Genomic DNA, 107,768 nt, shown 5'->3' with positions numbered 1-107,768 from the left:
TTTACAAGTTTTAAATAGTTGGCTACTGTGAAGGTATGCTGCCTCAGGATCACATCTGAAACCAAAATATAAGTCACTATACTGCAATTCAATCACTAAGTTTCCTCAGTTCCATCTCTTTAAAGATGTCAAAACCACTACCCTTGTCTTAAGCATCTTTTGTACCATTCTGTAAATTTGCAGAACATTCTTTTTTCCTGAATGCATATAAACTTGTCTAAGTTAAATGAGAAACTCTAAAGATTCCAGATTCATATTTAATTGTGGATTGGGATTGCAGTTAGGTTTATTTCACGAGATGCTTTTGATTAACAGTTCAGATTAGAAGGAATTTGGGAATTAGAAGGAATTAGAAGGAATCAGCAGATCAGAAGGAATTTTTTCAGTTTGAGAAGGCAATATTTCTGACTATGTAGGTGAGGAAACTATAGCAAAAAACCATAATGCAATATAGCAGCCTTCCAGTACCTGAAGGGGCCTATCGGGGTGCTGGGGAAGGACTCTTCATTAGGGACTGTAATGACAGGACAAGGGGTAATGGGTTAAAACTTAGACAGGGGAAGTTTAGATTGGATATAAGGAGGAAATTCTTTCCTGTTAGGTTGGTGCAGCACTGGAATAGGTTGCCCAGGGAGGTTGTGAATGCTCCATCCCTGGCAGTGTTCAAGACCAGGTTGGACAAAGCCTTGGGTGAGGTGGTTTAGTGTGAGGTGTCCCTGCCCATGGCACTGGGGGTTGGAACTTGATGATCTTAAGTTCCTTTCCAACCCTAACTATTCTATGATTCTATGATTCTAATTCCAGCATCTCCTGCTGAGAATCATCTGTGAACTATACTAACAGATTTTTTCATTTTAATTGCTCAGTTATTCCTAAAATTATGGATTTCAAACTGATTTTCAAGATGCTACTAATACTTCTCTACTAGAATGATTTTTATTATGGCTGGTACTCAAACTGATGTTGAATCACCTGTGGATACATATCTATTCTACAGAAATGCTTTGGGCAAGCTTCAAGAATATTCTGGGAAATATACTGGGGAAAAGTTGAAGTGACATGAATATTCTCCTTAACTACCTTCTATTTTTTCCTTTTTCTTTTTTCGCAGAATTTTTTTTTATAAGCAAAGCAAAAATATATTTCAAGTGCCCATCCAAGCAAACAGTACCATAGAATCACAGAACACCTGGTTGGAGTGGACCTCAAAACATCATCTGGTCCAATCTTTCTATGCAAAGCATGACCGAGACAGTATGTCCCAGCACCCTGTTCAGCTGAATCTTCAGAGTGTCCAGAGTTGAGGAGTCCACCACTTCCTTGGGGAGATTATTCCAGTGGCTGATTGTTCTGAATGTGGAAAATTTTCTTCTTGTGTCTAACTGGAAACTCCCCAGGAGTAACTTGTACCCATTACCCTCATCTTTTCCATGTGACTTCTTACAAAAACGGAGTCTCCATCCTCTTTGTAGTCACACTTGAAGTAGTGGATCATGGTGGTAAGGTCTACCCAAGCTTTCTTTTCCCAGTGCTGAACCAACCCAGCTCTCTCAGCCTTTCCTCACACCACAAGCTGCCCAGTCCTTTGGTCATCTTTGTGGCCTTTCTCTCAACACTCTTCAGCCTGTCCACATCTGTTTTGTGTATTTGGGACTAAAACTGAATACAGTAATCCAGGTGTGGCCTCACAAGTGGTGAGTAGAGTGGGATGATGACTTCTTTATCTCTGCTGGTGATGCTGTTGTCGGTGTAATCCATTATCCTGTTGGCTTTCTTTGCTGCAGCTGCATCCCATTAGTTACTCCTATTGATCTTCTTGTCCACCAGGACCTTGAGGTCCCTTTCCACAGAGCTGCTCCCTAGCTGAGTAGATCCCAGCCTGTGCTTCATTCTTGGACTGTTTACCCAGGTGTAACACCTTATACTTGTCCTTGCTGAACTCCAGAAGATTCTTGTTAGTCCACTTTCCCAGCCTGTCTAGGTCTTCCTGCAGGCTGTGCCTTCTAAAGTGTCCACTTGCCCACTTAGTTTGGTAATGCCGACAAACTTCATCAGGGTACACTTGATCCCATCTTCCACATCACTTATGATGTTGAATATCAAATAGTGTTGAGCCCAGTACAGTTACTCCGATCATGACAGGTTCCCAGCTGGTGGTCACCACCACCTCGAGAGTGCAGCTGGTCAGCACATTCCCTACTCAAGATTAGTGGCAGTACCATGGAGTCCTTCATTACGGACATTGAAACCTACCTTCAATATATTATCTGCTGCATATTTTGTGGTATTTGCTTCATGCTAGGCTTCACAGAAATACAGTACTTCCCTGCCATCTAGCTTACTAGCAGACTGATAGTAAAAGATGAAAACAAAGCTATACAGAACACAGCAAAATACTGGTGGAAGCTGCCCTTTGGCAGACCTACACATTATATAAAAATCACTGCAGAAATTTAACCACTGAGGCTGGGTTGTCTGCAGCTTCTAAACACGACTGGAAACTTACAAAAGGTAGGCAGAATCAAATAGGAAAATGAGACAGGTATGTAACTTCCGTATGTGCTCTGAAGTGCAACAAACACCAACAGAAGGGTGGGGATGTCCTCCAGTAAACTTTGCTGCAGTGACATTTTAGTAAATGAACAATAGTGACAAGTGTTAGCAGAGTTTGTGTCCTCCAGCAATACAAAATCAATAATTTACAGCTACTGGATATTAGCTATTGAAGTAGTTGGGAGATTGCATTTTTATGTGTTAAATTACGTGTAAGTACGTCACACGTATGGGTTTTGGGCACTTCTGTGATGGAAAAGTTTTTTCAGAACTTTGTATTCTTGTAGGAGGCCTTAAAACCATGTATATAAATGGATGCAAAAATGGGCAAGCAAGTTATATAAGGAAATTGGTCTTTATTAGACTAATAAAGTTAGAAAAATACAAGTCACTTTGGTTTTACTTATTTTGAAATTATTTTTATAGAACTATGACAGTTTCATGCTAGGAAATGATTTTCCCCTTGCAGTTTCTCTTTTAAGTGGCTGGACATTTCTGAGATCTTGGTTTCAAATTATATTAATGTTTCAAAAGCTCTCAGACAGAAAAAGACATGTGGGAGGTTTTGCTGATATTTCAGTCTTCCAGATTCCTCTTTATAAAACCGTTAGTATTAACAAGTCAGAGCATGTCTCCCATTTGTGTTCTGACTTTTTCAACTGTAATTTCATAGTAGTATTCTGCAGATTTCCATGCAATGTAAGCTTTATGATTGATTTCTTCAGTAATTTTTTTATGTAAGGTCTTCCTTTCTGCAGCAGGAGGAAAACTGGGACAGAACCAATCTCCATATGTAGTACTAGCACTTCATATTAATATTGAGATTAGTGGAAAAGATAGAGGCAACTTCCCTTTTTTTGAGGAAGTTTAATTCTGAGAGTCGTAGCTGTTGTTCCTAGCGTACTATAATGATTTGTTGTTCCTTTTAAAATACAATTCCATGAAGACATACTTGTCTGCGTTTTGATGGTAAAGTGAGCACAAGAATCCAGAAAGAGAAAGTGAGATGCCTGTTCAGACATCTATTTCACAGGGGCTAGCCAAACTGAGCAGTTACACAGCTTTCTTCCAGATGAGCAGGTCTGGATGCTGCGGGAGGATGCATTTTATGCCTGAAAGTTTCCAGATGCAGTTGTGGTCCTTCGTAATTTTTCCTTTTTTTTTCAGCCGCAGCTGAACACTGCTTCATACTGAAGGCTACTAGGCAATTATGCTGCATGATATGTTAAAACAAAAATGCAGATAAATTCTCAAGAAAATGCTAGACATTTTAATTTGGTTTTTGTACTGATAAAAATTGCAGCATCTGGATGTGAACTTCAGAGTCCCTAGGAAGATGAAAAAATGGAAGAACCATTCATGGAAGCACACGGTCCTTAGCTACCGTGTAACACAGTGAAAATGAAGCGCGAAATCATGAAGCAGGATATAATACCTAGTATTTTTCTCTGCACTGGTACATTACAAACAGGCATGAATGGTAATTCCAGAAAAATGCAACAGCACAAAGTCTTATTTTTTTTATGCAACAGCTGAAGTTTTAAATATACATTGCCATAAAATGAAGCCCATCACCTGTAAATGAATCCTGCTACTCCCAGTGCCCCAGGGAACCTCTGTTCATTTTTATATGCCACTTAAGAATGGGAAGTACTCATTTGTTTTAAAAATACGCTTCCTGCACTCTTTGGTAGTGAAAGGAACTGCCCACAGGGCTCTTCTGCCACTTCCAACTTTTGGTCACATAATTAATTTGTTTACAACTACTATGGCAACGATGACTGCTATGGCAACTCTTGATAAACTGCCAGGAGAAAAGGGAAGGGAAGGGAGGTTAGAAGAAAACACATTTTGCAATAAACTGCAGGAAGATAAAGCATTTTTTTCTTCAGCTTATGTGTTGCAGGAACAGATTCTGTTCCCTTTCTCACTCAGTGACTTAAGGCATAGGCCTGATTACGGAGCAAAAAGCTAGCAGGAGGAATCAGACTCTCTGAATTTATTTCATAAGCTTAAGTTTCCCACATATGCGGAGTTCTTTTCAACTCTCACTATATTGCTGACTGAAGAAACTTAATAGACCTTATTTTAAAATTAGTCAGCATTACTTTTTTTACAAGTTACATGGATCATGCAAATACACACCAGAAAATTCTTGCTGTATTTAGTTTCATAAACCTCCTGTACAAGCACTCCAGTGAGCCAGGCATGCATTTTGCAGAGGGAAGACAGAGATAGATAAAGGAAGAGTGAAGTATCGGACGCTTGGCTGAGTGCATACAGACTTGGATTGCAGTTGACAGCAAAAGCACAGTAGCACTTTATGCATGTTTCAAGCCATGGCAAACATGAATTACATGCACCACCTAATAGTTCAGAAATGCCGTATGAGAGACATCATGATATCTTAAAGCTTGAGATAAAAGACATGGAACCCAAATCTGTTACAGCAGTACTTCATCACTACTGTGCTCAGACCCAGCAGGCTTTAAAAGATATGGTGGGTTTTTTTTTGTTCATAAAATAAACAGTTACCTGCATGACCATATTTGTGTAAGCTCTAAGTTTCAATTTAAAATTTAAGCTTCAAATTAAACTGCAGCTCAAAGGGTAGAAAAGACAATTCTTTTTTAAAATATCAGTAGTTCTTAGCAGGCTGTGTCTGTTGCTTGGACACCAAAAATGAAGGTCCTCTGTGGGGCAAGCTTATCATCTAGAATGACTCCTGTGGCTGTTGTGCTGTGTGGAACTCAGCTGGAGGTATGGGGGGCACAAAGTCATGCAATCTCCACTAAGTCTTCTGTCTGTCCTTGTCTATCTGCCATGTTTGAGGAATAAGCACCGTTCTCAGCTTTTAGTACTAGGGAGCATCCCTATGGTTAACTTACGTGCATCCATGCCCAGACTCTCCTATCCTGACACCTTCTTTTGTAAAAGGAGATCATTTAGGCAAAAAAAAAAATCTCTCTCCTACATCTTCTCTTTTAGAGTTATTTCTAAGTGATCTTCTGAGCTTGCACATTGTGCCTCATTCATAGATAACCCATTTGGATTCTTTAGATGCTTTATGTTAAATCACTTTCTTAGATGAAAGCTTACTGCTCTCATACCTCTTAGATGCATTAGTAGAATAACCACCACCACTAAACACATACACTCTCACTCTGGCATTCTCAGAGAAAAGCTTGTGTCTTTTCAGCATAATGCCAGGTACTTTCCACTTTTTAGAAGCTCTCATAGAAAAAAAAAAAAGACATGCTGTTAGATAATATTTGACATTTACCTCAGGAAGACTACACATCAGAGGGCAAAACAATAACTTGAAGTTGGGAAAGTACCTGGGACAGCATAGACTCCAAGACAATGTAAGAGGCAGACAGAAAAGACAGTCGTTATTCTCCACCTTCTGCCTTTGAACAGCTGTTATATCTATATAGTTTCATATCAGTAACTATCAGTAGCAAATACAATGGCAAATCTTTCATCTTCATATCAAAAAGAGATCTTTCCAAGGGGTACTGGTATGAGAGGGAAAATCCAGCTCTCTATCTAGAGGTTTTCAGAATGCTTAATTTACATGCAATACAGGGGCAAGTTAATTATATAAAATTCACTTCTTTTTTTTTTTTTTTTCAAAACATTGTGAATATAAGGTAATTTTTATATTAGTATCTTTGTAAAAAGGAATCTAAACTCAGGATTTATCTATAAGACTCCATATGCCTTTATAATATGCTGTTAGCAAACAAACCAACCAAAACCTAGTTAAGAAAGTAATACATTGAGTAAGGAAATTCAGAGTATGTTGTAGGTTTTATATATGATATATGATTACTGCATTGTCTCAAATGATGCCACATACCTTTTTTTTAAAAAAAACATCTTTAAGTGGTATCAGATGTGATCTGGCATAATAGAAATTACCTGACCATCTTTATAGACAAAAGTAATAACACAGAAATATTCCATTCCTTTTCTCCACTGCTGTCCCCCAATAAAATGAGTAACTAGAGCTTTGGAATACTTTCTGTAATCTTCCCTGACCTGTCCTCTAATCTCATTCATTAGGTGAGATAAAAAAAAATGTGTTTGGCACCAAGATGCTTAATGCTTCACTGCCTTAAAGTAAAAATCCAAGGCACTTATGCATTTGCTTGGGGAACCACATTCAAATCAAGGAGGTGATTTAGCTGAAAACTTGCAATTTTGTTGTGGATGCCACAAAGTTAATTGACAACCAGATCAGTCCCTAAAACTGGCCAACTGTTTAGCTTGGCTAGAATTCATTCTGGCAAATAAGACTTCGGGCAGCAGCTTGAGCAAAGGCTTAATGAAATCAAGAAACTGCAGCTTAAGGATATGGTATAATGGTACAGTTACGTGCTTTTAAAAGCTGAATACTGCTAACGAGTAGGATAGCCCTCTCTTCTGTCCCTGTTGTATTTCTACTCCTTCTCTTACAATGGTGCTTTTTTGACACTTCAGTGGTCTGGGTCCGGAAGCTAAACTGTCTTACATTAATGTTATGGGGAGGGGGAAAGCTGCATTCTCATTAGATCTCACCAGTAACTCCACATTCACTTAGATATCAGGCAAAACAGTGAAAAGTGCGATGGGGCTCAGAAAGGTGAGGTGAAGGCAGGAAACGCAGAGAGCAAAGTGAGCACAGTCTGGACTAACTGCTAGAGCAGTTGGAACTGTTCAATGTAGATGTTGGATCTGCTGTTAACAGCAAAAAGCAAAGTCATGCATTTGAGTACTGGCACACAGACCATTGTTTTCTCCTAGCAACATAAAAGAATGTAAATAGGGTCTGGTAGTTTTACCTTTAACATAGCAGTCATGTGATTTGAGCATTTTCCTTGTCATTGGAAGATGCTGGTCGTATTAAGTCTGCCCAGTGATTGCAGGCTTTTTTAATTTTTATTTTGGACTCACATCATACGTAAAAGGCAAATGTGAAACAAGAGCACATGGAATGTTTATTTTTGAGTACTTTGGTCTTCATAGAATCAGTAAAGATACCTAAGTAAAGCATCTTACTATTCATCAGAAGGTAAATGAGGTATCTACAGCATCATGTGGGAACTAGAAAAGAGATTTTTTAATGTATATGCAGTTAATTCTGTAAAGATCAAACTCCCTTTATAAAAAAAATTGCACTGTGCTATGACCTTACCGTCCTGTTCTTTGGGCTTTTTCTTTAGTTTCAATATATAAATCCATGGATAGCGAGTGCAAAATAACATCCCTTTTTTTTTTCCACTTTGCTTTGGTTTTGCAATTTAATGTGCAACATTGGTTACCCTTAAAAATGTTTCTCCAGGTTTTAAGGCATTCAGCCCGTTGCCTACTTACTGTTAGGAGTCTTCATAGAAATCCAAGTGCTAATAAATGCAAAATAGCCCATTTTTCATGTTGCCAGAGGAAAACTTCAGACACAAGAAAAAGAAGGAAAGGAAATATTTGTTCAAGATTTTTTGAGAGCATGGTTTCTAGTAATTGAGTTCTAGTAATGGCATTTCCTGTATTTTCACACACATCCCTCAATGAAACAATTTATGTATGAATAAAATTACAGTGGCTAGTCATTGCTAATCATGGCAGATACCAAAGTCACAGCTTCTATGATTTCTCATTTTACCTCTTCAGAAGAAGAAGCAGAATAGGATTAGGTTTCAAACATTATTAAAAGTAAGCCTTGTTTTCTTTCTTTTTTTTAATCCCTCATGATCGCAAGTGTGGTTGCAGGTAAAGAATTGCCGCCTTAACAACGTGCTACAAACCTTCATGCACAAATAGCTGAAAAGGACCCAGCCACCTAACATGCAGAAAGAAGTTACCAATCAACCAAAGAAGTTCATAGCATTTAATAGTTATGACCTGACAGATGTGTTTAACATGAGGAACAGAGCAAAGAACTAGGATGTTCATAGTGTTTTTAAAAACTGACATACAAGACTTTGAGAACCACAGGGACATGACATCTGAATAAAAAGGAAATTGACAGTGAAAGGAAATACGCACAAATAACAAAACACTATAATGAAGAACCCTGAAGCAAGGGGTGAAGTCTTTGTGAATATTAAACACTGAATGAATGTTTTCCCAAATCTTGAAAATGGTGAGGAAACAGAAACCCAAAACTGTATATATATATTGGACATATTAGACAGTTTCCTTAGTCTTTCACAAGACAGCTGCAAAATAGCAATGTCCTCTAATGGTAATTCACTGTTAGAATATAATAGTGGCTGTACTGGGTCGGACTGAAGATCCCTCTAGCACAATATTTTGTTTCCAGTAGTGGCCAAAAAGAGAATCCTTAGGGAAGCATGTAAGAACAGAAAAAACATTGAAGAACAGAGCCTGCACACAGTGAGTTCCCACATACTCACCCTCACCCTTGGTCCAGGTATGTCTTAGAGGGTTATACTAAAGCCAGAACACACTAAAGCTGCATCACAAACAGGGTTTGTTTTTAAGGGGATTTTCAGGGTGTTCAAAACTGCATGGCAAGTATCAATGGTGAAATGTAGAACTCTTGAGGAGATGTCATACAGGGAATCTCAGACCAAGAAATTACCAATGCATTTCCCCCAAAAGGAACACTCAGCCTATGTTCTAGGAAGAGCCAGATGGAAATCGTAATTCCCCTTGAGTTTTTCAAGTCCTAGGCTTAGTCACAGACCTGCCTTAGAGGGAGGGAATCTTACACGGGTGCTTGGCCAAAGTTGTTCTTTACAGCTTGAAACTGAGCAGTTAACCTGTTGAATATGAATCTTACTTAACAACAACCAACTGCACAATTTCCTGTAACTCAGGAAAAGATAGGGAATTACAGATTTCATACATGGCACATAACTTCTTAGTCTGCAGACAGCCTGCAGTAGTCCATAGCAAAACCTGCAGGAGGAAGGTAGCCACCACACCCCCTTATTCCAGGATCTGCAAAAATCTTCTGTAAATTGTCAGCAGAAGAGACATAAGTAGGCTGAATCCAATTTGCTGCATGGTGGCAGACCCATTAGCGGCTGATGTTATCTAACTCCACTCACTTCATCAAAACATAAAATCAGTAGCTGAGGACAGTTTTGATACCTGTTACTCACTTCAGCTGGCTATGGTCTTTATCTGTAGTATGTTGCTCCCCCAGGTAACATCCTGTCTTTGTCACCCTGTTGAGGGAAATGCCCTCAACACAACAATTCTATGCAAAGCCAACAGTGTGCCAATAGAATGACAGATCTGTATGATTTAAAGCCTTGCTGCCTAGAGCCTTCTCCAATCAGATTTTATGTATCTTTACTGAGAGAAAGCTCTCTTGTCCCCTGTTCCAAAGTCTATCACCTTTATGGTAATGAAAAATACTCATACAAAGTCAGAATTTCCCTTGATCCGACTTGTGTCTGGTGTCCACTTGTCCTTCCGCTGTGCACCTCTGAGAAAAGACCAGCTTCACAGCTTCCTGCTGGACTCGCTCCAGCATGTGTCTTTCGTGGCATGGGAAGAGAGGAAGAGGGACTAATGAAATGGCAAAATGCAAAAAGACAGGGGAAAGGGCAAGAGATTATTGTAGAGGTGAAGAAATAGTCCTTAGTCTTTATAACCATCAGGAAAGGCTGGCAATACCAGCAAAGGCCCCGTCTCAGAGCCTACTGCAAAAACAGACCCTGCTGACCTCCTCTTTCAAACCCTTTCATAATTCTAAACACTATAAAATCTATCCTAGTGTTTCAAATAAACTGAGTGACTGCTTGCAGTGCGTGAATCCTTGATCAGTCTTTTGGCTCTGCATAATCAACTTTCCACAGTATGCTGAGACTCTGGCATTGCTTCTCAGTGGCCAGTGCCAACAGCAACCTGAGTTTCAACCATTTTATATTTGGAAAGATTAAGAATTTACATCTAAATCCATCCAGGCCAAAAAGGGATGGTTTATTCTTCAATGTTATTTTTTATCAAAACCAGTAACTCTAGCAGTTTTCCTGAAAACAGTTATTTTCTGTTAATTTCCCTTTTCAGCTTTGAAACTTTGTGTTCAAACTACCCCTCCTTTTTTTTTACTCATTTGCCCCAACAGGATCAAACAGGGCATTTTTGTGTAAAGAAGCCCTTTCTCCATGACCACAGCTTTCACCGTGGACAGCAAGAACGTTGCAAATCAGGCTTTATTTATTTATTGTATTTGTTATATAACACCCATCCCCATGTATCTGGCTGCCCTACAAAAGTTAAAGACAAGAATAAATAAAACAAGGCTATACCCAGTGGCCAGAGAGAAGCAGCTGTTCTGCCAAGAGAAGAGCCAAGAAAAAACAACTCGAAGAGAGAAGAGCCAAGAAAAAACAACTCAAAGAAAAAGAGTTGTTGAGAAAATCAAGATAAAATGATCAAAGATGCACTGTCTAGAAAGGTCAGCAGAGTTTATTATCCAAGCTTTTGCATGCACTTTCTGCTTGACAAGCATTTTATGGTCAGCCCTGCAGGCTAATGCAGGTGGAGATGCTGTGCAAGCCTATCAGTGGAACCACAAAAAATGCTGTGCAGCTGTTCAAAATTCATGGCAGTGTGAAAAAAACAGGAGGAATCATTACAGTCAACTGTAACTTCTTAATAAATAGTTGGGGAAAGTTTATGTTCATTTTTTAGAGCCACTGCAATAAACAGTCATGTTAAAGTTCCCATGCTTGCATAGCAAAAATCAAACAAAAGGAAATTAAGTTATCTTTGCTACTAAGTCGATATTACAATTAATGTAGAAATAAATTAATTTTGAACCCCAACAGTAGAGCCACATGGTGTTAAATTCTTAGACAGTTCTGATGCCAGCCAGATCCTCCCAGCTTTTTAGTCAGTGTGACTGTATGAAGATGTAGAACCCTGCCTGGAAGATGCACAGTTTACATCTGAGCTGAGCTACGGCATTCATACTACTGGGCAGGCAATGAGGCTGTTTCTGCTGTTTTGCTTTTCCCTCATGTTCCCTGCTGATCTGGCATGTTCCACTGGAGATCCATACTCGTACAGCAACAGAATATGAGTATTTCAGGGCAAAGATTATGCATCCTTTCTGTCTGCAGCTCTGCCAGCTCAAATAGCTACAACTCCTTTCATTGCTGGTTACTCACTGTAGAGCCCCTTGCAGTGTCTACCATACTTTGTGTCCTGCCAGCAAAGCTTCTCTGCAAGCACCCCCTAAAACATTTCAGTCAAACTGAGTCAAATGCACAGGATTCAGTGGGAATCTTGCCTATTTGTCTAGTTACTAAATAAATCCTAATAGTTCAAAGCAGCATGGGTGCAGGCTAATTTATAGTAAATAAAATACACAAAGTCTTGACACCATAAATAATACCTGTTCATTCTCTTCCTTTTCCTTTTTATCACCAAAATCCTAAGCACTATTAAAATTTATCATAAATTTGTGGTTTGGAAAACCTTCTTCTGAAAATTCCAATAAATAATTGGAAGTTACTTTATCTTCCACCAGATCCCTCCCTAAGGCCTCAAGCTCATGGCAAATTTCCAGCTATAAAGATTTTGTGGCTGTTTCCCATTCCTGTATTTTTTTTAATGCTACTTCCTTCCGAATCTCCAGACTCTGGAAGAAAAGCCAAAGAAACAAAGTGCATTCCATTCAGCTCTTGAGAGCAGGGCCAATTCCCCAGCAAATTGATTTGTGATGTGCAACCTACCTTTATTCTGTGTTTCAGACAGAAAGCCCTTCAGGGCATAGTCTGCCTCTTCTGTACTTAAAGGACACAAAAGGCCCAGCCCTTTTGGGAACCTAGATGCTATCTGGATTCTGAGAGATGCTTTGATCTCCCTCCATTATCAGGCCATCCCAACAAAACATCAGGTTTAGACTGCTGAGGCTTTTCCACAGTTGTTATCAGACATTAAATACATATACAAATGAATATATATTTCTTCTTTTGAAAAGACTCCTTGTCCTTATTCTTCCTGTATGTTGGCCTAAGAACAGTGAATCCACCCCTTCCAGTCTCTGAATCTCTGCTCATAATTAAGCAGGACCCTGTAGCTGGGTTAGCCTGACAGTCAGAAACCAAACCTCGCAATACACACATCCAAATACGGATTTTTGAAGATGCAACAGTTGCAGATGGACAATTGCTTATGCAGTCATAGTGGTAAATACATGGAACACAGATCCCTGTGAGCATTTTGACACCACTGTCCATGTGAAGTTACAAAATCACCATGCAAATACAAAGGGTGTTTCTAAACTGCTCATCACACTAGGCCCAAACCAAACACATGCAAAGACTGAATTATCTCTTGTCCATGAAGAAAATACTACTTTTTATTGCAAGATTGAGTTTTTTGGCAGGGTACCAGTGAGCTCCCAATGTGGCTGCCTGTATGACACAGAACTGTATATGACTAGAAGGGCAAGCATAAGATTCCCACTGTGCTAAGATATCACCCTTTGTGAACACAAATATGGAATGAAAAATAAGAAGCGGCAAGCCTATTATCATGCCAGCGGTACATGCCGTATTTATTATTCTAGTGCATATGCTCTGAATAAAAAGATCTTTGCAGGAGTTCCACTGCCATTCTCCTTCAAAATTAGGCATTTCTAAATCCACAACAGCTGATGAGAATACTTTCAAATTGAAAAAGATCCTATGCTGAGAAATCTAGTTTAAGAATGTCTATTCTTTTCCTACCATCTTTTCAGTTTGTATTTTCTCTTTGTGGTGTATCTCAAGTCACTGTCAGTTATTGAAGTTATCCAGAGGGTACTCTTGCAATGCAGTGTTTAAGGACAGCATTTCTCCAAGTCTCTTCAGTCACAAACTCCCTGCCATTGAGCAGGTTATGAAGAAGATGCATAATATAAAAATAGAATTTCACATTAACTATCTGTGCCAAAAGAAATTTTAATAATTTGAATTGATCCTCTTCACAGTTACAACTGAATTAGAACTTTAATTTGAAACAGATCTGAGAGAAATAGTTTTCTGAAGTTGTTTTGTTTGATTTTTAGATTTTGATAGAAGATATCAAAATCATGGCAAATAATGTGATAAGCATTTCAATCCAGTTTCACTCTTTTCAGTTAACTTAATTTGCATCTAAGTTCTCTATGAAATGTCCTCACAGTAGTCCTGGGAAGGAATTCTTAGCACTTATTGTAAGCTATGTGAAATGTCTTTTTTTTCTCTGAATCTGCCCAGAGACTGTACATTTTTCTGAACACGAAACAGCAAATTTCTATACTTTGTTGCAGTCACAATTCTCACATTCTTACGTACTTGGAGACTCTACTCTTTACTCTTCATTCACAAAGAATCCGCAGGCGCCGCCGGAATGAGAGCTGTGCCAGGGGTAAGGCAGCTTCAAAATCAAAGTGCAGATTTATCAAGAAAACAATAAAGAATAGGAAAACAAAACCACTTTAACTATACAAACTCATTGTACATTCATAGAGAGAAGATTTCACTCATTACCACATTTGTGAACAAAAGGGAGAACCATGCATAAAGAGGAAAGACAGAATTCGTTAATGAAATTGCAAAAATGTAGCTGAGATTTGTCCCTCAAGTTTCAATGTATGTAATATGATCAGTGCTGGATTAACATGCTGGAAGTAAGAGGTGTGGAAGCTTTTCTGCTCAGAAGAATGTCTGATTTTAAAGTAGTGCTGTAGCTGTTTGGAAAAGTGTCCCCTAAAAGCTTCTGTGAGTACCTATGGGAAAAATACTGCCATATTAAACTTTTTTAATAACATACTTCATTTAATCTTGGTAGACTCTACAATAAAAAGATGCAGGAGTACCTACAGGGAGAAGGAGTTAATGATTTCTTGTCTTCAAGACAAGAATGTTCAAGACAAGAATTGTTCAAATATATTACACAAAATGCTCTACAAATGGCCCTGAAATACTATAAAAAACATTTCCAAATTACATGATCAAGTCAGTAGAACAGACAATAGTGCAATAAAGCTAGAGAAATGGTATATAAAAGTCGTTCTAATGCCTTACTCTTTGAGCATCGCTTTTAAGACTTTACTGTCCCAAATCCATCAGTCCAGAACTTTTCATATTTCCTGATGAGTTGCACAGCTTGCACGGAACTCCTCTGATTCAAAAGTCAGTGTGTGTACAGACTTTCACATGTATGAGTACAGAAAAAAAGCCAGGGGATTATTTTACGTATATTGTTTAAAAAAAAAAAAAGGAGAAAGCATTATTGATAGGGGGGAGGCTGGTTTTGCTTGTCTGTTTAGGAAAGGCCAGGCTAGTTTTGATCATGTGGATCACAGGAAGAGAAGGATATTATTAACATAGGAAAGTAGGCAGGGTGTAACCTACTCAGGTCTAGCTGTTTCCATTAATTCTGAGTAAAACTGTCCTATTTTCTCTGTCCTGTGGTAGAGCTAAGAGTCCTGTTCAGAGAGTGAGACTTCAAATATCTTAAGAAGAGTGGTTTATCGAATACCACATATAACTTACTTAAATGTCCAGGCTTAGGTTTAGAATCACAATGTTTGCACTGGCTCTACGGCAGGATCCAGATTTCACTGAGTATTTCTGTCACTCAAGAGCTGTTTGATCTGTTGGTAACAATAAAAGGGGGCAAGTAAAGGTGTAGAGCCCTCAGCATTTAGCCAGTTTCTGGAGCAAAAGCAGATTGTTGACAAGAAAGGTGATAGCTAGGGTACTACTTTATTTTCAAAAATGTGCAGAAGATCATGCTTCGCTATTAAGCATATGAGCTAATAGTGGGTCATTCCCATGTTCAGAAAACTATACATTTCTAGTGACAACTGTTTTCTAAAGAAGCTCTGACTCTCAGCTGCCTTATAGGACTGTGCTCAACATTTCTGTTTGTTTTCTCTCTTGCTCTCTGCCTCTGGCAAGCACAGAGAGCCTGTCAGACCTGCAGCCTCATGTCTGTTAACTCGCCAGCCTTTTCCACGTAGCTTCTCATTGGCTCTTCCAACTCAGCTGTTACTTTGGGCTGCAGTTTCTGTTGGTTCATGAAAGAGAATCTGACTATTCCTTCTTTACTATCTTTTAAAAAAATAAAATCTATTATATTAAAATTTTATATTATTATCATAACAAACACTGGCATCTTGTTTATGAAAAAAAATAATCTCTTGTCTGTAAGACATTGGTTTTTTGGCCCAAATTATAAAAACGTGTACTACCTAAGGATATTAAATAACACATGAATAGACTTATACATGTAATCAGTTGTCTGCAGCTTTCTGAAAGAAAAATGGAATTTTCATTATGTACACCACCAAAGCTCATTTTGAAATAAAGTTCGTCCAAAAGGCATTTCAAAAATTACACAAATGACATCTGAGAACTGTTAACACTAAGTCTTTGACATGAAAGCATTTAGAATTGTAGTCAAGGACTGATACGCAAATAAACAATGAATAAACAATGGAAAAGCAGCATTCTGAGTGTCAGTAACACAACATAATGCTTAAACATGCTTCTTTGCTTCCCTGGAAATACTTTAATATGTTTAACCCGATGCAGTTAATTTCATAAGATGGGTGAGACCAGCAAAGACCACAGCTCTTCCGAAGGGTCATCTTCTCTCAGCTCTGCCTTCCTTTCTACTGCCAGCTGCACTCTCCTGTCTATTATTATTACCTGGCTATGATGCTTGCTGTGATTCGGTTCAAGTTACAAATCAATAAAGAGTTTTGAAACAGGAAAATTCCTAAATGATTTGTAGATGACTTTGTAGCCCAGGTTATAGTCTAGTAATCTCACGTATGATGGTCAAAGATTCATTCAAGAACTATATACAACTATACAACTACATATACAACTGCAAATTTGCAGGCTCATAAAAGGCAAATGCAGATGTCAGAAAAGTCTTCTTCTGTGGAGTTTTCCTAGCAAGTAATATGATCAACTGGCCACCTACAAAATGTTCATGAAGGTAATGGTCTTTTCTAAAAAACCCTTCATAATATCCAAAGCCATTGGTGAATACCTTAATATGTTGTCTCAGATGAAGGAATATCTTCTGAACAAGGTAAAAATCAGCTACTAAACAGAAATTTCATAGGATCCTCCACAGTGACACCTTTTCAAAACATCTAGCTTTCAACACAGTCAAAGATACTGACTTATACCAGTGCCAAACAAAATCATAAGCTTTTATCTGCAAAGGGTCTAAACAATATTGAAAGGTGTTGATTCATCTATACTAGGAAGAATATACAGTTTCTGCTATTTTTTGTGATCCTTAAAAATTACCCAAAACCTTCTAACTCTCATAGTTAACTTAGCATCTGATGAAGTCACTAGAATATTTTTTTTTCATTTTACATTTGGAAATGAAAAGTTCATACTGGATAAGGGTTGAATAATATAAATTCAAATACTTCAGTAAACTTCAATAGTTACCCCCCTCTCCCCTGGTTGAATATGTCTTGTGTCTTCTTGTTCAGAAACTTGTCAAAACAATGGCATATATAGATAACTTCCTTTGAATTTGTGAGTAAGTTCTGTCTGCATAATCACTATGAATGATTGTTCAGACAGAATTACACTTGTGTGGTTGATTCATACAACATTTTCCATGTAGAGAACAAAAGTTGCATCATATACAGGATATAATTGGCAATATCCCACAGTAAGTTGAGATTTCACCTTACTATTTTAATCAGTTTATGCAGTAATTTTATAATAGTTTTTTTTTTTTAGTAGTGACTCTAAAGTCACTATTTTATTATAGTAGTTACTCTAAAAGTCACTGTTTTATTAAGCTGCTATAACCTGATACGGTTTTTATGGTTCAAATCTGAAAAATCAAACCACCAAGAATCACACAGTTCATTATGATTTTAATAGTTTCACAGTTCTATTTCACAAAATACCAACCAAATCAGAACCCATTTTCTCACATTGGGCTCCTTTTGTGGCAATAATATTTGCTTATATTATGAGACCTAAAACCTACTGAATGTTACACTGTCTTCAGGAATGCTCTGCTATGTCGAAATGTTTCTGTCAGTTTTATAGTTAACTTTACTATGGATAGCTGTAAAGGGTACATGTGGTTTTGCTAAGAGTAAAAGATTCCAATGTGCCATAAAGGATATTTTTTTTTAAATTTTATAATACCGTAGTGAAACAGTATTGCTCACAATGTCTGTAGCTAATAAAAATACGAAAAATCATGAAAAACTAAAAATTTATGGTCATGTTGCTATATTGTGATGTACCATAATATGCAATAACACAGAGTGTTGCAAATAGTATTTTCAAAATGGCTTCTATTTTACATATACATTATACCTATTCAAACTCTTCCTTGCAAACAAGTATTCCAAGGAAACCAAACAACTATAATAATCTCTAAACCCAGTTTTCTGTATAGAGCTGTTCTGCTGAATAAGAGATGAATTGTGCAGTTTTCAAAAACAAAAAGGGAAAAAAAAAAAGGAGACAGATTGGAATAGAAGTAATTGTGGTGCTTGAAGATTGCTATGCATGCTGGATGCTGAAAGCACAAAGTGATATATGAGAACTCTGAAAATCCTGTTACATTGTACTGTGTTAAAAGTACCAGAATGAAAAGAATAATTTTGAGATGTCGAGACTGGAAGAGGCTATTATCAGATACTGATGCCCTATTGGGAGAACTGAGTATTTCCTTTATCCAGGGCTCTTATCTGAAACACTCAGAAAATGAACAGAACTGTAAGGTGTTTTAATATTGCCTAGAAGTCCAGAGCTGAAACTTCTGGAAAGCAGTTTAGTAATAATTATCCCCGCCCCCCCAAAAAAAACAACCCAACACATGAGGAAGCTAAAAGATCTCATGTACACGTCTTCAAACAGATTTCTTATTGTAATCTACATACTCACAATGACAAAAGAAAATAATTCAAAACTTAGAATATACTGATAAGTTATGAAGAGAGATTTCAAAATTGGTAATTTTCACTTCCCAATGTGATTTCATCAGGAAACAGTCCAGGCAATAGTCTGACACAAGAAAAAAAAAAAAAAAAGGGGGAAAGAAATTTATATTTACCTTTCAAAATTACATGGAAATTTGGGCTTTTATGAAGATTATTTTGTGAAGTTTACTGGAATAAACTTGAGGAAACCAACATGGGAGTTGGGAAAAAGGCCTGTGATTCCCCTGTGTCAACCACAGCAGCCAACATTATAGTCTGGTAGGAAAAGGTTCCCTCTGCAGGGAAAAAAGCCCAACTCAAAAAGCTACTAAAGGTAAGTGAAAACCTTACAAGGGAAAGAGCCATCAGCAGAGACCTTTCTCTTGAAGGATGAAAAGCGTTGGAATGTTCATTATGAATGCTATGTCTAAAAATGGCCTTACACAAGGGGAATATAGTATACCTAATGGGGAAAAAGAAATAACTAGAAAAGAACCAAGAACCCAGTGAAAGCAAAATCCTGATTAATTACTGCCAATGGGAAAGCTGATGCCTGATCACCGTCCCAGCATACTCGAAAAAATGCCTTTCCAGGATTATCTAATGATTCCTGTTTAATAAATTCCCTGCTAATACGTTCACCTGATAACACAATATGCTTCATGACCCATATGCTATGCTGTCATTTTTGAGGCTTTGAGGGGCTTATACTAAACATCTACATTTTTAATGTAATCTAAGGAAAGTTCTGTAGTAGGCAAAAAGCTGCACTTTCTGGACCACTGCTCCCACATCTTACAGAACAGTGAGTTATATGTGAAAGATGGGACACATTGCTACAGAAAGTTCCTGGAGTTTCTGGTAGTGCAAATGAAATATATTAAGGGTTATGCGTAATAACTATTTAAAGTATAGTTTTGTAGTATGTTTCAAATGTGTAAAAAACAGCCTCTATTCAAAATATTTACAGAATATTAAATATACATAACCTACATAAGCATGCACTTCAGTGGAACTAGTGGGAAGTGAAATGAGTAGCATTTTGTGCTTCTTTGCACTACATTTACAGAACCCTTAGGTATCAGAGGAAAGAAAGGAATGAAGCTGTTCACACATCACTAATAAAATGGGGGAAATTAAATTTTTTTTACTATCTGAGGCAAAATGTTTTTAATTTTAATGATATTCACATAGGTCAATCAAAATAAAATATTATTTCTGCAGTTCAAACAAGATTTCAAATGTTGTAACTAAATTTTGTGTGCAAACAGGAATTCCAAGTTTCATTTGTTACTGAACCGTTGTAGACTTTAATAGCTTGTGATTATACAAGGTTCACATAATTTGTTTTAGGCTGTTTGAATACAACATGACAGAAGTGGCAGAATGCAATCATTCCATTCATCTCATTCTCCTACTCTGAATTACTGTATCATTGGAATTCTGTCTAATAACTTACCAGGAACCTGATCAAATAACGAAATACCTTCATATTCCTGGGCTTAGAGAAAGTAAGAATAGCATATACTTTTCAAAAAGTATTCAGATCTCAGAGAAAATACTGCTTTGAGGATGACACATTCTTATAGATGATGTGTTTATAATGTTTAGGCTAAAACAGAATTCCTGGGTAATTCTACAAAGAATTCAGTAGTGATTTTCCAGAATTAATGAATCATCAAGAATTTAATATCGAAGCACAACTGACTGGGTTCCTATTCAGCACTTCTGAATCGCTGCTCATTGACCAAAACAATCACTGGACAACAGGGTTTTTGCCTCAGCAAAATGTGAGTCTGAAGACCTGGATTCCCATTGTCTTCTCTGGGAGTTCTGCCTGCATATGGAGTGAGTGGGGACTTGCGGTGAATGGGAGCCATTCACAGTGTAGCTAAGTAAAGCACCCAATACATCACCATTTTGAAGTTAATACTAGGTGGTAGACATGACTGGAAGAAATACAGACAGTTTTGGAGACGTGAAAGGCTTGTATAAAGCAGCACTTCAAATGTATTGTCTCTTATTTCCCCCTGTTTTGGCCTGAACTTTTTTTTTTTTTTTTTGAAGGGTATCTGGCTCTTTGCTCCAACATTCCCTGTGATTTAACAGATTAATTAAAATAATTTTCTTTTGCATGGAGTTGTAGGTGGAAGAGACATACCTGTTTGGAGGGGATGAGCTGACATCCTTGCAGCTAAAAATGGCAGTCTCTTCTACTGTCCATATCATCTATCATTGTTTAGTTGGAGGAGAGAGATTTTTAACTACCAGTTCACAGCATACTGCTGTGTAAGTGCATACCCACTGATCTATAGAGACACTGACAGCTGTATATTTGTAGTACAAACTCCCTCGTGAACGTGTCAGTATGAGTGAGACCTTCGGTCACATTTTCCAACCCAACTGAGGGTTGGTATAAGCAGGCAAAAAAGGAGTTACAAAGAAGTAAAGAAAAAAGAACGAAACAGCAGGACAAGAAAGCCTACAGGGGAAAAAAGAACATAAAAGAAGATAGAGAAAAGGAGTATTACAGACTACACACAGGAGGAGCATAAAGTAAGGGGTGGTTTGGAATAGGTGTCTTAAGAAACAAATAGGCCAAGGTCTAAACTTCCCTCAAAACTCAATTCACTGATTCAAGTGAAAACAAAACCTCTCCTTAATTGTTTTTCTCTCCGAGGCAGGTAGTGGTGGGGTAAAAGGGAGAAGGAGAGCAGTGAACCAGCAGAAACCTGGGGAGTTGTAGCTCTACCAAGGAAAATAGGACAATGGGGGTAGAGGTTCAGAGGGAGTAGAAGGGATGGAGTAAGTGACTGCATGAAAAACAAGTCTAGTGAATCAGTAAATGAAGGATATCATACCATGGCTGAAATACTTGATTTACGTCTTTCTTTTAAAAATTTCTGGCCTGAATGAAAAGACTTCTGTTTATGTTCTTTCTACAGATGCATTTATAATATGCATCATTGTATAGCAAAAAAAACTTAAAGAAAAAAACCAATCTTGAGTGTATTAACCCTTTGTGTTGTTATAGAAAAGACAGTTTTCAAATGTGGACTCAGCACATCCCTTTTTTCTTAATTTTGATTAATTTTTAATTGCAATTTTCTGCATTTGTTTTGTGTAACAGTAATATTCATATCCTCGCAGAAACTGAGTGAAGAGCCTAGTCCCCCTGAACAGAACAACTTGAAGTTACGTATCACACCAGTGATACCATCTTTGAAACATACTTGTTCACCCTGCTACCTAATGCTTAATTTTTCTATAGATCTGATGACAGGCATTTGAACGATGAGTAGTAAGTATTAAGGAACTGTTCCTACTTGAAGTAAATCACAGATTACCAGTGAGTTCTGAGGGCCCCAGATCCCAGCAGAGAATGGAATTTCAGAAAGAAAAACAACAAAATAAGTGCTGACCACCACACATCCTGAGTGTCTGGGTGCCAGGGATACTATGAAACAGATATTTTGAGATTCTCTGTGTTATATTAAAATGGGATCATCCAGAAGACCCTAATGACTTTAAATCACCTCAGCGTATGTGGACTAGAAATGCAGAAGCAAAGGAGACTTTCTTCCATTCTGTTTTCCAAACCTGATGCTGCTTTTTCCCTTGCTGAAAATTTGCATGTTTTCTCAGAGCCTGTTTCTTTCTCACAATAAACAATGCAAAGCCCTCCTGCCAAAAAAATGTCCAAATGCTAAACAGTTGCTATTATAGTCATTATTATAACAGCAACTTTGAGCTCTGTGCTTTTAAATTATAATTATTTTTACAAAAGATTTTTGTGTCTTGATTGCAGTAATTATGATACCATAATAGTAAATGCGTATTTAAAAAGTCACGTTAGCTTACTGCTCCAAATAGATGAGTTTCCTTAAATGAACTTGATAGAGAATAGTGTTTTTCTTTGTATTTATTTTACTTGCTATGCTAAAAGCACACTAGGAGGTATTAAACAGCTGATAAATCATTGTTTTATTAGAAAAATGACTATGGACAAAGATGTCAAATGAAACGCAGTGTTTTATATGAAATGTGTTTCACACAGCTAATACCAGATTCTAATTCAGAAATGTATATTTCACTTTAGTCTCGTTTCTCACCAATTTGCCCTTGCTTTGTTAAAGAATCACAGAATAACACCAGTTTGGAAGAGACCTTAAGGGTCACCTGGTCTAACCTTTCCAGGCAAAAGCATGGTCAAGATGTCCTGACACCCTGTCCAGCTGAATCTTTGAAGAGTCCAAGGCTAGGGAATCCACCACTGCCCTGGGGAGATTATTCCAGGGGCTGATTGTTCTCATTGTGAAAAAATTTTCCTCTTGTGTCTAATTGGAATCTCCCCAGGAATAACTTGTACCCATTACCCTTATCTTTTCCATGTAAATCCTTGCAAAAAGGGAATCTCCATCTTCTTTGTAATCACACTTGAAGTACTGGAACATGGTGGTCAGGTCTCCCTGAGCTTTCTTTTCCCAGTGCTGAACAAGCCCAGTGTAATGGAGGGGAACCTAGCTGAGAATTGGTTCCCTCTCATGACTGAGAGACATAACAAAGTATGTTGTTTGCCACATTTTAGTCGTAGAATCATAGAATCACAGAATAGTTATGGTTGGAAAGGACCTTAAGATCATCTAGTTCCAACTACCTCCCATGGGCAGGGACACCTCACACTAAACCATGTCACAAAAGGCTATGTCCTGCCTGGCTTGAACACCACCAGGGATGGAGCATTCACAACTTTCTTGAGCAACCCATTCCAGTGCCTCACCAACCTCACAGTAAAGAACTTCTTCCTTATATCCAATCTAAACTTCCCCTGTTTAAGTTTTAACCCTCTACCTCTTGTCCTACCACTACAGTCCCTAATGAAGAGTCCCTCCCCAGCACCCCTATAGGCCCCCTTCAGATACTTGGAAGGCTGCTATGAGGTCTCCATGCAGCCTTCTCCAGGCTGAACAGCCCCAACTTTCTCAGCCTGTCTTCATACAGGAGGTGCTCCAGTCCCCTGATCATCCTTGTGGACCTCCTCTGGACTTGTTCCAAGGGTTCCATGTCTTTTTAATATTGAGGACACCAGAACTGCACACAATACTCCAGGTGAGGTCTCATGAGAGCAGAGGGGCAGGATCACCTCCTTCAACCTGCTGGTCATGCTCCTTTTGATGCAGCCCAGGATACGATTGGCTTTCTGGGCTGTGAGCACATACTGAAACTGGCTCACATTCAGTTTCTCATCAACCAAAACGCCCAAGTCCTTCTCCGCAGGGCTGCTCTGAATCTCTTCTCTGCCCAGCCTGTAGCTGTGTTTGGGATTGCCCTGACCCAGGTGTAGGACCTTGCACTTGGCAGGGTTAAACTTCATAAAGCTGATATTCAGTAGAGTATACATGTTTATGTTCATCGTGACTGTCAGAAAGAGACAGGAAAACATAGGTGTGCAGTAGTTCTATGACCTTCATACATGGCTGCACTGGGGCACCTGTCCAACTCTCTCAGAGTGGGCAATGGTGAGATCATGAGAAACTGCACAGTCCCACGAGTAAACAATTAGAGATCTGGCATAAAGCTGTTTGTTTTAATAAGTGTGTAAGTGCGGGACCCTCTTGTGGCCATGAGAGATGCCTCACCTATGGGTGGACGCACCACGTAGGAATTTTCCCAATTACCTGAGACTCCTGGTGTCAGCTGCACTGGGGCTTCCCAGCTGGAAGTGTGGGCCTGGATGATGATTCAATGGTAATTGGTGAAGTATTTCTTCTTAATCTCTGTTCTTTCTATCCAGTAATAATTTAATGCACTGCTAACTTTCTTCAATACTTTACTTATATACCTATATCTCTGATTTGCCTTGTTGTACTTACCAACTATATATAGAGAGATATTTGCCTAGTTCACATTAGTGTGCTTGCTTTAGTGTGCTTATTGGCTTTAGTGTGCTTGTTTATTAAACTCTGCATATTATACAGCTAGTGTGTGTGCACTTTGTGGTGTACCCTGTCTGTCAGCAGAACACCCAGCTGTCTCAGCCTTTCCTTACACCACAGGCTGCCCAGTCCTTTGGTCATCTTTGTGGTCCTTCTTTGGACCCGGGCAGTCTGTCCACATCTGTTCTGGGACCAGAACTGAACACAGTATTCGCGTGTGGCCTCACAATTGCTGAGTATAGCAGAATGATAACTTTTTTATCTCTGCTGGTGATGCACTTGTTGAGGTACCCAGCATCCTGTTGGCTTTCTTTGCTACAGTATACCCTTCATGGTGCTTGAGTGAGATCATATCAAGACAATAGTGCAGTGAAAAAGGAATCTCAGACCTATTGTACAGTCTAGTACATGTACTAATGATAAGCCTATACCCTGTGTAAAGATCATCTAATATAAATGGCACAAGGTCTAAGAAATGGACTTTTTCAACAACCAATCTGGTAGGGAATAAAGACAGAAAAAAGTTCAGCCAGAGGGATACCCACCAACGGTGCTATTATTCCAATATGGGACCTGTGTGGGATCATTGATCTGTTGCTACCGTGACCAGCAGGGATTTGAGGTCACCATTTAGAGTACCCATGGCTGTTTGTACTCCCAGCCAGATTTCCCCAGGGGACTATCAGTAGCTCATGATTCATAAACTACTGAAGTTTACCGCTGTTCAGAAAGAGTTTGTTTTTTTTTTTTAATAAAAAATAAAAAATCAGGAAGAGAAAACAAAAGAAGGACATGAGAGAAAGATGGTAGGAAATTTCTGGCTCCAACACCATGCTGTTTTGTAACTCGCCACAGTGCTGTATTAAATTTTACAATGAACCTGTCTATCCCTCGACGCCCATTTAAGTGGTTGTCGCTAGCTGTGAGAAAGGCACTGAAGCCATACTATACAGTGTTTTGATCTGAAACACTATCAGCTGTTGATGTAGTTTTCTTACAATGACACAATCCCATCCTATCTCCCATCCTTCCGAGACAACCTTGCCTATTCTTTGGTGAGAACTGCTCCATTGTACATGCAGACATTCATATTCTTGATAAGACAGTAGGGAAAAGTCCATGAGTCTCATCCTCTGCTAGTATAACTTCATTTCCCTTCCCCCTTCTCCCAAGAGTGAGTGGATGATCTGTCTCCCTGTGTTGAAAGGAAACAAGGTTCTCTATTCAGCTGCAGTCAAACATACAGTATGTGTTAAGGCCCAGACAGCCCATGGTGCTGGGTGGAGATACTAAAGGTTCATGTTTCTCTGCTGAGAGTTTTCACAGAGCAGAAATGTAATGCTGCTTTTTTGTTGTACAACTTCCGACTGACAAGTGGCAGAGCATAAAATCACAATTATTCTCATGGTGCAAGGCCTTAAAATGTAGGGGAAAAAAATGAATGTTGCTTGAATTAGCAATGTTAATACTGTAACGGGACACTAAATAGAAATGCTGAAATGGGTCACTGAAAATCTGAGTCCTGCTGATTACACTGGCCATTGCAACTAAGCATTTTGCCTAATCTCAGGCAAAACACTTTGCTTTTGAGATGTTCTTTTGATGGAATAGTAGCCTTTTTAAATAATAATTCAACCTTTATCTTCAACAGAAATTTTACAACATAATTCCTATTGATAACTGAGCTTGTGCAGTGATTTGCATTGTATCAAAGATAAACTCAAGTTCAGCATAACTTGTAAAGGAAGTTTCCTACTAAAAGTGACCAACAGCAACATGATTTGATTCACATCATAGAGGGTTGTTAGGTGGTGTGAACTGCATCCCTTTGCGAGAAAAAAGACGAGATTATACATTCCAAGAACAAATGGGTGTTTGGGTCACCAAACAAGGTTAGAATTAATTCAGAGCAACACTTCTGCAGTGCCTACATTGCAAATGTTACATCCTCAATACCAACCATGGATCTATAGATGCTTTCCTGTCCTGTAGCTCTTCATATTTGCTAACAGAATATAGCCTGTGTCTTCTGTGATGTGTGTAGAGAATATCAAGTATATAGATTACACTATCTATATACACACTATCTGTTCCCACTGTCTTCAATACAGTAATTACTTTATTGAAGTAAATTCCCAATTACTTCAATAAATAATATGGTAACTATAATTGAATCAGATTTTAATTAAAAAAAAAGTGTAGTTTTTACTTTTGGCTGACCAAAATTGAGGTATTTGTCAAATACCACTCTGATAAAACAGATTTGGAAAGAAACAAGTACTAAACCTCAATTTTTCAAACTCATTTTCGCATGCTCAAAAAAGCAAGAGCAAACCAAGTACCTCAGGAGAAAAAAACATACCATGGTCGTGTGGAAATATTGAGGAGCCTAAGGCTGTGTCTTAGCTCTGCCAACTATTTGCAAACTTGTTAGAGACTCAGTTTCTTCATTGGTACAACAGGGTATGATGGTAATTAACAGCTGTAAAATGGATTTGAGTTTGCAAGGAGCTTGCAAAATATTCTTATTTTGTCCAGCTTAATTGAAGACTGGGGACGCACTGACATACCATTTACCACACAGTATTTCACTAGAATTTTATTCAAATTTTGACATTTTGATTTCAATAATACTTCGCTGAGCTTCTACCTAAGCCTCCAGAACTTCAAAGATTCAGCCAGTATTAATTTATAGTTCTGATTTATTAATGTGAAGACTTTGAATGTTAGAAAGTTTGAGTTTTGTTACTATCTGGGAAATGAAATGGTTGTGCATTTTGTTGCTTCATTTCCACTTACTGCATTTGCTACAGCTGACTTCCCTGGGTTTTTGTTTGTTATCTCTGGTCAGCTGAAAATAACAATACTTCATGTTTGAACAGCAGTTTCCAATCTAATACTTTTACTTATTTTACAGAGACACTCTGATAATTTGTTGACACACAGAGTACATTCACTGGCTGATTTTTTTAGCCACAACTGAACAAGGCTGGAGTTCACCACCACATATGAATTCAGCTGGCTGAATCCACACTCCCTGGTGAAGATGAGGTTCAAGTTAAAGCCAATCCTTACCCTCCACTTGCATTCCCTGTTTTGCAAGACAGCTGGTACATTGTCAGAGAAGGGCTAAAACTGAAACCCAAAGCACAGAGTGTAAAGCTGAGCTAGCAGGGCAACACAGACAGGCTCATCAAGGCCTTAGTTTGTTCCTTGTCAATTTTTATGAAAAAAAAAAAAAATCCCAACCAAAAAAAAACCCTCAAACCCAGAAACAAAACCAACAACCCAACCCCAAACCAAGCCAAAATACAAAACCAAAAGCAAACAAACATGAAGCATCTAGAAATTCTTTTGCCAATGCAAAATTGGTGGTAACACCAGTGATGTCTGCTCTGTGTTATTCTACAAAATATACCAATGCTTTTGTGTATTGCTAGTGTTGGCTGATTCAAAGTCTGCAGTGTTTCTAGTAACTTCCATGGCTTAAGTTGCTCTTCCTACAAACTAATAATACTACTGAAAATTAAAGACAGAAGCACTTAATCAGCAACATTATTTTTTTTTTCCCAGTCCTAGTATTAAGTACTGTTTACTAATTCTGTTTATTGTATACGGAAAAGAAAATGCCAATTCATTGCAATTTCATCTGTTGCAGTGTGGCATTGTACTGTGAATTGTGACTCATTTATTACTATCCAGGATATCTAAAATACAAGTTTATCATAATATAAAGGATAGTACTCTTCATATAGTTGCCTTATTTCATCATCGAAGTTAAAATCAATAAAAGAAGTAGATTTCAGGAAGTTAAGGAGAGGGGAAAAAAAGACAAAGAAAATTTTTAGCAAAAACATGTTGCCAAAAAGCTCTTAATATTTGTTTTTCTAAGTACTTTGAAGTATATGTTGCTCGCTAAGAGCTAATAAAAGTATCACTGATGAAGTTTAGCTAAGCTGTATGGCTGCTTATTGTCTATTTTCATTTTGTCTCACTAAATAGCTAATTCCCTCACAGGATTATTCTAATTTCTTGTAAACTCCATTACTAATGATGGCCTTAAATGAAGGCATACTTCTGGATCACCTCATTTGGGACCTGACTTCTGTCCCATTAAGGCAACTGGAACATTATTATTCATATGAACAGGGGGCAGAATAAACCCCTTATCTGTGAGGTTTCACAGAAAGCATGCCTTACTCCAAAAAGAAAGATCAAACAAGCAGATCACTAAAGCCCAAAGGTCAGTTAGGAGGTCAGGTCCCATCTCCAGGCAAAACTGTGAAAATATTTTAAAACTCCACCACAAAAAATGAGAATGAGATTGACCCTTACGCTGCCAGATGTAAGAAAATGCATGTCTTTGCAAAACAAACTATCAACATGTTTGCTTTCCTTTTTAAGTCAGTAAGTTAGTTTAAATGAATAATCTCTTTCTTAAGTTAGATACCTAAGATAAAGGTTTCACAGTATACAGGTCAATCTCAAACCTACATTAATCATGAATAAGTTTGCGTTATTATTTCTCTCTACATTGCACATTTTTATCTGAAGCACATTTGAATTAGAAAACACTGTAGCGAAACTATTACTGTAACTGTGTGGAAATAACACTACTCTTAATTTTATTTCATGGCTAGCTATATTTTATGTGTCTGGCACATAAGATTATTCCTGTACATTTAAAATGACTTTCCAGAGGGAAAATCCCCAAAATTAAAAGCCAATATAATCTATAAACAAACTCCTTAAATTGAAAGTTTAGCATAAGATCAAATAAATTTCCATTTACAGTATTTGTTCATGTTTTAAATAAATACAATCTCATGAAAGATGCACTGAAATATAATTGTGGTTATATTAACCTGACTTTACCAACATTTAAAACGAAAGTGTTTTTTTCTAAGAAGTGAAATAAGGCCTTTTGGAATTCCCTTGCCTCTCCTCTGCAAATATCTTTTCAATAGTACAAACTTTTAAATGCTAAGAAAACTGAAGGCCACTTATTTCTTGAAAGTGAATGTTTTATGCTTTCCCCTTTATCATTCATTCCTTGCTATTGAAGCAGGCAGAATGGGGCTTAGTACTAGTGAGTTTAAATTGCTAAACAAGAGGCAAGTCTCATCATGTGGTTTGAATATCTACAAGAAACATGCAAAGAATAATAGCTGATTTTCTCTATTCTTGATAATGCTCCAGTTGCTTCTGAAAGATTATGCCTGGTTCCCCACCCTGAGAAGAGTAGATCATGAATAACTGTCCTTAAGAATTAGAAAATGTGTGAGAGTCTCCTGGTAGAACAAACTAGCATGCTCAGGTATTTTACCATTTATTAAAAAAACAACACAGGAATGGTGTTATATAATTATGTTCAGGTTTTCAGATTTCCAGTCTGGAATGCCTAATGAAGAAGTGTTCCTGTTCCAGCCTCCGCTGCTCTGTGTGTGTGCGTGTGTGATCCTTCAATTCTTCCTGCATTCTGAGTTTGCATTTCTAACGAAGCTGAACTGACAAAGCGTGAAAGTGGTCTAAAAGGAAAAACAAAGAAAGTGACCCTGCATTCACTGTGCCAAGACCAATCAATATTCCAGAAGCTCCGCTTTGCCCTCTCTTCTGATGTGTTTTTATTTTTTCAGAGTTGCGCTCACAGTCTCCTCCCCTTTCCTTAAGTTACAGTGATAGTAAGTTGCTGTATTCCAGAGCACATGCAGATTGTCAGTTTGCTCTGCCTCCCGCTCGCTCAGCTCTGCAGCTCTGCTGGAAAACCCCCACTTTACCTGCCACCACCGTGTTCTTAGGGTACTGAAGATCTGAAAAGGTGAGCCGATTGTTTCATTTCGTGGGGTTTTGAGTAGGAAGTCTTATTCTTTTTTTCTCTGCCTTTGTATGCTACTTAAATGTACTGATCCTTTTGGCTGTACCCATGCTCTTTATCTTGGTGTAAATTGTAAAGGACAGATTAGCTGCATTAATCTTGGAAAGAAAAGTCACCATGAATGAATCTTAAAAAAAAAAAAATAAAAATTAATTGTTCTGAAAAAAATGCTGCTTGCACACAGTAGTCATGTCCAACCTGGAATATTTACTAATTTAAATATCTAGCTCAGTCTCAGGATGTTTCCACTTTTCAAAAAAGCAAAACATACATAGCATTCTGTTAAAAATTAGACAGGATATTGCACCGAAGTGCCAATCTCAGAGCATATGGTAGAAGCGGTGATCAAATCCCATCCAAATAAATTTGTTACAACTTGCTATTTGCTCTAAAACATGCTGTTTGAAAACTGTGTACTTTTAGTCTAATTTATTAAAAGTATTAGGCCACGAGATTTAATAGAAGTAAGATGTTGTTTGGGCTACATATAAACAGAGATTTCAATGGAAGCACCTAACTTTATCCATTTATTAATTTCTAATTTCTTCACAAAAATATGCCAGTGTATTGACAAAGACTTCTGAAAATGAGAAAATACCTTTGTGCAGGACCCATTTTTTAATAAATTCATACCAAGCAGCCACTAAAAAAAAAGAAACCCCAAAAAAACCCTAATTAAAGATACTGTTCTAATCAAGGATTTTTAATATTAAAACATTTTAAGGTTGATTCAGTGTGTGATTTCTTACAATCAGATTATATCCCCATAATTGCTGTCAGGCCAAGTAAACATTATTTTGCAATGTGAATTTCTGTTGCAGTCTGAACTGACAAGCTAAGTGGAATATAACTTCTGATGTTTTACAGATGTGCTCTGAATAGTTCATACACTTCAAAGATAAACATTATCAACATAAAACTCTCAAAGGCATATTTTCTCAATAGTGGTTCAGGGGTAAATAAACTGTTCGTGCTGCGTTTTGCCATGTGAAAAAGAGGAATTCAGCCAATTCATTCAACCATTTAAAAACATCTGAAATGCAGAACATTTTAAATGTACCAGTTCAAGCAAAATATTTCTCTCCAATGAGTAATGTGAAGGTGAGCTGGAATTTTTTTCAGCTAATACAGGCCTGCTAAACAGATGAAAAGCAAGCCTAACATATAGTTTCAAACATTATACCAACTTACACTCCTATGAATTTTACTAAATTCACGTTTTTAAAAAGTTAATCCTGGATTTTACATCATGACAGCAATGCTGATTCATTTCTGAAAACACAAGACAACTTTGATCAATTCGTATGATCCTTCTTTCAGACTTCTTCAGCAGTCATTGAGGTTATCTATCAAAAACTGCAGTCAACAACTTAGATACTATAAATAGTACAAGTTTTACTGAAACATGAAGAATACTTGCTTCCATATGGCTAATCATTTCTCTGAAAATCTTACTGCAATATATGGTATTTCTTGTCTTCCAGATTTCTCCAGTACCTCCCACGGAAAAGAGTCTTCCACTTTTCTGAAGGGATATTGGCAAAAGTTAATTATAGGAGAAAAGTTTCAGCAAGATAGATGACTAAAGGTAACGGAGAAGACCCAAAAAGTGGAAGTAGGATGGAACGCATTCAACAAGGTGTCCGGAAACGTACCCTTTTGGCAAAAAAAAAAGTGCAGAGCATAACAAAGGATGATGTTAAAAGTTATTTATTGAGGAATGCCTTTGTGCTCTTCACCGTTGTTGCTGTGATTCTTGGTGAGTAATTTGTTCAGTAGGAATAATCTGTTCTCCAGTGCATCTGACAATGACGATTTGCCTGGGCAATTTGCATTACAAATGAGATCTCAAATTCTTCTGCACTGATAAGAATGTTCTGGCTTTGAGAGTTTTGGCATTGACAGCTGCATGTTGAAGTTTAAGGAAGAACCATTTTAACTATTCTAGTATGCCTAAGGAGAATTTGAGTGGAAAAAAATCAGTTGGTTTATGCTTCTTCTCTTAAAGAATTATATACAGTAAATTAATTGAACGTTTTCAGTGAAATCTTTTTCTACCAAAGCAAGCTGCTGCAAAATGCTCACTATGTAACTTATTTACCTAATCTACCAAAAAAATAACACCGTGCAAATGACAAACAGAAGTCCTCAATGAATTAAATTAAGTGGCATTTCTAAGCAAAGATATATATTGGAGCCTCAGTGGTTTTGGTTTTCCCCATATAAATGCAAAACAAGCTTATGGTCTCTCAGTCACTCACAATCTTACACATGCATCTTTCAGATGCAATTGGGGCAACAATGGCAATGTTACTTTTTCAAAAGACTGCAAGATAGCGCCTGAATACATGCCTTTTTAGAGTATACTGAGAGGAATCCAGAACATCAAATAGCATTTAGATTTGGAATGCACCAAAATGTAAATTTAAAATATTGCCACACATTTAGAAAGAGAATCTTCTGAGAAAAATATACAATTTTTGAAACAAATTTTTTCTATATAGTTACAGTATCACTTTCGATAATTTTCCCTTAACTACAGATTTTCTAAATTATACCAGATGTTTCCTGAAATACCATTCTTTTAGTGTGAGCAAGAACATTATGGCTTTACTGTACCACTTTAAGTTTTATTTTCTAATTAGTTGAAAATAAAAGCGAGTCTGCTTATGAAAACCCAAATATCAGCACTTAAAAGTAAAGGTTTATATCCTGCTCCTGTGTAGGCCCTAATGTCCTTGTTAGTGCTGTTCCATATAAATCTGCTTGCTATTTTTCTATAAATTTTTCAGGAATTAAAATTTTATAGCATTACCATTATTGTTGCTAAATGCCACTTCTGCAGGATTATTTTAAATTTATTTCAGGTTTGATGGTCCTTTTCTGGGAGACAATAATATCAATTTACATATTAGTAGACTAAAGTACTTCGTTGCTGTAACAGAATTTCAGTCAGTTGATATTTATCAACAGTATTTGATCACAAGTGAAGAATTTAAGCATTTTATCTACAGCGATCAGGAAGAACAGAACTAAATAAGCAGGTTTTGAAACACTGCCCAACCTCAAGTGAATGCAGTTTTATTATTGACAGTTACCTGTCAATACTGCACAAGACTATTGTGCTCTTGCAATTTCTTCAGTGTCATCTAAGTCCAATGTGACTCCCATAAATCTGGCAAAGTGGGAGCAGAAATGTAGGCTGGACAAGTGTTTTTACTGTTTTGCATGTTCCAGTTAGCTTTAGGTAACTAGTAACAAATGTCTGCCCACAGTTCCACTAGCACCTACAGCAGTGGCAAAGTATCAGTAAGGCTGGAACCTAAGTTCTAGAACTAATGAAAATATGCAGACTCATCTGAGCCATCTGCTCCAATTCTGCTAACAAACCTATAGATGTATCTGGTGTAATATGTAGAAAAAAGTCCTCTCATTACTATCATGGAATCCTTCAGATTTTTTTCACATTTGTTATTTGTGGTGTAATTTTACCGTACATATATATTAGAACAGGAAATTCACACTTGGTAGCTTATAAAAAGATTTTTCTGGAGAATCGTTTGCTGTCATAGAAATATTCACAAGTAGAGAACAGTTGGCTAAAGAGTTTGGAGGTGGTTAAGCTCCATCTGTCTAGTTTGGCAAGGACTATTCGTTACCACCTCTCCATTGTATGGTGATCTGTGAAAAATCAGATGGATCCCTTTCCTAGCAGACAGCAACCAACATTGTGAAATTAACCCACCAGTTAGCACCACTGGCTGTCTCATCAGAGATGCTTGCATGTGAGTGTAGTGTAGGTGGAAACCGAGCTATGCCCAGGCCAGGGTTGAATCATTTACAAGAAACAATGCTTAATGCTCTCTGTAATCTAAACAAACAGATTACATCAGTTATTAGGACTGTCAGTCCAGCAATTTTCATAAAGACTAAACTCAGGAAAAACAGAAAAGCAGTTTTTCTTCAGAAACATTTATTTCAGGCCTCTTTGTCAAGGTACTGACATGAAAAAGCCTATTTAATAGAGCATTTCCGACTGCTTTGCTGGGCAGGATTGATGCTGGTAGAGGTTAAGTGGTTAAGATCATCTTTCTTAGACCCAGTTACAGGACTGTAGTTTATAATGGACACTTGAGTTTGCGTCTGTGGAGACTTGCACTTTGTTACAAAGTGGATAGCTGCAACATGCATTTGTTTGTGGTGCATACTGATATTTTGCAGACAAGAGTAGAGGTTTTCTGGCATTCACATGATAAGGAGAAATACAGCCATTCACCCCAACTTCTGCCGTTACTCTGATTCTGAAATGAATTCTAACCTGAATAGCTTCTACAATACAAAGCCAGCTAATCTTTGAAAGCCTAATGAAATTGCAAGGAGCTATAATTCATGTTCAGAATTACTTGGAACTATTCTCCCTTTCCCCAAAACCTCATGAAAGGTCCTTCTGACTTCACATTCTGCATAGATAGGATCTGTATAGCACATTGTCATTATCATTGTTGTTGCTATTTTTAGTGAAATTTATCAAACTGCTTTCAAGCTCTTTGGAAAGCTTCAGGAAAAGCATGGTCAGTAGGTAAGTTATGAAGCAATTTTCAGATTCTTCTGGTACACCTAGAAATATTAATTTTCTGCAGTGAATCTGAGCAAGAGCCCATAGCTGAGAACAGTTTTGTGAGGTGAATTTGGGAAGCAGACCACTGGTAAATTCAGAGTGTCAGGATTACCACGAGCAATTTAAGGTAGGCTAGGGGTCACGGTGGCTCATGGAAAATCTGCAGGAAGTCTTACGAGCTTTGAAGTGCTAGCCAAATTACTGGCAAAATCTCAGGCTGTGCCCTCTCTCCCACGCTACTTAGGTCCATCATCCTGTCCCAAAAATGCCTTCCTTTCAGATACCCTTCCTTCAGTGGACTGTCTTGATTCTCTACTTACCTCCCATTTGTAAGAAATGCCACAAGGAGTCCAGACTTTACTCTGGCAGGAGTCCTAAATGCCAAAGAATCTCCTGTGGATTCTGAACTTGCACTGAAGGAAAGATCAAGACACACAGAGCTGCTGAGCAGAGATCCTGAGAAGCTGTTCACAGAGGAATACTGTTTTAATTGAGGGAATAGGTAAAAGAGGGGAAGGTTGTGGAGCAAGTGGTATAAAACACAGTTTCTGCATAGTTATGAAATCACTATAGCTCCAAAGATTTAGCTGAAATCCTTTGTACGCTGACAAAGTCATATGCTGCAGTTGTCCACTGGGACATTCAAGGGGAGCAGAGATAGAACCAGTTCTGTTTTCTGGCACCTAAGGGAGCATAGGAGTGGCTCTGTCATTGAACCCAGTCTTCTGTAGTTGCAGGGAATCTCACAATAGAGGTGAAATGTAGGCAGGCCCAAACATCTGTTCTACAACAGCATACACCATATCAATTCCAAAGATTCCAAAACTTTCCAACATCTTAAAAAAAAACAGGGCAAACTAGTCAAAAAGTACAGGAAGAGGGCAGGAGAGATGAAAGCATAGCCAATGTTCCTGTTTCCCTGAAAAAAGCATAAGAACTAAATAAAGACTGAAGATGATCCTTCATAGAATCATAGAATAGTTAGGGTTGGAAAGGACCTTAAGATCATCAAGTTCCAAGCCCCCTGCCATGGGCAGGGACACCTCGCTCTAAACCATATTACCCAAGGCCTCGTCCAACCTGGCCTTGAACACTGCCAGGGATCGAGCATTCACAACCTCCCTGGGCAACCTATTCCAGTGCCTCACCACCCTAACGGGAAAGAATTTCCTCCTTATATCCAATCTAAACTTCATAATACAGAAGAAAAAAAAAAAAAACACAACACAAAACCTCTGAAACATCTGAACAGTGAAAAGCTGGGCAGGGTAGCAGATTCTCTTATATCAACACACTCCTTTAATTAGAGTCCTAAGAAGTACAAGTCTGTAATATGCAGGTAGAATTCTGGGTAACACAAAAAACAAGTCTCTTGTGTGCAGAAGTGACCTTTGCTATGGCAGATACTGAAGAATGAGGCTGAGGTACCCAGAGAAGAGTATCTGACCCCATTACACACTGACAATGAACACGATGACAATGCCTAAGGCAGCTTTGGTAAAATTTGCATGAGAACAAACAAAAGATCATCACTATAGGGGAAACAGCTGTGGGAGGTGAGACCTATGTTAAAACGTAAAGAAAGAAATGTGATGCCAGACAAAAGATGAAGACATATACAAGAAAATCAAGATAGTTTGGGGACAGCAAAGGATAGATTAATTCTGTTTATGCTGATCTCAGAGGCTGTCTCTGTGCCAGTGCTCCCCTAAATAACCTGCACAGACAATTGCTTTCTCACTGAGTGACAAAACTTTCGTAAGTAATATTCTGAAAAAAATTGCTAGCCAAAACCTTAATTCCTTTTTTAAGAAATCTTTATGATTTGGGGAAAAACAAGAAAACAAACAAAACATAAACAGGCACTGTAAGATCCAGAGTAACATTTAAAAATACAAAAGATGGACTTTTTCAAAAAGGAGAAGTGTATAAATATAGGGAACTTCAATTCTGCTACTAACAGGACAGACTGTGACATGTGAACAGTACACTAGTTTAACAGTTACCATCAAAATAAAGCTACATTTGTGTATTATGATAATCTGAATTTCTTACTGTACAGCCTAGTGTAACTACCATACATGACACAGGGTAACAATAATAAATGTGGCTACTTTGTGAATTACAGTTATACATTCCTGAGACAGCAGCTGTGCATATATGCACATTAAAGGTATAAAATGTGCTTAATATAGACTTGCTACCTTCTCATTTACTCTAAACTGTCATTTTAAGATTCTATGAATTCAGGGGACTTGCAAAGTGGTGCTCAAAAGTAGTATGTCTGAGTGGTCACGAAACAATCCAGAGAAACATGTATTTGTTGCACTCTTCATACAGCTTGTGAAAAAGAAGGTGAGGTCCTCAAAATTTATTTTTGTAATGCCAGTTCTCACAAAGCAGATATCAGGCCTGTCCTGGGTGGAATGCAAGATGGTAACCGCATGAGACATTTAGGATGTGTATGTGGTTTCTCAGAGATTTTACAAGAGAATTCCCTGAATGCCAGTAAAATACAGCAATCACACTATCAAAAGATGTGTTACAACAGAAACAGTGGTCATCTCAAAGACCATAAAATTTTTTGTGTGTTTATCATCAAAAGGGACTAAAAAGACATTTCTGCATTTAATGAAGTAGTGTTAGGGTTGCCAGTCCTTTCCACTTTTCAGTAGATAGTCACTGTAGTTACTATGGTGATTGCAAGGCAGTACAAAGTCATAACCAAAGTGCCAATGATTTGTATGCTGAGTAAATGTTTTAAGACTTTTAGATCCTTACCAGCACCGTAGCTATTGTAAACCTAGAATGAGTTGTCGTCTGTACTGGAATGCTTTTGAGTTGGCCACAGTGCAGGTGTGGTGAAAATAGTACTATCTGTTGTTCATGAATTCTTAAAAATTTCATCCATGTGGCTTAAATTTCTCACACAGTTTCTTGAAAACATAGAATCATAGAATAGCTAGGGTTGGAAAGGACCTTAAGATCATCTACTTCCAACCCCCCTGCCATGGACAGGGACACCTTGCACTAAACCATGTCACCCAAGGCTCTGTCCAGCCTGGCCTTGAACACCACCAGGGATGGGGCAATCACAGCTTTCTTGGGCAACCCATTCAAGTGCTTCACCACCCTTACAGTAAAGAACTTCTTCCCTATATCCAATCTAAACTTCCCCTGTTTAAGTTTTAACCCTCTACACCTTGTCCTATCACTACAGTCCCTAATGAAGAGTCCCTCCCCAGCATCCCTATAGGCCCCCTTCAGATACTGGAAGGCTGCTATGAGGTCTCCACGCAGCCTTCTCTTCTCCAGGCTGAACAGCCCCAACTTTCTCAGCCTGTCCTCATACGAGAGGTGCTCCAGTCCCCTGATCATCCCCGTGGCCCTCCTCTGGACTTGTTCCAACAGTTCCATGTCCTTTTTACGTTGAGGACACCAGAACTGCACACAATACTCAAGTGAGGTCTCACGAGAGCAGAGGGGCAGGATCACCTCCTTCAACCTGCTGGTCACGCTCCTTTTGATGCAGCCCAGGATACGGTTGGCTTTCTGGCTGTGAGCACACACTGAAACTGGCCCACATTCAGTTTCTCATCAACCAACACACCCAAGTCCTTCTCCACATGGCTGCTCTGAATCTCTTCTCTGCCCATCCTGTAGCTGTGTTTGGGATTGCTCCGACCCAGGTGTAGGACCTTGCACTTGTCATGGTTAAACTTCATGAGGTTGGCATCAGCCCACCTCACAAGCGTGTCAAGGTCCCTCTGGATGGCATTCCTTCCCTCCAGCGTATCAACCGAACCACACAGCTTGGTGTCATCGGCAAACTTGCTGAGAGTGCACTCAATCCCACTGTCCATGTCAGCGACAAAGATGTTGAACAAGACCGGTCCCAACACCGCACTCTGAGGGACACCATTCGTTACTGGTCTCCAGCTGGACGTTAAAACTAGAAATAACCAAGCATCTAAAATTTTCAGGGATTTTATGATACTGAAGGAAAAATATTTTTATAAAACACTTATGTTTTTATGTGAATTAAGATAATGTGCATTTGGAAAACGATACAAAAAAGACTGAAAGAGAAGTAAATAAATTAGATCTTCTGGATATTAGTAAGACTGCTAAAGATGTAAACTATAAATGCAGGCATTGTGATAGTTTACTGTAGCACCGACTTCTGGATGAAGATGAGAGATGCTGACCTTTATTTTTCCATACCTCGTTAAAAAAATCAGATATTCTGGTACGACCAGCTGCATAAAATAACCCATGTAGTCACATTACTTGTATATATCCTCTGTCTGTCCTCCAAATTTATTTTGCTTACTGCGCATTCCTTTCAAATATTTATTTCATTCAGATTTTGAATCAAATTTTCAGATTACAGTTTAGTAATCCCCTCACTACAAGAGAGACATTGAGGTGCTGGAGTGGGTGCAGAGAAGGGCAACAGAGCTGGTGAAGGGTCTGGAGCGCAAGTGTGATGAGTGAATGGCTGAGGGAACTGGGAGTATTTAGTCTGGAGAAGAGAAGGCTCGGGGGGACCTTACTGCTCTGTACAACTGTCTGAAAGGAGGCTAGAGTGAAGTGGGGTTGGTCTCTTCTCCCCAGTAACAAGTCCTGAGGAAATGGCCTCAAGCTGCACCAGGGGAGGTTTACTCTTGATATTAGGAAAAATTCACCAAAAAGGTTTGTCAAGCATTGGAACAGGCTGTTCAGGGAAGTGGTTGAGTCGCCATCCCTGGAGGTATTTAAAAGACATGTAGATGTGCACTTAGAGACATGGTTTAGTGATGGACTTGGCAGTGCTATGTTAATGGTTGCTAACCTTAAAGGTCTTTTCTGATCTAAACAGCTCTATGATTCTTTGGGATTTAGGATATTTTGTTATATATTTGTTTCTCAGCACATTATAGTTCAGTTCGACTGGAGCTTTGGAACAACAAAGTAATGCAAGTGAAACATTAAAAAAAAACGTAATAGTAAGGAACTAAAAGATATCTTCCTCAATATCAATTTCTCCAGCTGTGTCGTTCTTAGTATATGCTATGGTGTCTACAATGTATATTAGAAAACTAATAGGCTCCTGACCAAGGAGTTTTAAATTAGTCACTGATACAACAAAAATAAATGGTGTGGAATAGGGAAGAAAATATGCAAAATAGGTAAAGAACAAAGGAGTTTTATTAAGAACTGGATTATTATGTCAACCCATCAGACTTGAAGTTGTACTGACACTGTTTGTACTTTTAATCCACAGGAGGAAACCATGGGGTGTAACTTTTAAAAATCCATGCAAAATGGATCTACTTTGAAGATAAATTTTATAAGGCATTTTTTTAACAAACGGGAAAATAATAGGTCCAGTGAACAGTACAGCAGTGAAAAGGAGAAAATTCAAAATCAGGAAAAAAGGCAAAGAATCCAAGAGGGATAGCAGTAGAATCAGGAGGGTAGCAAAGTGTTGCTGTTACTTGTATTTTGTGGTTGTTTTCCCATGTCTGTTCTCTTAGCAGCAGTTATATTCACCTTTTGACTTCTTGTTAAATTCTGTACATCGAAGAAATGCATCTTCTTGCTTGAGATTTGATGTATTTCCTGATGGCATGGATAGAAGATTACAAATGGAAATCAGCTTGACAGTTACAAAGTGTGTGTTTGGTTTTCACCATTTATCTTGGCATAACTGCGAAATTATTTATGAAAAAAAGTTCTAAAACATGGGGCTGAAATGTTAAGCATTATTTACACTGAAGCATTAGGTGATCCCTCACACTGGCTCTAGTAATTACTGTGGTTTTATCATTCACAAGGACTGAATTAAATAAAAGAAATAAATAAAATTGTATATCAGGACTAATAACCAGGGAATTCCTGAGGATACTTACCAAAGGCAGTTGATAAATAATGCTACTGCATATATTTTGAGTCTTTTAAAATCATTTTTACTTGGGAATACGTACATTAAACAAACAGATACACCATCTAGTCTTTCAGAGCCTAAAATGCAAGAAAATGAAGTGACGTATGGAATCCAAATCTCAGAGCTGGGTGTCTTGCTAGGGCATGAGTGAAAGCTATGAGACTCAGAAGACCCCAGCAGTCCACAAGCTAAGCATGCAACTGCCTAAAACTTGCCAGGAGAAAAACAAACAAAAAAAACCAGGTTTGGATTCCTATTCCCTCTCCTGTCTGAGTAAGTCAGGACCATGCCAGATATTTTTATGCAGTCAAGATCCAGAAGCACAGGAGTGCTCACCTTGGAAATGGTGTCAGCAGTCCTTGAGGAATTGGCTCACTCTTTTCCTTTCAAAAGCCAAGTAAAAGGAGGATGCAATTCCACCATTACTTTCAAAGTTCTGTCATCAGGCAGAAGGAAATGCAGTACTTCTAAAGACAAATACGTATGCCAAGACAGCAGAAGTTGTCAGGATGTTAAAACATGGCTAAAATGCTCTCAGGCTATGAAGTAATCCTTTCAGCAAGAATAAGAACCTGAGGCATCGAAAATCCAGGTAGTTTTCTGCATGTGTCAGTTACATTCAGTTTCTAGATCCCCAAGACTTCTGGAATTAGGCAAATAGATGTTTAAGTCATGACAATTCTGAGAAAACCACAAATAGAACAGTGAAGCGAGGGGCCTACCAAAACACACGAAGCACCCATTAACTTTATACATTTCCAGAGCTAAGTTGGAAATTTGGACTCAGGTACTTATTATATAATTAAATATTGTTCCAGGTGCCAGTTTCGCTTTTCCATTTTTTGTGACCTTTAAGATAGGAAAATTCTGCCTCTCTGAAAACACTTAATAGTGAGAAGTGGGGTGTTGTAATCTTTATGGAAGCTACATTTAAATTAGTTCTGTATGCTACAATGAGTTAACTCACAAGAAATCAGATGTGAGACCTCTTTTTAATCAACTGAAATAAAACACTGCTGGAAGTTTATGTGCTGAAAGAGGCTGTCTGACCAGAAAACTAAACAGATTGAAAGCTCAAGTTAAGAATAGTTTCACAGTCATATTGAAGCTTTTAGGGATGAAGTGGCTACAGTAATAAAATCAAAGCGGTAGAGAGTGAAAGCATCCTATCTTTTTAAAAAGATGATAGTACGATTCCAGGAATTTTAGTAATGAACTTGATTTCCTTATTAGAAGAATTCACTGAATGATGAATTAAACATAAATCAAGGATTGGGGTAATGCTTACACCTGATATGACAAAACTCTTGTATTCCACAACAGGAAGTGCTTGCTGTCAGTCTGTCCAGGTTGTTTTCACGTGTCAGCAGAATACTGGGTAAAAAAGGTTCTCTAAAATCTTGTAACAAAATCTGCCATGTGAATTATGTTGTATGACCCAAACAGTTCTGGCATAGGCATATCTTGATTCAACAAAATACTTAATGCTCAGTGGCAAACATCTCAGTTACAGATTTAGACTATCAGCACTAGGCTAAATTAACAGGTGGTTTTGTAGGAATGAAAAGTTGGGCTATTTCCATAGACATGTGAATGCCTAATTTGAATGCCCCACAGATAATGGTGTAAAACTGCATATCAAGGAAGAGAAGCTTACAATGAACAGTTTTGTAGTGTATGTCTGAGGTGGATTTTAAATAAAGCAAATAAAGGCATTTATCAAGGTCTAACATAAGGCTCTCTGTTAAACTACACTGGAATTTGTTCAGACCAGAGCTCTGTTTTCTGAGCATGTTCACACAAAGTTCTTGGCACTTAGGGATCTCAGTCTCATTGACTGTGATTCCTCAGTTTTACAATAGTCTAAAAAAGAAAATAATCCAGAAGGGCAGCTGAAAGTGTAGTAGAGAAAAACAGAATTAGGTGCTGTTAAAGACTATGTCAGCTTCCAGTTGAGGAAAAACAGGGAAAAAAGAAATGTAGAGGCAAGATAGAAACTATATAAACTTTAAGAGGGCAGCTCTTCTATTAGTTGGGAACTATTCTTTATGAGAGTAAAAGCATTAACATTGGTTATGAAGGTGAAGCAGCAAAGTAAACCCAGGAATGAAAAAAACCAAGTAACTTTATAAAGTACTAAGTAGCATTATAATTCTAAATAATACTTAACAAAATAGAATCTGGCATGTATCGTGAATGTCTGATCTTTTATATATATAATAAGAGAAATATCCTGAATTTTGATGTAATTATTTGTTATTTTGTGCATTTTTTTTTTTTATAGCTCAGAGACTAATAAGAGTACATAAATTATGAGTAGCTTGTCTTTTAATAAAGTCTTCTGTCTGAGGATGGAATCAGGAATAACGTCCCTATTCCATGAAGAATGGTCTGCTTCAGTGGAGCAGTGAAAACCCTTCTTCATTCCAAACTGTCTACAATCCTTCAATTGCTTGTCTTAATAAATAACAACAACAGAGAAATCAAAGATTATAAATAGATACAGAAACAGTTCAAGGAAAACAGGGAAAAATAAGAAAAAATTGAAGGCAAAGAAAGAAGCAGAAGTTGGATTGAAGGCAAAGGAATAAGCACCAGAGAATGGGCAACTGCCCAGCTATAGCTATAAAGACGTTTCAGAAGTTCAGGCACCTGAAGAGTTAGACAGTGGAAGGCAGAGGCTTTGAGTGTTTTACTTCTGAGCTGTGAATTACGTGCCTATGTGTCTATGTTAATATAGCTTTAAATACGCATAAAACATGTTAATATCATTAAATGCCTCTGGATCTTTTGTAACTGTAAATGTAATTGTAACTCAGTAGAGTTGTTGTAAGTTTGGTGTGATTTTTGTGGAAGGTAATAGCTCTCAATGGATAAAGTGAATCTTCAGGGTCAGGTTCAGGAGGCAGGTGTTCCTGAGGCACAGTGACTGCAGCACTGCAGGTCTGTCTCTCTTCAGTATAGCTGAGAGCACCATGCCACTCTTGTGACCCCTCAGGCTGACAAGAAGTTCAGTGTGAGCCAGCAGTGTGTGCTTGCAGCCCAGAAAGCCAACCATGTGCTGGGCTGCATCAGGAGTGTGGCCAGCACTTTGAGGGAGGTGATTCTCCCCCTCTAACAAGAAGTATATGGACCTGTTGGAGGGAGTCTAGAGGAGGGCTATGAGGATGATCAGAGGGCTTGAGCACCTCTCCTGTGAAGACAGGCTGAAAGAGCTGGGGTTGTTCAGCCTGGAAAAGAGAAGGCTCTGGGCAGACATTTTCGCAGTTCCCAGTGCCTAAAGGGGCTACAAGAAATCTGGAGAGAGACTTTTTACAAGGGCTTACAGTGATAGGACAAGGAGGAACGGCTAAATTATTAGAGGGTAAATTTAGATTAGATGCTTCTACGGTACTTCTCCCATGATTCCCCTCATGGTATCTCAAGCAAATCAGAGAGCAAATTTGTGTCTAAATAAAGCCATATTCCACTTCAGTATAGCCACCTATTAGAACTACTCAGCAATACAGGTCCTTAATCTCTCTACTGCACTGGTGTCATCCAGTTAAGAGAGAAGTGAGATACCACACAAAAATATATACACCTTTACATGTGGATTCTCTGCTGGGTTTCTATCAGATGAGAGCTGTAGAGGAGTAACAGCTAGTTTATTAAGCCAAATGATGCTTGGTCTTTTAAAGGTCTGAAACAGAGAAGCAAGTTCATATGGAAAACATTTGCTCTAAATTTAGTTTTAAAAGAGAATTAAAGGAATTTTAAGCTATCTTCAAACTCGTAATTTTGGATTCTTTTAGGAAGAGTCAGTGATAAAGTTGCTTAAGGGTACATTTATGTGATTGACTAATACAGCCCTACCTGTGTCCCTGGCTTCATATTTCAACCCTAAAATGTTTGCTTTTCTCCCTTGCCATTACATCACCACTATCATCTAGCACAGCAGTAAACCTGTCCAGGGAACTAATTTGTCAGAAAACTAACCCAGTAAAAAATAGTTCTTCCCTGGTTTAGCAGCCAAATGAGCTCATCTCAGTACTTGGCAAGTACAAGTGCATTGAAGTACAGATTTCAAGTTTGATTAGTTTGGAAAAGAGGCTGAGGGTGACCTCCTTGCTCTCTACATCTTCCTGAGGAAGGTACATTACCAAGTCTTGGGAAACGGGAGAGGTGCCTGAGGACTGGAGGAAAGCAAATGTCACTCCCGTCTTCAAAAGGCAAGGAGGACCCAGGTAACTATAGACCAGTCAACCTCACCTCCATCCCTGGGAAAGTGATGGAACACCTTATCCTTGGTGCCATCTTAAGGCATATCAAGGATAAAAGGGTTATGAGGGGCAGTCAACATGGCTTCACCAAGGGGAAGTCATGCTTGACCAATCTCGTAGCCTTTTATGAGGAAATAATACGGTGGATGGATGATGGCAGAGCGGTGACGTGGTCTACCTTTACTTCAGCAAAGCCTTTGACACAGTCTCCCACAGCATCCTCACAGCTAAATTAAGGAAGTGTGGTCTGGATGATTGGGTAGTGAGGTGGACTGTGAACTGGCTGAAGGAGAGAAGCCAGAGAGTTGTAGTCTATGGGGCAGAGTCTAGTTGGAGGCCTGTATCTAGTGGAGTGCCTCAAGGGTCGGTACTGGGACCAGTATTATTTAATATATTCATCAATGATTTAGATGAGGGAATTGAGTGTACTATCAGCAAGTTTGCTGATGACACTAAGCTGGGAGGAGTGGCTGACACGCCAGAAGGCTGTGCTGCCATCCAGCGAGACCTGGACAGGCTGGAGAGTTGGGCGGGGAATAACTTGATGAAATATAACAAGGGAAAGTGTAGAGTCCTGCATCTGGGCAGGAACAACCCCAGGTTCCAGTATAGGTTAGGGAACGACCTGTTAGAGAGCAGTGTAGGGGAGAGGGACCTGGGGGTCCTAGTGGACGACAGGGTGACCATGAGCCGACACTGTGCCCTTGTGGCCAAGAAGGCCAATGGCATCCTGGGGTGTATTAGAAGGGGGGTAGTTAGTAGGTCGAGAGAGGTCCTCCTTCCCCTCTACTCAGCCCTGGTGAGACCTCATCTGGAATATTGTGTCCAGTTCTGGGCCCCTCAGTTTAAGAAGGACAGGGACCTGCTGGAGAGAGTCCAGCGCAGGGCAACTAAGATGATTAAGGGAGTGGAGCATCTCCCTTATGAGGAAAGACTGAGGGAGCTGGGTCTCTATAGTTTGGAGAAGAGGAGATTGAGGGGTGACCTTATTAGTGTATATAAATATATAAAGGGGGAGTGTCACGAGGATGGAGCCAGGCTCTTCTCAGTAGCAAACAATGATAGGACAAGGGGCAATGGGTACAAACTGGAACACAAGAGGTTCCACTTAAACTTGAGAAGAAACTTCTTCTCAGTGAGGGTGACAGAACACTGGAACAGGCTGCCCAGGGAGGCTGTGGAGTCTCCTTCTCTGGAGACATTAAAAACCTGCCTGGACACATTCCTGTGTAACCTTATCTAGGTGTTCCTGCTCCGGCAGGGGGATTGGACTAGATGATCTTTTGAGGTCCCTTCCAATCTCTAGCATACTGTGGTACTGTGATACTGTGACATGGAGAGGAAGGTGCTGAGCTCTGCTCCCTGGTACCCAGTGACAAGACACATGGGAATGGTTCAAAGCTGCACCTGGGGAGGTTTAAACTGGACCCCAGGAAGCATTTTTTTACCAAGAGGAAGGTCAAACACTGGAACAGGCTTCCTGGAGAGGTTGTCGATGCCCCAATCCTGTCAGTGTTAAAGGGGCGTTTGGACAACATGTTTATTAACATGCTTTATGTTTTGGTCACCTCCGAAGTGGTCAGGAAGTTGGACTAGATGATTGTTGTAGGTCCCTTCTACTGTGATGACTGTGTAACATAAGAAACAGTTCTCAAACAATAAAGAGGCGTAACCCTGTTGCAATCCTAAATTTTATTGAGTAAAGAGGTAGCTAGTTAGCTAATAATCAGTAATTAGTGCAATAAGAGCTAATCTTTACAACAGAATTAGCAAAAATAACAGAAAAATCACACATAAAAACAAGACTGTTGCAGTATTTAGGAATTGAATATGTAGGTTAGATATCTAATATTTAAGTTCAACAAAATATTTTCAAAGGGAACATACATCCTATCCTATATAAAGAAAACCAGAAAGTAAGAAAGAACAGGTGATATGCAAGGTGAGGGGAGGGAAAGTGAGAGTGAGGGGAAGATTCAATATAATATTGTGGGAAAAAAGAAATTATGAAAATCAAAACCATGCAAGTGAATTGGCTAGTCTGTGGTTCTCATGGCAAGCAAAGAAAGAGATTAAGGGCAATTGTGATTTTGTTGGGAGCTGGAATTATTTCTTATCACTAGGGGAGTTACTTACCTGTTTCTTTCAAGTACATACAGTTGTGGCCTTATCTGAAATTGGTTGTTAGAAGAAAAGGTGTCAGAACAAAATGGTAAATTAAGCAGAAGCAAATGACCCAAAGAACAAAAACATTCATTCCAGAGCTCTGCAGGAACATAAGAATGAAATGGCTGGGCAGCTAACAAAAATACATAATGCACCATCAAACTTGTAGGAGCCCAACTCTCTTGGTGACTCTAGACTAATTTCTGCTATAGAAAAAAAGTTATTTGCTTGCTGGTTACAAGTTTTTCTAGAAGTGTACTATTTACAGCTATTACTTTATCGTGTCATTTCACCTATTTTAAGGTATTCTTTTCCAGTTTTTATGAAGTTTTATATTTCATGCTAGAAAAGAAAAAATAAGTCTTTATCAATATCCTGTTGAAGGTTGTTGATAAAGACCTCATTTAACAGTGCTTTGAGATTTACTGGTAAAAAGCAGAAGTGTATGTAAATCTGACTGGTGTGTTCTGTTTCAGCTGGCAAGTACTAATATAGAAAACACATCTCTTGCCCTTTCATTAGTACACCACCTAGTATTTTCCTCTTGAAATATGCTTAAGTAATTTTTGATCAATTAAAAAGTAAACCTGCTGGATTTTCTACTTTCTGCATGAAAATACAGCAGAGAGCATGGAGATTGTAAAAAGTATTATCTCCAGAAGCGCATAAGGTTTAATTTAAAAAAACAACAAGACTTCACTTATTTACGAAAAATGCTGCTATTGTTCACTTAAAAACACCATGCCTATTAGGAGCTTCCTTATTCTCTTAAAATTATGAATGATTTGAAGTAGTGAAAAAGCCCCACAATCTGCTCCATTAATCTTTTATATCTAATTCTTCTAAGAATGACAAAGAGAAGAGTAGTCTTTAGCTTTCCTAAAGTCCTTGAAATAGCATTTAGATCTGGGTAAAGCCCCATCTCTCCTTCCTCTTCGAAGAGTTATGATTTGGTTTCTTTTACTGATAAGCTGTTTTAAACCTGTGTGTGGATATGCAACCTGTTGCATTTATGCAACACAAAGGATCATGTGAAAGAGCTCTCTAGCATTGTGAGAACAAGACATTCAAGTTAATAACAGTTAAGAACTTAATTTTCTTCATGGAGTATTTTAAAGTTCATTTTCAAATTCAACTCAGGAAATTATAAGTTGGTGATACTCTGGTAGATCACTACAATATTTTTTATTTTTTTTTTCAAATAACACCCAACCAAAAAAGAATAAATATCTCCATAACACAACTATTCCTAAAAACTGAGTATTACAGAAGTGTTTTTGTCTTGTTCCTTCAGACCCTGATTGTAGTGCTCACTTCATCACATTTTGATGTTGATCCATTTAAGAAATTTTGTATAGAAGTTTGTATGCTTCTTAGCAATTGCAGGTATACCCATATCTTTTAAAGCCTGACCTCAAGACTTTATTTTTCGGTTCTGGTATTGCAGCATCTAGAAGTTAAAACCCTAGGACATTCATCAGTGTTTTCCTGTCTTAGGAATAAACAGTCCCAAATCATATCTGCTATTTTTGCCATTTCCATCCCATTCTTGTTGCTATTAGAATTATTTTCACCTTCTGCTACTTTTGAGTTTAATATAACCTCTTCTCTTTATTCATACAAACTGAGCATTTTTTGAACTTCTATTGGTAGAAAAATGCAATAAAATTGTGTAACCCCAGGATTATTCTGATTGTCTTTAGGATTATCTAAAAATGAACTTTTCCATAAATTTGGCTATCTCACTGACAAGAACACCTCAAAAATCTTTTTGTAACTACAATCTGATTTGCTTCTTCATAGTGAACTGTATAAATCATTCAGCAGTATGGTTCTGTTATACAACTATACACGTGTATAGAGTAAATCTCCTTAACTTAAACAAGCACTACTGATTTTTGTCCAGAAAAATCCTAACAAATTCTATTGAGAAATCTACTCTTCCCTGCAGTGCAGAAATGGTACACCGTTTACCATTTGAGAAGTCAGGCTCTGATAGCGTTGATTAGTTGTTCTTTTCTGTTACAAAGGGTAGACAGAAACCTGCACAACAGGTTGTGGGAACTTGTTTCACATAAGGCTTTGTTTCATTACAATTTTCAGAATTAATCAGCAACTTGAAACTTCTACTGAGAAAGGCCAGCTCCAGTATTTAATTCTCCGAGTCTTGACTGGGGAGGGTGCTAAGCACTGCAGTTCTTACCACACACAAAGACATGGATGATTGTTGAAATACCACACACCTTAGAAAGATTTAGTACCTCTTACCTGGTGTTACTTCCCAATTTTATTTTGATACTTTGTCATTGTGTCTGTCTTTAAATCATTGTTGTATGCTGGTTTCTCATTATTTTAAACACTGTGAATGCTGGTTCTGAGAAGTGAATTCAAATAAGTCAAAGCTACCTTTCCAAGCTTGACCTTTCTATTTCAAGTTCATGATTTTTCTTAATGAAACTTTGTCAGGATGTAATACCCAGTATCTAGGTATTTAAACTCAGAACCAAAAATAAAGTTTAATCTCCATATACTCTAAGATCAAGAGACACTGGTAAAATCATGCTGTTCTGTCATTATCTATTCAATGCTTTCATTGTCACACATACAATGAGGAAATAATTTGCTGAGATCCTTTACTGAGCCTCACTATGTGAAGACATTTTCAGAAACATCAGTAATAGCAATCACTACTACATCCATATTACAAGCAGGGAAAATGAGTCAGAGAAACGTTCTTACGTCTTAGGCATAACTGCATAGAAATTAATAGCAGTGATAAGATTAAGGCTGAAGAATTACTAACTGTTGGGTGTTGACCCAGTTCACCACAATGCACTACCAGGCACATTTTTTCCACATCACAGAAATTCTTTTTGTAAACTGCAGTGCTGGGCAACCTTGTAATTATGCAGAGAGTGTTTTCACACACACACACACACACACACACACACACACACACACACACAAGAAAAAGCAGTAATTTTGGGCTCAACAAGTTTACTTAAAACTTCAGAAACTTATTCTCACTATGACTAATATTAATGCAAACAGCCATTTACTCAGGCCCTGATTTTCTCTTAGGCCATTTTGTAGTGCTTGGACAGTAGTGGACCAGATAATCAAGCCCTTATAGTATAGCATAAGGACTAGTTCTTATAGTAGCCTCAGAAACCCTTACTAGCTTCAGTGAGGCTTTGTACTAGTGCAGACATTAATTCATGTGGAACTAATTGCAGGACTGTGGCCTAAGAAACTGGTCTAGCTCTATTTGCTTGTTATCCAGTTGTCAAAATGCAGTGCTCATTAAATGCAGAAACAAAGGGTCCGGATGGATTCTTTATATCTGAGAAATGTGTTCACCATATAAAAAGAAGGTAATGAGTAACACTGCTGTGGAATTTAAAACCTTACTGGAAAGAAGAGAAAGTCTAAGGCAGGTCTTTTAATCAAGAATAGTTCAGAATCCCTTTCTCTATATATTTTATGATCTACTTTTACCTGAAAAGTAATTTATGCACTTGGACTACCTGAGTCTTCTTGCAGTACGAATGAGACTTACATGCTTTGTAGTCCCATTGCTTTTTTCCACAGTGTGGACTCCATGCCTGGTTCCAATTGTGCTCTAATTACTTTTCTCCTGTCCTGTAACACTGAGATTTTCTGTCCTATGCAGGACATTTCTGGACTCCTCTAACTTAACCAGCCTGCATGATCAGACAGACAGGACTCATTAACATGAGAGTTACAGCTATTTCCTTACATCAGCAGACGGCAATAAGCTAGTGTAGGAGGCATAACAGCATATTTTAGCTAGTAAAATTTGGCATGAAAATATTATTATCTGCTGTATGGATGTGCCAATCTAAAATCTGATTATTTTAAAAAGCGCAAAACCACAAAGTGATTAAGAATTGGAACTAACAGTTTCCAAAAGTGTTCCATGTTACAGCAGTTTTAGGATGTACCCAAGTGCTAATAGGATCTAAAAGTGAGCTTGAATGCTCTGCTGCCTAACATCACTGAGGATTCAGTTTCATGAAAAGTTTTAGAAAACTGAAGTCTGTCTATCTACCAAAAAGGGCAGTCCCACTCTTCTCCAAGGCACAATTCTACCTGTTCCCTGTGAAGATACCAACACTTGTGCAGCCATGCAAAGAAATTACCTCAGGGAATTGACCTAGCTCCAAATTAACTCAGAAAAAATAAATAATTTTTGCAGAATTATCAGTTCTCTGATTCAGCTTTCTATACAGCCATGGTCAACACAAATACCAGTGCTAGACAGTGGGGAAGAATATGGAGTTATTAATGGGAAGGAGGGATAGTTGGGCTTCATGATCTGTATATTTAAAATGTGTTGCCTGGCTGGATATAGAAGGCCTACATCAGATAGACACCAAACCATTTTTTAGTAAATTGCAGCTGTTTATGTAAATTAACCAAATACTTAACTAAATAAGCAAATAAAGCATTTGGTGCCAAGTACAGGACAAAATATACAAAGTTCTAGCTGTGAGATTTAGGTTGCCACACATCAGCTCATCTGTAGATTCTATTTGTAAATATATCTCAAGCACCATTTATCTGTTGCTAGCAAGATAAATGGATCCACTCCCTTGCTCCACTCCCTCAGGCACTGAAACCCACCTCTTGATCATCCAACAAGACCTTCCAACCCTGATTAGCTGCTGCTTTGCAAGTGCTTATGTTTCTGAATGTAGGCATGTGTAGAACTACAAACCTCCTGATGCTGTTTTGCCGTGTAAAGCATCTGCAAAGGTTATCTCATCCAATCTCCAGCTCATCTACAGGATTAGGTTCCACAGTGTAAACAGGCATGGACAAGACTTCTGAAGGTTGGTAGCTAGTATGTATGTGCATTGCAAATATGATTACACTCACAATCCCAGAATTCAAAGCACTTGGCTGCAGTAGCAGGAGCTGTTATCTTTTCATTAATGCTTAAGATATACTTCTGACATTAATCCAGATTTGAAAAAATAGCAGCACAAATAACCTCATGATTCTGTTACAGTGAAAAATAATATAATGGTTTTTGCAAGAATCATCCTAACAGTAGTTGATATTTCAGAGAACAAATCAGGAGTGCAGTCTGGGACACTGCATTTTACAATCAGATATGCGAAGTAAGTACTATGCAGATATTCATGTTAAGATGTTACTACTACTTTAGAAGAGTAAATCATAATATCTTTTCCCTCTCTTTAGGTGTAATACTTGGATTTTCTCTCCGTTCATATAAGATGAGCTATCGGGAAGTCAAGTACTTTTCATTTCCAGGAGAACTGCTCATGAGAATGCTGCAAATGCTGGTCCTGCCACTAATTGTGTCCAGTTTAGTCACAGGTAAGAAATAAAAAAGAAACTTTCTTTTTTGTTCTTTAAATAATTTGATAAAAATGCACACATGAAATCATAATAAATGAACTTTCCATGTCATAAAAGTGTTATAACCTGCAGAAGGAGATACATTTACTCTTGCTGTTTTAGAGGCAATATAACAAGAAGTTTGAATTAGTATACAAAGAAAGCAATTCCAAGGCAATCTAACTGGACAAATTACTATATGTAGCTTCTATGAAGATGACTCTTATTTTTTCTCTTAATTTATGAACAGATTATTTCCTTCACAATGTCCTATTGTTATCACAAGTAATGTATCTCAGAAAAATACTTCCAAGACTAAAGAAAGTTTAAACTATGAATTGTGAGCCAGGGTAACCCATGCCTGTAAACCCAGATTGGCAAAACATCTATCTCCTGATCTTTTATAACAGATTAGAAAAAATAGGTGATAGATGGGTAGATTGGATAGTTTGGAAGAGACTTCATTCCCTCAGTTCTGTTAAATTCCATCAATTCCATTGCTGTTTTCTGGTCAACAGCTCTATTAAATTTCAAGCCCTTTTTACTAAGTTGTTCCTTGAGCTAGAAATACAATAATTAATTTCTTATGATGATGTATGCTTTGTCATTCCATCTAAATTTCATAGAAAATCTCTCAGATCTTTTATGAATGTTCAGAATGTATCTGTGATGCATTTATTGTATTTATTATAGAAAAGAATTGTGTTTATTAAAGAAAAGAAAGCATGGACATTGGTTTATCAGCACATCAGTGGTACAGCTTGGAGAGCTTAATGAAACCACACACTGTGCAGTCCTGTGTTCTAAACACCTTAAACACTTCTTGTCAGCAGGTCCAGAGACTATAAACTCTTCATCATTTCATTGATTGTCAAGTACTTTAATACTACGATCTCCTCTTACAAATGCAAATGAACATAGACACAATCTTCACAGACACCAAAGATAGTATATATGTATATAAGCTGTTAATGCAACAGCAGCAAACTAGGGTATTCACAGCTAAACAATCATTTGCCTTCACATATTTCAAGGAGAAAGTAGTTTGTCTCTATGCACACACATTATACAGATACTGAAAGCTTAATGAACACTGAAACCAGAGAGAAATTTATAAATCTTGTTGGGAAAACAATGACGTGTTTATTTCCCAGGAAGTGTATAATTCTATTATATCTCATATCTCCTTGCTGTTTTCGTGTCTGTTTCACATGCGGAACTCCTCACATTGGCTGGACGCTGATAGAAGAACCACTTAAAATAGAAAAGGAGAGACAGTCACCCTTTTTCAGTTTCACCTTTCAGTTTCACTGCTGTTCCATTTTGTAGGATGAGTTACTGCAGGAAAATTTACCTGCAAAGTTTCTTGTAATTGTATCCATACTGGTTCTCTGAGAGAACTCAAGGTGAAGCAGGAAATCAGGCAGATCATTCTACACAAGGGTTTGAATTCCCTTTAAAAATGCTAGGTACAGACACTTTGTCTGAGTAAAGATCAGCAAAACCACCTCAAAGTCACAAACATTCACAGGGAGCTGGCCTAGTGATAAACCACGCTCATCTGCTGTATCGCCAGGTCTCAGTAGAGATTTTGTGAAATACCAGAACAGAGTTTCCAGTTAATTCTATTCTGAAAAGAATCACTAATCTCTGGATTTAAACAATTCCTTTCATTTTGATGGCTTTTATCCCCCTTTAAGACCTTTGGAGTCCTTTATCATTTTTTATGCCTTTTTTTTCATAGCAATTTCCCTTATTATATGAAGTTTTGGCAAAGAGAAATCTTATCTATAAGATTCATCTTACTAGCATACCAGTGCCTTGTAATAGTAAGTGGACTATTCTTAGAGTTCCCTTTTGAATTAGAGATGGTAACTTGCAAGGTGAAAACATTTTAAACTTCTTTAGTTGAGCAATGAACAATTAGAGAAAACTCAATGAAATTCAGAAATGGCAGATCTCATAATTTTAAAAGAATCATTAAAAAAACAACTGTATCTTTTTTTCATGGGATTAAAAGTAATTTGCTAGTTGTTGCTTGAAACTGAAAAAAACTTTTCTACACTGAACAATACCTCATGTAGTGTGAAAATTTTTGTGTTTTTTTTTTTTCTTTTACATATTTGTTGCAGAACTGTCAGACTCAAGTAAAAATACAGGTATAATTGGATATCTTACATAATAAAGAACTATATGCAACCTTTACAGGTGTACTACTGTGCTGTTTAATAGAAGCTATTGGTTTCTTTTTTTTACACATTATTGGGTAATTCTTTATGCTTCTCAAGTCAGTCTTCAGTTATTCTTGGCATCCATGAGCCAAATCTGTTATTTCCTGTATTTTGTTTGGCAAAATAAAGTGGGTGCCTCTTAACTAACCTCAGAAGGATTCCTCCAGAGTCTTGAACACTGATAATATAATTGCTTCTTCCAACTGTGAATGATCTGAACAAATACTTGTGTTGTTGACAGGAATGAACATGTGTCCTAGGTACGATGTTCTAGGTTTCCATGTGTATGTATGTAAGTGTGCTCAATTTAAGTGGTAATGACAATATCAGCACGTATGGTCTCTGAAGTACTAGGAAGAAGCTGGGGATAGTTACATTCCTTTACAAATTTTGTGAATGTCAAAGAAATTAGAATTAAACCACATTAACAGTCATACGAGCTATAGGCTGTTATGTAAATGAAAGATAAATTGAGAATCTGAAGAATTCTGCTATGCAGCTAAACAGTTCTGACAGTTATTCACAGAATCTCAGGAAAATAAACTTATAAAAGGTGAAGTCAACCCAGTCATATTTCTCTATAGGCTCTTTCGGTACTTTCATGAAAGAAGCAATGCAGAATCACATTCAAAAGTTTTTACTCACATTCACCTTATGGCTTATCATTATTGCATGTGGCTCAAGCAGGTATGCACTTTTCTCTATGAGATTTTATCTTCTGATGTGTATATTACCCGGCATGTTCTAACATCTGCTTGGGCAAAACCAGAGTTTATTTGCATACCTTTCACCATCTTTTACTGTTTACAGGAAAATATGTTTATACAAATATCGGTAGTCTTTATCTTTTGTGGTTTAGATACAAATCCAGCTGCATACTCTGTGGTTGCTGGTCTTCATTCTCTACAGTCTTTCAAATAGGAGAACTCCTAAGTTGTTATTCCCAATCAGTGTGTGTTACAAAGTCAAAGGCAAAAAATTGAAGCACAGCATATGGGAGGCAGCATAAATAACCACAGAAACTGGTGAAATTCCCATGGATTATTTCATTCACAAATCTGACCTGAATACAAAAACAGGCTGACAATTTTGCTCCATCTCCGTTTTGAATTTGCTGGGATTATAGGAGTTAAAAATACTTATTTTAACATAAATCAAACTGGGGAAAGAGAAAGGGAATGTAGAAACAGTGAAACAGCGAGGTCCACTGGCTCACTGAAGAATGCATAGCAATAATAGAAACAAGCAAAGATCCCAACTATGAATGCCAATGCAGTGCACTGTGCATTAGATTATAATGCCTATCCAAGCTTTTAATGGGAGTAACAGTAATATGGTACAAATGAATCACAAACCAGGGTGTAGCAGGAAAAGAAGATGACTACATATGACGGAAATTTTAATGGAGACATGTAGGTAAAGTTGTCTGGGTTCAGCAGATACAAAGTACATAGCTGTTTTAGTTATATCAATGTAGAGAGGGAAATAAGCAAATAATTACAGCAAGAACAGTATATGGGGCCACCAGTGAAAGAGTTGCTGTAGAAATACTGCACCCAAAGTTACCTAGTGACTGCTTGCAGCTAGCTGTGATGCTGTCACCAATAATCAGATATGCATAAATGGACCATATATTTTTCACCACATACAACCATTTAACAGGAATGTGTTAGCCATGAAGTTAAAAAAAATTATTCTGAAGTTAGTATATGATGTGATGGACTTAAACTACGTTGTATGACAGGGAACTGGGATACAATGGCACAGCCTCCTACATCCAGATAGCAGCTGTACCCAGTCTTCTGCAAAGACATAATTCTAGCGAATAATACAGTCTCATATTATTAAATTTAAGAAATTAGGTTTTATATTTGTCTTTCCAATACTTGGAATGAGGCAGTGAATGAGACATCAAGTATAACTGGATGCAAATGTATATATAGTATCCTTTATTAACACCTTAATAACAGTAAACATAAAGGGCCAGAATTCTGAATTTGTTCATCCTAAAACCCTCACACATCAGAGAACGCATTAGGGAGGTCTCATAAAAAGACATGTGCATCACCTGTTCAGAAAAGTGTCAGGAATACATCCTTTGTCTAGGTTTGTGGAAGCAGGAGCTATAATGCATGAAGTCTCTAGGTAGCTCCAGTGTTCTGTCTGCTCGCTGACAAGTCTATTGTGGAAAAATGGCTATCATGTCCCAGGTGCTGTCTCATATCAGCCACAAACGTTTATGGTAATTTCAACAGATAGGAAGTCTCTCATTCAGCAGGATTCCAAAGAGGGAAACAAATGGTATGGAGCCAGATTATCCTTCTAATAGGAGGAAAAAGAGGGGTCAGCAGTAACTCCTTTTAGCTCATTCTGGCAGAATGGACTTATAACCAGCACCTGTGCAACATCTTGCGTATTCACAACAAAGCTGAAAGCCAAAAAATATTAACAAAAGTCAGTCTTCTCTGTTTCATTTTAAGAAATGCAGTATTCCTGATTCAGTTCATATAGTTCATACATGAAAACTGAGATAGAATTAGGCTGTTATTTAATTTGAACATCCAAAACTTTTTTCCACAAATAAGGGAAAACTCATGTTTTGATTTGTGTGTGTCCAAAACCAAGTCTGGCTAAAAATATGTTACTAAGTTTGTAGAGATCCAGCCATCCTGCAAACAGAATTTTCTGTAGGGATAAAGAAACAATTGAAGAAATATTACAAGTGTTGATTCATGTTCTGTAACAGTTTCATCTCAAGCTAGCATCTAAATGGTAGATTCAGCAGCTAAAAATGCACAAACATGAAACTTCAAACACATAACTACTTCCAGTACTGTGTTTTCAGTGCCTGTATTACTGTATAAAACAAATGCCTATAAGGTCTAGCATATAGCCTGTAATAATCATTAGACAGGCACTCAAAGATGAAAAAATTGCGATTTCTTGTACTGTTCCCCTCCACAATCTGTAAGAGAATGTAGGAAAAATAATTTCAATAATTATGTCATGTAATTCTAAAGTATTTTGGACAAAGATTTTAAAAGTTAAAAAAATCAGTTTAGGTAGCAAGCAGCTACATTTTTAAAAATCATTAAGAAAAAAATGCTAGGTTGGAAACTGTTCAGCACCTAGAAACATAATTTGTCGAGCCAAAACACAAAAAGAACTATGTCCAGATTTAGTGTGTGTTGGCAGTCACTGTGACAATGATCCCTGAATACGTTTCCTGAACAAGTTTTTGCACCAAAAGTGCTCCAGGAGGAAATAAACTGTACCCAGTTGCAAGTCTTGAATGTTAGAAAATCATAATGAAGTGTCATGTGTATTTGTAGAATAAACACAGCTTTGGTGGCACTCCAAAAGTGCTATATAACTTTATTTATGCAAATACCAAAAGTAAATAGTGACAAAAGGATCATAAAATGAAAATATAACTAAATTCTGAACCATTTCTGAATCAATTTTGAATAGGAAACACACAGCAATCTGTCTTCACACAAGCCTGAGAGGTAAGTGCTAAGCAAACCCGGATCTCACAAAAAATTAGAATGGAATAAGAATAGATATTAAATTAGTGGATAAATGACAATATATAAAACAAAATTTTATTATATGTTAAAAAAAGAAAACCTAAGTGTGGTATACAGCAGAAAATACAGCTGTGGATTTTGAAGTCTTGGTCTCTGCAAGCAGAGACAGGCACAGACAGCAAGGGTATTCAAGAGCAAAGGCTACAATAACTAGACAGCAAAATTAAAAAAGGCCTTTAAAATAATTCCAGTTTGATAGAAGCCTTTAATTAAAGGCTGATATAAGCTTCATTGTGAAATACAGCTTTTCTTAGTGGACCACTACTTTAAGTTGTTTCATAGTTTTGAATTGGTTGTTAAACACTTCTATTAAGTTTGCAGTCTGAATGGGATTTGAACTGAGTTGATAGTAGGTAACAACCTGCCATCCACAAAGACTTAGTTTAATTTTTATCTTAGTTCAGAAAGATACCACCAAGACTTTTCTTGCTGACCAGCATTTCACTGGCAAAACAAAAAGCAAAAAACTATTTGGAGGAACACATGAGAGTTAAAACATCTTGCCTGAGAACTGATGAACTATTGGCAATCTGCACTGTCTTTTTTTTAACATTTCAATTTCAGTCAAAGGCAGAAGGACTAAAAATATCTTAGGTACAACTCAGAACAAATTTTTGAATTTAGTATAAATAAATATGAATTGGTTACAGGAAAAACAGTAGGCCTGAAAATATTAAAAAAAAAAAATATTACAAATGTAACATCAGCTACATTAGATTGTAAATAGAAAAGACTTGGTGGTGTATTTGGTACAGCAAAATGGCCAAAATGCAAACCCAAGGCTGCTCGGTATTTTGGGAATTAGGACACTGAAAACAAACATTTCACTGGGGATATTGAAGGCTGAAACTGTAAAGAACAATGTCACTAATGAATGACTCAGTGATAATGTGACAGTTCAATTAGAATGGTGCCAAGTGCAAAGTAATACACCTGAGAAAGGGGAACATACTACACCTATATTATACCTAATCACAAGCTCTCAGATGGCCATTAGTACACAGGCAAGAATTCTCCAACTCACCTTCACCTCATGGGAAAGGTGGTAGAGCATATTAGTGGAATGGAGTTCTAGTGAAATGCTAGGAGGGATTAAACAAATTACAACTTTATGGCTTGAAAAAGCTGTAATTGCAGAAGATGGCCATAGACGTCCACAGAAAATCACTTGTAGAGGCTTAGATGAAGTAACTATTTATTATTATATCTCATAATTATTTTTCATAACTAAGGAAATATGAAATAATTAGGTTAACTGAAATAACTAGTCAGAACATTTATAATAAAGAGAAGTATTTTTTCACAAAGCACACAACTTGTGTTGTACAGCGCCACAAGCCAGAAGTTAATAGTTTCAAAAGGCAAGAGAGTTCACTGTAGAGATACAGCCATCATGGGGCAGCCATGAGCTCAGCAAAATGTTTGCTGAAACCCAGAATCTCTTCACAGAATTGCCATTTTCCTTTACTTGGGTGGGAAGTCTCCTGATGGTAACTTTTTCAGACTCACACAGTCAGATCCGGTTTTCTTCATGCAAGTGCATCCAGGGTGCTGTTATACTGATAAAGTTTGATGCAAAACTCTTGTAACATAACCACCAGTCCCATAAATTCCTGGGTTTTGTTGTGATGGCTTTTTACAGAAAACATCAGTTATGGCTAGGTCTGGGCATAGTCTGCCAGTTCTGGGTGGATTCTGCTTTAGATATTTACTCGAGCCACCCGGAGGACACTTTTTCCCCATTTACACAAGGCCTTTTTCATTTTATTCCCCTAGGACTTGATCTTTCCAGGTTTGACTGAACGACCTCACTAATACACTTTATAGCAAAGTTAATTCAATTTAGCTAAAAGCCCATCTATGCATCTCTGGAAGGTAGCAAGTACCATCTGAATTCCAGAAATGGGAAAAAGAAATTTCTACAGTCCCCTACCTCTTCTCAAGGCTGGCTTCTCTTCAATCGGCTGTTTCTCAGGAAAACAAAGTTTGTATGTTTAGCATTTTTGATCTTGACCAAGCATTCATCTTTGTCAAGCATGGTATTTCCATCTGAAAGAGGGACAGAGGGCCACATGCTATCAGCACAAACATTCCTCAGAAATTTGCACACTTAGCAAAGCAGAGCAGTTTAGTACACCACAGACTTTCAGTTCCTGCTAATGTGAAGACAGCTATACCTAACAAAACAACAAGAAAAGGCCCTGGAGTGGTAGGCTCTTAAATTCTGGTTCTTCAGCTCAACAGATATAAAAGTTTGTGAGTTCTTTCTGTTTATACTATCTTGGAAGGACCTTTTTCTCTGCATGAGTCTGTCAAAACCAGATATATCAGCGTTGATCTACAAAGAGAAGTAAAAACTACTGAGATACAGACAGACTTGTGAAAAAAAAAAAAGTCTCATTATTTATGGGGCTATATTATGTAGGAAAGAAAAGAGAAAGTTCTTTAGTTTCACATGAATGAATAGCAATTCAGTTCTAATATCGAGTGAGAAATACGCAAGTAAAGAAAACAGTTGAGCGCTCAGTTCTCATGTCAACACAAGCTTTCCAATTTTAATGTTATTCTTAAAGACCCATCATCTCTTAAAAGCAAGTATCAAAGCAAGTTGAATTCCTGGCCCCTTAGCTGTGAAGAAGAGCTCAAAACCAGATTCTGACTGTATTCTGAAAACTCAAGAATCATACAACAAAGAGCACTTATGTGAAAAAATGTTGGGATTTAGAGTATTACAGTATTTGGAAAACATTACATGTAATTCCTCAGTTAGCCAATCTGGTATTAATCTTTAAGAAATATTCATCTTTTCTACTTCACCGAAGAGTTTGGAGGGCTTCAAGCATACCAGAAGTTGTGAAGAGTTTTTTGGACCAAACACATGAACACAAACATTTATTTAGATGCCTCAGTTGAGCATGTTTTCAGAATCAGGCTTCAGTAACGATTATATACTTAAACAGAATTAACATTTTTTTCATATAATTACACCTTTTCATCATCAGAATATTATACTTCTAACTCCTTACTGGAGGTAGATAAGAAAAAGAAAAGTACAGCATAGTACTAGAAGTACACTATTTACAACAGAATTAACATACTGATGCTGATTCTTTTCACCATAAACAGCTCTCTTACTTTCCCTCATATGCAAAGCTAAACACTTTATTCTGACGTTTCACCACCCACTTCTAACTTAGATCTGAATACTTAGATATTATCAGAGATTCTTCAGTGAATATAGTTTCTTTCCAGAGCTAGGGGAAAAATAGGTTTTGGTCAAGGGTTTGCCTAATGAATGGTTATTTCACTAATGAATACATTCTTGCACTGAAAATCAGCTTGGTCCAATATTTACAACTGTGGTATGTCTTAACTCCCCGCCCCTGGAAACAAAGTTGCAGAACATCAGCTTACTGAGTGGCTAATATTTAAAGCCACTGTGCAACAGCCTACATCCATAAAGAAAGTAAACTTTCAAATTCAAGATATGATGTTTAATAGTTCATTAAAAAGTAAATAGAGTTCTTTTCTGCAGGACATTACAATTAATAATAATAGTGTTTTCTTTCATCTCTTAAGTTAAAATAAGCTAGTATTTTCACTGGTATACCTCAGACCTCCCATTGAAATTTATATCCTCAATCCTCCCTGCAAGCAGATGATGCCCAGATGGTAACTTTATAACACCTGGGTTATGGAAGCCAAAACCTATTCATCTGTACTTAGCACTGTAATATCCCAGAAAAAGAGCTAAATAATGTTATTAAAAAGCAGTGATTGCTACTGTCAGGCATTGCAGAGGAAATCTTAACTTCTTTCCATCACCTCCTACAAGCCTGTAAGGTGGAGAAAGACAAAGCAAAAAACTGCACAGCTTTGATGTTTCAAGGCTGAAACTGAATCAGTGACCCAAAGTTCAAGAGGTCAGTGAAACAAAGGAGAGAAAAGAAGGAAAACAAAAGCCTCTTCATATGAAACTCCAATTCCACACTTTCATAATGAGTTCTCAGAACAGCCTTAACATCATTACTGAATTGTGAAAAAAAAACCCAACCCACAATTATAACAATTTAAAATGTCATACACTAATTGCAGCTAAGGATTCCTTAGTGTTCATATGGCATATTACCAGAGGACTTCAATTTCACAAATAGGAAGCATTGATTTAGGGTGTAATTAAATTACAATTTAGTCCTATGGATGATGACAAAAAAAGGATAAATGCGTATGATATTCTTAGGTGTTTTAAGTGCTTATGATGTTCTAAATTTGAATGTTCTTACTTATTCAGATATTAACTTGTGGAGTATAAGTACTGTTTTAAAATGCTGCTTGTTTGTAAACTGAAAATTGCTTATACAAATCTTTTCAAGTTATGACTACATTAGATCCCATACTCTTTAAACAGACTTCGTTGTACTTGATAAAAGAAGTCTCAGATTATTTCTAGACTATTTAATACAAAATTCATTTTTTGTGCCATATAAAGCTTTATATGTAGAACTCTTCTTATGAAATTCAAGTTAACTTGATTCTTTAAAAAAAATCTAAAAGTGCTCTGTATTGTCAAATTAGCTACTGTCATGCAATTTCTATTGCTAGTAATGCATTAATTAGAGACATGAAAGAGCTGTATGAATTTCCTTATGATACGGATAGATAATACTATGTACTGACGCATTTGTACCTGAACTTTCAGAGGGACTGAGGCCCCACTATACAAGCCCCTGTACCAAAGTCAGTAGTACTGGGGATAATGTCTTTCAGGACAAACTTCCCTAAACTGAGAAGATGTTAGGTTGACATTGCTGACTTCAATGTCATAGATGATAGATAACTGAGCTACTTTTATAACAGTATAGGGAGCAGGGTAACAGCAGCATGGAGCTCTGTTCAAAGTGATTTACGTTGCTTCATGTGAAGGCAGATAGCTCTGTAACTCATGAGAAATTAAGATTATACTTGAGGCATGAGAGGAGAAATGTCAGGAAAAAAAGGTATAAATCCATCAAGAGCAATGCATGGAAAACACATACTGTTGTAAAGTATTACAAACTGAAAAAAATATGTGGCACATTGGAAGGAATGTGTTGAACTAAAAGGATTACAAAAACATGTAAACACCAGCAGGGTATGTGTAACATAGACAAAAATGAAAGCAATAGATCCATGAGCAGCTCACATAAATTTTCTGGAAGATCAAGGAATAAAACAACAGCAGATGAATGAACTGCTAGCTTGAAAGCAGAATGAAAATGTATCACTTTTAAGTTGGACAGATGCAGCAATTAGTGCTGTACCACTGACAAGATTCCTAAAAAAAGAACCAAAAATAAAAATAAAACTAGGAGACATTTTTATTATTAAGAAGCTTGTAGAAGAATAGACAGTAGCTACTGCAAAAATGAAAAATATGCAGAATTCTTTCATGAGTGGGAAGTTACTAGAGTAACTTCAGATTACTCAAATAGAAATGCTGCTGAAGGAAATAAAAATAGCAGGGGCTTAAAAATTGTGCAAAAATTAAAATTCCAAGCAGAAATCCAAAGGCTAGGTTTCTACAAGATGCGTTAACACAGTACCATTAATTCAAACCTTAGTTGAGTAACATCCAGCTGGGCAAAGCTTATTTCCAGTTGACGACTGCTGCATGAACACTATAAAAGTAACTTGTGTCAGATCCTAGCTAACTACCATCCAAATAAAAGATATTATCACTGCAATAGAGTCTATTATTGGAAGTTTTAGTGAAGGATCCAAGAACTGGCTGGCCAACAATCCTGGATCACATTCTGAGTGAGAAGGTGATGCCTCCAGCGTAGAGCTGTGACAAGTTACAGATCAGTACAATCCCTTACCCTTAGCATTACTAGCTATTGTATCTGTAGAAATACCTCTAATCTCATATCTGTATTGTCAAGTATGTCATTTTTGCAGTAGCAGCTAAAGTAGATCAAGAGTGACTTAGTATAGTAGAGTCTACAGCTTCATACAGCCAGTCAGATAGTAGAAGCACTGTACATTGGTGGAATGCTGTTTCATAAATGCTGCTCATGCAAAACCATGTCTGTGAAGAACGCCAGGCACAGTCTACTGAAACTCAGACCAGTGTTTTAGCAGATTAAAAGCTTACACGTGTATTTTAAGAAATTGCATTACAGATTCTTACGGAGCACTAAGCAACATGCATAACCACCTACAAGGCAAAGTTATCTTTGTCACTTGTATCTTGCCAGGATGCATGTGTTTCATGTTTGAAGTAGATGTTTTTAGCAATATGTTCAGAATAACTGAAAATTAGTATTTTCTTCCTTGGGAATAGGGTAGCAGTCTTAAATTCAAGCATATTTATTTCAGTCTTGTAACAACATGTCCTTTAGGATTCAAGCTAATTTAACGTGCTTTGGATTATCAGCTACTACAATTCACTTTTTTCCTCATTAAACCAAAATAATGTACCATGCTACATTATGTTTTTCTTAAGCAAATGTGCTCCTTTTTTCACTTTTGATACAGAAAATAAGCAGCTCTATGCCCAGCCGAAGAACCCCATTTCCAGCAAAGTTTAGTCCAAATGTCTGGACATAAAAGGATGTCATTTTAGAATTGCACTGTACAGGTAGCAGCAGTGTTTTGTTACAAAAAAAAAATCGTGAGCTGCTATTTTCTATGTTCCTGGGTCTCTGATTCTTGGCTTGAAGACAGTCAGCCCTTTGTACTCTGTTATTACAATGAGGTAACCAAAGAAAGACAGTCTTGGTTTGAGACTGTCAGCTGTTACTAATCACTGCTTCATGGCTTGCTGTGAATCCCTGCTTGCCTCTCCCTCCTGCTCTGCTTAGCACACATAAAGAAGATAAATTACTCCCTAGTTTCCCTTCAGAAAGCATATTGTTTGGCACATTCCAATACTGTGAGCAAAAGATGGAATAATGCGAAGAGTTAAATGGGTATCTAAACAGCCGCACAGCAGGGGCCTTCTCAGGCAGATGCAAGTTTCAGGAAATGTTCTTTCCTATTGGATCTCCAAATACATTCTGTTCTGTTGAAACCTAAAAAGTACATCAACTATACTTTTCAGAATGGTAGAGCATATTCCTGCAAGAGGTTTCCTGCAGTAACACAAGTATCACTGACAGTAAATGCAGCATCTAACTGTATCATATTTACATATTTTATTATATTGGGATGACAGTTGTAACTTATTGGTCAACAAGCATAGCCTGGGGAGTTTTATGGAAGTCTCCCCTTCCCTCATGGACTAACACTGTCCTGACAGTCAAGAATTTAAAAGAAAGAATCTTATAATAGCTTGGGTTGGAAGGGTCCCTTAAAGGCTATCTGGTCCAACACCCTGCAGTGAGCAGAGACATCTTCAACTAGATCAGGTCGCTCAGTCTCACCCAACCTGACCTGGAATGTTTCCAGGGATGGGGCATCTACCACCAGCCTGTGCCAGTATTTTACCACCCTCATAGTAAAGAATTTCTTCCTTATATCTGGTCTCAGTCTACCCTCTTCGAGTTTAAAACCACTCATCTTTATCTTACTGCTACAGGCCCTACTAAAAATCTGTCCCCATCTTTCTCATAAGCCCCCCTTAAGTATTGGAAGTCCACAGTAAGGTCTCCCTGAAGCCTTCTTTTCTCCAGGATGAAGCCCAACACTCTCAGTCTGTTTTCCTGGGAGAGGTGCTCCAGCCCTCTCATCGTCTTCGTGCCCTTCCTCTGGATTTACTCTGATGGGTTCACGTATTTCTTGTAAAGGGAACTCCAGAGCTGCATGCAATACTCCTGACAGGGTCTCATGAGAGCAGAGTAGAGGGGGAGAATCACCTCCCCCAACCTGCTGGTCATGCTGGACACAGTTGACTTTCTGGGCTGTGAGTCCACGTTGCCAGCTCATGTCCAGCTTTTCATCTACCAGTAATACCCAAGTCCTTCTCCACAGGGCTGCTCTCAATCCTTTCAATCCTTTCAGTTTATTATGCTTTAATACCAGGGGTTGCCCCAAACCAAGTGCAGGACTTTGCCATTGGTGTTGTTGAACCTCATGAGGGTCATATGCGCCCACTTCTCAAGCTTGCCCAGGCCCCTCTGGATAGCATGTCAGGTCCCTCAGGCATGCCAACTGCGCCACTCAGCTTGGTGTCACCTGCAAATTTGCTGTGGGGGCTCTCAATCCCACTGTCTATGTCATTGATGAAAATACTAAGCAGTTCTGGTCCCAGTACAGAACTCTGAGGGACACTACTCGGTACTGATCTTCATCTGAACATTGAGTTGACCAATAAAGTTATTTGTACGTGGAAACAAGCGAAGTCAGAAGTGAGCATGGCTGTGGAATACCCTACCAGGAAAATATGATAAAAATAGCAACTGATTTGAACCTCAAGCTCAATATGATTCTATGATTCTATAATGAACGCTGTATAATATATTTGCCTGCTGCATGTGAATGCCATTGGCAGCCCAGGAAATACTTTCCAGCATAGATTACTGCTATTTTTTTTAATAAGATACCAACTGAACTTGGTGCACTGAAATCAGGATTTTATAAAGAGAAGCTATTCCACTGAAAGAGCAGTTACCAGTGATGAATAACAAAATGAGCTTTCATTATTCATGGTTAACTGAAAGTTAAAAGTTGTTGTAAAGCCACTAAAGACTATTTAGGCCTCTACAAGTACATGTGGCAGGATTCGGTTAGCATCCTCTAGAAAAAGTCTTTTTTCATCACATGCAAACTTTCTCCTTACTGTAGTAGTGGAGAATCCACAAAGTAAGGTACATCAGTTTAAGTGCTTATGTGGACTCTTCTGCATGTTGTTAATGGCATCTTTCTGTTAAAGTCTGTAATGTCTCTTATTCACTCATGCAGTGAGATTTTTTCTTACCTGTAACAAGAACATCTGTGTATTTTCATAAGTGTATATTTTTATGCTGATTTTTTAAGGCAGTGCTGTTTGAGTAGCTGTGGCCCTCACAAGCTCTCTCGGCCCAGGTGCTCTTTCACACACCCTTGTTCTCTCCTTGTCATCAAATGGTGTTTGCTCAGCTCCTGGTGAGAACAGAGCCAGCTTAAAGATAAGCTGAGAGAAGTGAGGTATACTTAACTTGTTTAGTAGTGCTACTACCAAAGAGTAAAGGATGCAGTTTAACAATACAGCAAACTTGAAGTAATGACAAACTGCTGCTAAAATGCTAGTTTTCTGCCCTTGGCCATGCTCTCCTTCTACTTCCCTTGTAAAAGTTCTGGTTTTCACATGACACTATTCTGAAATTATTCGTAATGACGAATTGGCTGAAAAACTAACCCAGCACATCTCAAAGTTAATAGTTTGCTGGTGGCAATGAATGGGGCACGACTACAGAGCTGTGGGGCAAGTCTTGTCCTTTAGGAGCCACTGTTACCCATTTTATTGGCTCATTGAATTGCATTACTATATTCCAGCCATGGGTTTCATTAGTCAGCTTGGCATAATCATGGTCATGTAATTCTGGATCAAAAACAAGTGCTAATTTTCCTGTGAGATGTTTTCCCAATGTTCTTTAATGGATCTGGAAAAACAAATCTAAAGTTAATAAGTTAAATATAATAAGCAAAATTAAATTAATGAAATTTAATTTCATTACTTAAATTTCATATTCAAATAAGTTAAACTGAAATTTAGAGGCAACTTGTCCCATCAGTTAATGCAAAAAGCATAAGGAGCTGTATTTCAGATTTGCATTTTATGTGGCTTCAGGAAGTCATTAGCTGTATTGATTTAATATTAATTAACTTCACCAATGCACGTAGTTCTTTGAAAATTTAGCTTTTTTCTTTGCAGTTTTATTATTTAATACTACTGCTATTAAAAATAATAAGTTTGGATTAATACTGAGCCTGATGTTGTCAGCTTTAAATATTATTTAACTTTTGTTTTCTGGGAACACTCAGCACCACTCAAGACATGCTCATCCTCTATCAGAATAAAGCTCTAGAGCTTAATCATGTTAATTAAATTTGGGCAATACTTCCACTTTCACCTATTGCTTTGCCTTACAATTTTTCTGCCAGCGTATTTTACCATGACCTTGCACAGCATTATTCATTTCCACAAATCCTCATCAACATACTCAAAAGGATTGTTCTCATGGCCTCACACTGTGAGTTTACTCATCACACAGTGCTTAGTGGATGCAGGGGGTCGGGAGTAGCTCATTTAAGACTGCTTCATTAGGAGAACGAAAGAGAACCTTAAAGAAACAAAATTAGGGCAACACTCTTAAGACAACAATTGCCATTATTGCTGTTCTACCATAGGAATCCTTAAGAAGCAACTGCAATTTCCTAATGAAGAGACTGTAAAAAGTAAGCAGGAAAATAATTAACAATAAAAAGATCCTATATTAATTATATTTTGTTTCGAAAGACTGAGTCCGAAACATCTAAATGATTTTTTTTATGAAGATCTACATTAGCAAAGAAGTGCCATCAATTCAGTTCTAATACATTTGAGTAAGGAAATAATTCATCATGATCAAGGAAATCCTCACTTATTTATTTCCAGTAGTCAGTATGACTACTCTCTCATTCAGAACTGGTTCATGTTTTTACATATTTGCAGCACCATACAGTCACATCTTGGCAGGATTCTGACTGATAGATGTTCAGTCATATGCCCAGCGATGGTAGCTTCATGTCAGTGGATCTACAGCCAAGTGCCCACACCAGGGCTCTGAACCTGTGGTTCCTTTTGAACTGAGCAGCATTGCTACTATCCTGTGAGGAGAGGCTGAGGGCTCTGGGTTTGTCTAGTTTGTAGAGAAAAAGGCTGGGTGGTGACCTCCTTACTCTCTATGGCTTTCTGAGGAAGGGACGTGGAGAGGAAGGTGCTGAGCTCTGCTCCCTGCTACCCAGTGACAGGAGACATGAGAATGGTTCAAAGCGGCACCAGGGGAGGTTTAAGCTGGACACCAGAAAGCATTGTTTTTACCAAGAGGGAGGTCAAACACTGGAACAGACTTACTGGAGAGTTGGTTGATGCCCCAAGCCTGTCTGTGTTAAAGGGGCATTTAGACAATGAATTTATTAACATGCTTTAACTTTTGGTCAGCCCTGAAGTGGTCAGGCAGTCAGACTAGAAGATTGTTGTAGGTCCCTTATAACTGAAATATAATTTTCTATATTTAAAGTTTTCACCATTATGCCTCAAAAGTAATTCTTAAAGAAACCAAAAATTGAAATTCTGTGGGCAAAATATTAGATACTCTGTTAAAAGCACAAGAATGTTAATATATGAAAGCAAACACAGAAACTTCTTATTTTTTTCCCGAAGTTTTTAAAAGGCAGCAAAAAAGATTTCAGAAACAGGGTCTTTCAACATGAAACAGAGTAGGTGGGAATTTTAACTGTTTTCAAACTGAAATTACACACATGGGTACACTCACATGCACAGACCCTCCCCACAGTGACAGAGTCCCACTTGCTCTGAGAAATTATAAAATCACTGAAGGTACTAGGATCAGTCCTAAGTATTGATTGGTAGGCTTTTAGAAAAAACAAAAGAAAATGAATCTTGCTTCTTGTCCAGTTCTTCATTGGCATCCTACTTGATGCTGAGTATAAAGAAAAAGATCCCATTTAAAACCTGCAAGTTATGGGCCCTGATTTGGTAAATCATGTTATACATGACTAATGTTAAGGGCAAACAGAACTTCAATGCAATAGAAGCAACTACGGATTTGTAGATTCTAGAATTCTGTATATCTAGAATTATAAAGTACATAAAGAAATCTAGACTCATAAGTACAATATAAAAAAATGTAGTTGACACAAACCCAATCACAGTATAGTAGCTATTCAGGAAAGTTGCTGCATCATTAGTTCAGTCTAATTTGTGGAACAATTATTAAGTCAAGTGAACAATCAGAACTATCAGCTTAACAATTCAGAATTTTTAACAAGTTGCCCTAACAAGATTTTTTCATCCTTTTCCCTGCATCCTTTCCCGCTGTCTCTTGCAATTGCACACTTACTTGCTTGCTGCCTTTCCCTACATCCTAAAATATTTTCATTTCTTCTCTAACACCTTTGTTAATGAACAACGTAGTGCTTTGCTTTTTGCCCTGGCACTCTGGAGAACTCTTTGTCATGTCTTTATTTCACTCACAGTGCGAATGATTCCTCACTTCTCAAGAGAGGGAAAGAGTAGGTGAAGGGAGAGGACAGGGGTAAGGGCTTGGGTTTGTTTGCAATTTTACAGACTTAGGCCTGTCCCCTTCTTTCTTTTCTTCCCTTTCTCCCTTCTTGCCTCCTTCCCTCCTCATCAATACTTAAAAAGTCATTCCCATTCATGATGTGTGAGCACACACGCTGGGAGAAATTACAGGCGCTCTGCTCCGGGTTGCCTTGACAACTTCAAGGCATCCCTGTGCGTGGGGACCAGTGGCACAGAGAAGTTTCCCAGGCCCCCTGGGGAAAGGGAGGGAAATGGAAGAGAGGAAGCAGAGGTGCTGGAGCCAGCATCCATCCAGAGGAAAGAGCAGAGAGCAGGATGAAAGGAGCACATACATCTCATGCGGGACAATGGGAGTTTTGCTGGCTGGCTGTGAAAGGACACACTGAGGATACAATGGTCTACAACACATGAAAGCTTTGGAGCGAACTTTATTGCTTCTTCATTAAGGACCCTTCCAGAGTCTCTAAGTTCTAAGCCCTCAGATTCTCAGCTTTAAGAAATCTTGTCAACATCTTAAAATTTAAAGAAAACAATCCCTTTCATTTTCTTGTGTCTTAAAAACATTTAAAATAATTTTTTAGCTAATTCTTGTTGATGATATGCTGGAAGCTTTTGCAGTTTCAACCATGTACAGTACCAAGTGTCCCTCCTGTGTGTTCCTTGAGTTGCCATTAACTTGAGTGGGAGGGAATGTTTCCCAGCAGGTCCCCAGTAGGGGCTCTCTGAGGTGAGAACTTGTTTCCTCCTCATATAGCTTTTATTCATACTGTCATCCCTCTGCTTTTAATGCTTGCCGCTATAAGCAAGCCACAAGCAGTTTGAGTGTAAGACTAGAACTGCTGTTCCCTACTTTCAAGCTGAGAAGTCATTTATATGATAGCAAAAGCAGGAATAAGACTGACTAGCCTAAAATAAGGGACCATGCAGTCACAGCCAGTGTGCACAATAGGAAACCAAGCTGAAAAACAGCTCATAAAGAAAAGAGCATGACTCTTGCTCCCAGACATACCACTTTCACACAGTTCACCAGTCAATTCCAGAATCAGTCCAAGAAAGAAAGAGGATCACAAGTTCTAATCCTTCAACACAGAAATCTTTAGTGGTAAAATAAGCACTACGCTTGACTCCAAATGATTCTTGGATTGCAGGAGACTCAACTTAGTATCAATTGTGGAGTGCAAAGAAAGATCAAGTTTGGTTAGAGTTGTAAGTACAAACGCCTGCAACCCCTCTAGGTTGACAGTGCTCAGCATTTGGTCCTGAATCTATTACCTGGCAAGGGCACAGTACTGAGAACTGGCTGATATAATATCTGTGCATTTCCAAACCTTCCTATCAAACTATATAGGTTAATCATTTTATGCTCAGGATGTGAAACAAGTTTAAAGCTGCTCTTATGCTCTTAGCTAAAATGAAAAAATTGCCCATTGATGCTACTTTTGAAATAGCAAGTAAGAATAAAAAATTAAAATATACAAAAATAAAGTTTACTGGACTTGTATGTGTGGGTTCATATTTCACTTTTTAAATTACACAAGTTACATACTTATACTTTAAATAAAATAGTTGCAACAAATGCTGTCTGGTATAAACATTGTGCAACTCAGTAGCAGATCTGAAATTCTGTAAAAATGACTAACTTTATTTTATACAATGGTTAATTATATTTGCATTATTCTGCATTTGCATTATTTTGAGGACTTAAATAATTGATTCTCCACCCACCATCAAGAGGGATACAGGACTTCTTGTTTGTAAAGATAAAAGAACTATTACTTGGTAGTATTTACCATTTTCACAGGTTTTCAAAACATAAATGTAGACATACCCCAAGCATATAATCCAGTTTCACAGATGGAAAAACTAAGGAGAGGAATGAAGGATCAAGTGCTTCAAATGTTGGATTTCCATTTTCAGTTCCTTTCTCAGTAACACATTGTTCTTCCACTACAATGACAGGCATAAATCAAGCATTTCAAGGTGCAAATCTAGTGGTCTTCCTTTGCAATTCATTTTGTGTGTACAAATTTTGCTGATTGTAATGGCTTTTGCTGAAAGGACAGGCAAGCCCTCGCTGAAATGAGAGGGTAGGTATGAAGCATGTGATGAGTTTTATTCTTTGGAGATTTGACCAGTGTCTGGAACATAGCCTTGATCTCAGTTACATCAGTGTCTAAATTACTTTTATTCTAACTCCAATAGCACATATTTCCTCCTTTAGGAGATAGAAGTACAATATGTCTACAATGATTTGAGAAAATACTTTTTTCCAGTTCATGATTCTCGGTTTATGTTTCCATATTATTTATATTCATGTAGTACTGTTACCTTATTTTAAATGCTTTCTCCTCTGATACAGGCACCTAGAGCAGAAGGTGGTCAAATTTCATTGTATTTTATATGTTCAAAACCATCATATAGATAGATAGGCAGCCTGAAGAAATCTGGATTAGACAGTGCCATGTGGGGGTCCATAGGAGGAGGTAATAAAGTGAAGAGATCCTTCCTTGACCTGTTTCTTCATTCTGCGCTTTGAAAGCTTGATTTCAACAAGAAACATCATCATTGTTTGAGACAGATGGTGTAACCCTCCAGATGAAGTAGGGGGAAGTTACTGACTATTTTAAATTTTAAGGAGGAGGAGTAAAGGGACATTTTAAGGAGAAGAACACTAAAAACAGAAAAAAACATTTCCATTTGTGACAGTCTTCATGAGGCACTCCTTCTCAGAGATTCAGAGCTTTTTCCCTGGCAGAAATGCAGCTTCATTTAAAAAACACACTGCAGCCTTGTCGGTGAAGTCTGATTAACAAATGCTTTAGCAGATGCCATAGTGAGCACCCTAGTATTCACATTATATCAGATGCATTAAGACAAGCCAAAAATTGGGATTAATGTTGCAAGGTTTCCAAAGCTTATAAAGGACTCTAAATGTTTATTCATACAATAGTAAGGATTTTCTGAAAAAAAAAACCCACAAAACAACAACCAAACCCCCCCCCCAGAAACTAACAGCAGTTAATCTGGTTTAAACTCCCATAGCTTGGGACAGAAGGAAATGAGGTCATTCCATTAAGGACTGAAGAAATCTCTTTATAGACGTTAATTGTAGCAAACATTACTAAGATTACTGGAGAGTACTGTTTTATTTCCTACTATTTCAGATTAGGTGCAGCACATTTCTAAGTCACATTTTTCAGACTATAATAACTATGCTAATCAAAACCCAGAAACTGGCTCTCTGGAATGCATGCAGTACCATATTGCATCAGACCAATAATCTTTACTTTTACAAAGTGTTAACAAAGCAGAGGAAGCTGCAACACTTGTAATAGAACATCATATAAAAACAAGCATTAGGAGTAGGATGGCAAGACAGGGGCAGTATGAGTTGCAGAAGAGGGCTGACCTACATTGGGTAGCTTTTCAAATGCAATGGTCATCAAAACTCTTTGCTCAAAAGTATTTTTAACATGCTGAGTTTATACTCTTTACTCACAACTGTATGAGGTAATGTCCTTGTGCTTAAATTTACTAGGAATTGCTGCCCTGGATAGTAAAGCATCAGGGAAGATGGGAGTCCGAGCAGTAATCTACTACATGAGTACTACGATCATTGCTGTACTGATTGGTATAATCATTGTGGTCATCATTCACCCTGGGAAAGGTACTAAAGAAAACATGCACAGAGAAGGCAAAATTGTGCAAGTGACAGCAGCAGATGCCTTTCTTGATTTAATCAGGTATGCCTATGATATTGCACATTTTCTGTACCAATAGCAACAGTAATAATATTTAGGTTCAAACAAACACAAAAGTAGAGAATTTTAGACAGTAATTGCATAAGCTAGCCAAATTTCTTTCAAGTATGTGATACCAGGACCCTTACAACATTGCAAAAGAATACATGGATTTATTTTTGAATCAAGCCATTGCTAGAGAAGAACCTGCTTTTAATATTCAAAAATACGTTCACATGCAAAAGAAAGATTTCTGTTCTGCTATCTGCATGAGTCTTTTCACCCACTTCCATAGTACAATCCTTATTATCCAGTTCCTCTGCTTTCCTTATTTCCAACTTCTGACAGTTTTCTCACTTCACTTGAATCCCTGATTTAGCTATTCTTCTTAATTTTGAATCATAGCCGCCAATCTGGGTCCATCTACTCAACTTGTTAAATTGTATGTATGGGAAATGAATTCCAGGAGCAGGCAAGTAAATGCTTGAAATAGAAGGGCACAGATAAAAAATACTGTTTTCTCCTTGCTCAGAGACTCTGCAATACCTCTTTTATAGAGCTAATATGTCATAGATGTATTCCAGGGAGTAGGGAAGCTGAGGTTTTGAACTCAGGAGCTTTTCCACAGGTAAAGCCACCAAAATTTTGTGTTCCACTAACCCATTTGGAGAAGCCAGAGACATGGAGAAAGGCCTCCAAGAGTCATGCTGCCAGGAAGGGGGACTTCAGAAAGACCCATGAAGAGGTTTGCACTCAGATTCCTCAAGATTTATTTGGATGGGCTGCTTCTAATTCCCTCAGAAATGTCACCATTCTGGAAAGCAAAGAAACAAACCCCCATATGTAACAAGTACAAACACACATACACATGTGTGTGTTTTATTATTAAAGAATACTCAAACTTGAGAAATACTTATTTCTTAATCATGAAAGACTCTAAATCAAGTGATGAATGTCATGAGGTGCTAGGCTATATGACTGCATAAAGTGAGAAGTAGAAATGCATTAAATATTACTTATTAATCTGGATTCAGAAAGCATTAATAAATACAAAATTTAAAGTCAGCACTGACCCACAGAGCTTTGTTCATTCGGTAATTTAGCTAATATTTTGCTCCATAACCAGACCTCATATACAATATTTGATTCAGAGATTGCCATTGCCAGGATCTATCCAACCCTACTACATTTCGTCCTTATAAAGCTAACCAGGCCAATGCTGTATGCAAAGCTCTACTCACTGTATGCATAACTACATACTGGTCTTAGGACTCCTTTGAAAATTAGCTGGTCAATTCTTTCAATAGCTGTTTCCCTACTTAAGACATTACTAGAATTTTATTGCTTCTAATGTTATTTTCTTTCTTTTTTCACAGAAATATGTTCCCTCCAAATCTGGTGGAAGCTTGCTTTAAACAGGTAAAAATGCATTGCTATTTTGAACTAAAACATAACAAAGTAAGAAATTGAAATAGAAGAGCATTTTCTTTATGAATATCACGTACTTGTACTTACAGCAGAAATAAATCTTATGCCTGCTGCCAGCTGTCAAAAAAAAAACCCAAATTAGACCAACTAAATCTGTGCTTTGGTTTCTATGAGAAGTGAAGAAAACACACTTGGCAAACAAATATAAAGTAAGATTTTTTCAAAATGTCAATAAGTCTACAGCAAGCTTCATTAAAATCAATGCAGAGTTTACTTTTCAAAACCAGTGCTATGTTAAATTGGGAGATATACACCCTTTATACAAAGAATGGAAGATGTTCATCAGAGAAATGTGCATGGGTTCAAATCAGAGGAAGCAATTCTGTGACCATCAATAATAAAATCAAACTAGAGAACTTCCTATCACCTACGACAGAAGAGCATAGGAATGCTCTTCTGTTGCTTCCCATGTTCCTTTATTATTAGCTTGGTCTTAACATAAACTGTTTTACAGAGAAAATAATAGTGACTAGTTGTATTCCTTTTTTTAAAGGAGGACATTATAGATTCAGCAAAACATATGTGTGTTTCTATAATCTGAGTGACCCCCCAGACAATCTTGAACTCATTTACCAGTTATTGCTGTAGCAGTAAAAAAGCCTGAAATGTGGAGGTCAAGAAGCAAGGGGATGAAGTAGAAACTTCCGAAAGTCCAGCTGAGTTACATCTTGCAGAAGAATTGAAAAGAAATAGTAACATTTTCTTTAGTTATATCAACAGAAACCAATAAAAGGCAGTGACTTTCTAAATTAAAGATTTGTTCAAGATAGAGATAAACTAGACCCAAGTCCAAAATCAACAAATGCTATGCCTCTGTTTTCAGTAAGGATGAGGACTAACTCAGGACAGTGATCCAGAAGAGCAGTACAAAAACACAAAAGTCTGTATCTAAACTAGAAACAAAATTAAAAAAAATTTAATGTAATAAGGTCAGCAAATAATATAATCTTTATCTCAAAATAATGAAATAATTAGGGCATAAAGTTACAGATTTAACAGCAAGTATTTTTAATAGATCTCTCAGTTTGGGAAATTATTGTTTATAAGTGGTAAAAGCAATCATATTGCCTTTCGAATTCTTATTTCAAAAAGATTTGGGAGTTGATTTAAGTAGTTAATGACCCATTAGCCTGGTATCGGGTGTGCTGACGAATATAAGTAGAAGAAAAGAGTGAAGACTTCATGATAAATGAAAATAAAAAACACATGAAAAAAGATAAAGAATAGCACAACTTTCTGAAACATAGATTGTACCAGAATAACCTTCCATTTTTCTTCCGCAGGACTGCTCATTTTCTTCTTTCCTTTTTTTAATATGAAGGAAGTAGTTGAGCAGAGGATAAAATTATTGTGAGAATTGTAAAATCTGAGGAGTTAGCAATGGAAGTAGCTGAAGGACTGGGTGCACCTCAATTGGTAATTCTTTTTAATTACATTGCCGTAGGATGCACACTGTGAAATTTATAGATGACAAGAAAGTCCAAGCACTTTGTATCAAAATATCTAACACATGCCAAAGAAGTTGGTACGTCCTTCGCATACTGTAATACTATGAAGTCACAACAACAAAGTGAATTGGCTCTTGCAAACATTGGCATTTTTAATTATCTCCTTCAGCACATGGACATAAATATTTAGAAATTAAAAGTAATTTCCGCTTTGAGATGCGAAGTCATCATTAGAAAGAAAACAAAATTAACACTTCTAATTGAGCTGTAGTATATACTGACATAACTCTAAGAGAGAAAATAAACCAGAGGAATGTGACTTTCTGGAATACTAAGTATATTCATGTCATTACATTCATAGGGAGATTCATGCAAAATAAGGCATAACGGAGAGAGAAGTTGCTAGGATTAAGAACACAGTGTATATAGCAAAAAGGTTGATTTAAAAAGTATTCAGGTACAAAAACCAAACTGGGAACAGAGCTGTGTGAGGTAAAGAAAAAAGTTTACACAAGATGTGGAAATTACTATGACTGAATTTAAAGTGGGAATTTTAGTAAGTTTTTAAACCTGCATTACCTAAAATGTAACATCCTGGAAAAATCTTCAATTAGGACTCATGGGGACAAACTACCTTATCAGTTTCAAGATGCAGCTTGAAAAATTCTTTTGATAAAGTATCCTTTAGCAACACGAAACTTGACTCAGTGACTAGCTATCCTAAATCTATGTTCTTAATTAAAAATGTTCTGTAAGTTCTGCTTACATTAAGTATATTGCATTTCCAATGTATTTTACAGCTTAAGGGATTTCCAAAAAATGGTTCACAAACCTGGAAATATTTAATGAATGTTTTTTTCTGAATTTCATTAGCAGATCTGCTTATTGAAGCAGGATTTTAAATCTGTCATACTGATACTATTGCATTTTCAATCAGGTACCAAACCCTAGATTTTTAGGTATAATTATTTTGTTGCAGCATATTTACTAATTTATAAGTGTTTTGCAGGAGAAACAAGTATGCGTAAGATCCAGGTGACTTTGTACATCTGACTCAACTTTCTTTTCAAAAGTTTTTCACATGTTTCTCAGAAGATTTACAAAGAAGGATGATCTATCTGGAAATAATTTGGTTCTGTAACAATATTTGTGTTTGCTGGCCCAAACACAACACAGACACATAGTCATACACACTCAAAGGTGTAATACTGACCCAGAGTTTTGCACAAGTGGAAACCATCACTGGCACATGCACTCTGCATTCAAAACGCAACTTTTGATATATTAGGTGCTCACATTCTGTCTTACAGCATCGTTAGGCAGGTTTCTTTCCTGACACAGATCAGGTTTTTCTTTCTAACTGTGGCCAGCAGACAAGTCCTCTAGTTACTGTGCTAGTCCTCACAGCAAGGTTTGACCCTGTTACTTTCCCCTTCAATAGCAAGCACTTCCCAAAGCACACAGAACCAGCTATAATTTCGAAAGTTTTTAGCCTCAGAGTAACACCAAGACATGGAAAATTGTACTTGCCTTTACAGAGCTAATTTTAGAGAAGAAAAGTTGATTTTCTGTATGTGGAATTGCTCTCCTGCAAAACTAAATAGAGTTGTGTGAAGAGGGTAACCAACCTGGGGAGGGCTTCTAGATGGAGTTGAGAAAGCTTTTGTAGGACTGCTGTTGGGAGAAGAAGAGTCATGAAGAGACCTTAAGGCTTATTTCGGAATAATCTTCCTCAGTTTTCTACTATTCCTCATTCAATCTTCTAGTCCTTTGGATTCACTTTTCTGTTTTTCTTCCCAGTGAGTCTGTGAGGTAAAGCTGCCTCTCTTGCTTCTTCTCCTCTTCCTTCTTCTTTCCAGTTTCTTCCCCAGCAACAGGAAGTGTGGTGCAACAAAATGGCCTATATCCTCCTAAAAGGACTCCCCGTTATGGATCGCAGAAGCCAGGAGGAGTCCCAGTAGGCGAGAAAGAGAAGCCTACAAAAAAAAGCCTGAGGGAATACTTTCATTCAAACCTTTCAGCTAAGAACTGGCAAAACCATTTCAGGTTTAGCTGGTATATTCAGCTCCGTGCCCCAGGAAATTACGAAGAGCCATCCTTGTCTACCAATCAGATCAAGTTAAGAGAATAATCTGGAAAATGCTGGGCTTTAGCTTCACTCTGTTCTTCACTAGTTACTCCCTCCATCCGTGTGAAAGACCAGAGTCCTGTTGGCACCCTGTCGCCATCAGGACCTCATCCAATTCAATCAGTGACAGATAGGGACCGTTGGAAACAGCAGATCATTAATCCAAACAACATACTCTCTGATGCTGTTATTTCTGTATGACATATGTTGCTACCTTTGCCATGCACTGATCATACTGATAAAAAAACTTTTATTAGTAGTAGGACAATCTGAAAAGACGAAATGCAAATAGATATTGCACACTTACCTAAAACTGGATTATTTTGCTAAAAATATTATCTATACCACTATATCCATCCCCAGTTTAGGGGTATCTAAAGAAATCTTTGGATTTATCTTTCATCTTTGGCCATTATCTCTTAATTTCTCTTTCTTTGCTGATTTCAGAAACGGTATCTAGCCTGGGGCTAAGCAGTTATAACCAACCTGCTTGTTAAGCATATATTTAAGTATATAGTGCTTTTTAACTGCTTGTTCTTTGTGCTCTGGAGATATATCAAAATAAAAAAGAAACATAAGTAAACTTGGGACATCAAGAGAAACAAGATCAGTCTAACAATTCGGGGAGGGTTGTTCTGTTATGAGTAAGTGGAATTTGATGTCCGCTGAAGCTTAAAGAACTGTAAAGTTCTGTCTGATAACTGCATTTCTTCTGAGATATTTTTAATTAAGTATTCTTTCCTGAACTCATACGGACGGTTAGAAGTGTTAATCACATACCTAAGCATGAATACTAACTAATATATGCTGTGTGCTCCTCATGATAATTTTGGCTAGTTAAGACATATTTTCACCCATGTCATCAGCTCTTGTGCAGGCAGTTTAGCACATGTCCTTATGGAAAGGAAAGAAAAAAATCAATTTAGGAAGATGAGATATCAATGAGTTATTTTAATTTACATTTTTAGGCCTGAATTTGTTGTAAACATGTTGCTTTTAAAATCATCATTCATTAAAAACTGCACCATCATATAGACTTAGCGACTTAGTACACAGTGCTAATTACACCATCTCACAGTACTGTCAGTAAATTATGAGTTTTCAGAGGAGTTACCCATGCAATTACCTGGTCTGCAAGTTAACCACTGAAATGTGCTACTGCCGTGTTATAATGTGGCTTCTTAAAAAGTCATGCGATACATTGAAGTCAAATGACTGTGGGTTTCTTGTACCACTAATGAAAACAAAATAATAATAAAGTGTAAACAACTAATTCATTCTATTATGCAATAATTACGTTGTCTATTTCATAATGGGCTAACTTGATTACAGTTCATTTTAAAGAGCTACACAAACAGCTAAGAACTGATACCCACCAAGACAGATCTGACTGAAAGTAGGAATCTCATAAAAGCTCATAAAATAATCTCTTATTGCCAGTTTCTCTTCAGAGCAGCAATAGCCAACTCTGCTATTACCTCGTCTATTTCAAAACCTTTGTAATCGTCTATCATCTTAAAAGTGGTCTTCCATTGTCACTTCCTATAAAATGTTGGCTTTCACCATTCCTTTGGTGGTGAGCAAGCAGTCTTGTATGTAGTCTTTAGTGCCATCTGAAAAAACACTAACAGGAATAAAGCTTAACCTACACCTTTTCCTTAGTATATATCTCCTTTGCATTTTCCATATTTGGCTTTACTTAAATTCTTTTGCTTCACCAAGAAACTTCTCATGACATTTGATTGACTACATTTGGCATAAGGAGACAGACACAGAGAGTTATCTTTAACCTCATTTAGCTATAATAGGACACCAGGCTGGAAGGGACAGCAAGGATCATCTAGTCCAACCTTTCCTGGCAGAAGCGTTGTCTAGACTAGATGGCCCAGCACCCCATCAGCTAAATCTTGAAAGTGCCTCATGCTGGGGAGACCACCACTTCCCCAGGGAGGTTATTCATGCCAATGGCTGATTGTTCTCATCATGAAAAATTTCCCACTTGTGTCCAATTAGAATCTTCCCAGGATTAACTTGTATCCCTTACCCCTCTACTTTTCCATGTGACTCCTTGAAAAAAAGGAAGTCTCCATCTTCTTTTTCGGCATCCTTTAGACACTGGAACATGGTGGTAAGGTCTCCCTGAACTTTCTTTTCCCAGTGCTGAGCAAGCCCAGCTCTCCCAGCCTGTCCTCACACCAAAGTCTGCCCAGTCTTTTGGTCATCTTTGTGGCCTTTCTTTGGACCCTTTCTATCCTGTCTGCATCTGTTTTGTGCATTTGGGACTAAAACTGAATACAGTAAGCCAGGTATGGCCTCACAAGTGCTGAGTAGAGTGGGATAATGACTTCTTTATCTCTGTTGATGATGCCTTTGTTGATGTAACCCAGCATCCTTTTGGCTTTCTTTGCTGCAGCAGCATCACACTGTTCACTTTTACTGAGCTTGCTGTTCACCAGGACCCCACAGAGCTGCTCCCTAGCTGAGTACATCCCAGCCTGCGCTTCACTCTTGGACTGTGTTTAGCGAGGTGTAAGACCTTACATGTGTGCTTGCTGAACTTTATAAGATTCTTGTTGCCTCACTCTTCCAGACTATCCACGTCATCCTGCAGGGTGGCTCTCCATTCCAAAGTGTCTGAATACTTTAGTCTGACCAGCGGGGTGAGTCAGCAGATAAGATCTGCATATGTGTGTATCCATCTACTAGCTGAAATGGACTTTGCTAAGTGAGGTCCTAAAATCTGTATTAGAAGGAGACCTAACAAATAAAGAACGAAAGGCATCTTTGTGCAGGGCCAGAATTCCAGAATCAGCACTAAAAAGAAGATATATGCTTTTTACAACCTAAATTGTTTTCTAACTGGGGTTTTTAAAGGTAAGGAACTTCACTGATTGTGCTTTCTCCCCTGTAGCTGTCCAAATTGTTCTGTCGTAACTTCTGAGCCAAAGGCTAATTCCAGCCTAATTTGATATGAGGGGGGCAATTCTCAGATAAATCAAGTCTTTGCTGCCAACTGAAAGAAGGACACCTCTGACTTAGCTCATGGCCTGTTCCAACAGGCAGCATCTAACCAGCCAGGCAGCAGTTAGATGTGTCATCTAACACAGCCTATCACATGTTTCTTTTGACCTAGTCAAATAGGCAGGAATGAAAGAAGGACCTGAGGGTAATGGAGGAAAATCAGGACATCATCAGTTATGATGTGCTAGGGGAATTAGGAAATAAATAGGAAATTTAGTGGAAATTAGGCTTTAATTCCAGTCTTCATTAGCTTGCTTTTTTACGTTAGTCTGACCTGTATGCCACAAGTCCAGCATAATTCCTACTATCAGATATTCACCTTAAGGAATTTTTACCTGATTTTTTTTTTCTCCTGAAAAACAGTAATGGAAATTAGAAGAATTGGAAGTGTTGTATGTATAGTGTTAAGCAGTATTTTAGCATTGCTGTCAGGACTGAATTGAATACCCTTTAGTGAGAACTTCTAGAAAATTTCCATTTCCACTGTAATAACTCTATTGTCTCACAAAAGGTGACACAGAGGGGAAATCATCATATATTGGATATGAGTGGGTAAGGGAGTGGAACTGGGCCTTTTTGTGTCAACCAAATGATCAAGCAGCTCAGCAGTTTCCTCTAACCACAGCCCAAATCTTGACGCATTTCATTTAAAACTCAAGAATATCCAACCTCCATAGATATTTGTTCTTCTACATCTTATTCAGAAACTTTCCATAAATCTCCTGTAAACAAGTTTTAGTTGAAAGTTTGAAAGACTTAAAGCTTTTGGATATGCCAAATATGTGGAAGGAGTGCATAAAACTATTCAAGTATGAAAAATAACAGAAAATTACATCAGGGTTGATAGATGCTGATATTCAGGTTTCTCATCTTGGTCATAAGTACTCATGTCACTCAAATACTACTGCAGTGTGCAACAGTCTCTAGATATTACTAATAATACCACAGCTCCTCGACTTAATATTTGTCTTTTGTCAGCAGGCCCTAAAGAATAAAAATTCAAAGTTGCTGAATTACCTTGACACCAGCATCCCATTGCTTTAATAGGCCATTTAGTATCCTGAGGTACATTAGAAACATTTTACTAATGATCCTTAGTATTCCTTGGGTTCAATAGAATTTAGTCAGGACAGACTGCAGGGCTTTTTAAGCCGAGATAGAAATATTGAAAATGAAAATTTTCCTTTAGAAAATCATTAGGCAGTGAAGGGCTGTTTTTCAGAGTAGATGTTTAGGAGCATATTGAGATTTTGAAGTTGATTTACCCACTCCACAATAGAACCATTTAAGGTAGAACCCATTCTTAGTTAAGAAAAGTGATGATTTGTTACTGCAAATCATAGAAAACTAATGGCTTTTCCATAGCAAAGGAAAACAGAGGTATATTATATTTGAGTTACTTTCAATCTAGTTTTTTATAATTCAAAAAAGAGGAAAAAATAAACTCCAGAGCATATAAAATATTCTGACTAGCCAAAAAAGACTCCTTTATTTGACAGATGTAAATAAGTTGTTGGGAAAAATACCAATTTATAAAAATGCAAACTAAGAAGCAATACTTTTGTCACAAAACTCATGAGCACAACAAATCTGCATCTTCAATTTTGACATACTCATGAGAAAGTGAGTTATGGAAACTGAAGGTGAAGATTTAGCTCTTGAAGTTAACATGTTTTTTTTTGTTTGTTTTGTTTTAAGGAAAGTCAGGTTTTCTTTGCAGGACATTTTACTAACAAATACTACACAAATAGCTCAAATGTTCTACAGCAGTAAGTAATAATTTAATGTGTGATTTTTTCCTTTGTTTGCTATGATTCACAGAATTCCTATCTTTCTATTATTTTTGTTTTAACAGTTCAAAACTAACTATGAAAAGAGAATGTTTAAAGTAGGTATTCCATCCAATGACACCTCCACAGTCGCTTCCATAATAAACAACGTGTCAGAAGCAATGGAAACCCTCACCCAGCTGAAAGAGGAAATAGTTCCTGTTCCAGGTTCTGTAAATGGAGTGAATGCCCTTGGCTTGGTGGTTTTCTCAATAAGCTTTGGCCTGGTGATTGGAAGCATGAGGGAGCAAGGTCAAGCACTAAAAGACTTCTTTGATAGCCTTAATGAGGCAATCATGAGATTGGTAGCTCTAATCATGTGGTAAGTGCCTCTTTGATAAATTCCATTTTAAGTTATTAATAACACTTTTTCATCACAGTCAGGTACTGGATAGCAACAGTCTGCTTGGCAGGAAATCAGACAAGAAGATCTTAACTACCTCAGGCTTTTTTTCATACATGAACCCAAGAACTGTAATTCTGTATGTCAACAATTTTGTTGACACACAACAAAGCGTTGACATTTTGTTCAGTACAATGTCAACAATCTACTCTTTCATTGTGTTTAGCCTTAGACATAAGAAAAATCAGGGTCTGTGGCAGAACTTGCTAAACTTACACTGAGCCATTCTGTGTCTAAAGATAACAATCACGACAGTGTGCTATCAAAGTTTCCTAATATCCTAATCTGACTTTACCAAAGGAAACCAACGTATCTCTCCCATAATCTTATTTCTACACAGCAAGACCTTGTTATCATTAGTTTCCAACATAACTGGTTCCTGCAGTTGGGTAGTGTATGCGTATGTCCTTGCATTGTAGCTGCACTGCTTAAACATACACATAATTTTCCTACTTCCTTTATTGTGTTCAATAGGTAAATAAACTCAACACCTTTTCCCTTATTAGGTATGAAGTCTTTTCAGGGACGAAGAACCATTATTTGTCGAAAGAAGGTTAATTAGAGAGCAATGTTGGATCTGATGGCTTAAAAATGCAATAGAGATATGCCGGGTGAATTTTGTTCTGTGGTAACTTAGTATGAATAGACAAGTGGGCATTTATAGATATAAAGCTGTACCAAATGTCCAGCTGCAGCAGAATTACATTAGGGTTTTATGCTCAGCGCTGTCTCTTTCTTCATCTATAGTTGTGCTTACCCGCAGGAGAAAATAGATCATACCACATTGGTTGCTGTCTTGCAATGCAGCTAAAATCTGTCATACAGATGGTTTCACGCTTATGTATTTATCAAGTGCCCCACCGTATAAAATGGGGTATGGCCAGAAGCAGCTTGAAATTGAAATTATCAGATGTTTTCCCAACAACATGGGAAACAGCACTGGTGAGAGGACAGAACTAGGTGCATGGCCTAGTCTACAAGTATGTCTATTGAGCTTTCATTCATATAAACAGAATTATAACAGAATTGGCTAAACTGGCTTTTAAATTACATTTGAATTCCAAAGAGACCCAATCTCCGTACATGTCTGATAGGCATGCTATGCATCTTGAAATCCTTATCAGATTCCGAATCCAGTGGAGCCTGTCAGAAACATTCACCACTGTGGTTTAATCCAGGTTGAACTGTGAGAAGTTAAACTCTTGAAATGCTTCTGAATGATTACAGACATCCTAACTGTGAAATCCTATGACTGTGCTTCGGTATAAAGATAAAAAGTCTCTATGGGGGACTGAATTTCTACTTTTAGTACAATACTGATTTTGTTTATTATTTGAAGGTATGCTCCACTTGGAATCCTCTTCTTGATTGCTGGAAAAATTGTTGAGATGGAAGATATGGGTGTGATCGGTGGTCAGCTTGCCATGTATACCGTAACAGTTATCATCGGTTTACTAATTCATGCTGTCATTGTCCTACCTCTTCTCTACTTCCTGATCACTCGTAAGAACCCTTGGGTATTTATTGGAGGCTTAATCCAGGCATTAGTCACAGCTTTGGGAACGTCTTCCAGGTATAATACAGTATTTTAAGGCCATGTGTTTTTTATAATATTACTGATTTAAGAAAAAATCGTTCATTGTAATTGGTTATTCAAGGTTTCACTTGAGCACTTTATTTCTGTTCTGCTGCTCTCCAATAGAGATAATTGTTTTCATTATACTGACTTGAACTCAATTTTCTATAAAAATCACTAAGCAGAGATTAGTCTGTTTGGTGATTCCAACTATACAGCTGGAATCCATGTGCTTTAGTCTTGATGTTTTAAGATTTTCAGGTAGTTTCTAATGGCATGTGACCAAAACATTGATCACATACTGATTTTCTAGCTATTGCTGAACAGTATTTACACAGCATTGAGGCCTTCTCTATTTCTCATTTGACCCTTCAGTGAGTAGATTGAGGGGTGTGTGACAGATTGACAGGGCACAGAACCAGGAAGATTCCATGCCATATACAGTATGCTCAGCAATCAAAAGGCAAAGGAGGTGATTTTAGGTAGGCTAGCCACGTTTTACTAGGGAATTGACCTGGCATTGATCTGTCTGTGGGAGACTGTAAGTGATTGCCTTTGCATGACTTGTTCTATTCTAGTTTTTTCTCTTTTCTTCCATTTATCATTCACTTATTAAGCGTTTTATTTTTCCCCCACAAATATCAACCCCTGCATCTGCTTATTTTTAGTGTTCCTTTCTTCTTTACCCCTTTCACTCAAGGTATAAGGGCATGTAAGTTAAGCGGCTATGTGGTGCTTCGCTGCCTACTGGTGTTAACCCACAAGTGATGAAGTAATGCAACTCTCTGTCAAATGCCCTTTCCAGGGGAACTGGCAAATAAATAAGAGAAAACATGCTGTTTACTGAAGGCTTCAATAGCTCAATTTATATAACTTAGAGAAAACAGTGCGTAGGGATGGTTCAGTAATAACTCCATGACACGAAAAATGAGAAATAGGGTTCTTCTGCCCAGCAGTAAAATCTCATGACAAATTACTGAAATTAGACACATTCAGACCAGGTTTTGCACAGAGAGTGACAGTAAGTAACCACTGGAAAAAATTCCAAGAGCATCAGGAGAATCTCCATCATTAGAAGTGTTTAAAGGCCTTTGCATTTTTAGAAAAATATTCTGCCAGATCACATAAAAACTAAGACATACAGAACAATCCCTAGTCATCACAGTGTGTGGCACTCTTTTCATTCCCTTTTTGTAGAATTTATATCGTATATTAACTTCTTTCTTTTTGTTTTAGTTCTGCCACACTACCTGTTACATTCAAGTGTCTAGAAGAAATAAATGGAGTGGACAAACGAGTTACAAGATTTGTACTCCCAGTTGGTGCTACAATTAATATGGATGGAACTGCTTTATATGAGGCTTTGGCTGCAATTTTCATTGCACAGGTTAACAACTTTGATCTGAACTTTGGGCAGATTATCACAATCAGGTACAGAAATCATTACCTATATCTTATAAAAAAAGTGTTCTGTAATGACACCTTGCTGTTGTATATGGGATTAAGCAAAAGCATTTAGAGCTAAAACCAAGAACTGCTACAGTAGCTGAATAGCTGTAATGATTTACATCTTCTGCACATACTCTCCATTAGTACACCTTCAAAAAACTGTAACATGACACTTAGTAGAGGCAACCAGAACAGTTTTTAATTACTTTTAAATTTTGTTTCTTAAGAACTCATGCAGCTATTGAGAGCTGTAGACTTACAATCAGTATCATGTAGTTTATAATGGCTGTACAAAGCGATAGCATAAAGCAGCAGAGTACTAATGCTAGGAGAAGCACTGTTTTCCTAGTCCTGAAAGTACAGGATACAAGTAGAGCAAGCTGCGTAAGGAGCAGTAACGCCTTTTATTACATCAGCTGATACAGGTGGAGAAGATAGGTACATTCTCAAGCACACAAGCCTTTATGTTTGAAATAGAACTGTAAACAACCCACTAAGTAGCACCCGATGATAAATGATCTGCATTAATTTCCTTATGTTACTCAAATAGTTAGAGGGAAAAGGGTGATGGGTACACGTGCAGAAGAAATAAATGTTGGCAAGGCAAAAGAGGGACACTGTAGGACAGGGAGACACATATTTATCACTTGGGAACACTTAAAGTTCATATATGGAGAACTGGGAAGGTAGAAGATTTTTAAGAAGTACTTGTCTCCATAAAAACCTCCAGCATAATTCAAAATTCATCAACAGATGGCAAAACTCTGCCTTCCTGCTCTGAGGCAATCGTCCACATTCGTTAGTACTAGAGCTGCTCCTGCCAAATAACCTGACAAAACAAATTCTTCCTAAACTAGGTGTGAACAATCGTATTTATGTCAAGTTACTAGACTGCATGATTCAGGGTTTCTGGCAGGCTTCTGTTTTCTGATGGCAGAACGCCAACTGCTGGAGGACATATACTTCACCTGGCATGAAGTATATGTACAGTGAGATGGACAGAGAATAAAAGTTCTTGCATTAGATCTGCCAGGACAAAATTACCTCCTCAGCTTGTTTTTTTAACATGCTTGAGCTTGTGGTGTGAGTTTACTCAGTGGGTGGGGGCAGGTAGCCATAATGTTTTTTGACTGGCCCTTAGCATCCAGCAGGGGATTTAACGCCTAAAAACCCCCACGTTTCAAGGGTTCTGGTGTAGATTTAGTGTAAACATTTTTGGATTAAGATCCACACTCCCCTGCAGCTGTGCAGTGTTCAGATAAGGGACTAGACTCATCTTATTTACTACTGAGTAAATCCCTTCTTGTTTCATTTCTGGTTTTAATGTTTGCCAGATGATAAGGAGACTTTATTATGGAACTTGATTAATTGCTCTTGCCGTCTCTTTGCACAGCATCACAGCTACAGCTGCCAGTATTGGGGCTGCAGGCATTCCCCAAGCTGGACTGGTCACCATGGTCATTGTGCTTACATCAGTAGGTTTGCCTACAGATGATATCACTCTTATCATTGCAGTGGACTGGTTCTTGTAAGTATTTTTATGGAGTCACTAAGGTCTTGGACCATATTTTGAAGTGCAATTGCCAGGAACATCCTAGCAATACTGCAGTCAATGGTGTACTTCTTTTTGCTGTTGGAAAGAAGTGTTTAAAAAAAAAATAAATCACAATTTCTTGCAATTAAGGGATTTTCTTGGAGCAGATGGTGGAGGGTGTTACTTAATGAAAAGGGTTACTTAGAAACCTGGATCTTTAAAGTACTAAGAAAGGTGTACCAGGCACACTGTAATTAAGTTAGCAAAAAATTGCTTTAGTCTTCTGTTTTCTGTAGGATGGTGATGAAAACCCTTCCATCAATCAGGCTCAGAGCTGGTTCAGATCCAACCCAGTTCATTGCATCCCTGCTGACTAATCTAGGGAAGGTTTATATGTCTACCCCATGCTAACGAAAAACAGTTGTGAAACTCTCTTATCCAGCTACCACAGTGTATTGCCCCCAAGATTTTCCACTCCTCTGCAGAAGACTGACACTTTTATGTATATGGGGAAACACCTTAAGTCCAGGGACTAAATCAAAAGCAGGTGGTTTCCTCCAACCTCTCTTTCACCCTGCATTTACAAGTTAGCTTTTCTAAAGGCTTTTTACCCTGCAGCCTTCTCAAGTGATGCCTGCAAGAAGTTGCCCATGTTGTTACCAGAACTTAATGTCTTCAGATGGTTAGCTAACCACATGCCCACAGCCTTATGCAGGTAGACACAAAGTGACAGTGCCAGTTACTCCTTGTCCAGCTGCTTTCTACATCTTCTGGACAGGGCCCTTTAAGAGGGCTAAATTGTTGTAGTTTAATTTTAAGGATTTCAGCATAGTTCCACCCTAAATTACTGACCGTAGTTTATGGTCAGGAGAAAAACAACCCTAAAAAGCTACTTACTGGCTTAAATGTTCAGAGGATATAAACTCAAACACCAGAGTACACATACGCCTCCAAGAAGCGCCTTCCATATGTTCCTTTTGTCGCACTCATCACACAGCTATTTCTTGCTGGGAAGTTGCCAAGAGTATTAACACATTTTATGACTCCAAATGCTATTATATTTGTTAATTTCCATAGAAGAAATCATGGCATTAAAGGTCAAATAAATATACATAAAATAGCTGAATCAGTAGCTATGTAAGGCCATTTTAAGAGCTAGTCTGCAGGCTTCAGTGAACAAATGGTGAAATCAAAGGTAACTTTCTGTTTCTCCTTAGGGATCGCCTCCGTACCACTACCAATGTCTTGGGAGATTCCATTGGAGCAGGAATTGTTGAACACTTATCGCGACATGAGCTGAAGAACAGGGATGCTGAAATGGGTAATTCTGTGATAGAGGAGAATGAAATGAAGAAACCATACCAACTGATCTCACAAGAAAATGAAAGTGAGAAACCATTAGATAGTGAAACCAAGATGTAAAGTAGAGAAAGCATGATTCCAACACTACAAAAGTGGAAAAGACATACTTTTTCCAGCCATTTTTATCTTGAATTCACCAAGTTCACTTATTCCTTGATTTCTCCCTTTACGCTTGCACCAGAAAGAATTAATGAGAATATGTTCCAAATTAGCAGTGATCATGGTGTATGTTGACTTCCCACTTAAAAAGAGTTAACAGGCAACAACATGGATCCTGCTAGACATGTGCTAACTGGGGATAAAAAAAAAAAAAAAGAGAGATTGTCATTTAAATTAAAAAAAAACAGAAGTCTGAATATGTTGCTCAGTCCTCTGCACTTTTTTTTTTTTATGAACTGGAAAGTAAAAACACTTAACAGAGCCTGAAAATGGTTTTATTTTTTTAAATACCAGTTGTAAAATTCCTAACATTTATAAATACACAATCAATACTTCTAACTTGGTTTCTGCATCCTGCTAAGTAAATTAACAGGTTTTTTCCCTTTTTTTCTGTTGGGTTGTTGTTTGGGTTTTTTTCTTTAGTTGTTCGAATACTAGCAGGACAACAAAAAGAAGGACAATATTTGAAAAGATAAAAAGATACATAAATTTAAAAAAATACCCGACATCAGCACTTTTGTCAGCTGAATTGAAATATTTGATAAAGTTATTTCATTTAGACAGAGATTTTTGCATTAGCCTCAGCTGATCTTGGCAAAAAAATACCCTGTTAGCTTCTACTGACTTGCAAGCATTTATGTATGTATATGTGTACTTCCAACCTTGATTTGCCCCCTTAATTTCAACATCACGACCCAGGTGAACAATCTATGTGTGTGTTTTCAGGAGAAAGGCCATGGGCTGTATTGAGTCTGGGACGGAAAATGTCTCTTTTCTCCAGAGAGACAGAACATCTCCTGTTGGGGGAAAAAAACCCCACAAACAATGCCATTATCTACTTAAAACACACTTATAACAATAAAAAGAAGTGCCCTTCTGGAGAAGGGGCAGATGGGTGAGATGCTCAGATGCTAAAGGGATTAGATTCTAATTCTGGATCCCTGGGACCAACAGGAGGATTTCTGATTGGAAAACTTCCAAATGTTGGTCATCCCACTGGTAAGTTATAGAGCTATTAGATGGATTTACATTTTTCCATCTGGAGAAAAAGGCTCCCTGTTTCAATGCAAGATTTTGAAATCCTTGTTTATCACTAGCATCTCAAAAAGAAAAAATAATACCCTTAGAAGGTGCAATTAATAGGTGGTTTTTAATAGAAAAAATATATAAATTGTGGCATAGTAAATACTATAATAAATGTTGAAATTTTGATTAGAAGGATTTTAAAGCACAATATTGTAGGTTTCTTTCAGGGAATAGATATTGAAAGAATGAAAAAAGTGAAACAATGCACTTGTAATCTTGTGGCTTTTTTTGTTCAATTCAAGATTATTCTTTGATGAAGCTATTTTCTAGAAATATAAATCATGTATTTCTTCCTTTTTGCCTTGTCTTATTATAGAGGTTAAACTGCAAAGTTTTATAATGAAGTTACAACTGGGGGGATGAAAAAATATTAATCAACAGGCACAATAGTGTTGAGTGATTTTTTAATTAAAATGATTGTCTATTGCTCCCTATCCAAAACTTCTGATGGCAGAAATGAAGGATTCCCTTGCAATGTCCCAGTTGCCACAAAAAAAAAAAAGCATTCAGTATGTTAGTTCTGTCAGTAAATGAATATAAACATGGTGTACAATAACTATTGTGAAAATGTCAGCATGCTGGTTGAAAAGCAAATCTTTTCCCAGGCAAGACTGATTTTTTTTAAGGACTGAAAACTCCTGCCCATCTTCTCCAGTTGAGTAACCGAGACAATACGAGCAGGAACTCTACAGTGAATGAAGTGAGCAGGGTTTAATACAAAGTATTGAGCAGTCAAACCAACAAAGCTCTAAATGAATCTCTGACTGAAAGAGAACAAAAATGGGGGATTTTTTTTTTTTTTTTTTTTGCTAACAGAATGCAAATCTAGGATATAGACCGGCATTTTCTGACATGTAATTAGAGATATTTTTATATAGATACTGTATTCAGAATGTGTGTATAAACATTAACAGTAGAATTTATGGCATAACAATTTAATTTTTTGTGAAGATTTTGTTTGGAAATACATAGCAAAGACAATGTAAATGGCTGTCTTTCTATGACATCAGCTGAGAAAAAAGAATTGTGTCACAAAGAATGTGATCTTTTTTTATACTAACTTTGTTTGTTATGGAAATCAGGTATTATAGAAAGATTCCCTTCCCCATACCTCACTGGTTCTGCATTGATGTGCACCCAGTGTGGATTGAGAAACATTACTTTGTAGATGTATTTTCAATAAAAATAGTTTTACATTACTGCTTTCTTGTGATTTAGAATTTCTGTCAAAGGTTCTGTAATAGAAGCTTTGCACAAACTGAGAGATGACAAACTCATGAGATTTCAGGAATTCAGGGATATTTTTACAGAAAGGATTTGATATAGCAAGGCTTCCTCATTTCCAATACCTGCTTACACTTTTACGATCAAGAATAAATAAGCAAACAGGGAGAGAACATTAAAAATTAAAAGAACCAATGTTCACCTACTTACATTCATTCAAGTGTAGAAATTCATGTTGATATCTGCAAAATACTAAAAAAAAAAAAATAAATAAATGGCATTGACATTTCCATTTGTTTGGCTACCGCAAAGCTGCAGTTTCATTTCAGATGTATAAGCAGATGGTCCAAAACCCCCGTGGACTGGGTTATTACGGCATCATAACATTACATTACATAGTTACATTACACTGTCCTAGACAGTCCACTGTTTTTCTGACAGAAGTGGTTTGTGATGGTGTCAGGGTTTATTCAGCAACAATTTCACCTAGCAGTTGTCATCTAATGGAAGTGAATGTCTTCCCAGAGGACTGAGAAAGTATAGAAGGCATGAGCTGAACCACTTGCATCTGGAAAGCTGTGTCAGTTGAAGCAGATGAATGCAGCAGGGCAAGTCCTACCTTCCTGAACATAAACCAGCAAACCACTGGACAGTGACCTCTGTGAATTCACCTGTGGTATTTTAAGTGAAAACAACATACAATACAACCAGTTTGGGGGGAAAAAAAAAAACAAAACAGAGAAGACACGGTTTTCTAAAGTCCATAAGCGTAGCTGTTCCCAATTGTTTTCTAGTTATCTACACATTCATTCACTCAATCCAGGTAAGTATCTTTATTTTTCTAGAATTGCTATCATGATGGGAAGAGCTAAAGAGAGAGGGTTATGTATCACTTAGACATGCTATTCTTCTGTGCACCCATGCAGAATAAAGATTACTGGTATTCCATACTCTTTATGGAATAATAAATAATCTTTTTCAGCAGTTTCCATTTGGAAGCTAGGGTACAAAACAGCCATGCCATTCTCAGGCAAGAATTGATGTCTGTAACAGTGTGTGGCCAGTGTAAAGCAAAGTGGTCATGCATGTGGAAAATCAACTTTTGGCACAGAAAAGTATTTCTGTCTTCACTTCTGAAGGACTGGATTTTCACAAGTGGTATATGTGTTCCAACACAGGCACAACTAAGAAATTTAGGGCTTTTTTTTTCAACTTACACTGTAACACAAGCTTGGTTTCATAAAGTTATAATGCAAATTGTACAAAAAAATTTATCTTGCTTCCAGTGTAATTAGTAGCACATGATCAACTTGATTCTGGTGAGATCAGACATTTCTCACAACAGGAGAAAAAGTCTGAGATACACTAACAGAGCACTCCTTCTCTGGATTTCTGTGCCATCTTTCTGAAGTGATCAGCTTACCCTGGAAGCGTGGAGTAAGACAGAGAAAGACTCTGGAAGATGAAGACTTGTACACTTCCATGCCAAACTGAAAACCCAGACTTACCGCACCAGTGAGGCAAGATTCCTTCTGATAATAAAGGGACATGTAGTCAGGTGATATAATCCTGCACACTGAGCCTTTCTTCCTCTCTTCCCCCACCTGGTTCCTCAGATGTGTGTAAGATACTCAGATGTATCTAAAATTCCAAAATTTTAGTACAGGAGCACTTGCATCTCTATTCAAAGTTTTTCTTTGATATGCCTCATTACACAACTAGGGCTGCACAAATAACTGATTTTTCACTTCAGTAAGAAAACTCAAAAACTGGGAAGAATAATTCTTCCATGGCATCATGAAATTTTTCTTTATTGTGCAATGTTATTGCTTGGGGGGGGGGGGGAAGAAGAGAAAAAAAAAGAGTCTCAGGTATAATGAAATGTTTTATTCTCTACTTCTTGAAACATCAGATCTCACTTCTGGATCGTTTTTATTCTACCTTGAATTTAAACAAACTCAGCTGTAAAGTGAGCTGGAAATAAAACACTGAACCACTTTGCTAGGAAAATGTCAAAATGAAATATTTCAGCTTTTCTATAATATCTTCCCACTTTAAAGCCAATTGTATTCACAGAAGTTGGAACAGCTTAACAAGTACTTGCCTCACAACTGTATTTTTCAGCAGTATATTTTTATATTAATGCTTTTTTTGTTCTTTACAACTTCCTTTCTCCAGACTTTGCACATTTTTCTGCTTTTTCTGGTTGTTTAGATATGTTTTCTTCATTATATGATTGGTTTTTTAAACAATTTTCAGAACTCTTGATATTTGATGAAAATGGTAAACATCAACTCTTATCTGATATCTTTCCACTCTTATTGCTATTACGCTTGCTCTTAAGCTTGTGTTCATTTCCTGCATCATGGTTTTTTTCAATGTGTTGGCCAGTTTCCCACTTTCTTCAGTACCGTATTCCTCTCCTCATCTATCACACTTTCTCTCTTGGCTTTACTCTTCATTTTAACAGCTTCTCCTCCAAGAACTCCACTGCAGCAGGTCTTCATAAACTCAGATGCAGGTCTCAGTGGTATTCTTGATCTCCTTCGTAAATCTAGGCATGATTCAGCCTTCCTGTGTGTTGGTCATGACCCACAAAATAGGGACAACAGTGTTGCCCTGGATGGAAACACTAGCAAGAGATTTCCAGAGATCAAGGCTCTAGAGAGCTGGTACAATGGGGCTGACACACATGCTTGCATCATGGCTCATGTACCATCCAGACCCTGAGGTTTTGCCCTTACTGCATAGTAGCTTTGTACTATTAAGTGCTGTGTTACAGATACTTGCAGTGTATTTAAGGATTTATGCTACCCTCTCTTCAAATCAAAACTTAAATGAAGTTGTTCATCTTAACTGTACATAAAACCAGGCCAAATCCTGTGGTGCTTGCTGTCTCCTTTCACTTGCAAAACTCACATGAATAGCAATAGGGAAGGATAAAATAAAGACCTGACTTGGATTTCACACACAGAGAATAAACTACAGCACAAAGTTACTCAGAATTAGCGCTGATGACAGGTGGTGACTGTCTTCCACTCTGAGCAGATGCAACACAAACCTCCCCTCACAAAACTGCCAGTTCACCTTGCTCATGACCTGCAGTTCCTCTCCTATTTGAATCCTGCTCCTCTCTCAGGCAGCAACTCCTGACCGTGCCAAATTGCCTGTTGGTTTTGTGATATGCACAAATGGGGACTGGGATGAGACCACACAACTTGCTTTCATTTATGGGCTAAGCCAGGATTTAAGGCCGAGCCTTCAGAAGAAAAAGACTACGGTACTAACCCACTGTGCCACTTAGCCTCCACAGTGCAAAAGAGCTATTCAAATGCTGCCAGCGCTTCATTTTCAGATGTACTGTGGCTGTGTAACAAACAGCCTCCTGGAATTGCGCTTTCCCAGCAATTACAGCCAAAATTTTTGTCTCATTGGATTATGCTGCCATCGTGTGGCACTTGTTTTATACAGGTAAAGTTTCCTCTACAATTAAAAAATAGTTAAATCCTCCAATGAACAGTTAGCACAACACTTAACATTTGCTTCAGGTGCAGAATATCGCTATTATTGTTATTATTAGCCAATCACTATTGGTATAATGATAATCCAATTTATTCACATAAAGAATATACTTGTTCCTCTTGTCCTCTGTTCAGCACAGCCTTAAGGAGGCTCAGCTGTGAACACCTTCATTCTCATATTGATTTTTTTGTGTGTCTGTATTTATTTGTCTGCACTTTATCTGAGCAGCTCTGAGGCAAGACGAAGGTGTCTTGGGAAAAATATGTGCTACAGTTCCTGAAACACTTTTTTAGAAACTGTGGGAATACTAGTACATCGGCTAATTTGTTAACCCTAATTTCTGGCACAGTGGAGTTTCACAGCGTTATTAATGTCTTTTTCAGTCTTAATTATTTCCCTTTGAGGAGACTTTCTTTTAGTAATCTGATGTCCCCCAAGGTGCTATGAAAATGCTAGATTTGCACCCTTGTAATCTATACCTGCCAAACCTTGCCGCTATTGATGCATATAGGCAGTACATTGACTTGTAGTCTTTCCCCAGGAGCCCTTGGCTAATGATCCTTGAAAAACAAAGATCAAGAATGTCAGCTGCAGCCAGAAAGCATCTCTTATATCTAGCAAAGAGAACATACAAAACATTTTAGGTTTTCTTTCTCCTAAGACTGAGTCTGACCTGGGCCAGTTCCCTGGCTCATCTGCTCTAATCTGCCAAGTTATGGAGCCCATGAGAATACAGACAAGACGTGAGCACTGAAAAGTATATTGGAGTTGTCACTGACAGTTTCCTGAAATAATTGGTTCAATGCATTGGCCCCAAAAGACAGCAAGATGCTGGGTGTCATCAGGAAAGACAGTCAGAACAAGAACAGAGGGCATAATATTGCTGCTGGGGAAAGGCCTTTGTGCAAACACACCTGAGTCCTATAGACAGTCCAGGCCCCTGTATTTCAAGGAGGATATACAGGAATTTAGAGAGGTAGAGAGAAATGGACATGAAATAAAACAGCTGCCTTATGAGGTGATACAAAAAGGCTGGGACTTCTTAATTGTAGAGGTTGTATGATGAATAGCAAAATCGAGAAGGCAATGGACAAGGTAAGTGCAGAGTTGCTATTCACCATATCCAATACCACTAAACACAGTGGGAAAAGGATGAACTACTGGAAGAGTATTTTAAAATGGAGAGTTTAGTTAAAAGAGAGTACAGCTTAACAAAATGCGTAGTGAACTTTGGGGCTGAGCTGTCACAGGACATGCAGGCAGACAGGGAAAATGGATGACCCAGGGAATTACAGACCAGCCAGTCTCACCTCTGTGCCTGGCAAAATCTTGGAGCAGATTCTCCTGGAAGGAATGCTAAGGCACATGAAAAACAACAAGGTGCTTGGTGACAGCCAGCATGGCTTCACTACGGAGAAATCCTGCCTGACCAATTTGGTGGCCTTCTATGATGGGGCTACAGAACTGATGGACAGCGGTAGAGCAGTTGATGTCATCTACCTGGATTTGTGTAAAGCATCTGACACTGTCCCACGTGACATTCTTGTCTCTAAATTGGAGAGACATCAATTTGATGAATGGACCACTCGGTGGATAAAGAACTGGCTGGATGGCAGCACACAAAGAGTTGTGGTCAATGGCTTAATGTCCGGCTGGAGACCAGTAACGAGTGGTGTCCCTCAGGGATTGGTGTTGGGACCGGTCTTGTTTAACATCTTTGTCACTGACATGGACAGTGGGATTGAGTGCACTCTCAGCAACTTTGCCGATGACACCAAGATGTGTGGTTTGGTTGATACGCTGGAGGGAAGGAATGCCATCCAGAGAGACCTTGACACGCTTGTGAGGTGGGCTGATGCCAACCTTATGAAGTTTAACCATGCCAAGTGCAAGGTCCTACACCTGGGTCAGGGCAATCCCAGGCACAGCTACAGGCTGGGCAGAGAAGAGATTCAGAGCAGCCCTGCGGAGAAGGACTTGGGGGTGCTGGTCGATGAAAAAATGAACATGAGCCAGCTTCAGTGTGCGCTTGCAGCCCAGAAAGCCAACCGTATCCTGGGCTGCATCAAAAGGAGCGTGACCAGCAGGTCAAAGGAGGTGATCCTGCCCCTTTATTCTGCTCTCGTGAGACTTCACTTGGAGTATTGTGTGCAGTTCTGGTGTCCTCAACATAAAAGGACATGGATCTGTTGGAACAAGTCCAGAGGAGGGCCACGAGAATGATCAGGGGACTGGAGCACCTCCCATATGAAGATTGGCTGAGAAAGTTGGGGCTGTTCAGCCTGGAGCAGAGACCTGCGTGGAGACCTCATAGTAGCCCTCCAGTATCTGAAGGGGGCATATAGGGGTGCTGGGGATGGACTGTTCATTAGGGACTGTAGTGGTAGGACAAGGGGTAATGGGTTAAAACTTAAACAGGGGAAGTTTAGATTGGATATAAGGAGGAAATTCTTTCCTGTTAGGGTGGTGAGGCACTGGAATAGGTTGCCCAAGGAGGTTGTGAATGCTCCATCCCTGGCAGTGTTCAAGTCCAGGTTGGATGAGGCCTTGGGTAATATGGTTTAGAGTGAGGTGTCCCTGCCCATGGCAGGGGGGTTGGAACTTGATGATCTTAAGGTTCTTTCCAACCCTAACTATTCTATGATTCTATGACAGTATCACAGTGGAGCTAACAGTATCAACAGATTCAAATAGGATTTATGTACATTCATGAGCATGCCTAAAAGTGGATACCAAAAGGAATAAAGAAGAACAAATCCTGCAGCATCATTAGTACAATATCTTTGGAAGTTAAGCGAGCTACCCAAAGAAGTGGCCAGCTCAAATGTTTTTACTTAATAGTGTCTCCAACACAGGGCAGTGAGAAAATATTGGGTTTAACAGAACACTGGTCTGACCTTGCAGGACATTTCTGATGTGTTTACTTTTTTCCACCTGTCCCACAACTGCAGGCATCTGGGAACACAACATAGCCCTTTCTGTTATCTGCTGGTGAGTATCCCATGGCACCAATAATTCCTTCTGTGGTTTTCCACTTCACTGGCTCATGCCTTGAAGCTCTGCATCTTGAATAAAGTAGTCACCCTGGAGAAGCAAAGTAATATCTTTCAGGAAGAGTTGTTTTATGCTCATGTGTATGACATGCTATTATCCTTTGTAGCATGCTACAAAGTTCCCTTGTTAAACCTTTTACAAAACTGACATGAATTCCCTACACACAGACCGCTCTTCCAGGCCTGCAGCAGCAGGACCTGCTTTCTTCAGCTCCCACTATGCACCATTTTGCAGTTTGTGGAATGCAAAAAAAACCAGGTGAAACAGTGAACAAAATCACATGTCTTCTCATCTCCTGTTTTAATATTCCTTAACAATTTTCAGCAAATCTGGCTTCCCTTTGGAGCAGCCTGGTGTCAACACAAAGTTGTGCATCTGCGCTCTGCTTCTTCACAGCCAATTCACTCAGGCAGAGAAAGCTGAAGTCTGAAGCTCAGAGACTTCCTTTCATTTATATGCACCTTCCTGAAATACTGGTTTTATTTTTCTGATGTTTCTGCACTTTGTAAAATATTTTCTTTAAGAACTTGGGGAATTACTCGGAATGTGTAAAAAAACCCCTCTAAAACCCAGACTTTTTTCCTAGATTCAATCCATTTCTTGATTGGAGAGAGCAAGAATAAAGAAAGACAGCAGCTTGGTACAGTAATTCATCATGTGCTAATGAAAATCCTGTCTGCTTCAACCTCTGAAGAACTCAGTTTAAAATTTCTTTAATACAAGTTATTTCTGTTTCAATAAATTAAATGATAATGAATTTATTAGTACAATTTATTATTAAGATGGTCTTGTGTAAATATTTTGCAGATTTTCATCTTTGGTTAGCAAATGTATGAGAGCATTTTACTAAAAGCATGTCATTTAGAAAATCCAGCATAAGAATATTTAGAAATGGCGTACTATGAAGTTGCTGTTGTAAGTTGTTATTGTATTGGAAAGCAGTTCTGAAAAATAGTACGCAGAAAGTTTGTACGATATGGCAAATCAGACTTATGACAATTTTGAATGCCTTGAATGCATTGGTTTTTGGGAGAATTCATGATAAACACAATATCATTAGACCTAAAATACTGGGGTCTCCAGATATAACATGATGTCTCTATTCTAGCTAGTGTGTCAAGCATGAGTGAATACAAGGCTTGTGATTTCCTCCCCTTAACAGGTCAGGGCTGTAAACAGCTGTAACCCAACATGAATAATTCATTGACCCAATTAGCTACTTTTGCCAAGATTAAACACTCCTTCAGCTGACATCACAGAATGAAGCACAGATTTATAGCAAACTGTAAAGAATAGCAGCTCTGCTCATTTAACTTTAATCCTTTCTCATCTCTCTTCTTTTTCACTCATTTTTCCCTCCTGCCTCTGTTTTCTGGAACCTGGACTGGCATTTTTTGTGTATTTATGTACGTGGCCTGTTATGCAAGTGAGCTTCTTGAAGTCCCTCTTGGAGACTGGGCAGTGGCCATCTGCCCTCATGTCATGAAATTGGTTGAGACAAGTAGCAGTGCAGAATTTGTTAGACACTAGAACACTGGTATCTATCACACACCAACAATTTTGCATCTAAAAGCTGCACACCAAATCAGTGAGGTTTAAAGCCTCAGTAGAGTGCTTTTGTCCAGAAGATGAATTGTCCCTACAAAACCTACTTTCAACACTAGCAAGGGCAGAGCTCACCATACAGGGAAGTGCAGAGAATAATTGAGCAATAGATGTGACAGACAGTCCTGCAGAGAAAGCCAGCCCAAGGACTGTGTGCTTGTTTCCTCTTCTCTTCCTCAAGGAGACTTAGAGGCTTTGAAGTAATCGCTTACATCAGGATGATATTCACCACAAATCAGATAGGGCGAATTCTTTGCTCTGCCTGACATCTAGTGGTTCTAAATAGAAACATTTTCAGCAACTCGACTTTTTTTCGTTTCTTATTTGAATAGCACACACTCAGCCTGAACATCATGTGAAACTTTACTCTTTCAGATGGGAGGCTTGTAACGTTTTTCCATTAAAATTATTTAAATCAGCATTTTGATCTGAAGTCTTCTTACCTTTCAAGTGAAGTGAAGAACTTAGATAAAAGCATAGAGATGTCAATCACTACTCAAGAGAATAATTTGCCATGAATTTTTCCCATATGCACAAACATGTTATTGTAGAAGAGCAGCTCTGTTACATAACCAGTAAAATAAATATACTATGCTACACTATCATCCCGATTTTTTAAAATAGTAAACATACAGATTTTCCAAAATAACCATATTACTGTGGCAGTCAGTATAAATGATGTGGGAGTTTATCTTGGATCTATGTACCTTACCTGTCATTTTTCATTATTCTGGTTTAAGAATTTAATATCTCTTTCAACTACAATTTTCAAGAACACAGCAAAGAACTACTGGTACAAAATACAGTGACAAAAAAAGACCATACCCAGAAAGGGTAGATAAAAGCAGAAAATAGTTGTGGGTTTTTTTCCAGTGGGCTGAATAACAACTCTTCACTGTTCGTTTTTGGCCACACCATTTCAAAAACTATGCAGTAACAAAAAGGCATTCCAAGAAAGGCAATAAAAATTGTATTGGAGGAATGGAAAACCTTCCAGCTGAAAGGAGCATAGAAAGAGCACAACTATGGAGTGCTGCTAACGAAGCCATCAAGTGACCAAGATCTCCAATAAGTGGAAAGAAGATGTGCCACTTATGCTGTCTCCTAATGAAGAAGCAAAGTGGCAGTCCATGAAATGAAAAGCTGAAAATTTACATATTACAGTTAATTACTTCAGGTTATATTGGGGTGAAGATTTCAGCAGAATCCGGAAGAGTTTCCACGTTTATAAAGTCAGTTAGAACATCCATACTCACATCAGACAAATTCATATACAAACTTTGAAAAGGGACAGAAATTCTCATATCTCAGGAGACCCACCAGTCCCTTTGTACTGAGAGCAGGACTAAAATTTCTGCCTTCTTTGGCAATTTTTGCACTTTTTCTAAAGCTCTGGCTTGCTGCTGTTGCCAAAATCAAATTACTAAATGAAGTGAACTGGAGGTCTGATCCAGGATGGCAGCTCTCATGTCCCCAATTACCACAGCAACTTATGAAAGCAGAAGACATGTATGCTTATTACTGGAGGATGGGAAAGCAAGAAAGCAAGACCTTGTGAGGCAGATGCCCTCTTATCATTGACACCAAATCTTCTGTCATGAATTTACCAAGCTCGATTTTAAAAGCAATTAGGATTTGAATTTTTATGTCTACCATTATGAATGGGAAGCTTTTCCCAATTTTATTAACTTACCCAATAGCTAGGAATTTCCTTTTAATTTCCAATTTTATAACACTATTTTGTATCCATTAGTTCTTATTCCAGATACTCTACACCATGTAAGTGGCTCTTCTCACTCCCCATGTTGAGTTACAGTATTCCCTCCCAGCCTTCTTTTGGCTTTGCCAAAAGTAAATTTTTTCAAGACTACTCCCACCGTATCTCTGCTAATGGTATTTCAGGCAAAGTTAGTGATGCACAAAACTATTAGCTCTTCCCAATAGCTACCAAATACCTCACTGACATATCCCAAGATCTCATTTACTGTTTTGCTGCCATCTCATTCTCTTTACATGAAGTCATTCTTTAAACATTTTCAACTAATTATCTCCCAGTTTATAGCAAAAATTCTTGCTATTAGTCCCTAAGTGCAATGACTTTCACTTTGCACAAATTAATTTCACTGCATTAAAGCAGTATTTGGCTTCTTTTAATATCAGAGTCCTTAATAGAATCATCCTTTTCAATGTTGCTCTTTTTCTTTTTTAACCAGTCTCAGACTCCTGAGCAGCTCTATACAAACCAATATGCTTGAATTCAGTTAATGATTTTCTTCAAGACATCATAATGCTAAACACTATGTTGAATACCAAATAAATGTGATCCAGTAAATTGTTTTTGTCAAGATAATCAGTTATATTTAGAAAGAAAATGATATGGCAAGTGTGGCTCGATCTATGTCTTGTGAATTCATACAGCATTTTATTCTGTTCCATTTAGTTCCCACATCTCAATTCCTTCTGATTTTTTGCTACAGTCTTTACATTCCGAAGCTCAGGCTAGTCTGGTATCACAGCAATGGAGGCTCCAGAGACATCTGTACAGTCTAAGTGCCTGTGCAGAGGCAAGATGGGGTCAGGTAACATTACCTTTGACAGATGTTTGTCCAATCTGCTCAAAACTAACATGGCTGTGAAAATCTCTGATTAATCACATCCAGTGTTTCACTCCAATTAGGAGTATCTATCTCTTAAAGTTCTCTTCAAGTCCACTCCGTAACAAAAGATGACTTTTTTTTTTTCAGAAAATTATTGATCAGCTTTTGATAATAGTCTTGCTATATGGGCAGACTGTGGCTGTTCTGTAGACTTCTTTCTTGCAGTTTAAACAGACCTGTTCTCTAAGCCTCTCTTAATAACATGTTTTGCAAAACTTTCACATTTCTTCATGCTCTCTGGGACTTTCTCCATTTTTTTAATTAATATTTAAATTATTATATATTCTAAACCATTCACTGTTATTTATAGTACAATTTCCCTGCAATCCTGTGTTTCAAGTATGAATGAAACTTGGTAATCAGTACAATGAGTATTTGTTGTGCAACATGTACACAGGGACGCATATGCTTGTACACGCGATCTGCCAGAGACTGGTAACCAGTAAAGCAAATGGTTCACTGTGTATCAGACAAATAGATCACTGCTGCCCATTTGAAGTATTTTATTATTTTCTCTGCTTTACATATCTAAAGCCCTGACCCTACAGAATTAAAACTTTTGTCACTTCAATTACTCTCCAGAGTTCATGGGTGCTGGTTTTGGTTACTTGTTCAAAAGAATTACAATTACTACATACAAATCTACATTTTGTAAATAGTACCCAATGCAGCTGATAGACTCATTAGATATATGAACAGCACGAAATGCATACCAGTTTCTACAGTATTCAAAACTATTTGGAGAATATTCAGATGAAGTTTCAGTAAATACATAAGCTTCCACTTTCAGTCTTCCTGCATGAACTCATTGCAGGTCCAGCAGTGACTGCCTGGCTGGACATAGAGTACCCTGCTTTTTCTGGAACTGACATATCTTCACAAATGGCTGCTGTTCTTCCATACTTACGTAGCCAGCAAAAGGGTGCTGCCCTCCCTTTGACTAATTCCTGGATAAAGTAGAAGGAAAGTACCTTTCATTACACAGTTGAAGAGACTGCACCTGCTCCAGAGGGAAGAACTAGCCGTATAAAATGCTCTCAGGGCAGATAGTGACAGGAAGGTCTTTTCCTTTGCTTAAAGTTGTACCACTACATCAAAAAGAATTTAAAATGCTGAGCTAGAAATATCATCATTCTGTTGTCTGGTGATTTGGATACACAGCTGTGTTCTGGCTTCTACTCCAATGCACACTTAAATATTTATATTAAATGTTCAATTAATACAAAGACATAAACACAGCTTGAAACAGAAACTGAAATACATTATCTTTCTCAAGTAAATGAACAACCACGTAAGATTGCCTGCCCATAAATTCATCAAATTCCATTCTTCTAAATTTAAATTCATTTTAAAGGAATTCATTTAAAGGACTTCAATTTAAAAGAAGGTAGGTATTTTGATCCCATGATTCAATATGTGAAAATGAAGAGATGTTCAGGAGATACATTGTATAAATGCAGACATACAAAATCACCACAAACCCATGGAGTCTTATTTTGGAAAACTGAGCCTTGCCATTCCCCAGGATCTCCCATCCTGTGCTACAAGGGACTCCTAAGGCTCTTCCCATGGAGCCTTTCCCCATGTGGAAGCCTTAGGAAAATGCCAGCATTTTCTAGATTTAATCCTTTTTTTAAAGATCTATTTATTATTGTGATAGCAGATACAATTTCATCTATCTCGCACATTTTTTCTGCAACACTAGTTAATTTTGGAGGTCCTCATTTGTATTCTAACTCATAGCCTAAACTATATGTTTAGGAGTCTTTCTTTCATTCCTTTCCATCACAGAGGTAACTAATCCCCTCCTGTCAGCTCTGTAAGCACTGTTGCATCAGTTTACAGGCTTCAATTCCAGTTATGTTGTCAGAACAACCATGATGAAAATCCCTGAATATCTGTTGCAAGAGCACAGTCCCCAAGTGGCAGCTGTACCTTATTAACCACATCTTAACATGAGCCCCTCTGTTTATCTGCTTTAGAGAATGCTGCAATCTAGCGTTCTTTGCTCCTCTGCTGCTCATTATGCTTATTTTGGCAGTAAGACTCAGTGAGTTGCTCTCATCTCACCTTCTGCTGCCGTATGCTTAAATGAAATGAGCTAGAAAGGATGTTGTCCTGCAGCACAGGTTTTATAATGAAGGTGTGTTCCAGTGCCAGGAAGCTTTCCAAGTTTCCCACTTCATGATGCTCTATTCTAATCAGTGACAGGGTGTCTCAAGGGGTTATAGAAACCTGGGAAACACAGAAGAAAAACATCTTCTGCAGCTTGAAAGGCTAAGGAAATTGTCTGTTACTTAAGGTGATTTCAGAATCAGTCCTACTTGAAAGCATCTTCTTGCAAAAAGTCAACAGAGCTTTCAGCTTCTTTTATCCACCCATTTTCTGAGTACAATTGCTGCGTTTGAAATCACTATGGGTCACACTCTGCACTTACTTATTTACATAACCTCTCATTTCAGATGTAATGAAAAGCTCAGTGTGGAATTTAATCGGACTTCGCTTCCAATTCCTTTTCTTCCCTTCCCCCAGAAGAAGAGATGTGGTCAGATGCAGGTCAGAAAGGTGTCTTGGAGGGAAGAAGTTGTACTCAGGAGACAGGTCTCTTCCTTTTACAGCACTGACTATACAGACTGCAGCATATTTTCCTCTGTGAGCTTTGTGAATAATTTTGGTTAGAAAAGACCTTAAGGTCATCTAGTTCTAGCCCCTGCCATGGGCAGGGATGCCTCACACTAGACCATGTTGTGCAAGGCTCTGTCCAGCCTGGCCTTGAACACTGCCAGGGATGGAGCATTCACAGCTTCCTTGGGCAACTTGTTCCACTGCCTCACCATCCTCACATTAAAGAGTCCTTATATCCAACCTCAACTTCCCCTGTTTAAGTTTAGACCCATTGCCCTTCTCCTGTTGCTATAGTCCCTGATGAAGAGCTCTTCTCCAGCATCCTCGTAAACCCCCTTCAGAGACTGGAAGGCTGCATGCAGCTTCTCTTCTCCAGGCTGAACAACCCTGACTTTCTCAGTCTATCTTCATACAGGAGGTACTCCAGTCCCCTGATCATCCTCGTGGCCCTCCTCTGGACTTGTTCCAACAGTTCCATGTCCTTTTTATGTCAAGGACACCAGAACTGCACACAATACTCCAAGTGAGGTCTCACGAGAGCAGAGTGAGACCTGCTGGTCACGCTCCTTTTGATGCAGCCCAGGATGTGGTTGGTTTCTGGGCTGCAAGCGGACACTGAAGCCAGCTCATGTTAATTTTCTCATTGACCAACACCTCCAAGTCCTTCTCTGCAGAGCTGCTCTGAATCTCTTCTCAACTTGTAGCTGTGCTTGGGATTGCTCTGACCCAGGTGTAGGACCTTGCACCTTGTTGAACTTCGTGAGGTTGGTAGTGGCTGCTTGAGTTATTTCATTTTTTGTTACCTAAATATGAAGGGCAGAACATTCAGCATAAACAACCCCATATCTGCCTTCCCTGCAACTCCTTCACTAAGTACCTCTTGTTTATGCTTCAGTCAAACAGTACGCTTAATGCCTTCCTTTCCAGGAAGCAAGCAGTTAAAATTCAGTTTGAAATAACAGTTCCCAGAACTTTCATTTACCTCAGTAATTACTGCTTAGGAAGAGAGGGGAAAAAAAACAAAAACAAACAAACAAAAAAAAAAACCACAACAAAAAACAAGTCCCTAAATCCCCATAGTTTGCCAGTAGTTCCTCTTTGCAGCTGACATGGTATTTACTGATATAATTTAATTGAAGCATGAAAAATTAGTGAAATACTGATAACT

At 38.0% G+C, this 107,768-nt stretch overlaps 1 protein-coding gene across 1 annotated transcript; it reads left to right on the top strand.

Moving 5' to 3' along the window:
- The first annotated feature begins 30,075 nt into the window (after positions 1-30,075).
- SLC1A3 (solute carrier family 1 member 3) lies at positions 30,076-93,112 on the top strand. The gene is made up of 10 exons (XM_061358889.1): positions 30,076-30,223; positions 31,765-32,039; positions 52,485-52,622; positions 74,229-74,433; positions 75,807-75,849; positions 84,371-84,666; positions 86,087-86,320; positions 87,560-87,754; positions 89,166-89,300; positions 90,524-93,112. The coding sequence occupies exons 2-10, from the start codon at positions 31,859-31,861 to the stop codon at positions 90,726-90,728; spliced, it is 1,632 nt and encodes a 543-aa protein (XP_061214873.1). The 5' UTR covers positions 30,076-30,223; positions 31,765-31,858; the 3' UTR covers positions 90,729-93,112.
- The last annotated feature ends 14,656 nt before the right edge of the window (positions 93,113-107,768 follow it).

Source organism: Neopsephotus bourkii, unplaced genomic scaffold (genome assembly GCF_033783945.1).
Source record: "Neopsephotus bourkii isolate Nb327-2 ecotype Australia unplaced genomic scaffold, CSIRO-AGI_Nbou_v1 NB_952, whole genome shotgun sequence".
Taxonomy (NCBI): Eukaryota; Metazoa; Chordata; class Aves; order Psittaciformes; family Psittacidae; genus Neopsephotus; species Neopsephotus bourkii.
The sequence above is the reverse complement of the archived record's forward strand: the minus strand, read 5'-3'. Positions and strand labels throughout refer to the sequence as shown.

Bases quoted from the DNA above. Each gene is read 5' to 3' on its own strand.
- SLC1A3 (XM_061358889.1), top strand. From the start codon at position 31,859: ATGACTAAAGGTAACGGAGAAGACCCAAAAAGTGGAAGTAGGATGGAA. The intron at 75,850-84,370 runs GTAAAAATGCAT...TTGTTTTAACAG, and splicing joins TGGAAGCTTGCTTTAAACAG to TTCAAAACTAACTATGAAAA. The intron at 87,755-89,165 runs GTACAGAAATCA...CTCTTTGCACAG, and splicing joins GGGCAGATTATCACAATCAG to CATCACAGCTACAGCTGCCA.